The 115,910-nt window shown below is 43.3% G+C and overlaps 2 protein-coding genes, 2 long non-coding RNA genes and 1 pseudogene across 6 annotated transcripts; 2 read left to right on the plus strand and 3 right to left on the minus strand.

Annotated features, from left to right (window-relative positions):
• Positions 1-6,239: 6,239 nt before the first annotated feature.
• Positions 6,240-8,902, minus strand: LOC129868320 (uncharacterized). The gene is made up of 2 exons (XR_008761745.1): positions 8,605-8,902; positions 6,240-6,310 (listed from the first exon to the last, which is right to left on the minus strand). It is a non-coding gene; the product is annotated as an uncharacterized LOC129868320 (long non-coding RNA).
• Positions 6,247-30,605, plus strand: trpv1 (transient receptor potential cation channel, subfamily V, member 1). 2 transcript variants are annotated; one of them, XM_055942185.1, is made up of 17 exons: positions 6,247-6,403; positions 9,296-9,541; positions 9,838-9,995; positions 10,540-10,692; positions 10,871-11,008; positions 11,275-11,573; positions 13,334-13,510; positions 16,897-17,052; positions 17,919-18,014; positions 18,263-18,333; positions 18,749-18,914; positions 19,218-19,284; positions 27,179-27,383; positions 27,541-27,685; positions 27,823-27,947; positions 28,389-28,507; positions 30,138-30,605. In XM_055942185.1, exons 2-17 carry the CDS (start codon positions 9,318-9,320, stop codon positions 30,254-30,256), a joined length of 2,418 nt encoding a protein of 805 aa, XP_055798160.1. In that variant the 5' UTR covers positions 6,247-6,403; positions 9,296-9,317; the 3' UTR covers positions 30,257-30,605. The 2 variants fall into 2 exon arrangements, with proteins under 2 accessions (XP_055798160.1, XP_055798161.1); XM_055942186.1 differs by lacking the exon at positions 6,247-6,403 and adding an exon at positions 7,209-7,313.
• Positions 30,606-35,668: 5,063 nt separating this feature from the next.
• LOC129868322 (protein FAM222B-like) lies at positions 35,669-94,725 on the minus strand. 2 transcript variants are annotated; one of them, XM_055942192.1, is made up of 3 exons: positions 94,647-94,725; positions 52,831-52,958; positions 35,669-42,967 (listed from the first exon to the last, which is right to left on the minus strand). In XM_055942192.1, the coding sequence occupies exons 2-3, from the start codon at positions 52,910-52,912 to the stop codon at positions 41,253-41,255; spliced, it is 1,797 nt and encodes a 598-aa protein (XP_055798167.1). In that variant the 5' UTR covers positions 52,913-52,958; positions 94,647-94,725; the 3' UTR covers positions 35,669-41,252. The 2 variants fall into 2 exon arrangements, with proteins under 2 accessions (XP_055798167.1, XP_055798166.1); XM_055942191.1 differs by lacking the exon at positions 94,647-94,725 and adding an exon at positions 86,570-86,719.
• Positions 94,726-94,775: 50 nt separating this feature from the next.
• Positions 94,776-105,732, plus strand: LOC129868323 (GTPase Era, mitochondrial-like; annotated as a pseudogene).
• A 1,405-nt stretch (positions 105,733-107,137) lies between these two features.
• On the minus strand, positions 107,138-109,093 carry LOC129868324 (uncharacterized). The gene is made up of 2 exons (XR_008761747.1): positions 108,212-109,093; positions 107,138-107,712 (listed from the first exon to the last, which is right to left on the minus strand). It is a non-coding gene; the product is annotated as an uncharacterized LOC129868324 (long non-coding RNA).
• Between the last annotated feature and the right edge of the window lie 6,817 nt (positions 109,094-115,910).

The raw sequence follows: 115,910 nt of genomic DNA on the forward strand, positions 1-115,910 counted from the left end.
ATCGGCTTCCTATTTCGCAACAAAGCCTCCTTCACTCATGCTGCCAAACATACCCTCGTAAAACTGACTATTTTTTTTATTTATTTATTTAACCTTTATTTAACCAGGTAGGCAAATTGAGAACACGTTCTCATTTACAATTGCGACCTGGCCAAGATAAAGCAAAGCAGTTCGACACATACAACAACACATAGTTACACATGGAGTAAAACAAACATATAGTCAATAATACAGTGAAAAAAAAAATAAGTCTATATACAATGTGAGCAAGTGAGGTGAGATAAGGGAGGTGAAGGCAAACAAATATATGTATAAATAAATAAAATAAATAAATAAAAATATAAAAGGCCATGGAGGTGAAGTGAATACAACACAGCAAGTAAAATAAAACTAAAAAAAAACCCTGGAATGGTTGGTTTGCAGCGGAAGAAAGTGCAAAGTAGAGACAGAAAATAATGGGGTGCAAAGGAGCAAAATAAATTAATAAAATAAATACAGTAGGTAAAGAGGTAGTTGTTTGGGCTAAATTGTAGATGGGTTATGTACAGGTGCAGTAATCTATGAGCTGCTCTGACAGCTGGTGCTTAAAGCTAGTGAGGGAGATAGGTGTTTCCAATTTCAGAGATTTTTGTAGTTCGTTCCAGTCATTGGCAGCAGAGAACTGGAAGGAGAGGCGTCCAAAGGAAGAATTGGTTTTGGGGGTGACTAGAGAGATATACCTGCTGGAGCGCGTGCTACAGATAGGTGCTGCTATGGTGACCAGCGAGCAGAGATAAGGGGGGACTTTACCTAGCAGGGTCTTGTAGATGACCTGGAACCAGTGGGTTTGGCGACGAGTATGAAGCGAGGGCCAGCCAACGAGAGTGTACAGGTCGCAGTGGTGGGTAGTATATGGGGCTTTGGTGACAAAACGGATGGCACTGTGATAGACTGCATCCAATTTATTGAGTAGGGTTTTGGAGGCTATTTTGTAAATGACATCACCGAAGTCGAGGATTGGTAGGATGGTCAGTTTTACAAGGGTATGTTTGGCAGCATGAGTAAAGGATGCTTTGTTGCGGAATAGGAAGCCAATTCTAGATTTGACTTTGGATTGGAGATGTTTGATGTGAGTCTGGAAGGAGAGTTTACAGTCTAACCAGACACCTAGGTATTTGTAGTTGTCCACATATTCTAAGTCAGAACCGTCCAAAGTAGTGATGTTGGACAGGCGGGCAGGGGCAGGCAGCGATCGGTTGAAGAGCATGCATTTGGTTTTACTTGTATTTAAGAGCAGTTGGAGGCCACGGAAGGAGAGTTGTATGGCATTGAAGCTCGCCTGGAGAGTTGTTAACACAGTGTCAAAAGAAGGGCCAGAAGTATACAGAATAGTGTCGTCTGCGTAGAGGTGGATCAGAGAATCACCAGCAGCAAGAGCGACATCATTGATGTATACAGAGAAGAGAGTCGGTCCAAGAATTGAACCCTGTGGCACCCCCATAGAGACTGCCAGAGGCCCGGACAACAGACCCTCCGATTTGACACACTGAACTCGATCAGAGAAGTAGTTGGTGAACCAGGCGAGGCAATCATTAGAGAAACCAAGGCTGTCGAGTCTGCCAATGAGGATGTGGTGATTGACAGAGTCAAAAGCCTTGGCCAGGTCAATGAATACGGCTGCACAGTATTGTTTCCTATCGATGGCGGTTACGATGTCGTTTATGACCTTGAGCGTGGCTGAGGTGCACCCATGACCAGCTCTGAAACCAGATTGCATAGCGGAGAAGGTGTGGTGGGATTCGAAATGGTCGGTAATCTGTTTGTTGACTTGGCTTTCGAAGACCTTAGAAAGGCAGGGTAGGATAGATATAGGTCTGTAGCAGTTAGGGTCAAGGGTGTCCCCCCCTTTGAAGAGGGGGATAACCGCAGCTGCTTTCCAATCTTTGGGGATCTCGGACGACACGAAAGAGAGGTTGAAGAGGCTAGTAATAGGGGTGGCAACAATTTCAGCAGATAGTTTTAGAAAGAAAGGGTCCAGATTATCTAGCCCGGCTGATTTGTAAGGGTCCAGATTTTGCAGCTCATTTAGGACATCAGCTGACTGTATTTGGGAGAAAGAGAAATGGGGGAAGCTTGGGCGAGTAGCAGAGGGGAGGGCAGTGCTGTTGTCCGGGGTAGGGGCAGCCAGATGGAAAGCATGGCCAGCCGTGGAAAAATGCTTATTGAAATTCTCAATTATAGTGGATTTGTCGGTGGTGACAGTGTTTCCTATCTTCAGAGCGGTTGGAAGCTGGGAGGAGGTGTTCTTATTCTCCATGGACTTTACGGTGTCCCAGAACTTTTTTGAATTTGTGTTGCAGGAAGCAAATTTCTGCTTGAAAAAGCTAGCCTTGGCTGTTCTAACTGCCTGTGTATATTGGTTTCTGGCTTCCCTGAAAAGTTGCATATCACGGGGGCTGTTCGATGCTAATGCAGAACGCCATAGGATGTTTTTCTGTTGGTTAAGGGCAGTCAGGTCAGGAGAGAACCAAGGGCTATATCTGTTCCTGGTTCTAAATTTCTTGAATGGGGCATGCTTATTCAAGATGGTGAGGAAGGCATTTTTAAAAAATGACCAGGCATCCTCTACTGACGGGATGAGATCGATATCCTTCCAGGATACCCCGGCCAGGTCGATTAGAAAGGCCTGCTCGCTGAAGTGTTTCAGGGAGCGTTTGACAGTGATGAGTGGAGGTCGTTTGACCGCTGACCCATTACGGATACAGGCAATGAGGCAGTGATCGCTGAGATCTTGGTTGAAAACAGCAGAGGTGTATTTGGAGGGCAAGTTTGTTAGGATGATATCTATGAGGGTACCCGAGTTTACGGAATTGGGGTGGTACCTGGTAGGTTCATTGATAATTTGTGTGAGATTGAGGGCATCAAGCTTAGATTGTAGGGTGGCTGGGGTTTTGAGCATGTTCAAATTTAGGTCGCCTAGCAGCACGAACTCTGAAGATAGATGGGGGGCAATCAGTTCACATATAGTGTCCAGAGCACAGCTGGGGGCAGAGGGTGGTCTATAGCAGGCGGCAACGGTGAGAGACTTGTTTTTAGAGAGGTGGATTTTTAAAAGTAGAAGTTCAAATTGTTTGGGAACAGACCTGGATAGTAAGACAGAACTCTGCAGGCAGTCTTTGCAGTAGATTGCAACACCGCCCCCTTTGGCCGTTCTATCTTGTCTGAAAATCTTGTAATTGGGGATGAAAATATCTGAGTTTTTGGTGGTCTTTCTAAGCCAGGATTCAGACACGGCTAAAACATCCGGGTTGGCAGAGTGTGCTAAAGCAGTGAACAAAACAAACTTAGGGAGGAGGCTTCTAATGTTAACATGCATGAAGCCAAGGCTATTACGGTTACAGAAGTCATCAAAAGAGAGCGCCTGGGGAATAGGAGTGGAGCCAGGTACTGCAGGGCCTGGATTCACCTCTACATCACCAGAGGAACAGAGGAGGAGTAGGATAAGGGTACGGCTAAAAGCTATGAGAATTGGTCGCCTAGAGCTACTGGAGCAGAGAGTAAGAGGAGGTTTCTGGGGGCGATAAAATAGTTTAAAGGAATAATGTACAGACAAAGGTATGGTAGGATGTGAATACAGTGGAGGTAGACCTAGGTATTGAGTGATGATGAGAGAGATATTGTCTCTAGAAACATCATTGAAACCAGGTGATGTCATCGCATATGTGGGTGGTGGAACTGAGAGGTTGGATATGGTATAGTGAACAGGGCTAGAATCTCTACAGTGAAATAAGCCAATAAACATTAACCAGAACAGCAATGGACAAGGCATATTTACATTAAGGAGAGGCATGCTTAATCGGGTGATCAATAAGGGTCCAGTGAGTAGAGGTTGGTTGGGGTCGTGGCGATCCAGACAGCTGGCCGGGTATGTGGCTCTCGGTAGCAGCATGGGATGGAGGTCTGTTTGTAGATACCTCGTGCGTTTCCGTCGGTAAGTTAGTGGGGTTCCGTGTAGTGGGGTTCCGTGTGGAAGAGGGGATCAATCCAAATTGGCAGAATAGATATAGTGACCCAAGGAGAAAAAAAAAAAAAAAAAATCTATCTATCTACCGATCCTTGACTTCAGTGGTCATTTACAAAATAGCCACCAACACTCTACTCAGCAAACTGGATGTAGTCTATCACAGTGCCATCCATTTTGTCTCCAAAGCCCCATATACTACCCACCACTGCAACCTGTATGCTCTCGTTGGCTGGCCCTCACTACATATTCGTCGCCAAACCCACTGGCTCCAGGTCATCTATAAGTCTTTGCTAGGTAAAGCCGCAACTTATCTCAGCTCACTGGTCACCATAGCAACACCCACCCACCCTTATTTCACTGGTCATCCCCAAAGCCAATACTTCCTTTGGCCACCTTTGCTTGCAGTTCTCTGCAGCCAATGACTGGAACAAATTGCAAAAATCACTGAAGCTGGAGTCTCATATCTCCCTCTCTAACTTTAAGCATCAGCTGGCAGAGCAGCTTACCGATCACTGTACCTGTACATAGCCAATCTGTAAATAGCACCCCATATTATTACTTACCCTCTTGCTCTTTTGCACCCCAGTATCTCTACTTGCACATCATCATCTGCACATCTATCACTCCAGTGTTAATGCTAAATTGTAATTATTTCACCTCTATGTCCTATTTATTGCCTTACCTCCCTACTCTTCTACATTTGCACACACTGTACATAGCTTTTTCTATTTATTTTTCTTTCTATAGTGTTATTGACTGTACGTTTGTTTATGTGTAAGTCTGTATTGTTGTTTTGTCGCACTGCTTTGCTTTATCTTGGTCAGGTCGCAGTTATAAATGAGAACTTGTTGTCAACTGGCCTACCTGGTTAAATAAAGGTGAAATAAAATCAAATTCAAATGAGAAGCTGATCAGATGTGCCCTTAGAGTGGACAGTAGTGACCTGAGGGTGAGTCTTACCATCCAGGGGGAAAGACACGACCCGCTCAGCCTGGGCCAGGTGTAAAAAATACACCCCTCCAACTGCTCCCTGGACCACATAACCAGAGCGGTGTGCCGGGCATTCTGGACAATATCACCTCCATGATGCACCCTATCTTCCTTCTGGAAGCCGGAGTGCAAAGGATCATGGGCAGTGGGAGTGCCTTTTCCCATAACGTGGTGCTCAGACAGGAAGCAGAGGGTGTTTTCTTTACCTGTGGAATATGGGCAGGATGTGGACTCAGCTGTGGCGTGGTTATGGTCTTTCATGGCAGACTATGAGTTATAAATTCACACACAGCGGGGCATTCCTATTTGTTTATGTCACGGATCCCTCTGGAACTTTCATTGTGCTCACCTGGCCCCTATTCCCACTGATTGTATTTGTATATGTTCACCATGGTCCTGTCCAGTATTGTTACAATGTCCATTGGTTCGTGTGAGTACCTGTGCTGTGTGTTTAGGCTTTTCTGCCATTGTGGATTGCGCAGATGATTACGTGTCTCGTCCCGTGTGTTAATCATTGTGTGCTTGTGTTATTTATTCCTCGCTCTTTTGTTTGCGTTTCTACCCTGTGTTTTGTTACGTGTTTGTTTGGTCTTCGTCCCCGTGCCTTAACACAGCACGCCGTAATTTGGGTAAATTAAAAATGTAAAAAACTTTTACGCATTCCTGCGCCTGTCTCCCCAATCATTCATGCCAACGTGACAGTTTACTTTCATATTTGAATACTTGAATAGTTTTTTTTCTGATTGGCTAACAGTGACTATTACAATCAACATCATGCTTATTTTACTATTCAGTGATATCCTCAGAAATGTTTATGAAATTCACTGTGCAATCTCCAATCAAAATGATGTCTCACATTTATAGTACAAACTAAAAGTTAAATTAGGCCTACAGTAAGGGGTAAGTGGTAATGTAGGACATAGTTAACTACAGTAAAATAATGTACTGTATTTGAAATGTTTGCATTGGTGAACTTGAACTTTTAACTAAAACATTGTTCCGCTATCTCTAGCTTACACATCAGTGTTATTAACAAGGTTTTACTATTGTTGATCATTACAACTATCATTTATAATGATTACAACTATTTAATGCTGTTTTTACTAAATTATCAAATTGTTATGTTATCATGGCGCATGTAAAAGAAGTCAACATTTGTTGATCCCTCTAACTACAGTATATAATAAGTCTAATCTCACGAGACAAGTTTTTTTCCAACCACAATCTTAGTCACAGGAACAGGCTCACCAACAACACAGCTCACCAGGCAGCATATCTAAGAGAAGGCAGGCACTCAGGAAGCTCTGCAAAGTTGTTCTGAAAGAAAGAAGAAGAAACGCTTTCTGAATTGAATGTTGTGTTAAAGGAGAAGGAAACCCCTTGTGAGACGAGACTCATTCAAAACAATAAGTAAGTAATGTATTATCTGATAATATTATGTACGATTAGATTAATCATCTATGTTTGTGTTATTACATTGTTATTGCATATACAGTATTCAAGAAGATAGATGCCTTTGCATCAAACTAACTACACAGCACCATTAGGTCTTATGGGGGTATTAAAACATCTCTAAACAGCTGCGCAAAATGTTGTAGGCTACTCAATGTGTGAAGTAATGAGATGGGGATGATATTTTGGCTTTAAGAATTTGCAACATAATGTTGTACAACAAGGGTCAAATCAGGATACTGGAATTTACTTTTGAAGTAAATTGTGAAATGCAGAATTTTACCATGCCATTGTGTGCAGTGAATATGTGTGTATGCGAACGTTGAGGATTTACTAAGAATGTTGGTTCAACACCTTATCAATGTACTTATGTGGTATTCTATGTTTCTATCAATAGGGATATAGTATGCATATGGTTCGGATGCAGAGAGTAAATAAGAGCCAATGGCTAAACTGATGTCCATTTACCTTTGAATATAATGTTAACAAAACACATGTACATTAAAACAGTTATTTGTCAACATTCATAAGAATAAGCTAAGATCCTTTGTGCATCTCCTGGTCACTATATCATTACTGTCTGAGCAGTGCAACAGAGGTCGGGTCAATAACACCAAGGGTCAGCCATGTAGCCTTTTAAGCTCTCAGAGCAGAGCTCTCTCTGGTGGTAATGTACTCTGATACTCCCTGGGGATGGGCTCTAACTATCTTTCTGCATCTGGCTCTCTCTCCCCGCTCTCCAAGATCATCCCCATCGCTTTATCCATAGCATCCCTCCCTACTACTCACAGTAGTAGTGAGTAAGATTCAAACACACACACACACTCTGTACATAGAGGTTGATTTGTCGTGCGGTTGTGGATTTAAGGTGTGTATTTAATATACGGATTATATGATAGACAGAGACATAAGAGAAAATGTGATCCAACAGAGCACTCTGTGAAATTGTCTTCGTACATACATGTAAGGAATTAATTCATCTCTGTGTAAGTACAGTTATTTGTATGTTAGACCTTCAGGTCCCAGATGGCTTCATGTCCATGTTTGAATTATTGAATCATAAGCAGGTGTTGATGATGGCTTTGCATTTGCTTTGTTTTTGTGGGAAAGGTTCAGTTATTCTATTGTCATAACTGAATTCACTCCAAACTGTAAACATTCACTCCAGTCAACATGTCGTGCATGAGCTCACTGTGAGAAACTGTACTGTAGAGCAGGCTACTAATAGAAACCATGAATATAACCAAATCACAATTGCTCACTGTTTGGTTTTACATGTTTGCATGCAAGTTATTAGTTAGATGTGTCTGAAACTGTGATTCTAACATTCTTTGTTTTCATGATGATCCATGATGTCATTGTCTACCAGTCTAGTCGTTTTTTAACAAGATCTGCACAGGAGGACAATTCAAATGTACACGGTTACATAAAGACTGTATCAGAGCAGAATAAGACAAGAACAACAATTAGATTATTCAGCTTGAGTTTCAGCTATACTGTAGTTAATGTGAAAAGATTAAACTAGTATAAGAAAAACAATAATGTGTTTAAATGAGGAACAGACTATATGTTGTGGTGGGAGAGAGCTCATCGTTGATGTGCTACAGTTGGTAGACACTGTGGTTTTGTTTTTTTGTAAGTAGGGAGGGGTTGGTAATCATATGACACCGCATCAGAAAATAGCCTTTCTTCTCTGAGAGGAAGAAGCCATTTTGAGCCCCAGGTCCAGCAGCTTTAGATGAGTAGATGAGGATCTATAATGTACATCAAGTGACAGCAAAATGGCCACCGATTATGCATACAGACATTATCTCATAGAGTGGATAAGAGTCATTGTTCACGTGCTGCACACTGTTTTATGTGCTCACTGTTTTACACTGAGCGTGTGTTGTGCCATGCAAATGGACCTGAAGTACACATTACACTAATTTGTTTTACAGTAATGGATCAGCAGAATAACAATATGTTAAAAAAACTAATATGACTAATGTTGAGCCTTAGATTATTTGTTTTCACAATGCTGTATCCTCTAGTAACACAGTTCTGTATTATTTCATTCATTTGTCAAGGGTATCATAAACCAAAATATTTGATGAAAATGAGATGGATCTAGATGTGCTGGGTTATAAATGGGGATGTGTTTGAATCATGGTCCTGACCTCTCTCTTTCTGCTGTTCCACACATGTTGTTCTCCTCATGGTAGGCAGAGGTCTTCAGAGTTTCACTCTGAGTCATTGACAACCCCCTTCCTCTTTTCTAGGGCATCTACAGGGAAATAACAAAACAATTCGTTTCTCTTGCCATCCTTTTTCTGAGAAATAATTTAAATCCCCAGAATAATGATTAATTCTGATCTGCTTAGCTTGAAGATAAATGTGATTATTTACAATGTGTCTCAGTAATGGCTGTCCTAATTTTCAGCTGAACTGTCTGGGAATGTTTTGTCAGTTATTTAAGTAAAGAAACGGTTCCAGGCCTGGATAGAGTTTTGTATTAGCTACAGTTGTCATGGGGAAGTGCTAATAAATAACCAGCTTTGTTAGCCATCTGGGGGTGAAACATCACATGTCTAAAAGCTGGTGTATTTTGAGGTCAGCTCTCTTATTATATTTCAGAGAATCTCGATAAATGGAAGAAATTGTAAAGTCAATGTCTAGTTATTAAAATGTGTATGACCAAACAATATTTCATCATGCCAAAACTCAGGAAGATAACCATAAATGCAGTCCCTCACTGCAGAAACATTTCATTGAATTAGAATTTGTCAATCCTCTCATGGGATTTATAATATACTGAACATACTGTATTTACATGACTGTGGTGTGTTATCATTGTAACTCCTCCTCTAGAACACCAGTCTGAGGAGTCATTATGAACAAGTCAAAGGGCCCAGAGTACCCTTCCTTCTCTCTGGAGACGGATGACAGGACGGATGATGAGAGGGCACAGAGCAGACAGGTGAAGAAGCCTGACAGGCTGGTGTCTGCCCTTGGCTTAGGCAGTTCGGGGGGGGCCAAAGCCCCCATGGACTCAGACTACCAGGATGAGCTGGAGGAGGCCGCTCCCAAGATTAGATTCAATCTCAATTTTGACAAGTGAGACAACACATTCACAAAATATAATAACACATTCTGTACAGTATGGAGACAAATGGTGTTTAATGCCTGATTGTAGGGCTAAGTCAAACTAATAACAGTCTTAATACTGTTTGAGAAAACACAGATAGCTTCCCTCAGGGAGGACGTTTTGTTAATCAGAAGTTCATTTACAATATAGCATGAGAATAAGGTCTTTGTTTTGAAGCCCTTTTGGGAAAGACCATTAGTTTTTGGTTTTTCAATTGAAGAAGAAATGCTTTCCCAATACTAAAGTCTAACATTTTTCCTTGTAGAGAAGTACGATGTTTGGAGGAGAACAAAGAGGACAGGGACAGCAAGAGGTTTGACATCAAGAGGCTGTTTGAGGCCGTGTCCACTGGTGACGTTATGAAGCTGGAGGGGCTGCATCAGTACTTGCATCAGTCCATGAAGAAGCTCTCCAACACTGAGTGTGAGGGGGACTATGCATTACAGTATATAGTATTGTATAATTGTAGCATTTTAGGGTACCACTTTACATTACAGTGCTATTATTGCTGTGTAACTACTCGTGTTATTACAGTGTAATGAGTATTGTAAACTAACCCTAACCCTATTTTCACCTCGGATCAATCTTAACCCTACCTATTACCCTAACCTTAGCTTGATGTCCACACCCTGGCTCAACCCAAAACCTATCCATTAACCTAACCCTACCTTCATGTCCACACCCCAGCTAAACCCTAACCCTAGCCATTACCCTAACCATAGGTTCATGTCCGCACCCCAGTTCAACCTTAATAACCCTAGCTTCATGTCCACATCCCAGTTAAACCCTAGCTCTAGCATCAATCCTAACTTTAACTTCATGTCAACATCCCAGCTCAACTCTAACCCTAACCTCAACCTACCCCTAACCCTAGAGTGGTAATGCATTGTACCTATAGCTTTAACACTAACGCTGACCCTCAAGTGTATTCTTTTATACCCCATTCTTTCACTTCTTGCTCTCCTAGATCAATCGTATGGTAAAAACGTCCTGCTGAAGGCTCTACTGAATCTGAGAAATGGCAGAAATAACACAATTGAATATCTCCTTGACATCTCAGAGAAGATGGGTGACATCAAAGAATTAGTAAATGCTGCATACACAGACAGCTATTACAAAGGTGAACTGTCATATAACCAGAATTATCATTACTTGATGTTGTTCATCTATTCCACACATGTCTCTGACAACTCAGTTTTATATACACAACCCTCAACATACCAAAACAGTCATGTTACTGTATATGTCAGGCCATGCATGTTATGATATTCTATCCTTTCTATCTACGGATCAAATAGGTCAAACAGCCCTTCATATTGCCATTGAGAGAAGGAGCACCTATTTTGTTGAGCTATTGATCAAGAAAGGAGCAAACGTCCATGCCAAAGCCTGTGGGAAATTCTTCCAGCCCCATGATGGACCCAGCTTCTACTTTGGTGAGTGTGTCAGTATCACTGAGCCTTGAACAGTATCCTCCTCTGGTAGGTTTGACAACAGACTCTTCTGCTTGTCATGCGTCTAGTCATCCCTCAGAGAATAATCATTCCCTTCTTTATGACTAAGGGAATTAAATGAAAGTGTTTTATGAAGCTTTATTTAAAGTGGATTTACATATCCAGAAAATATTTCCAACAAGGTTGTCACTGTTGTGGCGGATAGGGTAATAGAAAGGACATTGAATTGAGGGAAAATGTGTTTCCAGGTGAGCTGCCTCTGTCCCTGGCTGCGTGCACCAACCAGCCTGAGGTGGTGGACTTCCTGCTGGAGAATGTCTACCAGAAAGTGGACGTGAGGGAGAGTGATTCTCTGGGTAACATGGTGTTGCATGCCCTAGTGGTGTTGGCTGATAACACACCAGAGAACACTGACTTCATCACCTCTATGTACGACCACATCCTCACAACAGCTGCCCGCCTGCACCCCAAATGGAGGCTGGAGGACATAGAGAACAACCAGGGCCTGACGACTATAAAACTGGCTGCCAAGACTGGCAAGATCGGGGTAAGGAAGGAGTCCAATATGGAGTAATGCTGTAATGGTGTTCGGAACAATAAAGACCTTCTGGAGAACAGATCAACAGTTTGTTGTTTCCAAATTAAGTAATCTCATCTTCATTGTAATATTTTGTTCCTGTTAGACATACGAAGAAAATGCATTTTTCTTCCATACAGTGCATTCAGAAAGTATTCAGACCCCTTGCCTTTTTACACATTTTGTTATGTTACAGCCCTATTCTAAAATGATTGAATACATGTTTTTCCTCATCAATCTACACACTATACCCCATAATGACAAAGCAACATGTTTTTTAGAAATGTTGCAAATTTATTACAAATAAAAAACAGAAATAGCTAACTATTCAGACCCTTTGCTATGAGACTCGAAATTGAGCTCAGGTGCATCCTGTTTCCATTGATCATCATTGAGCTGTTTCTACAACTTGGAGTCCACCTGTGGTAAATTCAATTGATTGGACATGATTTTGAAAGGCACATACCTGTCTATATAAGGTCCCAAGCCATGAGGTCGAAAGAATTGTCCGTAGGGCTCCGAGACAGGATTCTGTCAAGGCACAGATCTGGGGAAGGGTACCCAAACATTTCTGCAGCATTGAAGGCCCCCAAGAGCGAAGTAGCCTCCTTCATTCTTAAATGGAACAAGTTTGGAACCACCAAGATTCTTCCTAGAGCTGGCCGCCCGGCCAAACTGAGCAATCGGGGGAGAATGGCCTTGGTCAGGGAGTTGACCAAGAACCCAATGGTCACTCTGACAGAGCTCCAGAGTTCATCTGTGGATATGGGAGAACCTTCCAGAAGGACAACCATCTCTGCAGCACCTTTATGGTAGAGTGGCCAGACGGAAGGCACTCCTCAGTAAAAGGCACATGACAGCCCACTTGGAGTTTGTCAAAAGGCACCGAAAGAAACTTAGACCCTGAGAAACAATATTCTCTGGTCTGATGAAACCAAGATTGAACACTTTGGCCTGAATGCCAAGCGTCACGTCTGGAGGAAACCTGACATCATTCCTACGGTGAAGCATGGTGGTGGCAGCATCATGCAGTGGGGATGTTTTTCAGCAGCGGGGACTGGTAGACTAGTCAGAATCAAGGGAAAGATGAACGGAGCAAAGTACAGAGCGATCCTTAATGAAAACCTGCTCCAGAGTGCTCAGAATCTCAGACTGGGGCAAAGGTTCACCTTCCAACAGGACAACAACGCTAAGCACGCAGGAGTGGCTTCGGGACAAGTCTTTGAATGCCCTTGGGTGGCCCAGCCAGAGCCTGAACTTGAACCCGATCGAACATCTCTGGAGAGACCTGAAAATAGCAGTGTAGCGATGCTCCCCATTCAACCTGACAGAGCTTGAGAGGATCTGCAGAGAAGAATGGGAGAAACTCCCCAAATACAGGTGTGCCAAGCTTGTAGCGGTATACCCCAGAAGATTTGAGACTGTAATCGCTGCTTCAACAAAGTACTGAGTAAAGCGTCTGAATACTTATGTCTATTTCAGTTTTACATTTTTTATAAATGTGCAAAAATCTGTAAAGCCCTGTTTTTGCTTTGTCATTATTGGGTATTTTGTGTAGACGGATGAGAGGGAAAAAAACAATTTAATCCATTTTAGAATAAGGCTGTAACGTAACAAAATGTGGAAAAAGTCAAGAGGTCTGAATACTTTCCGAATGCACTGTATGTTTTTATCATAATTTGCTACATCCTTCCATTATGTGTAAACCAATTGTTTTATTCCTCATCTAGCTGTTTAAGCACATGATGCATCGTGAGTTCCAGGAGAGGGAGACCAGAAACCTGTCCCGTAAATTCACTGAGTGGGTTTACGGACCCGTCCACTCCTCCCTGTATGACCTGGCCTCACTGGACTCCTACGAGAAGAACTCTGTCCTGGAGATCATCGTCTACAGCAGTGACATTCCTGTGAGTCACATTTATATCAAAAGGATCTAATCATAAGCCCCTTTATACCCGGTGCTAACATGCATCCTTTTTTCCTGATCTTGGCCACATTCTGATTGTGCCCAGATTTTCAGACATGCGTCTACACATCTGTCCACTGCATTGTGACCAAATTTGCTGATCCCTCCCTCTATGCAAATTATTTGAGAGGTATTCTTTTTAAATAATATGTATTTATTTTAAGGCACATATTGATGGCCTGAGTTAATGGTGCCACCTGTCAATGATTTTAAAGGGCTGGATAATGATCATTTAAATGGTTTCACTTTCCAGATCCATCTACACTTCCAGACACAATGCATGGCTGACTAACTCTGGTGGTCACGAAGATCAGATCACAGTCAGATCAAAATGCATCTTTTCTTTTTTTTATTTTTTTTTATTTGATCTTTTATAAACAATATAAAACATTCACATACAAATGACAACATCGTACAAACATCAAATACATCACACCTGCCCGACCCACTAGCACACACCCGCATCTCCAGCGCCCCATCACTCTGTTTCTCTCCATAGCCCACTCACTTTCAATTTTTAGATAGTAAAGCGTTTGACCTTTCCATTGTGTTAACGACGAACGATTGCTTGATTTACAGTTTTTACGTATATGTTTTTTAAAAGATGATTGATGAGTAAAGTATCGTCCAACCCATCGGGTATCTCACTGCACCCCCTCTTATGCCATGTCTTGAAATATGCAGATTTACAGATTAAAAGTACATTTACATTGTAATACTTCTGAAAGCCAACTTTCTAACTCCGCCCATAACTTTTGGACTTTATAACATTCCGAGAAGGCATGGATTATTAAGTCATTATTAGTTTTACAATTCAGACATGACTCTGCCGTTGTGCTGCAGAATTTGTAAATTTTGTCTCAATATTATTCTATAAATGTACACTGCTCAAAAAAATTAAGGGAACACTTAAACAACACAATGTAACTCCAAGTCAATCACACTTCTGTGAAATCAAACTGTCCACTTAGGAAGCAACACTGATTGACAATAAATTTCACATGCTGTTGTGCAAATGGAATAGACAAAAGGTGGAAATTATAGGCAATTAGCAAGACACCCCCCAAAACAGGAGTGATTCTGCAGGTGGTGACCACAGACCACTTCTCAGTTCCTATGCTTCCTGGCTGATGTTTTGGTCCCTTTTGAATGCTGGCGGTGCTCTCACTCTAGTGGTAGCATGAGACGGAGTCTACAACCCACACAAGTGGCTCAGGTAGTGCAGTTCATCCAGGATGGCACATCAATGCGAACTGTGGCAAAAAGGTTTCCTGTGTCTGTCAGCGTAATGTCCAGAGCATGCAGGCGCTACCAGGAGACAGGCCAGTACATCAGGAGACGTGGAGGAGGCCGTAGGAGGGCAACAACCCAGCAGCAGGACCGCTACCACCGCCTTTGTGCAAGGAGGTGCACTGCCAGCGCCCTGCAAAATGATCTCCAGCAGGCCACAAATGTGCATGTGTCAGCATATGGTCTCACAAGGGATCTGAGGATCTCATCTCGGTACCTAATGGCAGTCAGGCTACCTCTGGCGAGCACATGGAGGGCTGTGCGGCCCCACAAAGAAATGCCACCCCACACCATGACTGACCCATCGCCAAACCGGTCATGCTGGAGGATGTTGCAGGCAGCAGAACGTTCTCCACGGCGTCTCCAGACTCTTGTCACGTCTGTCACATGTGCTCTTGTGCTCAGTGTGAACCTGCTTTCATCTGTGAAGAGCACAGGGCGCCAGTGGCGAATTTGCCAATCTTGGTGTTCTCTGGCAAATGCCAAACGTCCTGCACGGTGTTGGGCTGTAAGCACAACCCCCACCTGTGGACGTCGGGCCCTCATACCACCCTCATGGAGTCTGTTTCTGACCGTTTGAGCAGACACATGCACATTTGTGGCCTGCTGGAGGTCATTTTGCAGGGCGCTGGCAGTGCACCTCCTTGCACAAAGGCGGTGGTAGCGGTCCTGCTGCTGGGTTGTTGCCCTCCTACGGCCTCCTCCACGTCTCCTGATGTACTGGCCTGTCTCCTGGTAGCGCCTCCATGCTCTGGACACTACGCTGACAGACACAGCAAACCTTTTTGCCACAGTTCGCATTGATGTGCCATCCTGGATGAACTGCACTACCTGAGCCACTTGTGTGGGTTGTAGACTCCGTCTCATGCTACCACTAGAGTGAGAGCACCGCCAGCATTCAAAAGGGACCAAAACATCAGCCAGGAAGCATAGGAACTGAGAAGTGGTCTGTGGTCACCACCTGCAGAATCACTCCTGTTTTGGGGGGTGTCTTGCTAATTGCCTATAATTTCCACCTTTTTTCTATTCCATTTGCACAACAGCATGTGAAATCTATTGTCAATCAGTGTTGCTTCCTAAGTGGACAGTTTGATTTCACAGAAGTGTGATTGACTTGGAGTTACATTGTGTTGTTTAAGTGTTCCCTTTATTTTTTTGAGCAGTGTATTTATACTGGATTAAGTGTACATTTTCGTTAACTGTAATCTTGTTAATTACGGTCCAACATTCCCTCCATCTTGTGCCAACATCAGTTATTTATTTTTAAGTCTGGGTTCCAATAGTTTATACTTTTTTTCTAAGAGATTGTCAGTTGGATAGGCTCTCTGCAAGGTTTTGTATAGCTTACCTATCATACGAATATCCTTTTGTGACTCAAATAGGATTTCCTCAAGATTGATCTGATGTCCAAAAGATTTTGAATCAACATTTTGTGATCGAAAACATTTATGTTGCATGTATTTAACAATATTGCTTTTCAGAATTACCAAGTCATTTACAGTTTCTATGCCTTTAGTTTTTACATGTGGACCAATTTATCGGTGAATTCTGAAAAGCTGTCCAAGGATTGGTCCATAAAGTTGTGTTTTTAGAGAGTGATATTGGTTCTTGTAGAATACGTTTATTTTTCTTCCAACTATTAATATTCTTAGCTTTATCCTTTGAAAATAGACACGTAAAAAGATTCTGGATATGAGCATCTTAATAGTCTAAGCCTGTCTAAAGAATATGGGCACACTCAGAATGGGTCCGTGCTATCCGATAGCATTGACTAATCAGAATGTGGACAACATTAGGAAGGACACATGTTAGCACCAGGTATAAATGGGGCTCTAGATGCCATTTCCTGCTGTTGTGCCCTTGAGCGAGGCACTTAACCCCTCAACTGCTCCATGAGTTCTGCACTGTGGTTAACCTTGTGCAGCTGTTCTCCAACCTCTCTGTGAGTCTGTCTCTAAAGAGAGAAAGACTAAAATATAGATATACTAGCATAAAAGTGTGGCTATATTATATAAATATTATAAAATATCATTTCAGAATCGCCATGAGATGCTGCAGATTGAGCCTCTGAACAGGCTACTGGAGGAGAAGTGGGACAAGTTTGCTGCTCGGATGTTTTTCTTAAACTTCCTGGTTTACCTGGTTTACCTCTCTGTCTTCACTGTTGTCGCCTACTACAGGAAGAAGGGAACGGTGAGGTCTTTGCATTATCACAATAAGCTACATTATTCTAGCCTGGCTGGCCCCAGAGCAATTACGTTTGGATCCATGCTAACATCATTCAGCTATAGAGGAGATCAAATAATTATTTATGAATCGTTTATTGTCACATACAGGTGAAGTGAAATGTGGTGTTTTACAGGGTCAGCCATAGTAGTACGGTGCCCTTGGAGCAAATTAGGGTTAAATGCCTTGCTCAAGGACACATCGACAGATTAGTCACCTTGATGGCTCAGGTATTAGCAGCATACCATCCTGCATCCCACTGCTGGCTTGCTTCTGAAGCTAAGCAGGGTTGGTTGTGGTCAGTCCCTGAATAAGAGACCTGATACTGCTGGAAGTGTAGTGGGAGGGCCAGTAGGAGGCAGCCTTTCCTCTAGTCTAAAAAAATATCCCAATGCCCCAGGGCAGTGATTTGGGACATTGCCCTGTGTAGGGTGCTGTCTTTTGGATGGGACATAAAATGGGTGTCCTGACTCTCTGTGGTCACTAAAGATCCCATGGCACTTATTGTAAGAGTAGGGGTGTTAACCCCGGTATTCTGGCTAAATTCCCAATCTGTCCACCTAAATATCACATCATTGCCACCTAATAATCCCCAGCTTACAATTGGCTCATTCATCCTCCTCTCCCCTGTAACTATTCCCCAGGTCGTTGCTGTAAATGAAAATGTGTTCTCAGTCAACTTACCTGGTAAAATAAGGGTTAAATAAAAAAATCTAAACCAGCAACCTTTTGGTTACTTGGCCAACACTCTAACCACTAGGCTGGCTACCTGCTGTCCAGAGACAGTTATTTTAACTTCAGCTTAATTTCTTCTCTCACCCTCTGATATCCAGCCACCTTTTACTCTGGAACATACCAGACAGGAGTACCTGCGACTCGCCGGTCAGCTTTTTATAACCGTGGGAGCCTGCTACTTCTTCATAAGAGGGGTATGTGTGCATGTGTGATGTGCTTTGATTATATGAGGATTAAGGCCAGGATTCAATCCGATTCGCACTAGATCCATGTTATAGCGCGGTTGACACTTAAAGGTATTTTCTAATTGAGCCGACACCTGCAGCGTTTACCTTGAACGTTATCTCCATTAACGCAGTAAGATTGCTTTTAAAAGCTATCATTTGACAAAACTGTATTCAAAAGTGTGGTTGATCAAATGTTTTTCATTTTCTATACCAAGATATTAGACTTGAAGAGAAAACGTCCAAGCCTGGACACTTTGCTGATTGACGGATACAGTGAAATCCTTTTGTAAGTTGTACAAAATCTCTCTCCACACAAACTAATTATTTGACAGATTATGTATCACCTGCCCCTGCATAGTTAAGCAATAACTAAGGGATTAGAAGAACTTCTAATAAGGACAACGCCACATCTTTCAGAATGCCTTGCAAGCTTGTGGGCTAGACACACACACTCCTACTGGTACACACTGTATAATAACATGCTGAAGTCAGAGCGGTCCAACGCACTACTAGTCTATCTTTGATCCTGACATCTTGGGATACGTTTTTCTAAGCCATGTTGATAATGTTTCTTGGCAGCTCTATGCATGTGTGTGTAGGAAGTTTGTGTTTCACTAGTGTCAGAGGTTATCTCTCTGTTATTCCAACTGTCTTCCGCAGTGAGTTGATGAAACGCTTGACTTTAACTTGCCTTTGTGTAGTTTTCTGCAGGCGATCTTCTTCCTGGCCTCCTCAGTGCTGTACTGCTGTGGTAGGGAGGAGTACCTGGGGTTTTTTGTACTGTGTCTGGCTCTCAGCTGGGTCAACCTGCTCTACTTCTCCAGGGGATACAGACACATGGGCATCTACAGTGTCATGATACAGAAGGTACACTGGATACCAGGGCCTGTTTTCACAAAGAGTCTCTGAGTAGGAGTGCTGAAATAGGAACACTTGCCTTTTAGAACGCAATGAATAAAATTCTATGGAGAGGGGACCTAATCCTAGATCAGCACTCCTGCACTGAGACTCTAGAATTCAGTCCCTTTGACACTCTTACAGAGAAGCTACAGGATTCATTGCCACAGGGTATCTACCATTGGAACAACATTGGTGTTATGACTGAGCTGTAGTTATAATCCACAGTTCGTTTGATACTCTCATTCTTACTCTCTTTTTTTCCCTTTGTAGATGATCCTAAGTGATATCTTGCGCTTTCTCTTTGTCTACGTTACCTTCCTCTTTGGGTTTTCAGCAGGTATTTCAACTCTCCTCTGTCACTTTTGCACGCAGGGACACAAACACACCCTGTCAGTGGCTCATGAATTCAAAATGTATTTGTTTACTCTTCCAACATCATCAAAAGACCTATCAAAATTGCAGTTGACAGTTCCCTCGTTCATTGACACTTCTAAACAACTGAAAACAATTCAAAGAATATAAGCAAACAATATGATTTATATATATATATATATATATATATATATATATATATATATACACTACCGTTCAAAAGTTTGGGGTCACTTAGAAATGTCCTTGTTTTTGAAAGAAAAGCACATTTGTTGTCCATTAAAATAACATCAAATTGACCAGAAATACTGTGTAGACATTGTTAATGTTGTAAATGACTATTGTAGCTGGAAACAGCAGATTTTTTTATGAAATATCTACGTAGGCGTAAAGAGGCCCATTATCAGCAACCATCACTCCTGTGTTCCAATGGCACATTGTGTTAGCTAATCTACGTTTATAATTTTAAAAGGCTAATTGATCATTAGAAAACCCTTTTGCAATTATGTTAGCACAACTGAAAACTGTTGTTCTGATTGCCTTCTTTAGGCAAGTTGAGTATCTGGAGCATCAGCCTTTGTGGTTTCGATTACAGGATGAAAATGGGCAGAAACAAAGAACTTTCTTCTGAAACTTGTCAATCTATTTTTGTTCTGAGAAATTAAGGCTATTCTATGCGAGAAATTGCCAAGAAACTGAAGATCTCATACAATGCCGTGTACTACTCTTTTCACAGAACAGCGCAAACTGGCTCTAACCAGAATAGAAAGAGGAGTGGGAGGCCCCGGTGCACAACTGAGCAAGAGGACAAGTACATTAGAGTGTCTAGTTTGTCCTCAACTTGCAGCTTCATTAAATAGTACCCGCAAAACACCAGTTTCAACGTCAACAGTGAAGAGGCGACTCATGGATGCTGGCCTTCTAGGCAGAGTTGCAAAGAAAAATAGATATCTCAGACTGGCCAATAAAAATAAAATATTAAGATGGGCAAAAGAACACAGACACTGGACAGAGGAACTCTCAGAATCAGAACAACAGTTTTCGGTTGTGCTAACATAATTGCAAAATGGTTTTCTAATGATCAATTAGCCTTTTAAAATTATCAACTTAGATTAGCTAACACAACGTGCCATTGGATCACAGGAGTGACGGTTGCTGATAACGGGCCTCTGTACACCTATGTAGATATTCCATTAAAAATCAGCCGTTTTCAGCTACAATAGTCATTCACAACATTAACAATGTCTACACTGTATTTCTGATCAATTGCATGTTATTTTAATGGACACAAATGTGATTTTCTTTCAAAAACAAGGACATTTCTAAGTGACCTCAAACTTTTGAATGGTAGGGTATATTTACAGTAGCAGTCAAAAGTTTGGACACACCTACTAATTCAAGGGTTTTTCTTTATTTTTACTATTTCCTACATTGTAGAATAATAGTGAAGACATCAAAACTATGAAATAACACATATGGAATCATGTAGTAACCAAAAAATTGTTAAACAAATCAAAATACATTTTATATTTTGTATTCTTCAAAGTAGCCACCCTTTGCCTTGATGACAGCTTTGCACACGCATGGCATTCTCTCAACCAGCTTCACCTGGAATGCTTTTCCAACAGTCTTGAAGGAGTTCCCACATATGCTGAGCACTTGTTGGCTGCTTTTCCTTTCACTCTGCGGTCCAACTCATCCCAAACCATCTAATTTGGGTTGAGGTTGGGTGATTGTGGAGGCCAGGTCATCTGATGCAGCACTCCATCACTCTCCTTCTAGGTATAATAGCCCTTACACAGCCTGGAGATGTGTTGGGTCATTGTCCTGTTGAAAAACAAATGATGGGATGGCGCAAACCAGATGGGATGGCGTATCTCTGCAGAATGCTGTGGCAGCCATGCTGGTTAAGTGTGCCTTGAATTCTAAATAAATCAGACAGTGTAACCAACAAAGCACCCCGATAGCATCACACCTCGTCCTCCATGCTTCACGGTGGGAACCACACATGCAGAAATCATCCCTTCACCTACTCTGCGTCTCACAAAGACACGGCGGTTGGAACCAAATATCTCAAATTTGGACTCGTCAGACCAAAGGACAGATTTCCACCAGTCTAATGTTCATTGCTCGTGTTTCTTGGCCCAAGCAAGTCTCTTCTTATTATTGGTGTCCTTTAGTAGTGGTTTCTTTGCAGCGATTCAACCACGGTCTGATTCACACAGTCTTTTCTGAACAGTTGATGTTGAGATGTGTCTGTTACTTTAACTCTTTGAAGCATTTATTTTGCAGTTAACTCTAATGAACTTATTCTCTGCAGCAGAGGTAACTCTGGGTCTTCCTTTCCTGTGGCGATCCTAGTGAGAGCCAATTTGATCATAGCGCTTGATGGTTTTGCTACTGCACTTGAAGAAACTTTCAAAGTTCTTGAAATGTTCCGGATTGACTGACCTTCAGGTCTTAACCTGTCTAGCCCCGGGGTTCCGCTAGCGGAACTCCTCCCACATTCCACTGAAAAGGCAGAGCGCGAAATTCAAAAAATATTTTTGAGAAATATTTAACTTTCACACATTAACAAGTCCAATACAGCAAATGAAAGATAAACATCTTGTGAATCCAGTCAACATGTCCGATTTTTAAAATGTTTTACAGCGAAAACACCACGTATATTTATGTTAGCTTACCACCAAATACAAAAAAGCACAGACATTTTTCACAGCACAGGTAGCATGCACAAAACCAACCAAACTAACCAAGAACCAACCAAACTAACCAAGAAACAACTTCATCAGATGACAGGCTTATAACATGTTACACAATAAATCTATGTTTTGTTCGAAAAATGTGCATATTTGAGCTATAAATCAGTTTTACATTGCAGCTACCATCACAGCTACGTCACAAATAGCACCGAAGCAGCCAGAGTAATTACAGACACCAACGTGAAATACCTAAATACTCATCATAAAACATTTCTGAAAAATACATGGTGTACAGCAAATGAAAGACAAGCATCTTGTGAATCCAGCCAATATTTCCGATTTCTTAAGTGTTTTACAGCGAAAACACAATATAGCATTATATTAGCTTACCACAATAGCCAGAAACACAAGCCATTTACCAGCAGCAAAAGTTAGCGATCGTAACAAACCAGCAAAAGATATATAATTTTTGACTAACCTTGATAAGCTTCATCAGATGACAGTCCTATAACATCTGGTTATACATACACTTATGTTTTGTTCGAAAATGTGCATATTTAGAGCTGAAATCAGTGGTTATACATTGTGCTAACGTAGCATCTTTTTCCCACAACGTCCGGATATTTTTCTGACACTCACATCTTCTGACCAAATAACTATTCATAAACATTACTAAAAAATACATGTTGTATAGGAAATGATAGATACACTAGTTGTTAATGCAATCGCCGTGTTAGAATTCTAAAAATAACTTCATTACGACATGCAGTTTACGTTATGACGAGAGAGTGCCCAAAATCTGGGCGCAAACTAATAGTAAACATGTTCCGACAGATTTATGAAATAGCATCATAAATGGGTCCTACTTTTGTTGAGCTTCCATCAGAATGTTGTACAAGGGGTCCTTTGTCGGGAACAATCGTTGTTTGGTTTTAGAATGGCATTTTTCCCTCTCGAATGAGCAAGCAAAACTAGCTAAGTGGCGCTAAGCTCTCCTTCGTCACCAAACGCAAAGAACGCTTCCTGAACAAACGAATTCTGGGGTCATGTCATTCCAAGCTGTCTCTTTTGCCCATAGAAAGAGATTGAGACCCCATTTCACCTCTCACAGCCTATTGACATCTAGTGGAACGCGTATGAAGTGCATGTATAGTCATAAATCTCAAGCAACATGATAGGGAGGGCCTGGAACAGAGCCTCGATTTGAGATTTTTCACTTTCTGACAGGACGTTTGTTGCAAAATGAGTTCTGTTTTACTCACAGATATAATTCAAACGGTTTTAGAAACTTGAGAGTGTTTTCTATCCAATAGTAATAATAATATGCATATTGTACGAGCAAGAATAGAGTACGAGGCCGTTTAAATTGGGCACGATTTTCCCCCAAAGTGTAAATAGCGCCCTCTATCCTCAACAGGTTTAAAGTAATGATGCACTGTGGTTTCTCTTTGCTTATTTGAGCTGTTCTTGCCATAATATGGACTTGGTCTTTTACCAAATATCTTCTGTATACCACCCCTACCTTGTCACAGCACAACTGATTGGTTCAAACGCATTAAGAAGGAAAGAAATTCCAAAAATTAACTTTTAACAAGGCACACCTCTAAATTGAAATGCATTCCAGGTGACTACCTCATGAAGCTGGTTGAGAGAAACCAAGAGTGTACAAAGCTCTTGTTAAGATGGTGCCGAAGAGGATGACTGACGTTTTACATGCCGTAACCAATTGTGCTGTTTTGTTCACTTTTTTGCAACTTACTTTTTTACTTATTTTGTACATTATGTTGCTGCTACTGTCTCTTATGCCCAAAAATAATTTCTGGACATCAGAACTGGGATGACTCACCATGAACTGGAAGAAGCTTTTTCTTTTAACGAGTCCCACGAAAAATATAAACTGCTCTCCCGGCAACAGGCCCACATTCACGTCATTTGTGGAGAAAAGACAGAGGAAAAGAGGACGCAGATCGGGCTGCCTTTTGAGAATCCGTAGGCGAGCGAGTAAACTCCCACTGCCATCAATTCTACTTCCTAACATGCAATCATTGGAAAATACAATTGATGACCTACGATTACGATTATCCTACCAACATTAAGAACTGTACTATCTTATGTTTCACCGAGTCGTGGCTGAACGACGACAAGGATAATATAGAGCTGGAGGGATTTTCAATGCACCGGCAGAACAGAGAAGCTACGTCTGGTTAGGCGAGGGGTGGGGGTGTGCATCTTTTTTGTCAATAACAGCTGGTGCGCGATGTCTAATATTAAAGAAGTCTCGAGGTATTGCTCACCTGAGGTAGAGTACCTTATGATAAGCTGTAGACCACACTATCTACCAAGAGAGTTCTCATCTATATTATTCATAGCCATCTATTTACCACCGCAGACCGATGCTGGCATTAACACCGCACTCAACCAACTCTATAAGGCCATAAGCAAACAAGAAAATGCTCACCCAGAAGCTGCGCCCCTAGTGGCCAGAGACTTTAATGCAGGCAAACTTAAATCAGTTTTACCAAATTTTTACCAGCATGTCACATGTGCAACCAGAGGGAAAAAAACTCTAGACCACCTTTACTCCACACAGAATGCATACAAAGCTATCCCCCACACTCCATTTGGCAAATCTGACCATAATTCTATTCTCCTGATTCCTGCTTCCAAGCAAAAACTAAAGCAGGAAGTACCAGTGACTCGCTCAATACGGAAGTGGTCAGACGACGCAGATGCTACGCTACAGGACTGTTTAGCTAGCACAGACTGGAATATGTTCCGGGATTCATCCAATGGCATTGAGGAGTATACCACCTCAGTCACCGGCTTCATCAATAAGTGCATCGACGACGTCGTCCTCACAGTGACCGTACGTACATATCCCAACCAGAAGCCATGGATTACAGGCAACATCTGCATTGAGCTAAAGGCTAGAGCTGCTGCTTTCAAGGAGTGGGACACTAATCCGGACGCCTATAAGAAATACTGCTATGCCCTCAGACGAACCATCAAACAAGCAAAGCGCCAATACAGGATTAAGATTGAATCCTACTCCACCGGCTCTGACGCTCGTTGGATGTGGCAGGTCTTGAAAACTATTACGGACTACAAAGGGAAACCCAGACGTGGGCTGCCCAGTGATACGAGCCTACCAGACGAGCTAAATGCCTTTTATGCTCGCTTCGAGGCACGAGAGCACTAGCTGTTCTGGATGACTGTGTGATAATGCTCTCGGTAGCCGATGTGAGTCAACATTCACAAAGCCATGGGGCCAGATGGATTACCAGGACGTGTACTGAAAGCATGACCGGACCAACTGGCAAGTGTCTTCACTGACATTTTCAACCTCTCCCTGACTGAGTCGGTAATACCTACATGTTTCAAGCAGACCACCATAGTCCCTGTGCCCAAGGAAGCGAAGGTAACCTGCCTAAATTATTACTGCTCTGTAGCACTCACGTTGGTAGCCATGAACTGCTTTGAAAGGCTGGTCATGACTCACATCAACAGCATCCTCCCGGATACCGTAGACCCATTTCAATTCGCATACTGCCCCAACAGATCCATAGATGACGCAATCTCAATCGCACTCCACACTGCCCTTTCCCACCTGGACAAAAGGAACACCTATGTGAGAATGCTGTTCATTGACTACAGCTCAGTGTTCAACACCAAAGTGCCCACGAAGCTCATCACTAAGCTAAGGACCCTAAGACTAAACACCTCCCTCTGCAACTGGATCCTGGACTTCCTGACAGGCCTCCCCCAGGTGGTAAGGTTAGGCAACAACACGTCTGCCACACTGATCCTCAACTCTGGGGCCTCTCAAGGGTGTGTACTTAGTCCCTTCCTGTACTCCCTGTTCACCCACGACTGTGTGGCCAAACATGACTCCAACATCATCATTAAGTTTGCTGACGACACAACAGTGGTAGGCCTGATCACCGACAACGATGAGACAGCCTATATGGAGGAGGTCAGAGAACTGTCAGTGTGGTGCCAGGACAACAACCTCTCCCTCAATGTGAGCAAGACAAAGGAGCTGATTGTGGACTACAGGAAAAGGCGGGCCAAACATCAACAGGGCTGTAATGGAGCGTTTTGAGAGTTTAAAGTTCCTTGGTGTCCACATCACCAACGATCTACCATGGTCCAAACACACCAAGACAGTTGTGAAGAGGGCACAACAAAACCTTTTCCCCTCAGGAGACTGAAAATATTTAGCATGGGTCCCCAGATCCTCCAAAAGTTCTACAGCTGCATCATCGAGAGCATCCTGACTGGTTGCATCACCACCTGGTATGGCAACTGCTCGGCATCTGACCGTAAGGCGCTACAGAGGGTATTGTGTACAGCCCAGTTTATCACTGGGGCTAAGCCTCCTGCAATCCAGGACCTACAGTATATAATAGGCGGTGTCAGAGGAAAGCCCATAAAATTGTCAGAGACACCCAAGTCATAGACTGTTTTCTCTGCTACCGGACGGCAAGCGGTCCCGGAGCGCCAAGTCTAGAACCAAAAGGCTCTTTAACAGCTTCTACCCCAAGCCATAAGACTGCTAAACAATTAATCAAATGGCCCCCGAACTATTACATTTACCCCCACCTCGATTGTTTTGTACACTGCTGCTACTCGCTGTTTATTATCTATGCATAATCACTTCACCCTACTGTATCTACATGTAAAAATTACCTTTAACCTGTACCCCACATTGACTCAGTACCGGTACCCCCTGTATATATCCTCATTGTTATGATATTGTGTTTCTTTTTATCATTTTTTACTTTGGTTTATTCAGTAAATATTTTCTTAACTCCTCTTGAACTGCACTGTTGGTTAAGGGCTTGTAAGTAAGCATTTCACGTTAAGTCTACACTTGTGCCTGTGACAAATAAAGTTTGATTAGAAGCTGTCATCAAGCCAAAGGGTGGCTACTTTGAAGAATCTCAAATATAAAACATATTTTGATTTGTTTAACACTTTTGTGGTTACAGCAGGATTCCATATGTGTTGATGTCTTCACTATTATTCTACAATGTAGAAAATAGTAATAAAAAAAAAACACTTGAATGAGCAGATGTGTCCAAACTTTTGACTGGTACTGTATGTAAAACAACTCTGGGAATGGACCGTAGTAAAGCATTCTCTGTCCCTCCACAGCGGTGGTCACTTTGCTGATGGAACCTGAATCGCCGGCCAATAATACAGCACAGACAATAAACAGCACAGATGGAAGAGGTCGTACCTTTTTCCTTCCCACTGAGGAGAATTCGTGTATAAAACCCACCTTCAGGAACATCTCTCACACTATCATGGAGCTGTTCAAGTTCACCATCGGCATGGGAGACCTGGAGTTCACAGAGGGGTAATGATTGATTTTCCAGATGCTAAAAGGCTCTTTAGATAAACATGTCTAGCACCCACCTGAGTGATGCCAAGACAGTACAGTATACGGAAGCAAAAATGGCTAGCTATCATGGTGGAGAAAATTATTTAGGCAATAAGGAATGTGTTTTTTCTAGGTACCAGTACAAGGAAGTGTTTTACATGCTGCTAATCTCCTACATCGTGCTCACCTACATCCTGCTGCTCAACATGCTCATCGCCCTCATGAGCCGCACTGTGGAGAAGATGTCCCTGGAGAGCACCAGCATCTGGAAACTACAGGTGATCCACCACGGGTTCACTGGCGGACAGACAGATGTACTGACAGACAGGGAAATGGCACCATTTTTTTAATGTGTTTGCTTTTGTGGTAAGTTTGATCTTAGCTCATTCATTGTAATGAACACGTGCGTCTACAGCGGGCCATCACCATCCTGGATCTGGAAAGGAGCCTGCCTCACTGCTTGAGAAGGAGGCTTCGTTCTGGGGTGGACAAGGACCTGGGGACCAGGGCTGGAGAGAAAGACCGCCGATGGTGCTTCAGGTGGCCAATTTATTTACATACTGTAGATGTTGAATCAATGATGAGAGAATAGATACAATCAGGTTGTGATGTCTGAAAAAATTTATCTGACAAAAGTACAGGTGAACATACCTGTACATTCCTATTGGATAACATTCTATAGATTTGATTGCGTCCAATATCAATAGCATGACAATCATTCCCAACACTAACCCATTTCGACAGGAACCCATCATATCAGGAAAATATAATTTAAAGCCCCTCATACAATCCCAGCTGTGTGATTGTGCGTCTAGAATTAAATGACTGAATGCACTCCACAGCCGCTGTGCACAGCAGCACCACAGCCTGGTACATGGTGTGCTGCATCATTGATTTGCTTTCTGTGACAGCTGATGGATGTGTCATACACTCAGGGACAGTAATTGGAGCATGTGTCTGTCTATCTGTCTGTCCTCTCAGAGTGGAGGAAGTCAACTGGAACAAATGGAACACCAACCTGGGAATAATCAATGAGGATCCAGGGAGCGGAGATACGGCCAGGCTGTCCCCTACACACAGCAGCAGAACGCTAGGCAGAGGTATAGGCCTAGTGTGTGTGTCCGTTTGTGTGTGTGTTGGGAGAGAGAGAAAAACAATGAGTTTATGGCTTGGAGGCATTTTTACACCTTCTGGATCGCATAATATTCTTCTGTCCAAATCAGTACTATTCAAATGTAAGTACACCAATCTAGTACCGGGTCGGACCCCCTTTTTCCTCCAGAATTCTTCAGGGCATGGATTCTACAAGGTCTGGCATTCAAACGTTGCTCAATTGGTATCAAGAGACCTAATCTGTGCCAGGAAAATATTCCCTTCACCATTACACCACGGTCACCAGTCTGTACCGTTGACATCAGGCAGGATAGGGCCATGGACTCATGCTGCTTACGCCAAATCTTGACTCTGCCATCAGCTTGATGCAACAGGAACGGTGATTTGTCGGAACAGGCAATGTTTTTCCACTCCTCAATTGTACAGTGTTGGTGGTTCAGCTTGTTTTTCGCTGATAGAAGTGGAACCTGGTGTGGTCGTCTGCTGCAATAGCCCATCTGTGACAAGGACCGACGAGTTGTTCATTCCGAGACGCCGTTTTGCGCCGTTATTTGCCTGTTTATGGCCTGCCTGTTAGCTTGCACCATTCTTGCCATTCATCTTCGACCTCTCTCATCAACAATCTGTTTTTGCCCACAGGACTGCCGTTGACTGGATGTGTTTTGTTTGTCGCACCATTCTCAGTAAACCCGAGACACTGTTGTGCGTAAAAGGCCCAGGAGGGTGTCCGTTTCTGAGATACTGGAACAGGTGTTGTGCCGAAAATCTCCCCCCTGCCAGAATCCCCCCCTCTAATTTCCTTAATTTTGTCACTAGAGGAAAATACTTTCTGTGACACACATCAGAGTCAAATACATTCTATAGAACAAACTTCACATCAGGATAGGCAACCAAAATTAATGTACGTGTGTTATATTAAACATAGAGGAGGGAGTAAAATTTTGGCAAGCAATAAACATTTCAGAACAACTATGGCTGAATTATTATCCTATCACTTTTAAAAATACTAGTCGAATAAGACATGGGAGAGATTATGAATTTTGGCAAAGAGACTTATTTATAGACTAATTCAAAATCAGTAGCGGATTTAGGTACGGGCAACATGGGCAGCCGCCTTGGGCGGCATCTTGCCGGGGGCTGGTGCTGAAGGGGGGTTTTGCCCAGGGCGCCATACAAGCTACAACCGCCACACAAACTTGAAACAAATAGCCAAACCGAAAACTGCAGACAAAATTGCTTTCTGCTACTGACAACTGAGTGAAGAGCAGAAATCTCAACTAGCAAGCAAGTCGCAGCAATGAAGAACGCGAAGGGGGGGAGAATTATGTCAGGGGGGAGATTTTTGTTTTGGCACAACACCGGCACGCCTGGCACCAACGATCATACCACGCTCAAAGTCGCTTAGGTCACTCTTTTTGCTCATTCAAATGTTCAATCGAACAGTAATGGAATGCCTCGATGCCCGCCTGCCTGCTTTATATAGCGAGCCACGGCCACCATTTTCGTGAACGGGGTACCTAATAAACTGGCCACTGAGTGTATATCGACATTAATATACTGTATCAGTCATTTTGGAGTGCATACAAATGAACATTTCAAACTCCTTTTTCTCTACAGAGAGGAGCTGGCGGGGGTTCCTGGGAAATGTCAGTCGAAGACAACATACACAGCCTAAGCAACAAACACAAGTAGAGAGCACAGAGATGTCCTCTCTGTCCCCTCTCAGCCATGTCTGAAGTCTGCTCTCGCATCCTCCTGACCTAGATGGTTCTCTTCCTTGCAATGATTGTGATGTGTGGTTGTTTTACCTCTGCACAGATTTCATTAAATTACTAAAATGTATATGTACTCTGGTTTAGTCCTATCGTGTGGTTTATAGGAGGGTAGTGGAGAGTTCTAGCCTCTAGAGGGCAGGTTTAAACAGCCAAAGAAACACATTCACTCCACTGTTATTGTGATTTACAATATTGATTTATTTATACTTCAAGCTGATTGTTATACTGTTAAATCTATGTGCCCTAAAATGACTGCAATCTGTGTTGAGCAAATCGTTGAGATGAGATCTTAATAAAGGAAATTATTGCAGTAGTGGTCCTTAATCCTCATTTGTTTACTTAAGCAATAACATAACTGGAAAACGGTATAAATGAATGGTTATTTTAATGAACTAATGTATTGACATACTTACCTGGCTACCCAGACTAATTCCTCAGACCGAAAGCCACACCCACAGAGGTTTGTTTCTTATCTGCAATGAGTCTGGATTTGACTCTTAGACCTTTATTGAATGCGTACATATTCGGACCGTGTGATTGGTCCCAGAAACCAATGGGTTGGGCCATAAGTATAGTAATAACCAAAAAGATAACGGCAAAGATTTTTTATAACTAACCTATAACTAGCCTGTCGTTTCCAAATGGGAGCAAATTAATCAAATACTGCTTTGACATAGGATTTAAGGTATTTTGCCTGTTAAAACAATTGAGAAATGTTTATATGACCCTTTTACAAACAAGCCTATTTTTACCATATTCTTGCCTGCATACACCTTTTATACCTCCCGTGTGCATGACGACATGCTGGGGAAGAGTGGTAGTAGTGGTGTGCAGATGTGGGTGGTCATCTATTTGAATAAATCCATTGAGAATATACACCATGAAAAAGAAATCCATGATTAATTAGTTTAGGCAGGTCCGAAGAACCATAAGACTAATACAATGTATTTTCAAAAGAATAGAATGGCATATTGAGTTTAATTACTTTATTGATCTATGCAGCCTATATGACTGCGGCATGCACATGAAATCAGTTATTTTGTTAAGAAGACTAGACACACAGTCAACACACATATATTTTACAGTAGGCTTAGAATATAATGAAATATAACAGAATAAAATACAAATATTTTTCCTACACAACTTGCATTATGGCAACAACATGTGGAATCCGTCATAAAAAAGTGATATTTTGAAACAGAGCCCAAGGCAAGCCCATGCTTTTTTAATCCACGTTTCATTGCTTTCCTACCCTCACTCTGCTTTTTTTTAGGGAGCAGGCATAGGGTCTTACTCTGAACGTATCTTCATCCTTTTCAAAAGCATTTGAACACCCTCCGTTGGCTTTTGGGGTTGCTTATACATGACCGAGCAAAATAATAGGCCTACACTGCATTTAGGCTACATTATTGCACGCTAAATGTTTCTGATCAGTGATAGATGAGACAACGATTAGATGAGCTATACCACCTCCACTTATTTGTTCAGCCAGACAATTATCAAAATATACAGATGGAGCTTTAGTGAAACAAAATCACATTTTGACTGATTAAGATAAGTCACAGGCCTTTGGTTGGGAGTAGGCCTCGGCTAGGTTACTAAGCGACCGACTGAGGAGAAAAATAATCCACATGTTAATCTACATAACATACTGGCAAAATGCTCTGATCAGTGCTAATAAATGAGCCAACTAGACAAGATGATAATGAGCACCACTCACCTCAATTTAGCTAACATTTCCCCAGCCTAATATCCAAACAGAGATTCAGTGAAAAAAAACTCTGACATTGATTTATCAATACACCAAGCTTGTCTCAAAGCAGAGTAAAACGGTGCTGAAATAGTTGACAACACGCAGGTAGTTTATTGCTTCTATCAAATGTATTATAAAAATTGGATGACTTTGGGGTTTCAGTAAGCAACAATTGAATGCCTTCAACTGCATTAACCCACTTTATTCCAATATTTTTGTCATTCAGTGATATTTATTCCCACATTAATTCTTTATGGATCCATCCACTTGTGGTTAAGAAAACAGTGCATGTGGTGGGTTCTGCAAAGAGATGGGTGATGATAGTAGGATGATAGTAGTAAAGGGAGCTGCCTAGCAACCATCAAGAGCTTAAGAATGTAGGCATAGAGGCTACATTTAAGTGATAATGCCCAAGAAGCCGATGTTGGTGGATATATTCGTTGAGGGCCGGTGTTGTGCCAAAAATCTCCCCCCTACCAGAACCCCCCCCCCCCCTCAACATGAACGCGCACGCACTCAATTCTCCATTGCTGCGACTTGCTTGCTAGTTGAAATTTCTGCTCTTCATTCAGTTGTCATAGAACAAACTTCACATCAGGATAGGCAACCCGAAATTAATAATTAATATATGTGTGTTATATTAAACAGAGGAGGTGTAACGGAGGAGAAGTTAGAAGGATCGGAGGACCAATGTGCAGCGTGTGGTAATTGTTCATCTTACTTTAATAAAGGTGATCACTCAAAATACAAAACAACAAAAGTGATCTTAGTAGCAGAAAGCATTTTTTATTTGTGTCCTTCAAGGCAGCTGTCAATGATCATGTTAGGCTGCGTTTCATTTAATTTTTTTATGGCAGTTTGATTACGGGGGAGGCACTAGTAATATCTGCATTTTTCGGTTTGGCTATTTGTTTCAAGTGTATTAGTCTATAAATAAATATCTTTGCCAAAATTTGTCATCTCTTCCATGTCTTATTCACCTAGTAGTTGTTCTGAAATGTTTATTGCTTGCCTAAATTTTACTCCCTCCTGTCACGTTCTGACCTAAATTTCCTTTGTTTTGTCTTTATTTAGTATGGTCAGGGTGTGAGTTGGGGTGGGCAGTCTATGTGTGTATTTCTATGTTTTCCTATTTCTGTGTTTGGCCTGATATGGTTCTCAATCAGAGGCAGGTGTTTTGTGTTGTCTCTGATTGGGAACCATATGTAGGTAGCCTGTTTTGTGTTGGGTTTTGGGGGTGGTTGTTTTCAGTCTTTTTGTGTCTGCACCAGATAGAACTGTTTCGGTTGTCACTTTTGTTGTTTTGTATTTTGAGTGTTCACCTTTATTAAAGTAAGATGAACAATTACCACACACTGCACATTGGTCCTCCGATCCTTCTAACTTCTCCTCCGTTACACCTCCTCTGTTTAATATAACACACATATATTAATAATTAATTTCGGGTTGCCTATCCTGATGTGAAGTTTGTTCTATAGAAAGTATTTGACTCTGATGTGTGCCACAGAAAGTATTTGACTCTAGTGACAAAATTAAGGAAATTAGAATGGGGGTAGGATTTTGGCAAGGCCATTTTCTTGCGTGCCGAAACTGGGTAGCCATTTGATTAGATGTTCAGTAGTCTTAATGACAAAACAAAAACAGGTTTTTAGAAATGTCTAAAAATGGAAAAATAGTATTCAGACCCTTTTCTCAGTACTTTGTTGAAGCAGCTTTGGCAGCGATTACACCTAAGACTTAAGGTTATGACGCTACAAGCTTGGCACACCTGTACTTGGGGAGTTTCTCCCATTCATCTCTGCAGATCCTCTCAAGCTCTGTCGGATGGGGAGCATTGCTGCACAGCTATTTTCAGGTCTCTCCAGAGATGTTCGATTGGGTTCAAGTCCTGGCTCTGGCTGGTACACTCATGGGCATTCAGAGACTTGTCCCAAAGCCACTTCTGCATTGTCTTGGTTGTGTGCTTATGGTCATTGTTCTGTTGGAAGGTGAACCTTTACCCCAGGCTGAGGTCCTGAGCGCTCTGGAACAGGTTTTCATCAAGGATCTCTCTATACTTTGCTCCGTTCATCTTTGCCTCGATCCTGACTAGTCTCCCAGTCTCTGCCGCTGAAAAACATACCCACAGCATGATGCTGCTACCACCATGCTTTACCGTAGGGATGGTGCCAGGTTTCCTCCAGACGTGAAGCTTGGCATTCAGGCCAAAGACATCAATCTTGGTTTCATCAGACCAGAGAATGTTGTTTCTCATGGTCTGAGAGTCCTTTAGGTGCCTTTTGGCAAACTCCAAGCGGTCTGTCCTGTGCCTTATACTGAGGAATGGCTTTCGTCTGGCCACTCTACAATAAAGGCCTGATTGATGGAGTGCTGCAGAGATGGTTGTCCTTCTGGAAGATTCTCCCATCTCCACAGAGAAACTATGGAGCGCTGTCAGAGTAAACCATTGGGTTCTTGTGCCTCGACACAATCCTGTCACGGAGCATGGTGTACAGGAAGGGACTGAGGACCCACCCTTGTGGGGCCCCCATGTTGAGGATCAGTTTGGAGGCGGTAATGTTGCCAACCTTCGCCACCTGGGGACGGCTCGTCAGGAAGTCCAGGACCCAGTTGCATAGGGAGTTCAGTCCCAGGGCTGTGAGCGTTGTGGTGAGCTTAAAGGGCACTATGGTATTGAAGGCCAAGCTGTAGTTGCTGAACATATGCATTCCTCTTGTCCAGATGGGTTAGGTCAGTGTGCAGTGCAATGGCGTCATCCGTGGATCTGTCAGGGATCTTGCGAATTGAAGAAAATTCGCACTGTTCGGATGCTGTTATTATTTTGGATAAACGTGCGAAGGTAATCTGCTTTTTAAAGTGATTTGTTTGACAATCAGATGAAAACATCATGACTGGTTGTGTTCATGGCAGATTCAAAGGTAATACAGTTTTACAGTTAAATTACATGTCTTTACTATAAAAGCCTCAGACTGGCCACCACTATAAAGTAGCCAATGTCATCTTTCTTGATTATATGAGCCCGGTTTATACCTGGTTCTAACATGCGTCCTTTGTCTTGATCTTGTCCACATTCTAACAGCATACTTAATGATTATTGATAAATCAATGACTCATTGTGGCTAGTTCGGTGAACTGTCTCAATGAAAACGCTACATAAATAAGCATTTTTAAAGTTCAGTGATAGATTATAGAATAATATCCCTGTTGCTGTTGATGATTCAACCCCTGCCTGTCGGCCAGTCCCACCCACTGTGCTCTCTTTATAGAACTCCTGCCGGACGGATCAAAGGCAGTGTGTCCTGCAGATTTCTTGATTTCACAGCTTGCTCTGGCTACGTGACTTCCTGTCGCTATTTTACACCGGATCGCTTTTATACAGTAGGAAAGCAGTCAAAGCACTGAATGAAATTGGTGCAATCACCGCTTTGTATACCAGCGGTCACCGTTAAACAGCAATGTGAAGCACAAGGGGTGTAGGCCTATATACTGTATAGCCTCTTGAATCATTGATTGATTGTTGACTTCCTAACTAGGTCCAATTGCAGAAACTGTTACAATTAGGTTTCTGTTCCTGATTGACGCAGAGATGAGGTGCTACCTAAAAATCAATGACTATGTGATGATGATGTAGGTAAAACTTTATTTCACACAGTACTGTTGAAATGAAATCTCAGGTACTCAAATGGGGGAAAAAAAACTTGCAATACTGTCTGATCTAAAGAAATAATTCAAGCACTCAGGGGGTAACCCATGCAGATTTGTAGGGCAGTGAGCAGACAGGTATATGGTTTGGAGACAAACATAAGGTGGAAGAATGTCCAATTTCCTCCATCTGTTCTCATTGAATGAAAGGTTGTGAGCATATGTATTTCAAATACTCATATTTGAAAGTTCTGTACGACTCATCAAATAGGAGAAACGGCATTTGGGCATCAAAAGAACAGGACATCCATAGAACACTCATTTCTAAGCATAAATTAGAACTTTATTTTATTATTACAATATTACAAAAAGAGTAGCACAACTCACTCTCTCGCCTTTATATCTGTCGTACAGCCACAGAGTGACATGTAAAAGAAAGACTTATTAAGCCTTCCTCCATTTCACAGCAACAGTAAAGGAAACAAAGACAATTTTTTAAACAACAAGAAAATCAAGTATTATAAAACGAGTCACAACTGAAGCTTTGAAACTGGGGGGAAAAATTGTTTGTTACAGCCCAGTAACTACACATACAGTGCCTTGCAGAAGTATTCAGGCCCCTTGTACTTCTTCACATTTTGTGTTACAAAGTGGGATTCAAATGGATTTGGTCCAGAAATGGTCCTGTTTTTTCTTCCAACAATCTACTCAAAATTCTATGTAGTGCCAAAGTAGAAGAAAAATGAAGCTCCTTTGCTCAGGCAAGCCTAAATTAGTTCAGGATAAACATTTGGCTTATAGAAAAACATCAGATAATTACATGGACTCACTGTGTGAAATACTAGGGGTTGACATGATTTTTTAAATGACTAACCCTTCCACTTTCCCTCATACATACAGTGCCTTTGGAAAGTATTCAGACCCCTTGACTTTTTCCATATTTTGTTACATTACAGCCTTATTCTAAAATGGATTAAATAAAAACAATTCCACAGCAATTGACACACAATACACCATAATGACACGAAAACAGGTTTGAAGACATTTTTCCACATTTATTACAAATAAAAAACAGAAACACCTTATTTACATAAGTATTCAGACCTTTTGCTATGAGCATCCTGTTTCCATTGATAATCCTTGAGATGTTTCTACAACTTGATTAGAGTCCACCTGTGGTTAAATACAAATGATTGGAAAGGCACACATCTGTCTATATAAAGGTCCCAGAGTTGACAGCGCAAAAATCAAGCCATCAGGTCGAAGGAATTGTCCGTAGAGCTCCGAGACAGGATTGTGTCGAGGCACAGATCTGAGGAAGAGTACCAAAAAATGTCTGCAGCATTGAAGTTCCCCAAGAACACAGTGGCCTCCACCATTCTTAAATGGAAGAAATTTGGAACCACCAAGACCATTCCTAGAGCTGGCCGCCCGGCCAGACTGAGCAATCAGGGGAGAAGGGCCTTGGTCAGGGAGGTGACCAAGAACCCGATGGTCACTCTGACAGAGCTAGAGTTCCTCTGTGGAGATGGGAGAACCTTCCAGAAGGACAAACATCTCTGCAGCACTCCACCAATCAGGCCTTAATGGTAGAGTGGCCCGATGGAAGTCGTAACTCAGTAAAAGGCACATGACAGCCCACTTGGAGTTTGCCAAAAGGCACCTAAAGGACTCTCAGACCATTAGAAACAAGATTCTCTGGTCTGATGAAACCAAAATTAAACTCTTTGGCCTGAATGCCAAGCGTCACGTCTGGAGGAAACCTAGGAACATCCCTACGGTGAGGCATGGTGGTGGCAGCATCATGCTGTGGGGATGTTTTCAGTGGCCCAGTCAGAGACCGGATTTGAACATCTCTGTAGAGATCGGAAAATAGTTGTGCAGCAACGCTCCCCATCCAACCTGACAGAGAGGATCTACAGAGAAGAATGGGAGAAACTCCCCAAATACAAGTGTGCCAAGCTTGTAGTGTCATATCCAAGAAGACTTGATGCTGTAATCACTGCCAAAGGTGCTTCAACAAAGTACTGAGTAAAGGGTCTGAATACTTACGTAAATGTGATATCCGTTTTTCAAATTTTAAATAAATTAGCAAACATTTCTAAAACCCTGTTTTTGCTTTGGCATTATGGGGTAGTGTGTGTAAATTGATGAGGTGGAAAACATTTGTTTTAATCAATTTTAGAATACGGCTGTAACGTAACAAAATGTGAAAATAGTCAAGGGTTCTGAATATTTTTTGAAGGCACTGTATATCTACATGCAAGGTCCCTCAGTCAAGTATTGAATTTCAAGCACAGATTCAACTAAAATGAGCAGGGAGCTTTCGATTGCCTCACAAACAAGGACAGTAATTGGTAGATGGGTAACAATAACAAATCAGACATTGAACATCTCGCTAAGCATGGTAAAGTTAATAATTATGGATTAAACCACCCAGACAGAGTGAACCTTTAAACTGAGCTGCAGGACAGGAATGAAACTGCTCAGATGTTACCATGAGGCCATTAGTGATTTAAAAACAGTTTGATGGCTGGGATGGGAGAAAACTGAGGATGGATCAACAACTTTGTAGTGATGCCACAATGACTTAAATGACAGAGTGAAAATAATATAAATATACTGAATAAAAATATTGCAAAACATTCATCTTGTGTGCAACAAGGCAAAGCAATAAAGCTGAAGAAAAAACACACAGCAAAGAATATACTTTTTGGCCTAAATGCAAAGTCTTATGTTTGGGGCAAATCCAACAGCACATAGCTGAGTAACGGCCTCCTTATTTTCAAGCATGGTGGTGGCTGCATCATGATATGGGTATGGTTGACATCAGCGAATACTGGGGAGTTTTTCAGGATGAAAAGAAATGGGATGGAGCCAAGCACAGGCAAAATCCTGGAGGAAAACCTGCTTCAGTCTGCTTTACACCAGATACTGGCAGAGGAATTCACCTTTAAGCAGGACAATAACTTATAACAATAGGCCAAATGTACACAAGTTGTTTACCAAGACGACAGAGAATGTTCCTGAGTGGGAAAGTTAGTTTTGACTTAAAATATGCCTGAAAATCTATGAAAAAGACTTGAAAATTGCTGTCTAGCCATGATCCCCAACATCTTGACAGAGCTTGAAGAATTATGAAAAGAATAATGGGCTAATTAAGCAATAAGGCCCGAGGGGGTTTGGTGTTTGGCCAATATACCACGGCCAAGGGATGTTCTCAACCACAACGCAATGCGGAGCGCCTGGATACAGCCCTTAGCCGTGGTATATTGGCAATATACCACAAAACCCCAAGGTGCCTTATTGCCATTATAAACTGGTTACCAGTGTAATTAGAGCAGTAAAAAAAAAAAAGGGTCATACCCGTGGTATACAGTGTGATATACCACAGCTTTCAGACAATCATCATTCAGGGCTCTAACCACCAGTTTATAATATTGCACAATATAGGTGTAAAGCTCAGAGACCAACCCAAGAAGACTCATGGCTGTAATCGCTGCGAAGGTGTTTCTAACATGTATTGACTCAGGGAGATGAATACTTATGCAACGACTATATTTTAGTCATTCATCTTAAACTTTGACAGAGTATTTTGCATAGATTGTTGACAAATTTACAATTGAATCCATTTTAATCCCACTTCGTAACACAATCAAATTTGAAGAAACCCAAGGAGAATGAATACTTTTGCAAGGCACTGTAGGATTAAAATATAATTACAAAATATAACTCCATTTCTTGTTTTCGTAATAAAAGAAGAATCTCTAAGGAATTGCCTTTCCTATTCAACAAAAACTCCCATTAAAATAAAAGGCAAATTAACAAACAGAAATTGCGGGTCCTCTGTATGTATCCTTGCAATCGTCATTCTCATAATCATCATTTTGGGTATTCGTTATAACCATGCATGTTTTCAAAGGAAAGTTCAAGGACCAAATACTTAAGGCTTTTTAAGGGCTGTTAGGGAAGGAGGCGAACAGAAAGTGGTCAGTGTGTCCACCACTCTCACGTACAGACACACACCCACATCTGCATACATACAAAACGCAAATGCACACACGTCTATACTCAACCTGCATCAGCAGGCATCATTCACACACAATCATTACACTTTAAAAAGTTACAGTAGTATAGTAGGTAAGCCAGTGTAAAATAAAATAAACAATGCATTTGCTGTTTCACTTAAGTTAAAGTCAATTTCCTTTAACCTCCAAGTGATCTTGCAAGTGATCAATTTGGTATTTTCAGCAGACTTCATACCAGAATCAGTAGCAACCAAGTTACCTTTAGTGATTAAAAACAAAATACACTCAGGATCAAAACTCTGATTTGGTTCATAGTTAGTTTCTAAAATAACATTACATTAGTAACAATGCTATTTATTTCACTCCAGTAGATAGCAGGACTAAACCTAACTAGCCCACTGCCTTCACTAAACAACTGCCAAACAGAACATCGCATTTCAACAATTCAAGTAGTTGTTTTCGGGTTCACGAAAAATGATAGGAAACATAAAATCACATCTTTTAAAATAAGTTTTCCTTGTCAATTATGTAACTTTGGCCATTTAAGGCTTCAGACAGAATGAACAGATTTCATTTCATTAATTTTTTCACTCCATTAAAATAAAAATATATTAATCCACAATCATGTTGCCAATCTCAATTGGCGACAAATGGTTTGTAACAGACACCTGAATTCATTGCAGCATTTTGAGCAAGAGAGCGTTGGTCAGCTCCCCCAGTCAGTCCCCACGGATGTTGCTCCCTGCTGGATCTAGATGTCTACACTGTCTATACAGTATATATCTATACTCTGTACAAACATCAACCTGATTAGATACTTTGATGATAGCGAGGAACCAACCTTGACCTGATTCAGAAAACAGTCCTATTTCACAAATAAATACATTTCTATAGAAAGAAAAAGCCTCTTTGTACATGTGTCTCCGTCTGTCCTTTGTAGTGTCCAGTGAATGATAGTTTCAGTTTCACACTTACCATTCATTATCTCGTCTGCAAGGTGATTTCAAGAGGTTTTTAATCTTGATGCCACTACGAGTTTCAGAAGTAAACGCAAAAAGGGAACATTAGCCACTAGTCCAAAAAAACTAATCGCAGCGGAGAAATCCCCACACGACTCAGTAAAAACAAACAAATTAATGTTTTTTCTTTCCTCCATGAAGCGTCAGTGAGTTTTCATCCATCCTCTGCAGAAGTTGAAGAACAGATCTGAAGTAAAAATAACTCTGTATCCAGGCACACTGATAGACAGGTTAGATGGAAAAAAGGTAGGGAATGATGACAATCACATACATAAGAAACGCTCTCTAGAGGGTGCCTAGTGAAAGCACTCATTTACAAAATCAATTGATCACTTGCAAGATAGACTCCAAGAAAAAGAAAAACCAACACTGCTCTCTATTATATATTAATTTGTCCTCTTTTTAATGTTAGTGAAAATTTACTTAATTTATTAATTTAATTATATTTCATATTTTTCCTTTAAGACTAAAAGAAGGTTTTCATTAACTGCTGTGTAGACAAGACCGGCCTTATCTTATCTGTACCCTGGGTGCTGGATGTGAGCGGTTCTGCCGTCCCCGGGGCCAACCTCGGGCCCCACCCTGTTCATGGGAGGCCTGTGCATCTTTCCCATCAGCCCCAGATTGTGATCTCGGAAGCAGGGCGTCTGGAAGTCCCCGCCCAAGTAATCTGCCGTTTGCACCAGACTAGTCTGGCCGGAGGAGGAGGAGATCACCGCGGGCCTGTAATGGCCTCCCCCAGGGGGCCCACCGCAGTCTAGGGTTGTGGAGCCCCCTGGGGGCCCACCATGGAATGGCATGGCCAGGTCCTGAGACCCAGAGCTGTCGCTGTTGGGCGTTGGCAGGATACTGCTGTTCCACACAGCGTGTTGTTGGAAATAGTGGCCACCACTGGTGTAGTGGGCCAGTGGGCCCCCAGGCATGCCATTGTTGTTGTTGACTGGGGGAGAGGGGGTGGGCTTCTCTATAGGAGGCTTCAGGCTGTATGGCTGGCCCACACACAGCTCTGGGGGGTAGCCCATGTGAGAGGGCTGCTTGCAGGAGTGGCCCCCGCCATCCTGCTGCATGTGCTGTAGATGAGCCAACTGCTGCTGGTTCCAGCGCATCTGCTGTTGGTGATTATGTTGTTGTTGTTGATGCTGTTGTTGATGCTGTTGCTGCTGCTGTTTGATATCATTGTGGTAAACAGGCATCATGTTTGAGGCAGCCATGTTGTTTTGGGGGTGAGAGGGGGCAGCAGCCTTGTTCGCAGGACACATGATGCAGTTGGGGTGTGGGGGCAGCCCGGGGGGACAGACGTTGGGGTGTGGGTGGCTGTGCATGGACAACCTGGAGCTGGCATTGATAAGGAGGTTGCGGCTGATGGGGCTGGGGTTGGCGATCTGGCCCTCGCACATGGAGGTGGCTCCAGCCCCCTGGGCCCGGGCTTGGCAGAACTGGTTGATCTGGTGCACGATGCTGCTCAGGTCTGGCTGGCGGCCCTGGTTCAGGCCGGCGGCCATGGACAGAGGAATTGTTGAGGTAGAGACTGTCACGTTAGGCGGCGCGTCGGCGTCTGGCAGCTTCCGGCCCCCCTGAAGGCCGGGAGGAGGCTGCCCCTGCTGCTGAAGGTTCTGTTGCTGCTGCTGTTGGAGCAGGAGGGTGGGGCCAGAGGGAGGCTGGGGGTGGGACAGAGTCTGGGGCCTGGGCAGACTCTGCTCTGGGTGCTGCTGGGGCATGGAGGGTGGGTGTCTGAGGACCTGGCACTGACCCTGCTGCTGGGGGTGAGTCTGTTGTAGAGTCTGAGGGTGAGTCTGGCTCCCAGGGTGAGGGTTCAGGCTCTGCCGGGGCATGCCCTGGCCTTGGGAAGGGGGGTGGTGGAGGTTTAAAGTGCTGGCCGAGGCAGCTGCGTATGGCCCTCCGGGGCCAGGGGGGTTCATGATGACCTCGGAGGGGTGCAGGCGTACCCGGCTGCCATCAAAGTCTTTGAGGATGCCCTTGATGATGGGCATCTTGATGATGGCAAGGAGGCCGGCCTTGGCGCTGGCCTGAGAGGGGGGGTAGGGGCTGTAGCGCTGGCCTGAAGTATCCAGCCCGTTGACTGTGCGGCGCACGTGGTTCCTCTGGGGGACCTTGACGCTGTTGGGGAAGATCTTAATGGTCAGGGGGTTGTTGGCAACCTTCTTAGCATAAGCATCCAATTCTGCAGGGGTTGGATACTGAGCGGATCTCATCCTCTGTGTAGTGTCCCCTGGGGTGACAGACAGAGACAGTGGGGTGGAGGGGAGAAGATGAGGGGGGGAAGGACAAAGAAAGAGGGGAAGCGAGAGAGAAAGATGTTAACACAGGTAAAAAGCAAAAGGACAGGTTTCCCATCAGAAGAGCAGATGTGTGATAATCTGAACTGAGGTTCTAAGGTTCTCTTCTGAGTAGAACAGAACCTGACTGACTTCAACAACATTATCACATTCCAAATCTCAGTGCTTCCCCTAACATGAAAAACAGCACAGTGCTCTCATCTCATATCTCACGAGTCCCAAATGGCATCTTATTCCCTTTATAGTTCAGTCTAAAGGGAATAAGGTGCCACTTTGGATGCATACAGAGAGTTCTTGCCTGGATTCCCCTGCAAGCAACACATTCTGAAGTGCCATAGTAGGGGTTAAGGGCTGTCAGTCATTCAGACGGTAACAGTGAGGTCAGTAGCTTCCGGCCACAATAGGGCCATAATCAAACGTTTGCTTAGACCCAAGGTTTATAACTGAGCCTAAAATGGCTAGCTACTAGCTTTTCTCATAGCATAGTGGCTAATTGTGCCAGGTTGGCCTGAGGACAACCAGCTGAGCACATAATTACATCTGGTAACAGATTCCATATAGGCCAATTAAAATCGTTGATGTAGTTGGACTTGATCCAACACTTTTTCACAAAAGCGTCCTTACCAGAAGTCCACCGGCAACTTCTGATAATCAAAATAACTATCACAAGTTGTAACATGACTGCACAAACAGCTCACAGTGTAGAGCGCTGAGTTCTTGACAATTGCGGCAACTTGCTGTGCAGGTTCGAATCCCCCACGGGATCATTTATTTTCTTCCTTTGAAATGTAGAATTACATTTATTGTGTTAGTGTGCTGAGAATGGAAGTACAGTCAACATCTTGAAAATGAAGGAGGCAAAGTGGTATAGAGAGAGAGAGAGAGTGGCGCAACTCCATGACAGCAGACAGTAATCACACAGCATCTCTGATCTCCGGAACACCACTGAGCCCTCTGACAGTCATTTGTTACAGCTGCTAAGCACCTCACTGGCTATATTTAACAATGCCCCAGTGTGTGTGCCGATGCTGTAGTGTGTGTGTGTGTGTGTGTGTGTGTGTGTGTGTGTGTGTGTGTGTGTGTGTGTGTGTGTGTGTGTGTGTGTGTGTGTGTGTGTGTGTGTGTGTGTGTGTGTGAGAGAGAGAGACTGATAAGGTGTGTATTTGACAGGTGTGTCTGTGTGTGTTTAGCATGTGTTAATGTGATTGCGTGTTTCAGTCTTGCACAGTCACTCAATGAGAGCCATTTTCTTCCCCAACTAGAAGTCAGTAATAATGTTATATTAGAGAAAGGGGCCTGCCTCCAGCCATTGTGATCTGGACTGAGGAGAGGCCCTGTATCTGCAGCCTCACCAAGCATCCCCTCTCCAGGCTGAGCCCTGGGCCTCACAGCCTCCCTGGCCCAGCCAGCCTGACCTAAACATACACACAGGCTGCATCCTAAATTGCACCCTATCCCTATATAGTGCACTACTTATATTTAGTTTTCCTATTCAATAATTCTATCTCGTACAACATTCTTCTATTAAATACGCGGGTAAAAAAAAAAGTAGTGTTTATTGGAGGGTGGCTAGTTCTATCCTTCACTGGAATGCTAATGGGTTCCCGTTTTAGCAAACTCATCTTCTAATGTCTTTCGTCTAGCTGAAAGTCTCTTTCCATCTTCCTCTCCTCTGCTCAGCCTCACAGGCAGCATGCAGAGTGAGTGGGCTAGGCAGCAGTGGCACAAGGCAGAGAGCTGAGCTGTGAGGACAGGCATTGGCACGGCGGTGGCACAAGGAAGTCATGCCAGCGGACTAATTCATCCTCTATTAGCGAGCAGGAAACAAAGGGTGTCAATGAGAGGGGCCGGGGTGGCATTGACGTGTGTGGGTGGGGGGTGACTAACTGCTCATTAATGCAGGGGTCTGGGCCAGGGGTTTGAGCTCAACACTCTCAATCACTGGCTGCTTAATTCCTTCTTCTGACTTAATGCCTGGGTAAGCAAACAGAGCACAGACACAACCGCAACACCTGCCCAGCCAGCCAGTCACACCTTTGCAACGTTTGTTGCAGAGATTACTAATGACCTCCATGAGCCATCTCTCCATTCAATGACAGAAAGATCTAATCTAATCAAGTTAGCTAAACTGTACTGTGTGTGCACTGTGCATGTGGCTACGGGCACATCTGTGTGACCTCCAGCTGAACAGATCCTTGGAGAGATGAATAGGAAAACTACTGAACACTCGGTAAGACACACACACACAGGTTCTTATTCAAACTACGCTTTTCACCGAAACAAGATTTAAAACAGTAGGGAGGCCAAAGGCTCACGCTGTTTTAAATGAAAAATGTTTCACAAACTAGCAGGATATTGAATCAGACATCAGAGCCATACAGCAATGACAATTAAGGCTTCCTCGTCCCTTTTTTCAATTTTACACTGCTCTCTCTGAGCGTTCCATAATGATAAGACAAGAGAGACTTAATTTAAACAGCAAGAGACTCGTTATGCAGACAGAGCGAACGTAGTCGCCATCTACTTCAGATCTCAGTATCTTCCCCTGCAGCCCCTTCGGTAAAGTAGTTACTGAAAGAGTAAAATGTTTCTGCCTGCTCCATTTGCTGTACTTTTCTCTTATCTCTACATGCTTCCTTCTCTTCTCTGTTCTGTAGAGGAACCGGGGGGCCATTTCCACTTTCCAGGCATTTGAGCTCTGACTCAGTCTGACGAAAAGCTGTTTCTGTGTGTTCCAGTATGTACTTGACCCACTCCTCTCCTCTGCTCAGACAGCCCTTAACATTTCACAGGTATTGTGTGTGTGTTCTCATCTATTTAACATCTCTCCTCAGTCTCTCTCCCCCAATGATAAATAAAGATGCTGCCCTGGCCTGGACTCTTAATGGCAACCTGCTAGCTCTTAACTTTAAACGACTCTCCCTTGTACACACACGCACAGAGGAAAAGGACGGGAGGAGAAAGAGATTCTAATGAGGAAGAGGTAGACATTGCAGTGGCAACGTATTGTACAGATCCACTATAGGCTAGTAACTTAGGTAAACGTATAGGACAGTGGACACTAGCTGATTCTACTGTACTTAGCATGGTGCACAGGAACACGAATTAGAGCTAACCGTGGGATATACAGTGCATTAGTAAAGTATTCAGACCCCTTCCCCTTTTTCACATTTTGTTACGTTACAACCTTATTCTAAAATTGATTAAATAAAAACATGTCCTCAATCTACACACAATACCCCATAATGACAAAGCAAAAACAGGTTTAGACATTTTTGCAAATGTATTAAAAATTAAAAAACAGAAATACCATATTTACATAAGTATTCAAACCCTTTGCTATGAGACTCAAAATAGAGCTCAGGTGTATCCTGTTTCCATTGATCATCCTTGAGATGTTTCTACAACCTGTCAAATTCAATTGATTGGACATGATTTGGAAAGGCACACACACCTGTCTATATAAAGGTCCCACAATTGACAGTGCATATGAGAGCAAAAACCAAGCTATGAGTTTGAAGGAATTGTCCGTAGAACTCTGAGACAGGATTGTGTCGAGGCACAGATCTGGGAAAGGGTGGCAAAAAAAAAAAAACTGCAGCATTGAAGGTCCAAGAACACAGCGGCCTCCATCATTCTTAAACTGAATAAGTTTGGAACCACCAAGACTCTTCCTAGAGCTGGCCGCCTGGCCAAAATGAGTAATCGGGGGAGAAGGGCCTTTGTCAGGGAGGTGACAGTTACAGTTCCTCTGTGGAGAAGAACCTTCCAGAAGGACAACCATCTCTGCAGCACTCCACCAATCAGGCCTTTATGGTAGAGTGGCTGGACGGAAGCCAATCCTCAGTAAAAGGCACATGACAGGCCACTTGGAGTTTGACAAAAGGCACTAAAGTACTCTCAGACCATGAGAAACAAGATTATCTGGTCTGATGAAACCATGATTGAAGTCTTTGGCCTGAATGCCAAACGTCACGTCTGGAGGAAACATGGCACTATCCTACGGTGAAGCATGGTGGTGGCAGCATCATGCTGTGACGATGTTTTTCAGCGGCAGGGACTGGGAGACTAGACAGGATTAAGGCAAAGGTGAATGGAGCAAAGTACAGAGAGATCCTTACTGAAAACCTGCTCCAGATCACTCAGGACCTCAGACTGGGGAGAAGGTTCAACTTCCAACAGGACAACGATCCTAAGCACACAGCCAAGACAACGCAGGAGTGGCTTCAGGACAAGCCTCAATGTCTTTGAGTGGCCCAGCCAGAGCACAGACTTGAACCCGATCGAACATCTCTGGAGAGAGCGGAAATTAGCTGTGCAGTGACGCTCCCCATACAAACTGACAGAACTTGGGAGAATCTGCAGAGAAGAATGGGAGAAACTCCCCAAATACAGCTGTGCCAAGCTTGTAGCGTCATACCCAAGAAGACTCGATGCTGTAATCACTGCCAAAGGTGCTTCAACAAAGTACCAAGTAAAGGGTCTGAATATCTATACAAATGTTACATTTCAATTTGTTATTTTTAATACATTTGCACAAAAAAACGTTTTGCTTTGTCACTATGAGGTATTGTGTAAAGACTGATGATATAAAAAAAACAATTTCATCCATTTTAGAATAAGGCTGTAACATAACAAAATATGGAAAAAGTCAAGGGGTTTGAATACTTTCCGAATGAACTGTACACTAGAGCATTTTGTTTAATTTTTAAACCAACATTTTGCTTACAATGACCATAATCCATTGCGTGCCTATTTGTCCGGTTTGTGTGTTTCTTTTACGCCTGCCATGTTAAGTTAGTGTGCGGAAGACATGGGAGACAGAAGAATGCGTGATCAAGAGGGATAAGAGGGCTGTTGCTTCGTGAGTTATCTCTACCTGAAAATACATGATCTAAGTGATTGATAGTTGGTATTCAGCAGTCATAAAAGTATGCCTTATTTACTTTGAAGAACTACAAAATAGTGATTTTGTCAGAAAGAATAGGCAGTAGCTCTAGAGATGAGATGACTTGATGACTTGTCGGAACTAGAAGCACAAGCATTTCGCTGCACTCGCATTAACATCTGCTAACCATGTGTATGTGACAAATAAAATTTGATTTGATTTAAAGTCATCAAATAAAAATGGAATTTGTTAAATTAAAGTAATGTGAATAAATGATGGTTAAGTAATAAGCAACAATGGGCAGTCACTACCATCATGGGACTTTAACTGAATTGTTTTATTGTGTCGTTACAGCATTTTGCCCACATAATGCATTTAATGCTTTAAAAAATGATCGAAACCAAAATCTGTGAAGATATTTTTTTTTAATCGAACCGAAACCAAACAGAACTCAAGTAGCACTAATCGCTCAGCATTATATAGCAACAATATAATTTAGGGCTAGCAATCTAGCTAATGTGTTTTGAGTTCCCACTTCCTCATGTGGGGAATTGTGTAGCATATAACGTGAGCCAATATGCACAAAAATGCATCAATATACAGGCAAATTCATCTAAAAAGACCCTAAAATAAATCTGTCCATTCTGGATCCAGTTTTGATTTTCTGCAAATCAAAATATCCATCATGCAGTCCCTGAACAGGTCAGATGAAATAGCAAACTTATTTAATGTCTTACTTGGCACAATAACAACACCCACCCGTAGCACGCACTCCAGCAGGTATATTTCACTGGTCATCCCCAAAGCCAACACTTCCTTTTGCTGCATTTCCTTCCAGCTCTCTGCTGCCAATGACTGGAACGAATTGCACAAATCACTAAAGCTGGAGACTTATAACTCCCTCTCGAACTTTAAGCATCAGCTGTCAGAGCAGCTTACCGATCACTGTACCTGTACATAGCCAATCTGTAAATAGCACCTCATTCCTATATTGTTATTTATCTTCTTGCTCTTTTGCAACCCAGTATCTCTACTTGCACATCAATCACTCCAGTGTTAATGCTAAATTGTAATTATTTCGGTTCTTTGGCCTATTTATTGCCTTACCTCCCTACTCTTCTATATTTGCACACACTGTGTATATATTTTTCTGTAGTGTTATTGATGTACGTTTGTTTATGTGTAACTCTGTGTTGTTGTTTTTGTCGCACTGCTTTGCTTTATCTTGGCCAGGTCGCAGTTGTAAATGAGGACTTGATCTTAACTGGCTTACCTGGTTAAATAAAGGTGAAATAAAATAAATAAAAACTGGAAATGTCAGTCTAGAGCCCTGCCGCTAATTGAAAGTAACTGTGCATAAATTGACAAATAAAATGTCTCTTTAGAGCGAAATGGGTCAATTTATGATTTTACTTTTTGTTCATACCGCCCTGCTCTACTCTGTACCTTAGTTCCTTTCAATAAGAATTTCTCAAGATACTGAATACATATTCCCCTTACCACTGCTGACACTCCTCACCTTGGGGGTAAAAAATAAGTCTAACATGTCTCTTCAGTCTCACACTTAATGTAAAAAATTATGTCAGAGAGAAAATGTGTTCTGTGGCATGTAGACAGCCTGGAGATTGATGGCCGCTACATCACTGCTACATCATGTGGCTCTGTGTGACCAACCAGGGAGCTGTAGACAGGACCATGTGGCTCTGTGTGACCAACCAGGGCCCTGTGGCTCTGTGTGACCAACCAGGGAGCTGTAGACAGGACCATGTGGCTCTGTGTGACCAACCAGGGCCCTGTGGCTCTGTGTGACCAACCAGGGAGCTGTAGACAGGACCCTGTGGCTCTGTGTGACCAACCAGGGAGCTGTAGACAGGACCTTGTGGCTCTGTGTGACCAACCAGGGAGCTGTAGACAGGACCCTGTGGCTCTGTGTGACCAACCAGGGAGCTGTAGACAGGACCCTGTGGCTGTGTGACCAACCAGGGCCCTGTGGCTCTGTGTGACCAACCAGGGCCCTGTAGACAGGACCCTGTGGCTCTGTGTGACCAATCAGGGCACTGTGGCTCTGTGACCAACCGGGGGCGCTGTAGACAGAACCCTGTGGCTCTGCGAGACCAAACAAGACCCTGTGGCTCTGTGACCAACTCTGTGTGACCAACCAGAGCGCTGTGGCTCTGTGTGACCAACCAGGGCCCTGTGGCTCTGTGTGACCAACCAGGGCCCTGTGGCTCTGTGTGACCAACCAGGGCCCTGTGGCTCTGTGTGACCAACCAGGGCCCTGTGGCTCTGTGTGACCAACCAGGGTGCTGTAGACAGGACCCCGTGATTCTGTGTGACCAACCAGGGCCCTGTGGCTCTGTGTGACCAACCAGGGCCCTGTGGCTCTGTGTGACCAACCAGGGCCCTGTGGCTCTGTGTGACCAACCAGGGCCCTGTGGCTCTGTGAGACCAACCAGGGCCATGTGGCTCTGTGTGACCAACCAGGGCCCTGTGGCTCTGTGAGACCAGCCAGGGCCCTGTGGCTCTGTGTGACCAACCAGGGTGCTGTAGACAGGACCCCGTGATTCTGTGTGACCAACCAGGGCGCTCAACCAGGGCGCTGTGGCTCTGAGTGACCAACCAGGGCGCTATAGACAGGACCCTTTGGCTCTGTGTGACAGTCCCTATTCTATGGGACAGATGCCTGAAGGCGTCAGCATGCATCAGTACCAAACGAGTGTGTTCGACTACTCCCCTAAAAGATGTTCACTTGAAAAACGAATACAAAGCCACAATAGTACTGTTTGTCCATTTTGAGATGCCGTAGCCAGTATACACTTACGCAAAATAGTCAGATTAATTCTAAGAACTCAAGAAATATGTCATTAATTGACGCTTTTGCAGAGATCTGAGATGTAAAATTGCGCGACTAAGATGTTTGGTGCAATAGTGCTCAATGAACAATTGTGTGTGAAAACAAGTCGTCTCTCATTGAATAACAGACTATACTGAAGAATTCCCTACTGTTGACCAATCCCGGCGAAGGGAGGTAGACTTCGTCTCCCGACTTTGGCTTGTCTCAAGAACATTTGTGTATGTGCTCAGACAGCCGAAAAAAACCTTACCCAAGTCTCAAACGAACAACAACATCACACAATGTCGTCATAATATATGCACAAACTGTTTCGGTTGGGAATCATGTGGAAGCCTTTAAACACACAAACAGCTCTGGATTCCAGAAGGACAGCGGAGAACACATATTTATCAGTTGTTGTTTGAAAGGGGTGGTCTGAAGAAAGAATAAAACCCTTTTGAAATATCTCAGTTGGATTTTGATGTAACAACACCTTCCTTATTATCAAGCCTAGCAGATGAAAAGGAGGGGGATTCTTATGTGAGAAAATAATGAACAAGAACTAGTTTAGCGAGAAAGAGAACAACATCCAGAAACATTCAACATCCACATTTCCTTCAGAATAGCTCCAATCAACAAAATCAGGGAGAGAAAAAAAATCTAACCTTTACTTTCAGCCCTTCTGCGCGTCACAGAACACAGCAGCAGTGGAGCAGGTGACAGACATAAGAAAGTCCACTCAGATTTACTTTATTTTTTTGAAGTGGACCTTTTCAGAACCAAGCTCATTCCACTGTACTCTGTCACATGCCTTCCTGCCAGAGTAGAGGGAACAAAACAACATGGCGGACGTTGGCACTTAGCGAAACACCCCCTCGCTCGGCACTGCTGTGCTCTTGGGGGTAGGCTGATTACAGTGATTCTTCCAATTAGTCTTGATGAGCCATAGTGACGGAGCAAGACAGACAGCGTTTTATAACACACAAAACTGCTGCAGAACTAGGTCAGACTGGGGCTGAGAGAGAAAGAGATTCCTCCAAGTATGAGGGGACATTCTCTGGAAATCTCTGTGCCTCAGGGAGATGTGTGAATCTAAATGAAGCTGGTCTGTTGGGGTGGCTATACCCTGGCTGGGTGGGTCTGATCTATAATGTACATGACTGATTAAGAGGGGTTGAGTTAAATGTGGAAGACACATTTCAGTTTAATGCATTTAGTTATACAACTAACTAGGTATCCCCTTCCCTTTATGATGTCATCTACGAGGTCCTGGATAGGAGATTTGAGAAGCTTTCTACAGGACTTTGCACCAGTTCTGAGGAACCAAAAAGACTGGGAAAGACATGCATGTGTGTCTATTTGTTCAACACAACCTGTATGTCCTGTTACTCATTTTAGGTTGTACATGTTGGGCACTGTAACCGTTATTTGATAATAAACCATAGGAATCTATGAAGTGAATCCAATAACGGCAAACACCGAAACGATCTACAACTATTGACTGACACCTAATAATCCATATGGTGTATGTGTATATGAGAGGTATGTCACATGTCCAGTGCCTCACTCCAGGAGGAAGTGGGGGAGAGCGGGAGGGGTGGGGTTTTGTGATGTCACATGTGGAGACAGGTGAGACTGTGTGAGAGAAGGGCATGTTGTTCACACACAAACATCCTGCTCAGTGTGCTGGTGGCTGGCTGTTGACTGGATGTTGACTGGCTGCCTGGTCCGCCTCGTTTCTCATCCTAACGAGATTGACTTCCTTATTATCACCGAAACACATCCCTGTGGGAGACAGGTCTTTAGGGGGAGGACAGGAAGGACGTGCGAGAGAGAGAGGAAGGGGGGCAAGTTATTAGTACAGTCTCATCCCCTGACTTCTCCCTGAATTGTGATCTATTGTATTGGAGCACAACACTTTCTTTCTCAGTCATCTCTTTTAGTTTTGACACAAGGCTGTTACAGAGAACCAGGTCAGCACCCAGCAGCTCTGTTCATCGAATGTGGGGTGGGTGGGCAGAAGGATTTTAGCAACCTGGTGTGTGTGTGTAGGAGAGTAGAGTACAGACACTTACATTTCTGAAGTCCAGTGTTCATCTGCGTGTGTGAGAGAAGCTGGAGGGAGAGGTCACCTGGCCCTGGCAGACAGGCCAGCATTTCACACAGACACTAATGCAACATGGGACACTGGGTCCTCCTCACACTACAGGGGGAGAGAGAGGAGGGAGGGGTCAGAACTCAGACATAACTGCAGGTCCACATACGCTACATGGAGATAATACAGTAATAGTATAGAGCAGCACAGGGATGGCTAATACAACCCTCAGTTGTGAATCACTTGAATTATAACATCAAACAGCTAGTGGTAAAACATGGGGCAGCTTCTGTCAATATGCATAGGCAGGATGAAAATTACTCTGTCACACACCCCCCCCCCCTCCTTGTGTTGGTCAGGTGGTACGACCCTGCTGCTACCTGTGCATTGCCTCTACAAGACCTTAGCAGGAGGAATGAATTACCCTTATATGAGAGAGTGTGTGTGTGTGTGTGTGTGTGTGTGTGTGTGTGTGTGTGTGTGTGTGTGTGTGTGTGTGTGTGTGTGTGTGTGTGTGTGTGTGTGTGTGTGTTGCACTCCACTCAAGGAAGCCACTCCAGAGAGCAGTAGCAGAAACATGGCAGTAAGTACCACATCAATCCTATGGTCCCCAACCAGGCCCCAGGAGGCTAGCGCTACAACATGTGTAGCGGTACATTTAGGGGACGTCAAACAAAGTACAGTAATAGAGACCAAACCGTATGAAAAATAAAAATAATAAGGTACTTTAAATAGTGAGAAGCTGTGTGTGAGAGAGGTTGCCACCAAGTAACAATCAGAGGTAACAGCAGCAGCAGAGAGAGAACAGCTTTAATTGCAGTCTGCTTCACTTACAGTATTCAAAACACCATAGATGCTTGCTTAATCAGCACGAAGGTCAGTCAGGGAGTAAATTAAGTCGACAGAGTGCGTTGCCCCGTGCCCATCTCCTTTGCTGCCGCGTGGCATCAGAACAAACACTGGAGCACAGACAAAAACCACACACACACCGCGTTGTTATGAGGGAGGCAATTACCCACCAACAACCTTGGCACGGCCGTCTGCCGCAGGGTGGCGGCTTAAAAGTGCCTGTCCCCCGTAGAGGGGGGAGAGAGAGGGGAAGGGAGAGGAGGGGGTGAGATGAACTCTAAAAACACAGGCGCTGAAAAAGGTCAGGATGACAGCTCTTTTAAATCCTCCCAGCGAGGGGAAAGAAAACAAGCCTTAATGAAGCTGGCAGTTACACAGAGAGAGATACCCGAGATGGAGCTGTCTGTGCTCCACCTTGGGGTCTGGGTGGGGAGGTATGGGGTCGGAGGGGGGCTGGAAGTGACAGGGAGGGTGGCTGGGCGGGGGTGGCATGGGGAGGACAGTTCGGGCCTGTGGAAGGGTGGCTATGGGAGGAATGATGGGGGGAGTGGGCGGTAGGAGTGCTCCCTCTCTTACTAGCACACAGATCTAAGGATTTGTTGCTGTTTCGTTCTGTACGGCCAGGGTGATGCGGCGGATTTCAGTGCCGGTCTTAAAGCCGCAAGGGAGATTTTCAGCTTTTTCTCTCAATTCATCTTAGTGCCAATGTTTCGCAACAAGGATAACAAGAATGTTTTCAAGAACACAAAGGCATTGGGGTGGAGATAGTCAACCTCACATCAAATGCAGACGTGGAGAATATAGATAGACGAGGAAGGGAGGGTTACCAGTCAAAGCAAGATCCCAATTTTCGATTGGTTTGTTTTATACACACCCAGAGGCATCTACCACAAACACACACAATCATCCTCCCCCACAGCGCCCCTGAATGTCAGAAAACTGGGGAGCGCAGCAGCAAAGGTCAGCCTACGGTAATGCTCCAGCTGACACTCTGCTTTAGAGTGGTAGAGAGACTACAGCAAGAGATGATGAAACCAGACAGACAGACGGGCCCTGGCCTGACAGCCACCCAGTCACTATGATACATCCACTTCAAATAGACAGACAGAAAATAAAAAACACAGGCTCTTTCAACAATACAAACACTCAGACAGTGCAGTAAGACTCTCTCTAGCACCGCTATGAAAGATCAGATGCTGCAGCAGTGCTGTGTGTGGCTTCTGCTACTCCAACCGATTCCTAATTGCCCACAGGGTAAAACCCAGGTGGGTTAGATTGGTATGATGTGGACTTTACTCTGCAGTGACCCAGGCAGGCACCTGTATATCCAGTTGATGTTTGTGGAGCTATGGCTCAGCCAGTGGAGTTAAGCCAGGTGTCTAACACTGACTGACCCAGACACCCCTAGTGCTTTCATCATGGCATTAGGGACCCCATGACGATGCAGCAAGTGACTCTCCAGTCTCCACCACAGCTCATATACATCTATAATATAGTCTCCTAATCATTGGGTGAGCCTCTTTTTATAAGAGTGATCTGCCTCGTTTACACATTCAGGAGGATCTGCCTCGTTTACACATTCAGGAGGATCTGCCTCGTTTACACATTCAGGAGAATCTGCCTCGTTTACACATTCAGGAGAATCTGCCTCGTTTACACATTCAGGAGAATCTGCCTCGTTTACACATTCAGGAGAATCTGCCTCGTTTACACATTCAGGAGAATCTGCCTTGGTTACTAGTGCATGCAAGTGTGTATATGTGTATGTGTGAGTGTGTGGTGTGGCGTGTGAGGTGTGTGAGTATGAGGCGTGTGAGGTGTGTGAAAATTAAGAGTTCTGCATCAAAATAAGCAGCTCATTTGAAAAGATGCTTCTGAAAAATACCTCCATGTTACAAAAACAAGGTGAGAAGAAAACCCTGTATGGTTGGTTGGTTGCATTAACAGCTAGTCCTTAGCAGTCTTGCCCAATTAAAGGCGAAAGCAATTAAGAAAGCTAAGCCTTTGTGTTGTTCCATTGTTTGTGATAATGGCTGAGGGAGAAGGAGAAGAGAAAGCAGAGCAGGCTGTGTGCTGCTGTTATCTAATTGTGTTTACCCTGAGGTTATAGTGTCCATAATAGAGCCAAGGAATAATCTTGTTGGGAGAAATGCGTTGTATCCTTAGCATGTTGTGTGTGTGTGGATTCTACCAGGGAGAATGAAATGACTTTTCTTTTGCGAGTGAGGAGAGCTGAATGCTGGGGGAAAAGAAAGAGAAAATAATAACTTTTTACCCTTGAATTCCAAACCAGAACATTCTAAATAAAAAAAGACCTTGCCTGCTCTTGTGCATGTTACTCAGAACTGACTGTTCACATCAGTGTGGCCTTCATTAGCCCATCTGGGTTGTGAAAACAGTAAGGCAGAACAGGATTTAATGAAACAGTGCTGCTGCTAGCCCAGGGCCCACAGGCATGGAAGCCAGTGCTGTTCTGTTCCACTGTGTGTGTGTGTGTGTGTGTGTTCGACATTCTCACACAAAAGAGTTCCTGATGACTGTAGCAGATCCTGAGGTGTTTAGTCCTGGGCTGGGCTGGCTGACATATTTTTCAACCATAGAGATGCCAGCCCTCATCAACCTGGAATGTTATTTGCAACTAAAGAGAATGCATGTGTACTTAAATGAGTGAGGGAGGGGAGAGAGAGAGAGACAGTATGGTACTGTTTCCAAACAGGCAACACAAAAGGTGTCAAAAATCAAACAAGGAAATTGCATTGGTGGTGTTGACTGAGAGCTACTCCGAGCTGAGGGGGAGGGGGGAGTAACAGATTAACTTACACTTCTCTAATTAAAGGTGAAGGGGGGATGGAAGAGAGGAAGAGGACCAGCAGCCAGCCAGTGAGCCAGACAGACAGCCTCCACCTAAAATAGTGCTCAGTCCGCAACTGGATAATCCCGGACTGTCCGAGTGTCACAGAGGAGGAGAAGTCTGTTTTACAGTTACAGCAGAAGCTCTTAACAGGATGAGATGTCATGAGACGAAAGGGAGGGGGGACAAAATGTATGAGCCCTCATCACCCCATTGGCCTCATCTTCGCATTGTGTCAGTCTTTAACATCAGTGGCTCTCATCTTTAGCCTGAATGAGAGCCTCTGGGCCTGCACCTAGCCAGTCAGCCAACAGAGTACTGACTGGATCCTCATCCAGGCTGGTCACTAGAAACAGACAGTGATTTTGGACATCTGAAAAGATCCTGAGAACGTTGATTTATGACTTCCTCTGCGCTTTAAAAAACCGCTGCACTACGTCAAACCACTGTGCTATGGCAGACCACAATGCTCTAGCAAGCCGTGAGAATACTATGAACACAGATTTTATATTATTTTGTTTTAAGCCTTCCCCAAACCATAGCTCTAACCACTCAGAATGAAGGGCTAAACTGTTAACCATTTGAGTTGTTTCTGTTTTAACCCTGTAACCAAGAGGAATTAACCCTGTAATCACATGGAATTAATGCATCAAAAAATAGACATTCATCCATAATACATTGAATTTCGAAGGGAAACGATGAGATCTTGTTGCCTCATCTAGCTGGGGGTGTGTCTGAAATGGCACCCTATCTCCTATTGGCCCTGGTCAAAACTAGTGTACTATATTGGGAATATGGCTGCGTGGACTGGTAGAGTGAGTGACTATGAGTCAGGAGATATGACCTGGTGGTGTCCTGACCTGATCTCATCCCGAGGCTATAGTCATTACAACACACACACCCACTGAAGGGCTGAAAGGAATGAGCGTGGGCCAGTAAGCCATGGACAGTCTAGTCCAGCCACTGGCTATTTCACCACAACTCTAGTCTAGGGTACTCACTGTAATGACCACTCATGGCTCCTTGATGTGGGAGGAGAGAGACTGGAGTGTGTGTCTGTGTGTCCATGCTCAAAGTTAAGGCACTAGTCTGAAGAAGCCGACAGAGGTGCATGCATTGCATGCTGGCCCGGAATACCAATTTCCCTTGTCCCTTCTACTAGTATCATTTGACGGATGTGTTTACACCAGATGTAAAATGTGTGGACGGCACTGCCAAAACAGAGTAGATCCAAACTGAAGGATGCCTGGCTACTTCTTTATTTACCCATCTATCTACTCTACATCCATCCACAGAGCAGACAGTCAGAGGGCTGGAGAGGACATGCCTCAGTGAGGGAAAAACCAACCGCTTCCAGAGATGTGACAGTCTAAAAACAAACGAACAAGAAATCCCAATGGTTGACATGCATTAAAAACCACAGCAAGATCTCTGGGCAGCGCTCCAGAGCTGTAGGTTTTTAAACACACCATCTAAAAGCCCTACATTTGATTTAGTCACACTCTAAATACACCTAGCGCTAAATCTGATTAAACACTCAGTTGCTTGCCTTTCAAATTAATCAGCCAGGGGAGTTTTATAAAAACAGCAGTGGCAAGGATCTGTGGCGGCCATTACTCTTCCTGCTCTGCAATTAACAGAGTAGCACTTGGCAGGGTTTGGAGCGGAGTATGTGAGTGGAGTTGAGCGGTTGGAAATTCCCCTCATCACTCAGGGAGAGTTCTTTCCCCTGCTCCAAATTCAATCCATACATTTTTTGTTTAAAAGGAACATTTAAACAAACACTCCATGTACTTTTGTGACTATGTACTATTTGGTTTTGAAGTAGGTTATTGTAAGAAACGCTCAACAGTTCAACAACTTGTCGTAGGCTATTAAACAAGGACCTACCTGATAAGAAACTGGTGTGTTAAAAAACATGGCTTTTTCTCTAATTTATTGATGATCAGATATTTCAATTGTTAGTATTGCTGTTATGCAATTACAAACTTATACTCCCTTTTTTAAATAATTTTTTAACAACAGCCAACATAGAAATCAAAATGTCTCCAGTGCTGTTGCATGGGCTCATTCGTTGTCTTGCCATCAATTACACAGATTGTGACACCCAGCTGTGACACCCCATTGGAGCGGGAGAGAAGGCCAACTGCATTTAAAAAAAAAAATCTGCTCCACGCTCAAACCAAATTACGGACGCTCCGCTCCTCGCTCCACTCCACTCACATCCTCTAGATTGGAGCAGCCCTGGTCTGCAACTGTTTAAACACAGATTGGCGGATGACAGATTCTGCTGAGGGAGAGACTTGCATGCCACGGGAGAGGAGAGTCCCTACTCTACAGTATACACTCTCAGGGGTAGGCTAACCACACTACAGCTCTGAGAAAGGCCTAGTTGTCCTCATACAAGAGCAACATTATCCCTTTTCTATCTTTCTAAATCCCACATAGTTTTGCTCTTTATCAAAAAAAGACAACAATGCAGCCAGACAGTCACATGTTGAGTTGACTGACACCGATACCAAGCTATGAACTGTTTGTAACAGCACTACTGCAGATATAACAAGTCTACATCTGCAGATAGCACATTGCAAAATTCAGGTCAAATTCACAGGTTTCCCGGATGTCCTGCATAATTCCTCCTTATTCCAGGAATTTTCAAAATGGGATTTCTGGAAAACCTGGGAAAGTTACTGAACATTTTACAACCCTATACATTGACGAGCCATACCACAGAAAAGAGGGAGGGAGGGAGTGCGCAGGGTCGGCAGGGTGGGTTAATGTGAGAATCCTGTGGGTTGTAAATCAGCAGGAGGCTGTGATACCCCTGAAGGGACACTAGAGTTTCAGAAGCACTAATATTTCAGTCGTGGTGTGGGCCTGTCTCTGAGAAACATACCACACAGCTAGTTAGGCAAGGAATTACAGCTACGCCCAGGGTAAAATTCTCAGCAATACCATCTTGAATATGTGTGTGTGTTATTTACATTTAAGTAATTTAGCAGATGCTCTTATCCATAGCGACTTACAGGAGCGAAATAGGGCTAAGTGCCTTGCTCAAGGGCACCAGCAGATTTTCCATCTACGTAGTAGGCTCGGGGAGTCGAACCAGCAACCTTTTGGTTACTTGCCCAACACTCTTAACCGCTAGGCTACCTGCCTGATATGCGAGTGAATGTGGAGTAAAATGTGTGCGTACTGTGTAGCCTGACTCAAAATCTGTGTCTCTCTGCCTCAAAATGTGTGTGTGTAAGTCTGAAATATGTGTTTGATTGAGTACACACTGCACAAGCAGGAGGAGAGAGGAGAGGGGGCCAGATGCCAGCGTTATGTGTTTTCTGACCTGTCAGACCTAGTGAAAAACTGTTTAATACCAGTCAGCACCTTCCCCCATGGCCCCACAGATTGACCCAGCCCAAACACGACTGTGCAGCCCAGCCCAAACACGACTGTGCAGCCCAGCCCAAACACGACTGTGCAGCCCAGCCCAAACACGACTGTGCAGCCCAGCCCAAATACGACTGTGCAGCCCAGCCCAAACACGACTGTGCAGCCCAGCCCAAATACGACTGTGCAGCCCAGCCTCTCCATTATGGTTAAGTCTCAAATGGGCTTGACTCAGTCTGTCCAAAAGGGCACCCTATTCCCTATATAGTGCACTCTCTTTGACCCAATGGGCCCTGGTCAAAGCTAGTGCACTTTATAGGGCATAGGGTTCCCTTTCAGACCCAGCATAAGTATGTGTGGACAGAGCAGAGCTAATGCACAATAGCATTGTTCCAGGCGAGCTGGCGCAGCAGCATAGAGAAATTAAGATGGAGTGGCTTGATTTCATATGTGAGCAGGTGCATCCATTTTGTGCTGCTCTTCCCCACACCTCCTCTGCCTCTCTCTCTGTCAAGCGCTTATCAGAAATTGGACACCCCAGTGACAAATTGAGCCTACGATTAAAGGGAGAAAGAGGAAAGCTTTTAAAGTGCTGCTGATTGGGATCCCGGGCTGCCCTCACGAAGGAATCAGAGATTGGGTGGTGTGTGCGCACACGTAGAACAGTGCCTCCTGACACCCCCCTCTCTCCAGGTGTTCCTACGGCTCACATTTCTGCTCCGAACGCTCAGCAAACAGATCCAAATCAATGCAGCTGTTCCTCGGACAGACGGACACACACACTCACACCCCCCCCCCCCCCATAGCCAGCTGTAAGATGAGCCTTGAGCAGCATAATGACTCCCTGCATGACCAGTGTGATTTCCCATTCCCTCTCCGAGTGAGAGTCCGGGTGTGTTCAGCAGGGCACAATGTAGCGGAACGTTCAGATGGAAATATGTTATGTAGAACAAACATGCCTCTATAAGAATAATAAATAATTTAGTCTCTTTGCATAACATTTCTATTTGTGGAGAGGAGAAGTAGGAGAGGAGAGGAGGAAAAGAGGGGACAGGAGGACTCGGGCATAGGCAGCCACAGCACCAGGGTGTCAGGCAGCTTGATGTAGGAGGAGGGTCAAAGCAGCTCCAGTAGTCTGAGCTGTGGGAGAGCTAAGGCCATTAAATCATCCTAAAAAGACTTAACACACAAACCACGAGCCAGGCAGGCAGGCAGGCAGGCAGGCAGGCAGGCAGGCAGGCAGGCAGGCGTTACACAGCCAGCCACGCCCTCAGCCTGGCTAGGACATTTATCCACAGTGCCATTAAACTATACCGACCTCACATAGCCTAAATACACACAGACAGTCAGATATGCACACCAAAATGTGGTGAGAGGCCTGCCATGCCCTCCCTGTATGCCTGACCCTTTTCCCCCGTATGTAATGGATTTCCTGGTCGATACAACCCAAAAGGTGAAACAATTCTATTTTCTGTCCATGTACAGCAGCAGGTAAGGTCAGCTCAATGACAGCGCTGACATTCAGTCTGGGCCCCACAGAGAGCCAGAGCCTCTCACAAAGGGCCTGTCTGGGATAAAAGAGATCATTCTCACTGGCCCAGAGTTTATAAAGGTGTGTCGCCAAGAGCAGAGAGAGCAGCAGACATTTGGGATCCCTTCATCTCCTCTCTGTGTGTGTGTGCGCGACTGCATGTCACCCACCCAGACAGGCGCCAACCCCAGCCCCTGTCCAGCCAGCCTCTCTCTCAAAGGGGATCCAGGCGAACACAGGGCCGGCATGGCAAACGCAGGGCCGGCATGGCAAACGCAGGGCCGGCATGGCAAACGCAGGGCCGGCATGGCAAACGCAGGGCCGGCATGGCAAACGCAGGGCCGGCATGGCAAACGCAGGGCCGGCATGGCAAACGCAGGGCCGGCATGCCAAACGCAGGGCCGGCATGCCAAACGCAGGGCCGGCATGCCAAACGCAGGGCCGGCATGCCAAACGCAGGGCCGGCATGGCAAACGCAGGGCCGGCATGGCAAACACAGGGCCGGCATGGCAAACACAGGGCCGGCATGGCAAACATCTCAACCCTGTGTTAGCCTGGGAACATCTGGCCCTCCCAAGCTCAGCGACACCGCACTGTCCATCTATCCATCTGTCTAAAGCACACCACAGAATCTGTCTGTTTCCTGCCTCTCTGCTCTTGCCACTCACTGGGAGAGGAGGGAGGGGATGGTGGGGAGGAAGCATGGTCTGCATGGCAAATACCTGATTGTAAAAAACAGATTAATATTTATTGATATATTATTCTGAAAGAACTAGGCCTATGCCGGTTATGGTTAGAAAGAGCAACACACGCACACAGATAGTCACACAAACATTCTCGCATCATGCCCTCTCCAACTACCTAACTCATACAGCCACCTTTCCCCTAGCTGTCCGATGGTTAAAGACTGATGAGGCTAGCTCAAAGGTCTATGCAATTGAACCCAACATTAATGTACCCAGCAGCAAATTTTTCACCATCGACCCGCTTTCCTCTGCAATAAGGCTGGAGGCATCAATCAGGCTGAGATAGCAGACATCAGACATGGGCTGAAGGAGGAGGGGACTTTGGATGGAGCAGATTAATGATGAATGGATCTCAGATATGTCTTGGCTAAAACCGCCCAGACCCGACCAGGGCGTCTCAGAGGACATATGACCTTTAACAAAGTCAACATAAAGTGAACACCACCACCACACAAACTACATAATATTAATTAGCCTTATATAGGCCTACAGCAGGCGTCTTCAACCTTTTCTTGCCCAGGGACCCACTCTCAGGCAAACCGGTGACCGAGAGACCCCATCATGTTAGTACATCTTGTCTTATCGTCAGGTGAATGATAATGGCAAGGAGAAGTAATCAACATTTTAAAATGAATAGATTTGGTTGTTTTTCATTATTTCGACCTCCCCACAGTATAATTAGAAGAGAAAGTGTAAACTAACCGTCTATTAGCTAGAATGTTAACCCCAAACACATATTCGCTAAGACACAAAGGTTAGCCATGTGTTGGTAAAAATGTATGTCCATGTCAAGAAAGCTTACCAGCAGCACTTGCTTCACTGGTGGCTTATTTGCGGGTGCTTTTTCAAAGCCTATGTCAGACACTCCACTGTGTGTAATTGGCTCCAATGAGTGTAATTTGGTAAATATTCGTAGTTGAGAAATAAAGTTTACATAATTAGAAATAAGATATTCTCCGTTTTTCTACTGTAGGTATGCAATTCAAAATGTTTTTATTCTGTTGTTGCTAGCGATATTCATAAAAACGTTGGAATTTGTTAAATATATTTTTGCAGAACCCCTGCAATACATGGGGGCGCAGACCTCCGGACGAATACCCCTAGGACAGTGTGTACTAGGACAGTGTGTACTAGGCTTCTGTAAAGTCAATCTTCCTCAGTCGTCATGAACACCATCTGACCTGGCACTAATACACACCAGATTATACAGGACTGTGTAAACCTATGCAAAGTCAATCTACTGATGATGTGCACCACTATTTAGCAAATATTAGACATGGCTTGCTCTAGCCATCCCATCACTATTACAGCTGCGCTGGCCTGGCCCTCTCTCCACCCTGAGCCCTTCAGTAGGTCTGCTAGCCAGGGCCCTTTTGGATTTCTAAAGAGCAGACCCATTGGCCCCCCACACACTACACTGGGGTAGAGGGGGTAGAGAAATAGATGGGGGGGGGGGGGGAAGAGAGAGAGAGAGCTAGACAGATGGGATGGGTGGTACTGTGGGTTAATGTAAAATAATCCTCAGGGCAGGGTGTGGATGGTTGAGCGGTTATACCCTGTTCTGCTCCCTCTCTGTCACGTGGTAGAGGCAGGCAGCGATACAGGTGATTTAGTGAGAAGTGATTTAGCAGGGTGGCTTACACAGCCCGCTGGCCTTAGCAACAGACTAGACATCCATATGGACCTATCTGTTCAGCTGGAGCACTGAATAATGGGGAAGCAGCCGTCTATGTCCAAAAAGTAAAAATAAATAACAACAATAATAAAGTGTAAACTTAAATGATATAAAGTAAGTAGAAAAAAAGAATGGAAGATAAGAACAAACAACTAGCAACTAAGGGAGAATCAAAAATTCCCCAAATGATGCATTCAGGAGTATTTTTGTCATGGCATGTGGACCCACATATTTTGTATTAATGTTTGAGTCACTCTGATAGCATAAGTAATGGAAAAATGTGTAGAATTGAAGGAAATATGCTTTAAAACTGCAAATGTTTCTCTTCAGCACATGGCAAAATGTGTAGAATTGCAGAAAATTGCTTTAAAAAAAGCTACACTGGGCCTCCCGAGTGGTGCAGCGGTCTAAGGCAATGCATCACAGTGTTGCGGTGTCACTACAGCCTGGGGTTTAATCATTACCGGCCGTGACCAGGAGTCCCATCGGGCAGCGCAAAATTGGCCCAGATTCGTCCGGGTTAGGGGAGGGTTTGGCCGGGGGAGCTTTACTTGGCTCATCGCGCTCCAGCGACTTTTTGTGGCTGACTTTTTGCAGGCTGACTTCAGTCATCAGTTGAATAGTGTTTCCTCTGACACATTTGTGCGGCTGGCTTCCGGGTTAAGTGAGTAAGTGTTAGGAAGCGCAGTTTGGCGTGTCATGTTTCGGAGTACCCATGACTCGATCCTCGCCTCTCCCGAGCCCGTTGGGGAGTTGCAGCAATGAGACAAGATCGTAATCACAAAATTTGGGAGATAATTACAACAAAAAATTCAATAAAACATCTACTCTGCGGCCAACAGGAAGGCTCCATTGGGCACGCCCACCACCTAAGCCCCATTTTGATCCAGAAAAAACATTTGTACCAGGGAAAGAGCACAGGCAATGGTCAAATAGAATCCACATTAAGAAACAACATTAAACGTTATAGTTCAGGGTACAATATTCTATTTCTCAAAGTAAAATGGCATTTGAAGGCAAGTTAGAACTTGAAAAAACATGCAGTGTCTTTAAAACTCAGAACATACCAATTATAGATGCAGTGAATGAAACAGAGTGACAAATACATGACAAATAAGTTCTTTAAAGAGGGTCTGCAATTAATAGGAATCTAATAGTTTGCCAAATTTCGGTTTATGTGACAAAACAAGCACTCAAAGTATAGAGAATCATTGTACCATCTAAACTGCTGTGAAACATATTTTTTACAACCATAAATATTGTATTTTCAGCTGGTGTACAAAACAAAGTAAAAGATGCATTTATGTTTTTGTATTCATGTTTCTATGGTGATTTTTTTACATTAGTAAAAAAATATATATATAAACATCCAAAGTGTGTGTGTGTGTAATATATATATAGTTTATTTTCACTAGTGTAAAATATATATAAATATAAAAGATTCAAAAAACGAAACTTAAGAACGGGAAGCATAGAAATAGCGCACATAGAAGGGATCTTCCGCTTCTTATACTTGTTTTCGATGAGAATGATAGATTTCGATATGAATTTGGTTGGATCGCCCAAAAAGTTACATTTTGCAGCTTTAATCTGCATGCCTCATCTAACAACAAGATAGTGTGCTGCTGGTATTCAAATGCGATGAAGTGTTTTGTTTGTGTGTGTGTGTGTTTGATTATCTTAGGAAGCAGTGAGGCCATGGCCCTTTGCTCTAAAAGCCTGGCCCAGGCTGAGTTGAGTGTGAGAGAGAGAGAAGCGGGTTGTAAAAACAGTCCATTCGGGAGAAATGTGGAGAAGAAGCCAAAAGGACAGGTTTGTTGTTCAAGCTACTATTTGCCAAAATGCACAAGCGAGAGTTCTTTCTAAACCAGCTGTCGCTAGCAAATAGCAATCAAAGTCCATTCCTTCAGAGAAGAAAAGAAAAGAGCAGACACACTGGGTAGCAGTAGAAAATCAGTCAACAGTCCCATCATGGTTTAGCTCATACATACCACAGTGGTATGACGCTTCCTGCAGGCTTCATAGAATTAGCAGGGAATTTAAACCAGGCACTCCTCCCTGAGTGGAAAGAAGTTTGCCAGAAATATTAACCCAGCTTCCTTTAATAGCACCTGACAATATGTTAAATCACACATTAAAGGCAGCTAGGCTAAACTGAATTCTCACAGTAATTAGATCAGGAATATGACTGTCTTTTTCCCTTTCTGCCTTCACAATGCCGTTGATCAAAGGCCTAATGATTGTGTGTGTGTGTGTGTGTGTTGGCTAAATCAAAATCTCCCTATAGGACAGGAGCCTGTCTGGCCTAATTTTTCGCTCTATATAAAAGTAAAAACAGACACAGTGGAGTGCGACTATCAATGTTTGTCACAAAGCAGGCCTAACTAAAGACAACAAAATGTTGAGAAAAAGCTATGTATCAACTTCACACCGTGAAAATAAACTGGTGCAAGAGTTAGGCCTACTGTCAAAAAGACAGAAGACAAACTTATCTTTTCACATCTTTTTGTCTGCCTTAGGACTGGGCTTGCACCATGTCTAACCTGTGTGTGTGTATAGCCTACACAATAATGGAGATGGATGAGAGATGGTGTTGGACTGGTGGTGAGGGAGAGGAGACAGCAATTGACATTTAGAATTTTCTTTGGTATAGCTGTGAAACCCATCCCTGTGGAGTGAGACACTGCCTATCTGCTCTCCTCTATCCCTCCATCCCCGGTCGGCTGGTGGGGTTGGTGTAGCTAGGTTTCAGCAGCACCTGGTCCCTGATGGGGTGAGTGCAGGGGGCTATTTACTATTAATTACAGAAAGCTGACACGCCGGCCAACCCGTGCAACGAGACCCTGGGACGTCAAATACAGGAAGACGGATGATTCCCTGTGACTGAGCACACACGCACAACTGAGCACACCATACACTCATTCAGGCTTGCACAAGCACTTTAAAACATGGCCCCGGTCTTTCAGATTCCAACCCCAGTGAGCCTCCATCTCAATCCATCGCATTCCGCTGCTGAATGATGTGAAAGTACTTACTTCTTTTCTAGGGCCATTTTCTAAATGTGAGTAATACAAAAAGGTTGTGCAGTGGCCGCTATGCAGCTACATGATAAAAGATTACATTTCTGCTCTAAGTCAAAGCTTCCTTTGTAAACAACCCTCTTTGTAAGTAAATAGGTCGAACATACACGGCGGAGGTAATGGACAATTTCATAACTCGCTCCAGAACTCAGCAGCCGCACACAAAGAAGGGAAATGGCAAGAGATATGTCAATCATTGATTGCTGAAAGATGTCAGACAAAAGGAGTCAAAACAACGTTACTGCCTTTTCCCCCGTGGCATATTCTGTGTCACTCCACAACTCCAGCTCACCCAACTCCTCACAATAAATGGGGTCACTGACAAGAGACTCTCTCACAAGAGGTCTGAACCCATCTTAACCATTTTACAGGTGGCATTCTGCTGCTAAAACAGGAAGCAAAAGCCCTTTCAAAAGGATCTAGGCCCAGGGCCTAGCTACAAGGCTAAAATGCTGCTCTCTATCGCCCAGTTCTATCTGTGAAGACCATTTAAGCTACACAAAAAGTGGCTCATATGCATGGTGGTTAGTCAGGAAAATGTAATCTAGCCTAACCTTCTCAAAGGCAATACAACTCTAAACTAAAAGAGCGAAACATGGCATATTGAGAAACACATCACATAATGGTTTGTTATGCCCAGTTAAGCTGCACATTGCAAGAGATAAAGAAGATGATCTAAAACATTTTCTAATATGGAAACGACACCACTTGAATACAATCGGATTGCTTGTCTCGATTTGAATCCAAATAAATTGAATAGATTCGTCGTTTCCTGGGTAATTTCCCTGGCTGGCATTTCTGGTAGTCATGTCATGTTGCTGCTGCTTAGCCTAGCAGACTACATCAACACTGACCACCTATGAACTGTAATTACAGCAAGCCAAATTCCCATCCCACAGAAACACAATCATCATCATCCCTGCACATTCAAGGGAATGCACCCAGCTGAAAAGGACAAATACATGGGACTAGAGGAGATATAAACAACATAAGCTGAGCAGGTTTGAGCAGAGCACGGAGTAGCACCCTTGTTTACTACATCTATAGGGCCTACTACTAGTGCAGTGCATTTCACCCCAGTGTTCATTTCAGGCAGTAATTCAGGCAGTAGACCATTTCAGCATGCAGTGCAGAGCAGACAGAGGCACTAGCTGCTAAAGCCACCAGTCTATGTACAGAGGGTTCAGTCGCTGACTGGGTTCTGATGTTTGGACACTGCAGATGTCAGACAGAACACAACGCCTGTCTGGAATAGCAATTCAGCTCAGTGCATCTACAGAGGGACTTGTTTAAAGTGGAGTTTGGATGAAAAGAGACAGTTGGTTTTCACTGCTCAGTCTGACCGACAACCGTTGCTAGTACTGCAACTTTTACATGGTTGTATTTCCTTAAGCCTGGCTGCTATGGCTGCTTTCCTCATATAAGCGAGAAAGAGAATGACAGTTGGACAAAGGGCTGGCCGATATGACCTTAAAATCAAATCCAGATTATTATTTTTTTTTAATTTATAATGTATTTGCGATTCACGAAATACACTACATGACCAAAAGTAAGTGGACACCAAAATCATGGGCATCAATATGGAGTTGGCTCTCCCTTTGCTGCTATAACTGCCTCCAATCTTCTGGGAAGGCTTTCAATTAGATGTGGGAACATTGCTGCAGGGACTTGCTTCCATTCAGCCACAAGAGCATTAGTGAGGTCGGGCACTGATGTGGGGCAATTAGGCTTGGCTCGCAGTCGACGTTCCAATTCATCCCAAAGGTGTCCGATGGGGTTGAGGTCAGGGCTCTGTGCAGGCCAGTCAAGTTCTTCCTCGCCGATCTCAACAAATCAACTCTGTATGGACATTGCTTTGTGCACTGGGGCATTATCATGCAGAAACAAGAAATGGCCTTCCCCAAACTGTTGCCATAAAGTTGGAAGCACAGAATAATCTAGAATGTCATGGATGCTGTAGCGATGGAAGGGGCCTAGCCTGAACCGTGAAAAACAGCCCCAGAACATTATTCCTCCTCTACCAAACTTTACAGTTGGCACTATGCAATTGGGCAGGTAGCGTTCTCCTGGCATCCGCCAAACCCAGATTTGTCCGTCAAACTGCCAGATGGTGAAGCGTGATTCATCAGTCCAGAGAACACATTTTCACTGCTCCAGAGTCCAATGGCAGCGAACTTTACACCGCTACAGCCGACGCTTGGCATTGCACACGGTGATCTTAAGCTTGTGTGCGGCCGCTCGGCCATGTAAACCCATTTCATGAAGCTCCAGAGGCAGTTTGGAACTCGGTAGTGAGTGTTGCAACCGAGGACAGACCATTTTTACACGCTAAACCCTTCAGCACTCTGCGGTCCTGTTCTGTGAGCTTGAGTGGCTTGCCACTTCGTGGCTGAGCCGCTGTTGCTCCTAGACATTTCCACTTCACAATAACAGCACAGTTGACCAGGGAAGCTCTAGCAGGTCAGATGAATTCAGGGATTTTGAAGTTATACCTAGGCTAAATATATGCCTTAAACAACCATAATACCAACTAATAATACAATTATTTTATCAAACATGTTTTTTTTTGCAATAATCACCGATCTGGCTTTCAAATCTATGAAAATGGCCTTTTTTTTTGCAAGTTTAACGAGAACTATGCATAATGCACATTCACTAATAATGACTAAATTCTTGTAGCAGGCAATAGGCTATAGAAAATTAACACAGGTCTAATCAACAATCTCTCAAGCCCACGTGCTAGAGATTATATTTCAAGTTTAGCCAACTTGGATCTATTTGCTAGCCAACAAGGTTCAACAGTTGAAATGTTATGAACACACCCTTCTGTTCGTCTCCAACTGTTTGAACAGCATGCTGGCCTGTCAACTTTGTTCAGATGTTGAAATCAAGTGGCCTACCTTATCTCAGAATGAGAACAAGCTGCCAACTCCTTAAATAAAATTGTGTTTTATGCTTATTACACATTTCTAAAACACAAACTAGACCGCTAGTATAATAGTCTTTGGCTAAAATGCTGCCAGCGGTATGTGGTACCCCAATGCAGCGTGCGACAAACTCAGGATTCATTTTCCAGAATCAATGGTCATTGATACTCCTGTTTTAGTAGTGTGCACAATTTGAGTAGTTGAGACATTAAAAGGGTATCATTAGAAAGGTTAACTTCTCCTCTATTTCAGTAAAATAACGTCTCAATGTGTTTCGGTGTCCATATGACCTATTCTGTTGGACCAAACCTCAAAAGAGGTTTCACTCTCGCTAAAATCTGCCCAAAATAAGGCCAATGCGTTTCTATGGGCTTATTTTGGACCTAAGCTTGTCGCCTGCCTTCCCGCCTTTGGAACAACGACTCCCATTGTTAGGGCGGAGACGTGCATCTGGTCATTATATACTGATCTCTGGTGTAAATGGGAAGGCGCAAACAGCACAGAGGAGCGAATGAGTCGAGACCAAAAATGCAACACGAGAACAAGCAGACAACCACTCATAAAAAAACAACCTTGATACAGGCATTTGGAATATCGCGCTAAAACTTCAATTCTAATTAATTAAATATATTGCCCAGCCCTAGTTGGACACAAACATCCATTGAATGACATGTGCAAGATTAGACTGTGAAGGTCAATTTACCCTTTCAGCCACCTTTCACAACAAAACCTCAGGTACTTTTTATGACAGGAAGAATGTAATTTGGCCATTTCTCAAGGCATGGAGATACCATTCACTAATTGGCAACAATGGGCTCTAAGAGGATCAGAGGGTTAAGCTGTATAAAGGCCTCTATTCTGAGTGGCTCTCGCCAACACACAGACACACACCAAGCTTGAGAGGTGCTGCAGATGATAAACTAAGCAGGTCACATCGAAGTGCCATAGCACTGACCACCACTCACCTCCCCAGCTCTCTCGCTCTGCCTTGGCTGTCTCCACTGCACCCTCACCCAGCCCAGCACTCAGCACTGTGGACCTACATGCCTCTGCTCTGAACTTCAGGCTGAGCCCCTGACTGCTCAATCAGGCCCACAGAAACACTAGCTCGCTGTCGGCTTAGATAATCGCTTTATCACTTAAGAGAACACGACGGCCATGATACAGTAAGCTCTTTCATACTTTTAACTACATCCAGGCCTAAGATTTACAAAGGGCAACAACAAAAAATCCTTTCTACTCATGCAAAACTTTCCACAGCCAGCATTTTAGCTTCAACCAAAAACAGGAGAAACAAAAACATTGACGATGAAAAACGTTGTTTTGTTCAGTTTATTTTCTCGTTTAGAAATGATAGTGGCTAGGATATAGGCCTAGCTCAATAGTGGTACACTACCTCAGTCTCTCATCCATGGAGTGATGACCAATGGAAATGGGTATTTGATATATGGCACACCACACTGTCAACAAGGATGGGGATTAGGGACTAGGTAAATTAACCAATTACCCAAAGCCATCCTTAGACCTGAACAAATCCAAGCCAGTGTCACATTTCAGTAACTAAGCAGGCCTACACCAAATCACTTGCTGTTTTTCTCAGAAAAATAACTCAGACACTGAACTCAAGACCAGGATCACAGCCAGCCAGGTCAACTCAGTCTTTAGTGATTCATTAAAACAATAAAAATACTAAATTGATCATCAATATCAGGGCGTGGTGATATATTGTCTATTTTTTTGTGTGAAATCCAATTGCAATCCAATTCCGATCATCGCTGCAACTTCCCAACGGGCCCAGGAGAGGTGAAGGTTGAGTCATGTATCCTCCTAAACATGACCGGCCAAACGGCACCTCTTAACACCTGCTCGCTTAACCCGGAAGCCAGCTGCACCAATGTGTCGGAAGAAACACCGTTCAACTGATGACCGAAGTCAGCTTGCAGGCACCCGGCCCGCCACCCGGACCACCACAAGGAGTCACCAGAGCGCAATGAGCCAAGTAAAGCCCCCCCTGCCAAACCCTACCCTAACCTGGACAACGCTGGGCCAAATGTGCGCCGCCATATGGGACTCCCAGTCACAGCTGGTTGTAACACAGCCTGGGATCAAACCCCAGGCTGTAGTGACGCCGTAACACTGCGATGCAGTGCCTTAGACTGCTGCACCACTCGGAAGGCTGATATATCGTATTTTAAGGTATTCCGGTATGGATATTCACAATACTGTCTATAAAAAGATATTTTGATACAGAGCTAAAGGCTAGAGCTACAGCTTTCAAGGAATGCGTCACTAACCCGGACACTTATAAGAAATCCTGCTACACCCTCCGACAAACCATCAAACAACCAAAGTGTCAATACAGGACTAAGATCTAATCCTACTACACCGGCGCGGACGCTCATCGGATGTGGCAGGGCTTGCAAACTATCACGGATTACAAAGGGAAACCGAGTGGCACGAGCTAACCAGACGAGCTAACTGCTTTCTATGCGTGCTTTGTGGCAAGCAACACTGAACCCTGCATGACAGTATCAGCTGTTCTGGACGACTATGTGATCACCCTTTCCTTAGCCGAAGTGAGTAAAACCTTTAAGCTGGTAAACATTCACAAGGCCGCAGAACCAGACAGATTACCAGGAGCCGTACTCCGACCATGCGCTGACCAGCTGGCAAGCGTCTTCACTGAGATTTTTTTTTATACCTCACCCTAAAACAGTCTGTAATACCTACATATTTCATGCAGACCACCATAGTTCGTGCCCAAGAACACCAAGGTAACCTGTCTAAATGACTATCGCCCCGTTCACATTTGAAGCCATGAAAGTCACATTAACACCATCATCCCAGACACTACTTCCTGACGGGACGCCCCCAGTCGGCTCCCTGCCATCCAGGACATCTATACTAGGCTGTGTCAGAGTAAGGCCCTAAACATTTTCAAAGACTCCAGCCACCCAAGTCATAGACTGTTCTTTGATTCCACATGGCAAGCGATACCGATACACCAAGTCTGGAACCCTGAACAGCTTCTAACCTCAAGCCATAAGACTGCTAATACCAAATAGCTACCAGGACTATCTCCATTGATCCTTTTTGCACTAACTTTGACTCACATATGCTGCTGCTAAGGTTTACCATCTGTCACTTTATTCCAAGTTGTACAGTGCATTCGGAAAGTATTCAGACCCCTTCACTTTTCCCACATTGTTACGTTACAGCCTTATTCTAAAATGTATTAAATAATTTCCCCCCACTTATCAATCTACACACAATACCTCATAATGACAAAGCAGGTTTTATGACATTTTTGCAAATGTATTAATGGGAAAGCCCATTAAAAAACACTTGCCATCCTAGGGTCATGCACTACTCATAAAAATTTAAGTTTTATAACTTTTATAATTCAGAAACATAAAATAAGAAAATATTGTCATGACATTTTGGCCATATCGCCCAGCCCTAAAATCAATATTAGATCTCCCTAATGTCTCAACCCCGCCCTCTTGATGTTCATGCCAAGTATCACACTTTCTTCCAGCTCACTCCCCTTCCCTCCCAGTCATCACTTGATCTATCTCAGCTTTACTGTACTAGCTGGCATGATCCTTTATGACCCACAAACAAGATCTAACAACAAACATTGTGGGGACCGGGGGGTTACATTCCCAGATCTGTTCTTACTTGGCACAGATGCTGGAAAACCTGTGTTGCAGATGTGCAGACCTGCTAATGGTATCTTTTAGGATTACTAAGAATTATATGGGACTCACCTGGCAACCTCTCGTTAAGATGATCTGTTATGTTATGTGTCTTTATGTACTATGTCAGTTTCTCATATTTATTAGTCTTTCTTAGACTTAATTTGTTGTTTGTACTTTTTACTTTTACTTACTTTTGTACATCTGTGAGGTGGAGGGTGGGTGAGAGATGGGTCAGTGATCCGATTCGTGGCAGCATTATCTTGTGCCATAAACAGATAACAGTGCCTTAGTTCTCAAACTGTTCTTGTCAGAGGGAGGGGAGGGCACAAACAACCCCCACGTCCCCGGTGCCTCTATTGGGAACCCTACCCAAATCAGTCATTCAGATCATATCGTCCTGCCCTGTGCCAGTCCTTAGTAAGGACTGCTACCACTTGTTGTAGTTGAACAAATAGGTAAAAGGCAATGCAGTGTAGTGTGGGTCTAGAATCCTACGCAATTGCCCTCAAGCCAAAGACTTCATAGTACAACCCTTTGGTGGTGGTGATGCAAATCGTTTGAACAATCCCCAGCTGAAGGCCTTTGGGCCTGGGGTTGGTGTGGAGCTGATTATGCAGGCTTTACCAGCTAGACCAGGAGGGCTTTTGCCCTATTTTGACCTGCTGGCTAACATGCAGATCCCCAATTCAAATCAAATTGTATTTGCCACATGCGCCGAATACAACAGGTGTAGACCATTGAGTGAAATGCTTACTTACAAGCCCTTAACACTTATTTTTATGAAAACTGCATTGTTGGTTAAGTAAAAAATAGATAAGTAAAAAATAAAATTAACAAGTGATTAAAGAGCAGCAGTAAAATAACAATAATGAAGCTATACACAGGGGGTACCAGTACAAAGTCAATGTGAGGGGGCACCGGTTAGTTGAGGTAATATGTACATGTAGGTAGAGCTATTAAAGTGACTATGCATAGATAATAAACAGAGTAGCAGCGTAAAAGAGGGGGGGGAAAGCAAATAGCCTGGGTAGCCATTTGATTAGTTGTTCAGGAGTCTTATGGCTTGGGGGTAGAAGCTGTTAAGAAGCCTTTTGAACCTAGACATGGCGCTCCGGTACCGCCTTGCTGTGCGGTTGCAGAGAGAACAGTCTATGACTAGGGTAGTCGTTGACAATTTTTTAGGGCCTTCCTCTGACACCGCCTGGTATAGTGGTCCTGGAAGGCAGGAAGCTTGGCCCCATTGATGTACTGGGCCGTACTCACTACCCTCTGTAGTGCCTTGCGATCGGAGGCTGAGCAGTTGCCATACCAGGCAGTGATGCAACCAGTAAGGATGCTCGATGATGCAGCTGTAAAACTTTTTGAGGATCTGAGGACCCATGCCAAATATTTTCAGTCTCCTGAGGGGGAATAGATTTTGTCGTGCCCTCTTCTGACCTCCTCCCTATAGGCTGTCTCATCATTTTCGGTGATCAGGCCTTAGGGCTGGGCTATTATGGCCAAAATATCATATCATGGTATTTTTCACATTTTTGACTGTATTTTATGTTTTTTAATTAATAAAAGTTCTAAATTTGCTTTATGAGTAGTGCGTGACCCTAGGGTGGCAACACATATATTCTAAATTATTTCAATGGGTCTTTCTTCATTCAGATTGTTTTATTCTGTTCAATTAAACTTCAACCTAAAATAATTTCCTGCATTTCCATCAATTTTTGCATTTCCTGCACTCATTTGAGATCATTTCCAAACTGCCACGATATGGGCAAAAATACTAGGCCTTATTTTTATCCAAATGTTGCAATTGCGATTTAGATCAAAACACTTGGGTGAACTTTTGGAATCATGGAAATAGAATGTTTATTATAAATCTATAGTTAGAATATAAATAATAGTGGGTACTTTGAATACAGTGTTGTTTGACATGACAACGAATGAAAATGCCATGGATGAGTTACTATGACAGAGTAGGAACCAAAGTGATGTTCAGTGTTTCCTAGGGGACCCTATAATCTTTGGCAACATTAAATCTTTATTCATATAGCCAACATATTCATGTTTCGCCTATTCCTTTTTGATTTAGAAGATACTGTTGCACAAACAACATGCTGATTTAAGCCTCCATCAGTACTGGTATCAAGCGGTATTAGATATCTACGTTTGCTCTGACTCGGTACTTTTATTAGCTAGCCAGCTAACTAGCGATTAGCATTAATGGCTAACACGATTTAGCTTAACTTGCTAAGAAAATACAAACTAGCTGTTTGCAGATGCAAGAAACACAATAAAATTGTAATTATAGAACGCTTGTGGATTTATATTAAGAGCAAAGTGGAAACAACATCGTTGTCATCAACATTGTTGCTTGTGCTGCATTTACCATGCAGACTGAACGAAAGTGTCTCATGGTCAAGAAACAACAAATGCGCTCCTTGAGTGAGAGGGGGGTGGGACTACGTCTGTGTGGAAAGAGACAGGGAGAGAGAGGGGAGAGGGATGACTTAAGTAGCGGAGTAAACTATAAAAATGACGTTACATAAAGCATATCACATTTAACAAACCAAACATTCAAATACTGTTTTAGAAGGTAAAGTAAAAACCCTGTGCATAAATACTGGGATATAGTAAAATACGGTATACTGCCCAGCCCTATCAGGCCGACCACTGTTGTGTCATTTGCAAACTTAATGAAGGTGTTGGAGTCGTGCCTGGCCATGCAGTCATGAGTGAACAGGGAGTACAGGAGGGGACTGAACACGCACCCCTGAGGGGCCACCATGTTGAGGATCAGCGTGGCGGATGTGTTGTTACCTACCCTTACCACATGGGGTTGCCTGTTAGGAAGTCCAGGATCCAGTTGCAGAGGGAGGTGTTTAGTTCCGGGGTCCTTAGCCTAGTGAAGAGCTTTGAGGGCACTATGGTGTTCAACGCTGAGCTGTAGTCAATGAAGAGCATTCTCACATTAGGTGTTCATTTTGTCCAGGTGGGAAAGGGCAGTGTGGAGTGCAATAGAGATTGCATCATATGTGGATCTGTTAGGGCGGTATGCAAATTGGAATGGGTCTTAGGTTTCTGGGATAATGGTGTTGATGTGAGCCATGACCAGCTTTTCAAATCACTTCATGGCTACAGACGTAAGTGCTACGGGTCGGTAGTCATTTAGGCAGGTTACCTTAGTCCCTGTGCCCAAGAACACTATGTTGGTCAGCTTGAAACATGTTGGTATTACAGACTCGGACAGGGAGAGGTTGAAAATGTCAGTGAAGACACTTGCCAGTTGGTCAGCGCATTCTCGCAGTACACGTCCTGCTAATCCGTCTGGCCTTGCGGCCTTGTGAATGTTGACCTGTTTAAAGGACCTACTCACATCGGCTACGGAGAGCGTGATCACACAGTCATCCGGAACAGCTGGTGCTCTCATGCATGTTTCAATGTTACTTGCCTTGAAGCAAGCATAGATGTAATTTAGCTCATCTGGTAGGCTCGTGTCACTGGGCAGCTCGCAGCTGTGCATTCCTTTGTAGTCTGTAATAGTTTGCAAGCCCTGCCACATCCGCCGAGCATTGGAGCCGGTGTAGTACAATTCAATCTTAGTCCTGTATTGACGCTTTGCCTGTTTGATGTTTCGTCGGAGGGCATAATGGGATTTCTTATAAGCTTCAGGATAGAGTCCCGCTCCTTGAAAGCAGCAGCTCTACACGTTAGCTCAGTGCGGCTGTTGCCTGTAATCCATGGCTTCTGGTTGGGGTATGTACGTAGTCACTGTGGCGACGACGTCATCTATGCACTTATTGATGAAGCCATTGACTGATGTGGTGTACTCCTCAATGCCATCGGAAGAATCCCGGAACATATTCCAGTCTGTGTTAGCAAAACAGTCCTGTCTGTAGCTTAGCATCTGCTTCATCGGACCACTTTTTTTATTGACCGAGTCACTGGTGCTTTCTGCTTCCCCATGAAAAAATCCAAAAGAAAACAGAACACAGTACTAAGACATAGGTTGGCCCCATCTGTGTTTGTGCCCTGGCCAACCTTCTCATGAAACCAGTTTTAACCATGTCCGTAGGAAGTAGGCAGTTACAAAACCATAATGCATCCGCAAAAATGTTCTATCATTCTGAAAAGTAAGATGCATAGTTTATGGCCCAGTACATTGTCACCCCTAATTCTCATTACCGAAATGTGTCCAGGTTAAATTCTCTGGTAATTTTTTCAATATTTTACTTCAGAAAAACCTAACTTATTAGGATAAAATACAAAATACAAATTGCTGTAGTATGTCCATAATTCATAACAACGCTACAGTAGTTAATAGTTAACATTAAACTATAATATTTCTTACATAAAAGCAGTGTCTGTGGACATGTTTCTCATTACTATAACATTTTGTCAAGTTCCTGTCAAAACTCAAGTGAGTTTTTAAATAAACCTTTATCATCTAGAGCAGGGTTTCCCAAACTCGGTCCTCATTCCAGCACAGACAATTATCGCATCATAAAATTATGCTGTTTTTTCCAGGGTATTTCACAGTAAACAGGCGGGTGCTGAATCATAATTGTCACGAATCAATGCATCTTAATGGGCTTTCCAGTAAATCAATTCCCAACAACAGTTGAAACATCAGAAAAGCTACTCAAGTTCTTTGTTCTTTCTCTGTACCTTATGATATGTTATTCATAGCGTAGAACTCAAGAGGTTCCGAGAAATCAAGCATGACTTGATGTAATCCCGTATTTGTATTTATTATGGATCCCCATTAGCTGCTGCCAAGGCGTTCTATTACCGCTGTTTAAAATGAGTATGTATGGATATTCTATAGACCTAGCCTATATTTTGACCTTAGTACAGAATCTTTTGAAGAATAAAATGTCAACTGATGTGGTGTATCTGATTCACTCTCTCTGTGGGGACAACCATCTTCACTTACAATGACCTATTATTAAAATACATCGGCAGCAGCTGGATATTAGGTCAGATCATGGTAGATCTAGAGCTAGTATCATGATGAATGAATCCCATTGGATGATGTTTCATTGGCTAGCCAAATACCTCTCCAATTTGCCTAAAACGTATTTGACACTAAAACCATGTAGCCTAGCCTTTATGCTTAATATGGAAATATGTCAGTAATATTGATTAAAAAAATATGACATTGTTTGAGATTTATTTTAGCCAAGCATTTCTGACACTAGCCACAAAAGCACCTAATTAGTATCTGCTATATTGCTCTGCCAGCCTGAAGTGGTTTACTGAAAAAACATTAATGACAAATATGCTTTCCACTTCATTTGCCCTCAGCTAGAGTTATACGTTGCACTGGCAGGTCAATTAAACATTAACATTAGAAAATATACTTATAAAGCCTGTATGGTGGCTTCTTGCAGTGGCTAATTAGCACATGCATTTAGGTTGCAATGCATTGTGGTGCGTTGCACTTGAGAACAACAGTGCCTTCTCTAAATGAGAGCCAATTTATCGAGCCACCCTCTCTCTCTATAATGAAGGCATTGTTACAAAGAAAGGCTATTTAATGGAGCAGACAGAGCCTGTAAAAAAAAAGGCTAAATAATATGATACATTAAATATGAGTGGGCATAATAATTTATTCTCATCAAGATGTTTTAATACCTTACAGCGAAACTTAAATTTAGACAGTAGACCATTTCCATTCTATGCATTTCCCATTTCAACTATTGAGGCTTCATCATTCCTTACCAAACAATAAACTTGAAATGACAACCAATAATGTAATACTGCATCACTAATGTAAGTATTGAGCATCAAGAGAAAACTGTCTGGGATTCATTGAAGAACATTAAATCACTTAATGGCTCTTCGTTGTGGAAACATAGCACCCAGATGACAAAATCATCCCTTACAATACTCAATAATTGCACTGAGTCAGGGAGTCTGCGTTTCTCGGGAAACACGTGTTTGAAATTGAATTATCCACCCTTTGGAAAATGTAGGGCAACTGCGCAACGATGTAAAGCGCCACTCTCGGGCAAACTAATGTCAAGCTCTCATTTTTGACAGAGTAAGCAGAAGATATCAAAGAGCAGAATGATTAGATCTCCGTCGTAAATTAAATAACCGCTCTCCCAGTTGGCAAAGGAAATTGCACTTTAAAAACTGTCAGACTCCACGAGTAAGGACAGGACATAACGTCGCTACATTCTACAACATATTGGAGGACACTGAAGTGTTAATTTGTGACCTGAAACTGTAAATTAGTGGGTGAAATGACACTTAATGTTGTCAGCATATCATCACTAGGGTTGCAAACTTCTGGAACTTTCCCAAAATTACCTGGTTTTTTTTCAGAAATCCTGGTTGGAAGACTCCCGGAATTACGAAGGAATAAGGACAAAATCCGGGAAACCAGTGAATTAGGGGAAAATTACTTGAATTTTGCCACCCTAATCACCACTGATATCAAATCACAAATACAGTATTACACTCTTATAAACTAGAGTGGCTCTTCAACATTGCATAAAATACAACCATTAAACAGTAGTAGGCCTACATCCCATTGCACAAGACACAGGAATAACTGAGCTGGTATTTTAACAGCACAAGTAGCTGAGCAGTAATAGAATGAAATTGACCACTTGAAAAAAACGTAACGTTACCCCAGGCTCCACTGGATCGTGGGTAGCATTTGGTGAATCTGCACAAATACAGAAAAAATCCCATCTGCTAAAAATGCATGGTAATAGATGTCCAGAATTGCAGCAGGAAGAAATCTACTCTTTGTAATGAGGAGTCACCTAAACCAGATCTGTCGAGGCACACAGGCTGAAACATCCCCCTCCCTCTCTCAACCCCAAACATTTCCCATATAGCTGCAGCCCAATATGGTGACCAGAGTATGGGCGTGTGGAAAGGAGTGCTGTAAGAAAATAACATTGGTTGATATAATACTTCCCTTGTCGTTTACAATGCTATCAAGTCACAGCCATCTCCTTATATGGTAACTAGCATGGGTTTGCGACATTCTGTTTAACTGCACTTTTCAAAAAGTGTCAAATATTACCAATATCACTCCATCTGTACGAGTGAGAATGAAGCAATCCATGTTAATAGGATTTTGTAATGACATTGTTGTATTAATCTATAAAACATTGGTGAGCATCCACACTAGAGGAAAGTTAATCATTCTACAGTCCTACACCCGTCATTCAACTGATCAACGCATCCTACTGCATGCTGCCTATTAATAAGGTGGTAACACTAGACAATTCATGAGGTCTTTAATGAACAGGTACTGGTTAAGAGCATTCAGTGTTTTTAGGGTGTGTTCATTGTCATAGTGAAAACTGCAAATGATACTTCAATGTACATGTAGGCCTAATGAAAAATATAGTAACTCACATTTAAATGTAGCAATTCAACAACAAATGCCATTTTGCCTGCACATCTTTTACAGTATGTCATTACCTCGTTGCTCAAGTGGTTTGCAAGTGATTTCCATTTTTCTAATGGTTGTCAATTATTTTGGGTCTTTTTCACTGTGCTCATCTCTATGTCCTGTGCAACTATTTGCAATGCAACAATGTTATCATAACCGGCCAAAAGTGATCACACCAAATAGAGGTCAACCGATTAATCAGAATGGCCGATTAATTATGGCAGATTTCAAGTTTCCATAACAATCAGTAATCAGCATTTTTGGACACCAATTATGGCCGATTACATTGCATTCCACGAGGAGACTGAGTGGCAGGCTGACTACCTGTTATGTGAGTGCAGCAAGGAGCCATGGTAAGGTGCTAGCTAGCATTAAAATTATCTTATAAAAAACAATCAATTTTAACATAATCACTAGTTAACTACACATGGTTGATGATATTACTAGTTTATCTAGCTTGTCCTGCGTTGCATATAATCGATGCGGTGCCTGTTCATTTGTCATTGAATCACAGCCTACTTCGCCAAACGGGTGATTTAACAAGCACATTCGCGAAAAAAGCACTGTCGTTGCACCAATGTGTACCTAACCATAAACGTCAATGCCTTTCTTAAAATCAATACACAAGCATATATTTTTTAAACCTGCATATTTAGTTAATATTGCCTACTAACATTAATTTCTTTTAACTAGGGAAATTGTGTCACTTTTCTTGCGTTCTGTGCAAGCAGAGTCAGGGTATCTGCAGCAGTTTTGGCCGCCTGGCTCATTGCGAACTGTGTGAAGACCATTTCTTCCTAACAAAGACCGTAACTAATATGCCAGAATTTTACATAATTATGACATAACATTGAAGGTTGTGCCATGTAACAGCAATATTTAGACTTATGGATGGCACCTGTTAGATAAAATATGGAACGGTTCTGTATTTCACTGAAAATATTTCACTGAAAACAAAACGTTTATTCACGTTTTGTTTTCGAAATTATAGTTTCCGGATTTGACCATATTAAATGACCTAAGGCTCGTATTTCTGTGTGTTATTATATTATAACTAAGTCTATGATTTGATAGAGCAGTCTGACTGAGCGGTGGTAGGCAAACAGCCTACCTTCAAACAGCACTTTCGTGCATTTGCCAGCAGCTCTTCGCTGTGCTTCAAGCATTGCTCTGTTTATGACTTCAAGCCTATCAACTCCCGAGATTAGGCTGGCAATACTAAAGTACCTATTAGAACATCCAACAGTCAAAGGTATATGAAATACAAATAGTCCTATAATAACAACCTAAATTTTTTTACCTGGGAATATTGAAGACTCATGTTAAAAGGAACCACCAGCTTTCATATGTTCTCATGTTCTGAGCAAGGAACTTAAACGTTAGCTTTTTTACATGGCACATATTGCACTTTAACTTTCTTCTCCAGCACTTTGTTTTTGCATTATTTAAACCAAATTGAACATGTTTCATTATGTCACGCCCTGGCCTTAGTTATCTTTGTTCTTTATTATTTTAGTTAGGTCAGGGTGTGACATGGGGGATGTATGTGTTTTGTATTGCCTAGGGTTTTTTGTATGTTTATGGGGCAGTGTTTAGTCTAGGTGTTTGCATGTCTATGGCTGCCTAGATTGGTTCTCAATTAGAGGCAGCTGTTGATCATTGTCTCTGATTGGGAACCATATTTAGGCAGCCATATTCATTGGGTATTTCGTGGGTTATTGTCTATGTTAGTTGCCTGTGTCTGCACTATTTGTTTATAGCGTCACGTTCGTTTGTTGTTTTGTAGTTTGTTCTTCATTTTCGTCTTCAATAAATAGAAGATGTATTGTTATCACGCTGCGCCTTGGTCCTCCTCTCTTCCACCATATAACGATCGTGACACATTATTTATTTGAGACTAAATTGATTTTATTGATGTATTATATTAAGTTAAAATAAGTGTTCATTCAGTATTGTTGTAATTGTCATTATTACAATTATTTAATTTTTAAAAAATTTAAAAAAATGGGCCGATTAATCGGTAGCGGCCTTTTTGGTCCTACAATAATCGGTATAGGCGTTGAAAAATCAAAATCGGTCGACCTCTAACACCAATGCACTCTCAACTTTCCCTGATATGCATTTCTATACTGTAGGCCTGTTTTACATTCAGCAATTAGCAAGAGCAGGCCTGCTTCTTTCCCCCGAATAGGCTATTAGGCCTAGTATAAAAAAAGGTAGCAAAATAAATGTACTATAGCTTTTGCAGCTACAGCTTTTCCTGAGATTTCTTCACGAGAAGAGGAATGGCCTATTGCGGAGAGGCTTGCATAGCCTATAGCCTGTTGCGCATGGGAACAGCTGGACGAGAGAGGCGAGTGATGTGTAGCCAAAGTAAGAAGCTAAATATTAGGCCATTCATTAGCTAAATATTAGGGCTATAGGCTAAATATTTACTTGTCAAAATGCAAGAAAAATGTTAAAATATTATGAAATGGCAGATCTGTTGTGCGTTCCTCCAGGCTGCGCTCTGTGGTCCTTGGACACGCAAAGCTCCACTATTGATTAGGCCTAGATTGTTAGACAAGAAAAGGGCTAAAGAAAATAATTTGATGTAAGCGTAAGGCCGGCATTTCCTGGGATTTAAAAGGAACAGCCTATATAGCCTATAAATTATAAGTGTATGCATATTAGCCCATAATTTATAAGCTCAATGTTTAATACTGCAGTGAATATATCCAGTGAATTTACACAGCGAAAGAAAAAAAACTATCATATAACTAAATAATAGGTAGCTACACACTATGTGCGCTCACAAGGCTGAGCGCACCACCTGCCAGTCCCCAGGTATGCAGCTCGACAAGCTACCATATTGTTTTAGAAATGGGGACAAGAAATGTATCCTACCTAGGCTACAACAACATTATTATTGTTTCAAGTGAGTACAAAACTCCAGTCTAGGCTTTAAACTGCAGTGAATAGCCTATGTCATTTGAATAAACGCTCAAAAGCCTGGTGTTTTTTATGCATATTATTTTTGAAATAACTGCATCCAGCCTGCGTGATTGGGCAACCATTTGGATCAGTTATGGGGGTTTTCTCTGCAGTTTAGTCTACAAGGTCCAGGCACATTAGCAGGAAAGTAATATGGTGTATTTTCTCATGATGTTTCAGCTAACAGAAACATGCTAATGCAGGGATTTTTAGTGGCGCACATATGAATTATGGTAATGCAGCAGCGCGGAGGAAGTTGTATACATAGTTTCCCGCCTTTGGTTTTCGTGTTTTAAAAGCGTTCCAAAATTAGGTGGATAGCAGAGCGGTTTCTACACACCCACTCCCCCATAGACAGGTTTGTTGTTTAGCAACAAAACCGAAGCATGCACTACTATGGGGCAAAACACAGGGGTTGGCTAAGACTGTTGACAGCATGCAAGCTATATTTTGTCTCCAATGTTTATTGAATACGTAAATAAATTTGCACAATGAGCACTTGTCTCAAATGCATTGTTACAGTTGTTGGTTGGTCATCCTGGCCATCCAGAATCACAATGACAGGCTAGCTTCTGCCCCATGGAAGCACGCACATCGTTTTCGTAACGTTGTCAGCTAACCTATCTATACTCCGGGCTGCGGCTACCCTCTCCTCCATATACATGGATATGTACAATTGTTTTACTCATCAACCCAGAATTCACATTTCGGTTCATGCCAATTGGATCTCGTTCGAATAGGAAGCCTCAGCTAGTCTGTTTGACCAATCAAACAGCTTTCTGCAAAGTAAAAGTCCGGCCTCCCGGGTGGCGCAGTGGTCCAGGCTCTGTCGCAGCCGGCCGCAACCGGGAGGTCCGTGGGGGCGACGCACAATTGGCATAGCGTCGTCCGGGTTAGGGAGGGTTTGGCCGGTAGGGATATCCTTGTCTCAGTATGTAAAATGTAATAAAATGTATGCACTCTACTGTAAGTCGCTCTGGATAAGAGCGTCTGTTAAATGACTAAAATGTAAAATGTAAAAAGCCAGATGCATGAGGATGAGCTTTTGTTACCTTGCCAAACCTCTCACTGGTTTGTGCAAGAGGAGTCCAAGTTAAACACTAATAATACGCTGATGTGTAGAGGAACAACTAAATGCTGGATTGTCGAGAGAGATTATATTCATGCTAAACTGTGAGACAGTCACAATACAGAGTTTCTGTCTATGAAAATGAGGAATAGTAGCCCTATCAGAAAAGAAAGCCCTGCAAAATGATAACAGTTTCTGACATCACATCCAAACCACTCCTTGACTGTCAGATCAATCTGAATATTGTGGCATTGACACACCTGACCCCTGTATTGTTTCAAAGGCCACTGTTAGCTATGTCAGGTGCTTCTCCAGTCTCTCTCTCTCTCTCAGCCTCCACCTCACAGAGACAGACCGAACAAAGAAATTATTAACCCTTCTATCTTTTTTAATATATTTAACTAGGCAAGTCAGGTAAGAACAAATTCTTATTTACAATGGCGGCCTACCCCGGCCAAACCTGGACAACGCTGGGCCAATTGTGCGGCGCCCTATCTGACTCTCAATCACGGCCAGATGTGATACAGCCTGGATTCGAACCAGGGACTGTGCCACTCTGGAGCCCTTGCATGGCTACTGGATGATTCAGTCCAATCAAAGCAGCACAGCAATTGAGAAACACACTGCGTAACTTTACTGTAAGTGTAAGCACAACAAATTCGACCTGGCCCACCCACCAGCGGCAGGCTGTCCAAATGCAGAAAGTTGGCAATCAATTAATTATCCATCTCCCCAGAGAAGAACACACCCGCTATTCGCCCCTGGCTGAGATGACAATATTTTAAGGAGGTGGTAGGCTTGTAAACTACATAGTTGACTCGTTATTCAGTGAACTGAAAATCAACCTCTGTGTAATTCAAAACAATTAGCTAACGTTAGTTAATGTCACAATAAAGAAAATACAATCTTCATATTCTAACAAATTGATTAGTCGATAACTACAGTACATTAGCTAGCTAAATGTTCGACAAAATGGTTAGGTAAAATAATGTATAGCTAATTAATTTATTGAGGATAATGTAATCCGTTAAATTATGATAGATTTAGCATCAACATTAGACGACATAAGATGCTGGCTAGTTGACACATTCAGTAGAGAAAACTGAAGTATCGAACGTAATGCCAAAATTCAGCTACCACTAACCTTGAATTAAGAGTTATTTGAACAAGGGAATAACGTTTAATCAAATTTTTGTAAGTGCAATATCGATAGACAGCTTGTACGCTAGCCCAAGATGTACTCTTAAAGGATCCTACTGTATAGTTACAACTTAAGGTCCAATGACTCGTATGTGTAATGGACCCGAGAGTCATGATCAAGGGATAGCTTGTTAGCATGCTAACTCGTAGCTAGCTACCTGGATAGCAGGCTAACTAGCAAGCTAACTAATGAAACAGAAAGCTAGCAGCTTGTTAGCTAACGTTGACTCCTTTGTTGCCGTCTCTGCTTTGCACACATTTACGACAAGTAATTATCTTCCAGCGTGATGAACTAAATCAGATATTAGGTAGAAATACTTACTCTCCATGTACCTCCTCGAAAGGCATTCCTTAAAACATCGTCATGGTTTAAAATTCAAATACAGATTTGTTTTGCTATTTGTTGTTACTCTGCGTTGCCGAATCACTGCTGCTGCTGTCTGCGGCAGAAACTTCCAACGCATGCGCAGGATTCCTCAGCACTGAGCCAAGTCGGTCTTGACTGAAGTTTTCCCCTAAGACCAGTTTGGTTCATTTTCCTAAATAATGATTAAGGTTTTGATAAGGTTAGGCATAGCTGGTCCTAGAACTGTGGTCAGTGACAACGTTTAACCGGGCAAAGTCCCAAGAATGAGGGAAATGTCATCGATTAATAAATAACATTTCCAGAATTGAATTGATATCCTTCATTACTGTGACAATAACAAAGGTGGTGATCATTATCATATTGATGGCGATATTGAATGCATAACATATTAAAAAATGACAAATAATTTTTTATTTCTACATTTGCAAGACTAGAAAACAGTTCATTGCTTATCACAGTAATTCAAAGCATGTATATGTACACATAATCCAGTGTCCACTTCATTCACCTCCCTAAAATATAGCCGGGGACTATAATTCAGGCAAATTTAAATCTGTTTTACCTCATTTCTACCAGCATGTCACATGCGCAACCAGAGGCAAAAAACTCTAGACCACCTTTACTCCACACACAGAGACGCATAGAAAGCTCTCTCTCGCCCCCCAATTGGCAAATCTGACCATAATTCCATCCTCCTGATTCCTGCTTACAAGCTAAAAGTAAAGCAGGAAGTACCAGTGACTTGCTTAATACGGAAGTGGTCAGATGACGCGAATGCTACGCTACAGGACTGTTTTGCTAGCAGAGACTGGAATATGTTCCGCGATTCATCCAATGGCATTGAGGAGGATACCACCTCAGTCACCGGCTTCATCAGTAAGTGCATTGATGACATCGTCCTCCCAGTGACCGTACGTGCATATCCCAACCAGAAGCCATGGATTACAGACAACATCCGCAACGAGCTAAATGCTAGAACTGCCGCTTTCAAGGAGCGGGAGACTAATCCGGACGCTTATAAGAAATCCAACTATGCCCTCAGATGAACCATCAGCCAACAGGTAAAGCGTCAATACAGGACTAAGATTGAATCCTACTACACCGTCTCTGACGCTAGTCGGATGTGACAGGGCTTTAAAACTATTACGGACTACAAAGGGAAACATAGCCGCGAGCTGCCCAGTGACGCAAGCCTACCAGATGAGCTAAATGTCTTGTATGCTCGCTTCGAGGCAAGCAACACTGAAGCATGCATGAGAGCACCCGCTGTTCCGGCTGACTGTGTGATCACGATATCCATAGCCAATGTGAGCAAGACATTTAAACAGGTCAACATTCACAAAGCCGTGGGGCCAGACATATTACCAGGACGTGTACTTAAAGCATGCCCGGACCAACTGGCAAGTGTCTTCACTGACATTTTTACCCTCTCCCTGACCGAGTCTGTAATACCTACATGTTTCAAACAGACCACCATAGTCCCTGTGCCCAAGAAAGCGAAGGTAACCTGCCTAAATGATTAACGCCCCGTAACATTCACATTGGTAGCCATGAAGTGCTTTGAAAGGCTGGTCATCTCTCACATCAACACCATCATGCCGGAAACCCGAGACACACTCCAATTCACATACCGCCCAAACAGATCCACAGATTGCACAATCTCAATCATACTCCACACTGCCCTTTCCCACCTGGACAAAAGGAACACCTATGTGAGAATGCTGTTCATTGACTACAGCTCAGCATTGAACACCATTGTACCCACAAAGCTCATCACTAACTTAAGGACCCTGGTACTAAAACACCTCCCTCTGCAACCAGATCCTGGACTTCCTGACGGACTGCCCCCCAGGTGGTAAGGGTAGGCAACAACACATCTGCCACGATGATCCTCAACACTGAGGACCCTCAGGGGTGTGTGCTTAGTCCCCTCCTGTACTCCCTGTTCACCCGCAAGCCCGACTCCAATACCATCATTAAGTTTGCTGACGACACAACAGTGGTAGGCCTGATCACCGACATCGATGAGACAGCCTATAGGAAGGAAGTCAGAGACCTGGCAGTGTGGTACCAGGACAACAACCTCTCAATGTGACCAAGACAAAGGAGCTGATTGTGGACTTAAGGAAAAAGAGGGCCGAACAGGCCCCATTAACATCGACAGGGCTGAAGCGGAGCGGGTCGGGAGTTTCAAGTTCCTTGGTGTCCACATCACCAACATACTATCATGGTCCAAACACACCAAGACAGTTGTGAAAAAGACACAACAACACCTTTACCCCCTCAGGAGACAGAAATTATTTGGCATGGGTCCCCAGATCCTCAAAAAGTTCCACAGCTGCACCAACGGGAGCATCTTGACCAGTTGCATCACGGCAAGCTGTACCGGAGCACCAAGTCTAGGACCAAAAGGCTCCTTAACAGCTTCTACCCCCAAGCCATAAGACTGCTGAACAATTAATCAAATGACCACCCAGACTATTTACATTGACTCCCCCCTCCTTTGTTTTTACACTGCTGCTACTCTCTGTTTATTATCTATACATAGTCACTTTACAAATTACCTCGACTAACCTGTACCCCCGCACATTGACTCGGTACCGAAAATATTTTCTTAACTCTATTTCTTCAACTGCATTATTGGTTAAGGGCTTGTAAGTAAGCATTTCACGTTAATGTCTACACCTGTTGTATTCGGCGCATGTGACAAATAACGTTTGATTTGATTGACTTGATTTGAGTATAGATACTATTTTGAGGCTTGAGGAAAATGACAGTCATACATTGAGATAATGTACTGTATCATTCCCTTATATTATAGTATATACCATGTCTGCATGCCAGGTATTTAGGAGCAGGTAATTATAAATCTGTGATATAGGAATGAATATCTCTTTGCTGGGAAAAATACAAAACAAGTTACAAACAGGTAGGCAAAGTTTAAAAAATCTTAAATGGTGGTTTGAATCAGCAATACTACTGTACCATGAATGATAATAAGTAGCAAGTATATGATATACAGTTGAAGTCGGAAGTTTACATACACTTAGGTTGGAGTCATTAAAATTAGTTTTTCAACCACTCCACAAATTTCTTGTTAACAAACTATAGTTTTGGCAAGACGGTCAGGACATCTACTTTGTGCATGACACAAGTCATTTTTCCAACAATTGTTTACAGACAGATTATTTAACTTTTCACAATTCTAGTGGGTCAGAAGTTTACATACACTAAGTTGACTGTGCCTTTAAACAGCTTGGAAAATTCCAGAAAATGATGTCATGGCTTTAGAAGCTTCTGATAGGCTAATTGACATAGTTTGAGTGAATTGGAGGTGTACCTGTGGATGTATTTCAAGACCTACCTTCAAACTCAGTGCCTCTTCGATTGACATCATGGGAAAATCAAAAGAAATCAGCCAAGACCTCAGATATTTTTTTTGTAGACCTCCACAAGTCCGGTTCATCCTTGGGAGCAATTTCCAAACGCCTGAAGGTAGCACGTTCATCTGTACAAACAATAATAGTACGCAAGTATAAACACCACGGGGCCACACAGCCGTCATACCGCTCAGGAAGGAGACGCGTTCTGTCTCCTAGAGATGAACGTACTTTGGTGCGAAAAGTGCAAATCAATCCCAGAACAACAGCAAAGGACCTTGTGAAGATGCTGGAGGAAACAGGTACAAAAGTATCTATATCCACAGTAAAACGAGCCCTATATCGACATAATCTGAAAGGCCGCTCAGCAAGGAAGAAGCCACTGCTCCAAAACCGCCATAAAAAAGCTAGACTGCGGATTGCAACTGCACATGGGGACAAAGATCGTACTTTTTGAAGAAATTTCCTCTGGTCTGATGAAACAAAAATAGAACTGTTTGGCATCATTATGTTTGGAGGAAAAATGGGGAGGCTTGCAAGCCGAAGAACACCATCCCAACCGTGAAGCAAAGGGGAGGCAGCGTCATGTTGTGGGGTGCTTTGCTGCAGGAGGGACTGTTGGACTTCACAAAATAGATGGCATCATGAGGAAGGACAATTATGTGGATATATTGAAGCAACAGCTCAAGACATCAGTCAGGAAGTTAAAGCTTGGTCGCAAATGGGTCTGCCAAATGGACAATGACCCCAAGCATACTTCCAATATTGTGGCAAAATGGCTTAAGGACAACAAAGTCAAGGTATTGGAGTGGCCATCACAAAGCCCTGACCTCAATCCCATAGAACATTTGTGGGCAGAACTGAAAAAGCATGTGCGAGCAAGGAGGCCTACAAACCTGACTCAGTTACACCAGCTCTGTCAGGAGGAATGGGCCACAATTCGCCCAACTTATTGTGGGAAGCTTGTAGAAGGCTACCTGAAACATTTGACGCAAGTTAAACAATTTAAAGGCAATGCTACCAAATACTAATTGAGTGCATGTAAACTTCTGACCCACTGGGAATGTGATGAAATAAATAAAAGCTGAAATAAATCATTCTCTCTACTATTATTCTGATATTTTACATTTTTTAAATAAAGTGGTGATCCTAACTGACCTAAGACAGGGAATGTTTACTAGGATTAAATGTCAGGAAATGTGAAAAACTGAATTTAAATGTATTTGGATAAGGTGTATGTAATCTTCCGACTTCAACTGTAACGGATTGAGACATCATATGTCATTATATAATACATGGAAATTACTTGGTTATCATCCCGACCAGACCATTACAATGACCCAAGACAAATCCTGCCTGGCCTGCAAGTGTTACTGCACCCAAATCCCAACATCAAGTGAGGGGGCAGGGGGAGAGCTCTGTCTGAAAGCCCAATCACAGTGACTTCATCTGGGGATGGGAAAGTAACAGCACAGCAGTGGGCACATCAGGCCATAGTACAAAGTTAATGATGCAGAATGGTGTCTTTTCTCCTGCCCCAGAATAATGTCAATACAGGATGTTTAGGAAAGCTGTACCTAATTACGCTTTTTAAATTCACCGCCGACATGATTGATGATTTCAAAGGGAGGCATAATCGATCCACTTTACAGACAAGTCATATTGATTGCAAGTCTAGATTGACTAACTTTTTTCTCTCGCTCCAATGACAGAGGGACTTTACAATCAACAGAGAATATTTGTGACCTGGTGGGTGTTTCTTAAAAAGCATTTTGATGAAGGCCTTATAGAGGATGTGGCAGCTGTGCAGCTGCTGTATTGTGTTACTGACTGCAATCATATGTAATGGATTGGTGAATGCTCGGTTGCATTGGCAACCCCTGCCTGCCTTCTCCCACAGCTACCTCTTGACGTGCTCATGTCTCATGCTTATTATTTCATAAACTTTGTTATTCCTCGCCAGCAGCAAGGTTGACAGCCTCACTCTAGCAGCTGCCTGTTAAGGCACATCTAGTTAGTCTGACTGCTATAGGAGATGCTGGGTAAATTTGACGTGACAGGAGTTACTTTCTGCCTGGAGTCAACATAGATAAGCAAGAGGAATGGAATTCACTGTATGTTTTGGGGGAGGTTACTGGCTTCATTGTTACTGACAATTAAGAAACATTACTGCTATCAAACATCACAGAGGCAAGATAGAGAATAGAATGAATTGGAAAATGAACCAGATCAGAGAAGAGATCTTCTATGACAGTATTCCATTTCCACTTGACAAGTGCACTTTAAATGGCAACATGGGCTCTACAATAATTTATGATTAAATGGTTTGCAGGCACAGCCATTTTGTTCTTTTTGGAGAGAGCCCTTTCCATTTTTGAAGGCCAATGTTAATGCAGTCATAGAAAGAACTCTGATGCACTCCCACGTGAAATGGCCATGTGAGGAAAGCCCTGAGGGAGCAAAGGCCTTGAATAAATGTGTGTGTGTGTGTGTGTGTGTGTGTGTGTGTGTGTGTGTGTGTGTGTGTGCGTGCGTGCGTGCGTGCGTGCGTGCGTGCGTGCGTGTCTGCACGTGTGTGCACGTGTGCGTGAGTGTTTGAAAGCGCGTGAGAGAGCTCAGTTCCAACATACTGATCCTCAAATATCCTTCAGTTTCTAGTTCCACTGAAAGTCTATTCCACAGTGAGTGTCTGCTAAAGGCTCTGTTTTTGTTGCTCCCTCTTTTTCTGCAGAACTTTTAGAGTTGGATGATGACAGATTGTGAGCTACCTGATATCCTACATCATCCTCCCCAGTGGAGGTGTTTGTTACATCCTGAGGGAGTCCTTGAAGACTAACAAGCAGACGGCATGTTTGATGGACTATGAGGAAACATCTGCTCTCTCTTGCTTTACTTGCGAGGAAAGAGACTGAAAACAAAATAATAAAATAGAACAAATCAATCGATCAACTACATATGCACTCCCTTATCCTTAAATTAAACTTAGAGCACACTTATAATGTATAATCATATCCAATTTTTGTCAACTTCTTGTTGTGAATTAGTAAGTAAGGACATTTAGGCATCGTTGCTGCGTATTCCTCAGGATAACATGTTGCTAAAGCCCAGGGCGTTTCGATTGCAGTGTTTTCCAAAACTGTGGTGCATGTGGGTACCCCCGGGGATAAACAAGTCAGCACCAAGGGGTACGTAAATAGCCTTCGGGGACTGACAATCTGTAATGGCAGACTTGTCTGTTGCTTATTTTTCATGTATATTATCAAGCCATTTTTCTCAGTGTGATGATCCATAGGCCTATTTCATCAATAAAAGCTCAAGTTAATTTACTTTCAGTTGAGTATTAACAATGTTTGTACCATGTTTTGTGCTGCTACCATGTTGTTTCGCTACCATGCTGTGTTGTCATGTGTTGCTGCCTTGCTACGTTGTTGTCTTAGGTCTCTCTTTATTTAGTGTTGTGTTGTCTCTCTTGTCGTGATGTGTGTTTTGTCCTATATTTATATGTTATTTATTTTTCATTTTTAATCCCAGCCCCAGTCCCCGCAGGAGGTATTTTGCTTTTTGGTAGGCCGTCATTGTAAATAAGAATTTGTTCTTTACTGACTTGCCTAGTTAAATAAAGGTTAAATAAAAAATAAATACATACATTTGCCAGAGATAAGCAGCAAAGAGATTGCTATTATGGCCAATAGCAATGGCTCAGAAGACACATTATTTATCATGGATGTAATGCAGAGAGCTGGTAGTTGCTCCTTCTCAGGTGCAGCACTTTACAGTTTTAACATCCCTCTCAAACTGAAGACAGCTTTAAATTGTTTGTGATGTGTCAGCTATTGAATGCATATTTCTACATTATGTGGTTTTCTATAATGTGATCCAACATTCAGTGGTTCCATTGGGGTGATGGAGATGGAGATGGAAGAGAGATGATGGAAGGAGATGGAGATGGAGATGGAATCAGAAGGAGATGGAATCAGAAGTCAAGCAATAAAGATCAATGGCGTTTCCTCCTCTTGTTCGCTAGGGGGCGGTAAAGCCAATAGCTCGCCACAACAACCAAGCAGAACCTCTTCCACAGACAAAACCGCTCTTTTGTTTATCCATCATGGCTGCCCCCCTAAGTGCAATGTGAACGTAAACAATCATGCCATGAAGTAACCTTGCGTTTCGGATAGTGTCACCGAAATATGTTGGAATTTCATCGATAACGCGGCAAGATAAGTTTATATCATAAATTGCTTTCCGTGTGAGCATCTCGATTTTCCCGAAAATCTGTATATTTTCCGAGAGTTGCTTTCAACATCTCTGCGCCACTGTTAAATGTGTCACAGTTTCTCTGAACGGGTCAGTCATCTTCTACCGTATCTGCTTAGCTTTCTCTCAAATTAATAAGCGATCATATAAATGTAATAGCCTTTCCACCAACCAGAAATATATTTTATTTTGTCTGAAATAATACATTAACTGGAAGGGTCTGCAATAATGAGATTTTCTTGACAGCCATGCCTTATCCAGCTAGCTATTTATTTCATGTTGAGGAAATAACTCCATTGATGTCAGGTTACATACATGTCATTTAGTTATAATTATAATATTTTTTTAATCTGATTCCTGCGACATTGTAAACTAGGCACAGCCGTTGCATCAGTTACCTGGCAGGGATACGCAGGGATGATGATATTCTCGATGTCTCCTTCTGTTGCTTTGGTTTTAGGATGGGCTGCCCGTCGTCCAGGGACATATAATGGACAGGGTTTTCGCTTCACCCCCGCCTGTTTTATTACATCGGATGCGTTTCTGAGCAGACTGGCGAAAGGCAGAGACAGATGACAGTCTTTATCACTATCCAGCCTCAGTTCCGCCCGACAGCGGTAATCACAACTGCTGCTGCTGCCTCTGAAAACAAAAGAGGGTTACCTCCTGGCATAGTAGTACAGTTGCTCCTTATGCAAATGCTGCGCACTGAATGTGTAGACTATAGTATGAATATTACATATGGCCCTGTATTCTGTAGATCTGTATTATGTACCTCATATTTTACTCATATTTCTGATGGCAACCCCTAAACTCTTGTTTCAGCTAATCAAATATCATGGCTTGTGAAGGATCCAGATCAACCAGAGAAATCAAATGTTTTAAGAGTGGCCATTATTGGTGCCCCAAATGCTGGGAAGTCCACACTGTCCAACCAACTGCTTGGCTGAAAGGTAGTTCACTTTATTGTACTGGCCAGTTTCTTCAGTTTAAGCTGTAAACATCATGGCATCAGTCAGCCTGGAGTTTATTTTCCATTAACACCAGTTTCTTTGAACATGATCTCTCATAGGTGTTTGTTGTTTCCAAAAAAAGTGCATACCACACGGTCCCATGCCCTCGGTGTTCTCACAGTAGATGACACAAGTGAGAATCACCTCTCAGACCATGCATTGAGCATAGCAGAAATTTGGCAATTGTTCATTATTTTATCAGTGCTGTGTTACATTATGTACAGTATCTGTCCAATATACAAACTTTATATTTATTAGATAACCACACTTATACAGTTGAAATTGGAAGTTTACATACACTTAGGTTGGAGTAATTAAAACTCGTTTTTCAACCACTCCACAAATGTCTTGTAAACAAAGTGTAGTTTTTGCAAGTTGGTTAGGACATCTACTTTGTGCATGACACAAGTCATTTTTCCAACAATTGTTTACAAACAGATTATTTCACTTATAATTCACTGTATCACAATTCCAGTGGGTCAGAAGTTTACATACACTAAGTTGACTGTGCCTTTAAACAGCTTGGAAAATTCCAGAAAATGATGTCATGGCTTTAGAAGCTTCTGATAGGCTAATTGACATAGTTTGAGTCAATTGGAGGTGTACCTGTGGATGTATTTCAAGGCCTACCTTCAATCTCAGTGCCTCTTTGCTTGACATCATGGGAAAATCAAAAGAAATCAGCCAATACCTCAGATATTTTTTTTGTAGACCTCCAAGTCTGGTTCATCCTTGGGAGCAATTTCCAAATGCCTGAAGGTACCACGTTCATCTGTACAAACAATAGTACGCAAATATAAACACCATCGGACCATGCAGCCGTCATACCGCTCAGGAAGGAGACGCGTTCTGTCTCCCAGAGATGAACGTACTTTGGTGCGAAAAGTGCAAATCAATCCCAGAACAATAGCAAAGGACCTTGTAAAGATGCTGGAGGAAACAGGTGCAACAGTATCTATTTCCACAGTAAAACGAGTCCTATATCGACATAACCTTTAAGGCCGCTCAGCAAGGAAGAAGCCACTGCTCCAAAACCGCCATAAAAAAGCCAGACTACGGTTTGCAACTGCACATGGGAACAAAGATCGTACTTTTTGGAGAAATGTCCTCTGGTCTGATGGAACAAAAAATGGCCATAAAGACCATCGTTATGTTTGGAGGAAAAAGGGGGAGACTTGCAAGCCGAAGAACACCATCCCAACCATGAAGCACGGGGTGGCAGCATCACGTTGTGGGGGTGCTTTGCTGCAGGAGGGACTGCTGCACTTCACAAAATAGATGGCATCATGAGGAAGGACACTTATGTGGATATATTGAAGCAACATCTCAAGACATCAGTCAGGAAGTTAAAGCTTGGTCGCAAATGAGTCTTCAAAATGGACAATGACCCCAAGCATACTTCCAAAGTTGTGGCAAAATGGCTTAAGGACAACAAAGTCAAGGTATTGGAGTGGCCAACATAAAGCCCTGACCTCAATCCTATAGAACATTTGTGGGCAGAACTGAAAAAGCTTGTGCGAGCAAGGAGGCCTACAAACCTGACTCAGTTACACCAGCTCTGTCAGGAGGAATGGGCCAAAATTCACTCAACTTAATGTGGGAAGCTTGTGAAGGCTACCCAAAACGTTTGACCCAAGTTTAACAATTTAAAGGCAATGCTACTAAATACTAATTGAGTGTAACTTCTGATCCACTGGGAATGTGATGAAAGAAATAAAAGCTGAAATAAATCATTCTCTCTACTATTATTCTGACCTTTCACATTCTTAAAACAAAGTGGTGTTCCTAACTGACCTAAGATAGGGACATTTTACTAGGATTAAATGTCAGGAATTGTGAAAAACTGAGTTTAAATGTATTTTGCTGAGGTGTATGTAAACTTCCGACTTCAACTGTACATGCATACTTATACATTCTCTCTAGATTTTACTGGACACTCCTAGACTCACTACACCTTCCAAAGTCAAGATGTGATTTCTTACACCGTTTTCAGTATTGTGGTATTGCAGTGCATAAAATGAAATAGGCGAATCTCCCACGGGCTATTTATCTTCTCCACAGGCACCAGCTGGAGAAGTCTCTCTTCGAGGATCTTTGGAATACAGTCAGGGAAGCTGACCTTGGTACTGTACGATTCTTCACTTTTTGCAACTTTTCGGGCACACAGATGACTGCTGTAAGGCTATTGCTTTTCAGACAGTCTAGTCTATGCTTTTTAAACAATATGTGGTCCCACACATTTTGCAATTCCTTTGAAATAAAACGTTTTTGTGCAAATGACAATGCACTGCATGGTGTTTATGTCCTCTTCTTGTTGTTATCTCTTCAGTGTTGATAATGGTGGATGTGTCAGACAAGTGGGCCTGCAACAAGCTAGACTTTAAGGTCCTGAAATGCCTGACCCAGTACCCAGATATCACAGCAGTCCTTGTTCTCAATAAGGTACTTCTCTATTTATATAGCAGACACATGCAAACCTCATCCTCTCTCCATGGCCTCATCATAAAGTCAATCATAACACTGATCATATGCACTGAGGTGAGATCGTGGTTGTCATATGATATAATGCATTATTACCTTGTAATATACTAGGAACTGTCTACTACATATGAATTGTTATATGAACCCTCTACTGTGTGTATGGCACAGGTTGACTTGCTGAAGAGCAAGAGCAGGTTGGTGGAGATTACAGCAAATCTGACATGTGGAGTGGTGAATGGGCGGAAGCTGCAGGTCCCCCCTGGGCTGAGAGGAGGACGGACAGGGAGACCAGGACACCAGGGTCTGGAGATGAGGGCGAGCCAGGTGGTGATGTGGCTCCTGGTGAGGGCAGCGAGGCCCAGTCAGGGCTGAGTAAGAAGCAGCTGAGAGCTCTGAAGAGCCAACAGGGCTGGGCCCACTTCAAGGATGTCTTCATGCTCTCTGCTGTGGATAGAGAGGATGTGGAGACACTGAAGGTGATGGTAGCTTATGGTCATATACGGACTAGAAGCAAATCTGATACCAAGTAGACAAGTACACTCATTGTGGAATAATTAAAGTTCTTTAAAACCCATGGAAAGCAATTGCGTCTATGTTAATGTGTGACAACTAATATTGCTATTGACATCATGTCTGTCTGTCCTACAGAGGTACCTAGTAGTGGGGTCGAAGCCTGGTTCTTGGCAATACCACAGTGACGTTCTAACTGACCAGTCTCCTGAGGAGGTCTGCACCAACACTGTCAGAGAGAAGCTTCTCGAGTATCTGCCCAATGAAGTGCCCTACACAATGACACAGGTGACTTGTCATTACGGACGCACACAGACTTCACAGCCAGACAATACACTGCACTCATATAGCTACATGCAGATGTAGTGCGTGTGCATGTCAACCATTTTAACTGTCAAGAGCTATTTCCTATCCCAGCTTGAGATGTAGTGTAGGTCCAGTGTCGAATCACAATTATTTACACTTTAGTCCCTAATATATGATGATTATGTGCCAGACATAAACATTGTAGCACATATAGAGAAATACTCACAGTAGTACTAATTGAAATTATATTAACTATTTTTTGCTCGCAATAGCAGTAAAACTATTTGAAGAAAGAAAGTCACATGGTAAGTGTGTTGCATTTTTCAGTACTATTTTGAATGTTGATTTAGATACAATGCCCTCTGTAATTATTGGGACAGTGAAGCATTTATAATAAAAAAATATCTGTATACTTCAACATTTTGGATTTGAACTCAAACAATAACTATGAGGTTAAAGTGTTTTCATTCATATCGGGTGAACCATTTAGAAATTACAGCACTTTTTGTACATAGTCACCCTGATTTTAGGGGAGCAAAAGTATTGGGGAAAATTCACATATATGTTTATTAAAGTAGTAAAAGGTTAGGTGAATAATGATGAGTGAGAAAGTTACAGATGCTAAAATATCATAACCCCCCCCCAAAAATGCTAACCTCCCCTGTTATTGTCATGGTGAGAGGTTAGCCTGTCTTGGGGGTACAATATTTGTGCTTTCTCACTCATCCTTATTCACGATTCATTCAGGATTATCCGTAATCATGGCAGCATCCATATTTATTTACAATAAAAGTGACTCCAAATTGACACAATACATGATTTACCAATAATTTCTATTGGGCACAAACTAATATGAAACAATCAAAACAAAGAGCAAATGCATCCAACAAATTTGTAGAGTCACAACCTTGATGTAGTCATTGCGTGCTATGAATGTGGGAACAAATACCTAACTTTTTACTACTTTAATACAGTGGGGCAAAAAAGTATTTAGTCAGCCACCAATTGTGCAAGTTCTCCCACTTAAAAAGATGAGCGAGGCCTGTAATTTTCATCATAGGTACACTTCAACTATGACAGACAAAATGAGGGAAAAAAATCCAGAAAATCACATTGTAGGATTTTAAATGAATTTATTTGCAAATTATGGTGGAAAATAAGTATTTGGTCAATAACAAAAGTTTATCTCAATACTTTGTTATATACCCTTTGTTGGCAATGACAGAGGTCAAACGTTTTCTTTAAGTCTTCACAAGGTTTTCACACACTGTTGCTGGTATTTTGGCCCATTCCTCCATGCAGATCACCTCTAGAGCAGTGATGTTTTGGGGCTGTTGCTGGGCAACACGGACTTTCAACTCCCTCCAAAGATTTTCTATGGGGTTGAGATCTGGAGACTGGCTAGGCCAATCCAGGACCTTGAAATGCTTCTTACGAAGCCACTCCTTCGTTGCCCGGGCGGTGTGTTTGGGATCATTGTCATGCTGAAAGACCCAGCCACGTTTCATCTTCAATGCCCTTGCTGATGGAAGGAGGTTTTCACTCAAAATCTCACGATACATGACCCCATTCATTCTGTCCTTTACACGGATCAGTCTTCCTAGTCCCTTTGCAGAAAAACAGCCCCAAAGCATGATGTTTCCACCCCCATGCTTCACAGTAGGTATGGTGTTCTTTGGATGCAACTCAGCATTCTTTGTCCTCCAAACACGACGAGTTGAGTTTTTACCAAAAAGTTATATTTTGGTTTCATCTGACCATATGACATTCTCCCAATCTTCTTCTGGATCATCCAAATGCTCTCTAGCAAACTTCAGACGGGCCTGGACATGTACTGGCTTAAGCAGGGGGACACGTCTGGCACGGCAGGATTTGAGTCCCTGGCAGCGTAGTGTGTTACTGATGGTAGGCTTTGTTACTTTGGTCCCAGCTCTCTGCAGGTCATTCACTAGGTCCCCCCGTGTGGTTCTGGGATTTTTGCTCACCGTTCTTGTGATCATTTTGACCCCACGGGGTGAGATCTTGCGTGGAGCCCCAGATCGAGGGAGATTATCAGTGGTCTTGTATGTCTTCCATTTCCTAATAATTGCTCCCACAGTTGATTTCTTCAAACCAAGCTGCTTACCTATTGCAGATTCAGTCTTCCCAGCCTGGTGCAGGTCTACAATTTTGTTTCTGATGTCGTTTGACAGCTCTTTGGTCTTGGCCATAGTGGAGTTTGGAGTGTGACTGTTTGAGGTTGTGGACAGGTGTCTTTTATACTGATAACAAGTTCAAACAGGTGCCATTAATACAGGTAACGAGTGGAGGACAGAGGAGCCTCTTAAAGAAGAAGTTACAGGTCTGTGAGAGCCAGAAATCTTGCTTGTTTGTAGGTGACCAAATACTTATTTTCCACCATAATTTGCAATGTGATTTTCTGGATTTTTTTCCCTCGTTTTGTCTGTCATAGTTGAAGTGTACCTATGATGAAAATTACAGGCCTCTGTCATCTTTTTAAGTGGGAGAACTTGCACAATTGGTGGCTGACTAAATACTTTTTTGCCCCACTGTATACAGTTGAAGTCGGAAGTTTACATACACCTTAGCCAAATACATTTAAACTCAGTTTTTCACAATTCCTGACATTAAAATCCTAGTAAAAATTCCCTGTCTTAGGTCAGTTAGGATCACCACTTTAATTGAAGAATGTGAAATGGCAGAATAATAGTAGAAACAATTATTTATTTCAACTTTTATTTCTTTCATCACATTCCCAGTGGGTCAGAAGTTTACATACACTCAATTAGTATTTGGTAGCCATTTTGCCACAACTTTGGAAGTATGATTGGGGTCATTGTCCATTTGGAAGACCCATTTGCGGCCAAGCTTTGACTTCCTGACTGATGTCTTGAGATGTTGCTTCAATATATCCACATAATTGTCCTTCCTCATGATGCCATCTATTTTGTGAAGTGCATCAGTCCCTCCTGTAGCAAAGCACCCCCACAACATGATGCATGATCTTCGGCTTGCAAGCCTCCCCCCTTTTTTCTCCAAACATAATGATGGTCATTATGGCCAAACAGTTCTATTTTTGTTTCATCAGACCAGAGGACATTTCTTCAAAAAGTACGATCTTTGTCCCCATGTGCATTTGCAAACCATAGTCTGGCTTTTTTTATGGCGGTTTTGGAGCAGTGGCTTCTTCCTTGCTGAGCGGCCTTTCAGGTTATGTCAATATAGGACTTGTTGTACTGTGGATATTAGAGGTCGACCGATTAATCGGAATGGCCGGTATTTTTGGGCGCCGATTTGCCGATATTATTATTATTATTTTTACACATTTATTTAATATTTTTTTAACTAGGCAAGTCAGTTAAGAACACATTCTTATTTTCAATGACGGCCTAGGAACACGGGCAGAACGCCAGATTTTTTACCTTGTCAGCTCGGGGGATCCAATCTTGCATTGATTACATTGCACTCCTCGAGGAGCCTGCCTGTTAGCGAATGCAGTAAGCTAAGGTAAGTTGCTAGCTAGAATTAAACTTATCTTATAAAAAACAATCAATCAATGACTGTCATTGCTCCATTGTGTACTTAACCATAAACATCAATGCCTTTCTTAAAATCAATAAACAAGTATATATTTTTAAACCTGCATATTTAGCTAAAAGAAATCCAGGTTAGCAGGCAATATTAACCAGGTGAAATTGTGTCATTTCTCTTGCGTTTATTGCACGCAGAGTCAGGGTATATGCAACAGTTTGGGCCGCCTGACTCTTTGCAAACTAATTTGCCAGAACTTTACGTAATTATGACAGCATTGAAGGTTGTGCAATGTAACAGGAATATTTAGACTCATGGATGCCACCCGTTAGATAAAATACGGAACGGAATAAACGTTTTGTTTTCGAGGTGATAGTTTCCGGATTAGTCAAAGGTATATGGTTTAGAGAGAAATAGTCGATGCGTTATAATTCCTGTAATAACTTGCGGCTGAATTTGAAAGGGGTTCCTTCGTTATTTTACCGTTCATGTCTTCCATAGAGAATGTCTTGATCTACTTCAAATAAGGTCTGTGTTTCGTGCAGGCTTAAACCGCCTCAACGTTTTCACGTGTAAATCTCACTAGGATAAGGTAACGTTTGTCAACATATTTTCATAAATCCAGTCTACAATTATTTTTTTTATCTTCGCTTATATTTAGCCAATATTGATAAGAGTTACCTTGTCCTATGGATATCTACACAGTTATAACATTGGCACGGTGATGTAAGCCTACACGAAACACAGACCTTATTTTAAGTGAATCTAAAAAATATCCTATGGAATAAATGAAGGAACCGCTTTTCAGATTTTGCTAGGTGTCATGGGAATTATGACTCGCACTTTGGTTGTCAATTCTTACCATGCCCATTATTAAAATAGGATTTCCTGCATATAGAAATTAAAGTTTTTGTTTTCAACATTCCTCACAGGTAACTTAAACTCTATTTTTATTCAAACAGTTGAGAGTATTTGTCTCCTAAGCAGACTCTACAGTATCATTGTCACTTCAGAGCTGTGTGCGTGTGTATATTTATGTATTATATTAAGTTAAAATAAAAGTGTTCATTGTTCATTCAGTATTGTTGCAATTGTCATTATTACAAAAATGTGTAAACATTTTTTTTTAAATAAATCGGCCGATTAATCGGTATCAGCTTTTTTTGCCCTCCAATAATCGGTATCGGTATCGGCATTGAAAAATCATAATCGGTCGACCTCTAGTGGATATAGATACTTTTGTACCTGTTTCCTGCAGTATCTTCACAAGATCCTTTGCTGTTGTTCTGGGATTGATTTGCACTTTTCGAACCAAAGTACGTTCATCTCTAGGAGACAGAACGCGTCTCCTTACTGAGCGGTTTGACGACTGCGTGGTCCCATGGTGTGTATACTTGCATACTATTGTTTGTACAGATGAACGTGGTACATTCAGACGTTTAGAAATTGCTCCCAAGGATGAACCAGACTTGTGGAGATCTACAATTTTTTTTCTGAGGTCTTGGCTGATTTCTTTTGATTTTCCCATGATGTCAAGCAAAAAGGCACTGAGATTGAAGGTAGGCCTTGAAATACATCCACAGGTACACCTCCAATTGACTCAAACTATGTCAATTAGCCTATCAGAAGCTTCTAAAGCCATAACATAATTTTCTGGAATTTTCCAAGCTGTTTAAAGGCACTGTCAACTGAGTCTATGTAAACTTCTGACCCACTGGAATTGTGATACAGTGAATTATAAGTGAAATAATCTGTCTGTAAACAATTGTTGGAAAAATGACTTGTGTCATGCACAAAGTAGATGTCTAACTGACTTGCAAAAACTACAGTTGGTTAACAAGTAATTTGTGGAGTGGTTGAAAAACTAATTTTAATGACTCCAACCTAAGTGTATGAAAACTTCCGACTTCAACTGTAAGTGAATTTGTTCCAATACTTTTGCTCCCATAAAATGGGGGGACTATGTACAAAAAGTGGTGTAATTTATATACAGTATGGATTAAAATATATGGATTAAAATACCCTCAAATAAATGATGACAGTCTGCCCTTTAACTTCATAATCATTGTTTGGAGTACAGAGCCAAAAGAAGAAAAAATGCTTCACTGTCCCAATAATTACGGATGGCGCTGTATATGTCCCCTGTTGTGAAACATGTCAATGACACCCCCACCAACCTAACTACCCAGTTACTAATGAACATGTGAGAAGCCATCAGTGGAAGAAGATAAAGACAAGAAGGAGAAAAGCAACGGGAACTTTCTCGCAGACGGATTGAGGTTCCATGCTCTATGTGTGTGGCCTTTCACACAGGCCTGTCGATGTGTCGACAGATAGTTCATCTGAACCGGCTGTTTTTGACTTCTTCCCATCCCCCCTTACATCACATTCCCATAGTAATTCTACAGCTTGCTTTTACATGACATCTCTGTCAGGTTTGGGGTCAATTCCATTTCAATTCAGTTTATTTAGTTAGGAAGTAAACTGAACATTTCAATTTCAGTTCCGAGCAACGAGGGAAATTGGAATAGGAATTTCAATGTGCTTCCTGAATTGAAAGGGAATTGACACCAACTCTGATCTGTATCCTGTCACAACCATTTCCCCCTAATGTTTAAGAGATGAAGCTGCTCAGCCATGTGTTCTCTGACTAATGATTACATGTGTAGATTAACTGTTTTTTCAGACTCTTTAGCTTCAAATCACTATACCTGGAGTTCTTTAGCCTGTAATAACTTGTGTAAATATTTGAGCAGACTCCTTTTTAAACCATACTTTTTTAATGTCAGACAGACTGGATGAATGTTAGCCTATATCGGCAGTGGTGCAGCAGTGCTCAGTGATTTAAACTTTATCCCTGCACCAGGCTACTCTCTAGTTTTCATTCAGTTAAGTGAATGATGACAGAGGTGAAAGTCATTGATTTACTGTATATTTGGTTGTTAGGACTGAGTGATTATTACAGTATACATTCTTCTTATCTGCTGTAGTAACTGGGGTCCTCTTGTGGACTTAAAACATTGGCATCATATTGAAATGCATGCTCATATTAATATAATTTATTTCCTTTTCTCTGTTTTTTTATTTATCCTGGTGACAGAAATGGTGATTGGCCAGGCTGGTCAGATGGTTGCCAGGATAGCCAGAGAGGCTGGAGAAGACCTTAGCACTGTGTTCCTCAGGGAGGTCAAGCTGAGGCTCTCAGTGAAGGTGAAGAATTGAAGAGGATTATGGGAAACAGAGTATTATGATCATCTGGGGCAAACACAGTATTATGGTGGCCTAGTGTGTTGGAAATTAACATGGTTGAACTCGGATTCCTTGGTCACTATATTCAGTGAAAGATATGACTGGTTTCTATTGCTTGACTGTGGACAGACCTACAGCTAAACTGTGCTGCTGAGAGCTTGTGAGTGCTCATCGTGAGTCAGCGATTGAGAGTTAATGGGAACACAGTGACAGCTCTCTCCCCTTGAACTTGTTCCCAGCCTTTTCTACAGTCACTTCTCTCAAGGGTCATCATACTGTATTCTTGCATAAGCATTGCTCTTGAGTAAAGGATGACTTGCTTATATTCTTCACTGGTTTGTCTTTCAGAGCTTCTGTAACATATTATCTTGTAATTATAATTTTTACCTCTCCACCTCTGTTATTTAAATGGCTATATTTTGGTGTGTGTGTGGTGAGGCGAACTGTGAAAAGGTTCATGTTTTATTTTACGCTTCCAGAACCTTCCCCTTGGCAGTAGACCTCTGCCTCACCTGGCCCTGTGATGATTGAACAGGGAGTAGCACAGTCACGTTCTGTCTGTCGAATGTCCCTGTTGTGCTATCCACCCCCTGTCTCTCTCCTCTCACTCTTTCTCTTTCTCTCTCTGTCAGCTGACAATAGCATTGCTGTCCCCTCAAGCCTTAATTTCTATATTTTTCTCGCTCTCTTTCTATCTATCCTTCTTATTCTTTCTCTGTAAGCAAAACCCCTGAGGACTGAATTGTTTCTCTTTAATGGAATTCAAAATTGAGTGCTAACCTGCTGGTAAAATAGAGCGCTAACCTGCTGGTAAAATAGAGTGCTAACCTGCTGGTAAAATGGAGCGCTAACCTGCTGGTAAAATAGAGCGCTAACCTGTGGGTAAAATAGAGTGCTAACCTGCTGCTAAAATGGAGCGCTAACCTGCTGGTAAAATAGAGTGCTAACCTGCTGGTAAAATGGAGCGCTAACCTGCTGGTAAAATAGAGTGCTAACCTGCTGGTAAAATGGAGCGCTAACCTGCTGGTAAAATAGAGCGCTAACCTGCTGGTAAAATGGAGCGCTAACCTGCTGGTAAAATAGAGCGCTAACCTGCTGGTAAAATAGAGTGCTAACCTGCTGGTAAAATAGAGCGCTAACCTGTGGGTAAAATGGAGCGCTAACCTGCTGGTAAAATAGAGCGCTAACCTGCTGGTAAAATAGAGCGCTAACCTGCTGGTAAAATAGAGTGCTAACCTGCTGGTAAAATGGAGTGCTAACCTGCTGGTAAAATGGAGTGCTAGGAAAAATCGGTCAGATAATGGTAATTAGGTTAATTTCTCCCCCTCCCTGTAAGTTTGCTCTATGCGCTGTCACTATCCAGACTATCTTGATGAAAAACAAGTGTGTGCCCTGTGGCCTAAAGCAAGGCCAAAGAGAGAGAGTGATAAAGAGAGGGAGGGCTGGGGTGTCTCAATGAAGAGAGTGAGACGATGAGAAGAAGAGGGGGGAGAGAGAGGGCTGTAATGTCTCAGTTCACTCTGTCTACAGAAACAGCTGCTCTCCATTGATTACACTGGCAGTTACACTCCTAACAACCGTATGTTTAGTGCAGAATACTAGAGGTAATCTTCAATTAGACAAACCAACTGCTTTTAAAAAGATGTACACTGCAAGGAGTATATGAAATTATAAATAAAAAAACAATAATAATATGTATGCTTTCATACAATTTCATATGTGTAACCTGTCAATGCATTGAGGTGGTAACCTTGGTACAGTATTTAACATTCAGAGTGAGATGTACACCAAGACATTGATAGTCATTCTTTGGTTTTTAATTTGAAACATTATTTCACAAGTCAACAAATATCTTACAATATCAAAATCAGCTCTTAAACACAACTTTGGCTCTTGGTATCACTAAGGTGTTGTAATCAAATGTGACTTCTTGCAAGGAAGACGAGACCAGTCCACCAGTTTTTAGTTTCCTTTAATGCAACTCCAGTGACATTGGGAAGCAGCATTAGAACCCTTACCATTACTAAAACTCAGTAATGGTAACGGTTTGAGCGCCACCCTCTAGCTTCCAACCGCCAGCAGCATCCGTCCATGTGTGTACTATTGTAGCTATGACATTGAGAGGCGTCAATAGAACCCTTACCATTGCTAAAACTCAGTAATGGTAACGGTTAGATTGCCACCCTCTAGCTTCCAACCGTCAACAGCTTGTGTGTGTGTGCTGATAGTATCCGGAGGGGGAATGAGACCCTGGATAGTACATCATCTATACTGTAGTGTCACCATAACGAACTTACAGTATATGATGATATCCTGTCCAGGGTACAAGACTAACGAACAATATCCCATGATGACATTGCCTAAATGAATAAACCTGTTGGGGATAAAATTATGGATATTACATATTAAATAAATACACAAACAAATATGTACAGAAACAGGGTTGAGTCAATATGTTATCAATGTGTTATAACATATTCTGAGAAGTCAACCACCCAAGGAATGAACACAATATGCATGCTATATTACAGAATGATATTTTCTCAGACAACAAATTCATGCATGATCCACATCAATTTCTTAATTAAATCTATTGAAGTCCTATTGTGAGACTAACCAAGTTCAGGTCTGACATTACATTATATACCGATACCATGTACATGAGTTTTCTTAATGTAATTGCTTGTAGTTAACTAAATTAAACCACTTGCAGAGCATCTTAATAGAAGACTTTCTCTAAACATCAGCTCTCTCCCCTAATTATCCCCTTCAAATGAAGCCCAATTGACAGCTTCAGAGGTTTAGCGTGACTGAGTTAAGTGATCAAAACGTCTGTAAATTTCACATAGTGGGCCTTTAAATGTTCAGCTCACCTCCATGCCTGGTCTGTCTGCGTTGTCCTCTCTCTTGAAGAAAAAAAGTGTTAATTAAGGGCGTTGGTTGTTTTCTATTACCACGCTGCTCTGGTTTACAACAGCCAGCACGTCTCCAACACCACCACATTGTTCACAGACTCATGACAGCTCGCAAAGGTCTCCTTTAAAGCCACCAGTTAATTTGCATATGGTGATGACATCAGAGCTGTGGCCCCCTTATCTATCATGCTCTGGGTCTTGTCCTGTTTGCCTCTGATCTAATGATGTGCCGCACCCCTTCTAATCAGACCCCAAACAGTTTTGCAACATCAGGTGTTTGACATCTCGTCTGTCACCCCTCCATGCCCCCGTACACACCCATTCCAAAGCAAGTATTTCTTAAGAAATATTTTTCTCCAGTTTTTTTGGCCTTATTTTGGCAGATTTATTTCCAGCTTGCATTTTAAAAGGTGTTTTGTTTAACAAATTGTCTGTCTCTTTTGTCAACATTCAAAATCACCCAAGCAAACATTACCTATTGCTCAAATGTAACAGTATAACTTTAAGACCGTCCCCTCGCCCTGACCCGGGAGCAAACCAGGGACCCTCTGCACACATCAACAACTGACACCCACGAAGCGTCATTACCCATCGCTCCACAAAAGCCGCGGCCCTTGCAGAGCAAGGGGAAACACTACTTCTAGGTTTCAGAGCAAGTGACGTAACTGATTGAAACGCTATTAGCGCGTACCCGCTAACTAGCTAGCCATTTCACATCCGTTACACTCACCCCCCTTTCAACCTCCTCCTTTTCCGCAGCAACCAGTGATCCGGGTCAACAGCATCAATGTAACAGTATAACTTTAGACCGTCCCCTCGCCCCGACACGGGCGCGAACCAGGGACCTTCTGCACACATCAACAACGGTCGCCCACGAAGCATCGTGGAGCGATGGGTAACGATGCTTCGTGGGCGACCGTTGTTGATGTGTGCAGAAGGTCCCTGGTTCGCGCCCGTGTCGGTGTCACGATTGTGTGGAGGAGAGACGGACCAAAACGCAGCATGAGGAAAATAAGCCATCTTCATTTATTATTGAAGAAGGCAAAACGAAACAAAACACTTTCAAACTAACCAAACGACCGTGAAGCTAATAAACGTAGTACACACACATGCTACAACCGTTCAGACATAGACAATTCCCCACAACAAACTAAAGCCTATGGCTACCCTAAATATGGCTCCCAATCAGAGACAACAGAAACCAGCTGTCTCTAATTGGGAACCCATTCAGGCAACCATAGACTTTCCTAGACAACTACACACAACATAGACACAGCTAGACAACTATACTAAACATAAACCCAACTACTCTAAATAAACCCCCTAAACCTTACAATCACCCTGGACACTACAAAACCCACATAAATACCCATGTCACACCCTGACCTAACTAAAATAATAAAGAATACTAAGGCCAGGGCGTGACAGTCGGGGCGAGGGGACGGTCTAAAGTTATACTGTTACACAAACATGACCTCCACTGAGCTGGTTATTGAAGTCACTGAATAATTAAACATTATGACCTTAAGTGGACATCTTAAGAAACAGCCAACTGAAATAATTTCTGTCTTAAAACTTTAAAAAATGTGTTTGGACACACCTACTCATTACAGGGTTTTTCATTATTTTTACTATTTTCTACATTGTAGAATAATAGTGAAGACATCAAACCTATGAAATACCACATATGGAATCATGTAGTAACAAAAAAGTGCTAAACAAATCAAAGAATATTGTATATTTGAGATTCTTCAAAGTAGCCACCCTTTGCCTTGATGACAGCTTTGCACACTCTCAACCATTCTCTCAACCAGCTTTTAATGTTTTATTTTATGTAACCTTTATTTAACTAGGCAAATCAGTTAAGAACAAATTCTTATTTACTGTCACGAATCCCGCCGAGGATGGTGCCTCTTCCTGTTCGGGCGGGGCTCGGCGGTCGTCGTCACCGGCCTACTAGCTGCCATCGTTTCTTTCGTTTTGGTTTCTGTTAATTTGGGTTGATTGGGTGCACCTGTTTTAGTTTAGGTTGGTTGGGTAGGATATATAAGGTTAGGTAGCCCGCTGGCTGTTGTGCGGGCTTACTTACTGTTACGTTGGTGTAGGATTCTTGTAGTGGATTTTATTAGTTTCCTCGGAACAGTTTAGTCTGGTGTTAGTTGGACTTTTCTGATGTGCCCGTATGTGTTAGGGCAGGATTTCCCGTGTATTGGAAAATAAATCCACGTACCTTAACTGTGCTCTCTGCGTTTGACTCCATTCCACCCAACACTCCTAGAAGCTCTGACAGAAGCCCGCACCACCTATGGAGTCAGCAGGAGCCACGACCACCCCTCTCCCAACTATGGAGGAGCGTGTCCAGCATCATACAGCTGTACTTCAGCGTATCGGATCAGCGATGGACATGATGATGGAGAGGATGGAACGATGGGAGAGGAGTGGTCTCCCGACGCCCCCTACAGCTCCCCTGCAGACGACACAACCCACTCCCACAGGGTCATCGGCTGGGACCAGCTCTTTGCGTCTCACCCCACCGAAGGAGTACGATGGAGCAGCGGCTGGTTGCCAGGGGTTTTTTGCTCCAGCTTGAGCTATACCTGGCTACCGTGCGTCCGACTCCCTCGGAGGAAGAGAGGGTAAGCCTCCTTGTCTCCTGTTTATCGGGGAGAGCCCTGGACTGGGCCAACGCGGTATGGAACAGCCCAGACTCTGCTCGGGACCATTATGCAGAGTTCACCCGTCGGTTTCGGGCTGTGTTCGACCACCCACCAGAGGGCCGAGCGGCGGGTGAGCGTCTGTTCCACCTGAGACAGGAGACGAGGAGCGCCCAGGAGTTCGCTTTAGAGTTCCGGACTTTGGCTGCTGGAGCGGGGTGGAATGACAGGGCCTTAATAGATCATTACCGTTGTAGCCTTCGGGAGGACGTCCGTCGGGAGCTAGCTTGTCGGGACACCACACTATCTCTAGATGAACTGATCGACATGTCGATTCGACTGGATAACCTGCTAGCTGCCCGCGGGCGTTCAGAGGGGGTCCTGTCCATTCCACCTCCCAGCTCTCCCGCTCCAACTCCAATGGAGTTGGGAGGAGCTGCATCTAGGGGGACCGGAGGAGGTGGCTCTTCCTGCACCTACTGTGGCCGGAGAGGACACACTTCGGACCGGTGCTGGAGGAGTCCATCTGGGAGTCGGGATGGCAGGCGGAATACTCCTCGGCCACCTCAGGTGAGTAGGCACAAGACTCACCCAGAGCTCCCTGTAGGTCATATGTTTTTGGTTATTTTTTTCCCTGCGTTTTTCCCCTCTCTTCAGCATAAGGCGCTAGTCGACTCAGGCGCAGCTGGGAGTTTTATGGATCGCGGACTCGCCCGTAGGTTGGGTATTCCGTTGGTGCAGATAGACCCTCCTTTCCCTGTGCACTCCCTAGATAGCCGACCGTTAGGGTCAGGACTGGTCAGGGAGGCCACGATTCCGCTGGACATGGTAACCCAGGGGAATCATAGGGAGCAGATCAGTTTTTACCTTATTGATTCACCTGGTTTTCCAGTGGTATTGGGGATTCCCTGGTTAGCCATTCACAATCCCCTCATTTCCTGGCGACAGGGAGCTCTTCAGGGGTGGTCAGACGAGTGTTCAGGTAGGTGTGTGGGAGTTTCCATCGGTGCCACATCGGTGGAGAGTTCAGACCAGGTTTCCACTGTGCGCATTCCCCCAGAATATGCCGATTTGGCTATCGCTTTTAGTAAGAAGGAAGCGACTAAATTACCCCCTCATCGACGGTGGGATTGCGTGATAAACCTTCAGGAGAACGCTGCACTTCCCAGGAGTCACGTGTACCCTCTGTCACAGGAGGAGACGTTGGCTATGGAGACATATGTCACGGAAGCTCTGGGACAGGGGTTCATTCGGCCCTCCATGTCACCCGCTTCCTCGAGTTTCTTTTTTGTGAGAAAAAAGGAGGGAGGACTGCGTCCGTGCATTGATTATCGAGGTCTAAACTCAATCACAGTGGGATTTAGTTATCCACTACCTCTTATCGCTACGGCGATGGAATCATTCCACGGAGCGCGTTTTTTCACAAAACTGGATCTCAGGAGCGCGTATAATCTGGTGCGTATTCGGGGAGGAGACGAGTGGAAAACAGCGTTTAGTACCACATCAGGCCACTATGAGTACCTCGTCATGCCGTATGGGTTAAAGAATGCTCCAGCCGTTTTCCAATCCTTTGTAGATGAGATTCTCAGAGACTTGCAGGGGCTGGGTGTGGTAGTATATATTGATGACATCTTGATCTATTCGGCCACACGCGCTGCTCATGTCTCCTTGGTGCGCAGGGTGCTTGGGCGACTGCTGGAGCATGACTTATACGTCAAGGCTGAGAAATGTGTGTTCTCCAAACCAGCCGTTTCCTTCCTGGGTTATCGCATTTCCACCTCGGGGGTGAGGATGGAGTGTGACCGCGTAAACGCCGTGCGTAATTGGCCGACTCCAACCACGGTAAAGGAGGTGCAGCGGTTTTTAGGGTTTGCCAATTACTACCGGAGGTTTATCCGGGGTTTTGGTCAAGTGGCGGCACCAATTACCTCACTGCTAAAGGGGGGGCCGGTGCGTTTACGGTGGTCGGCTGAGGCAGATGGAGCCTTCAACCAGTTGAAGGCAAGGTTTACTGAAGCTCCCGTGTTGGCGCATCCGGACCCTTCGTTAGCGTTCATAGTGGAGGTGGATGCGTCCGAGGCTGGTGTTGGAGCCGTGCTATCCCAGCGCTCGGGCGCGCCACCGAAGCTCCGTCCCTGTGCTTTTTTTTCTAAGAAGCTGGAGCCGGCGGAGCGGAACTATGATGTGGGGGATCGGGAGTTACTAGCTATGGTAAAAGCCCTGAAAGTGTGGAGACACTGGCTTGAGGGGGCCAAATACCCTTTTCTCATCTGGACTGACCACCGAAATCTGGAGTATATCCGAGAGGCGAAGAGACTGAGTCCGCGTCAGGCTAGGTGGGCCATGTTTTTTACTCGTTTTAGATTTAAGATCTCTTACCGACCAGGTTCCCTTAACACCAAGGCTGACGCGCTGTCACGTCTGTATGACACGGATGACCGGTCCATCGATCCGACTCCCATCCTTCCAGCCTCGTGTCTGGTGGCCCCGGTGGTATGGGAGGTGGACGCGGACATCGAGCGGGCGTTAAGGGTAGAACCTGTGCCATCCCAGTGTCCTACTGGCCGTAAGTACGTACCGCTTGGTGTTCGTGATCGTTTGATTCGGTGGGCTCATACACTACCTTCTTCGGGTCATCCGGGGATTGAGAGAACAGTGCGGGATCTTAGGAGGAAATACTGGTGGCCCACCTTGGCTAAGGACGTGAGACTCTATGTCTCTTCCTGCTCGGTATGCGCACAGAGTAAGGCTCCTAGGCACCTACCGAGAGGGAAGTTACAACCCCTCCCGGTTCCACAACGACCATGGTCTCATTTATCGGTAGATTTCCTGACTGATCTTCCTCCTTCTCAGGGGAACACTACCGTTTTGGTCGTTGTGGATCGGTTTTCTAAGTCCTGTCGTCTCCTTCCATTGCCTGGTCTCCCTACGGCCCTGCAGACTGCGGAGGCTCTTTTTACTCATGTCTTCCGGCATTACGGGGTGCCAGAGGACATCGTATCTGATCGAGGTCCCCAGTTCACGTCCCGGGTATGGAGGGCGTTTATGGAGCGTCTGGGGGTCTCGGTCAGCCTTACCTCTGGGTATCACCCTGAAAGTAATGGGCAGGTAGAACGGGTGAACCAGGAAGTGGGTAGGTTTCTGAGGTCGTATTGCCAGGACCGGCCTGGAGAATGGGCAAGGTATGTTCCGTGGGCGGAGTTGGCCCAGAATTCACTCCGCCACTCCTCAACTAACATGTCGCCATTCGAGTGCGTATTGGGGTACCAGCCGGTCCTGGCTCCGTGGCATCAGAGCCAGACCGAAGCTCCTGCGGTGGAGGAGTGGGTCCAGCGCTCTAGAGAGACCTGGCGGGCAGTCCAGGCCTCTCTCAGGCAGGCCAGTGAGCGTCAGAAGAGGAGCGCTGACCGCCACCGCAGTGAGGCCCCTGTGTTCGCACCAGGGGACAGGGTCTGGCTCTCGACCCGAAACCTGCCCCTCCGCCTGCCCTGCCGGAAGCTGGGGCCGCAGTGTGTAGGGCCATTTAAAGTCCTGAGGAGGATAAACGAGGTGTGTTATAGATTACAACTCCCCTCTTATTATCGTATTAACCCCTCGTTTCATGTGTCTCTCCTCAGGCCGGTGGTAGCTGGTCCCCTTCAGGAAGGTGAGGTGCCGGAGGTCCCTCCGCCCCCTCTGGATATCGAGGGGTCCCCGGCGTACGCTGTACGAGCTATTCTGGACTCGAGACGCCGGGTGAGGGGCCTGCAGTACCTCGTTGACTGGGAGGGGTACGGTCCGGAGGAGAGGTGCTGGGTACCTGGGAAGGATATTTTAGATCCTTCCCTCTTGGCTGATTTCCACCGTCGCCACCCGGATTGTCCTGCGCCTCGCCCTCCGGGTCGTCCTCGAGGCCGGGGTCGGCGCGCTGCGGGGGCCGCGCGTCAGGGGGGGGGTACTGTCACGAATCCCGCCGAGGATGGTGCCTCTTCCTGTTCGGGCGGGGCTCGGCGGTCGTCGTCACCGGCCTACTAGCTGCCATCGTTTCTTTCGTTTTGGTTTCTGTTAATTTGGGTTGATTGGGTGCACCTGTTTTAGTTTAGGTTGGTTGGGTAGGATATATAAGGTTAGGTAGCCCGCTGGCTGTTGTGCGGGCTTACTTACTGTTACGTTGGTGTAGGATTCTTGTAGTGGATTTTATTAGTTTCCTCGGAACAGTTTAGTCTGGTGTTAGTTGGACTTTTCTGATGTGCCCGTATGTGTTAGGGCAGGATTTCCCGTGTATTGGAAAATAAATCCACGTACCTTAACTGTGCTCTCTGCGTTTGACTCCATTCCACCCAACACTCCTAGAAGCTCTGACATTTACAATGACAGCTTTATGAGGAATGCTTTTCCAACAGTCTTGAAGGAGTTCACACATATGCTGGGCACTTGTTGGCTGCTTTTTCTTCACTCTGCTGTCCAACTCATCCCAAACCATCTCAATTGGGTTGAGGTCGGATGACTGTGGAGGCCAGGTCATCTGATGCAGTACTCCATCACTCTCCTTGGTCAAATAGCAATTATACAGCCTGGGGGTGTATTTTGGATCATTGTCCTGTTGAAAAACAAATGATAGTTCCACCAAACTCAAACTAGACGGGATGGCGTATCTCTGCAGAATGCTGTGGTAGACATGCTGGTTAAGTGTGCCTTGAATTCGAAATAAATCACTGACAGTGTCATCAGCAAAGCACCACCACACCTCCTCCTCCATGCTTCACGGTGGGAACCCCACATGCGGAGATCGTCCATTCACCTACTTTCCGTCTCACAAAGACACAGCAGTTGGAACCAAAAATTAAAACTTTGGACTCATCAGACCAAAGGACAGATATCCACCGGTCTAATGTCCATGGCTCGTGTTTAATGGCCCAAGTAAGTCTCTTCTTCGTACTGGTGTCCTTTAGTAGTGGTTTCTTTGCAGCAATTCGACCATGAAGGCCTGATTCACGCAGCCTTCTCTGAACAGTTGATGTTGA

This window comes from Salvelinus fontinalis, chromosome 13 (assembly GCF_029448725.1).
Source record: "Salvelinus fontinalis isolate EN_2023a chromosome 13, ASM2944872v1, whole genome shotgun sequence".
Lineage (NCBI taxonomy): Eukaryota > Metazoa > Chordata > Actinopteri > Salmoniformes > Salmonidae > Salvelinus > Salvelinus fontinalis.

Bases quoted from the DNA above. Each gene is read 5' to 3' on its own strand.
- trpv1 (XM_055942185.1), top strand. From the start codon at position 9,318: ATGAACAAGTCAAAGGGCCCAGAGTACCCTTCCTTCTCTCTGGAGACG. The intron at 13,511-16,896 runs GTGAGTCACATT...ATATCATTTCAG, and splicing joins TCTACAGCAGTGACATTCCT to AATCGCCATGAGATGCTGCA. The intron at 27,686-27,822 runs GTGATCCACCAC...GTGCGTCTACAG, and splicing joins CCAGCATCTGGAAACTACAG to CGGGCCATCACCATCCTGGA.
- LOC129868322 (XM_055942192.1), bottom strand. From the start codon at position 52,912: ATGCTGGCCTGTCTGCCAGGGCCAGGTGACCTCTCCCTCCAGCTTCTC. The intron at 42,968-52,830 runs GTAAGTGTCTGT...CTGTCACCCCAG, and splicing joins GAACACTGGACTTCAGAAAT to GGGACACTACACAGAGGATG.